Source organism: Copadichromis virginalis, linkage group LG8 (genome assembly GCF_057382275.1).
Source record: "Copadichromis virginalis isolate Kocher_CV1m ecotype Utaka linkage group LG8, C_Virginalis_male_GT1.1, whole genome shotgun sequence".
NCBI classification, from domain to species: Eukaryota; Metazoa; Chordata; class Actinopteri; order Cichliformes; family Cichlidae; genus Copadichromis; species Copadichromis virginalis.
Window position 1 is genome coordinate 26378795 of NC_140625.1, and position 144179 is coordinate 26522973.

The 144179-nt window shown below is 39.7% G+C and overlaps 4 protein-coding genes and 2 long non-coding RNA genes across 10 annotated transcripts; 5 read left to right on the forward strand and 1 right to left on the reverse strand.

Moving 5' to 3' along the window:
- The first annotated feature begins 1208 nt into the window (after nucleotides 1–1208).
- On the forward strand, nucleotides 1209–7719 carry tmem106a (transmembrane protein 106A). Its single transcript, XM_085466826.1, has 8 exons — nucleotides 1209–1403; nucleotides 2522–2685; nucleotides 3004–3067; nucleotides 3209–3362; nucleotides 4940–5080; nucleotides 5174–5217; nucleotides 5340–5393; nucleotides 7303–7719. Exons 2-8 carry the CDS (start codon nucleotides 2529–2531, stop codon nucleotides 7412–7414), a joined length of 726 nt encoding a protein of 241 aa, XP_085322952.1. The 5' UTR covers nucleotides 1209–1403; nucleotides 2522–2528; the 3' UTR covers nucleotides 7415–7719.
- A 2104-nt stretch (nucleotides 7720–9823) lies between these two features.
- arl4d (ADP-ribosylation factor-like 4D) lies at nucleotides 9824–12307 on the forward strand. The gene is made up of 2 exons (XM_085466827.1): nucleotides 9824–9959; nucleotides 10890–12307. Exon 2 carries the CDS (start codon nucleotides 11002–11004, stop codon nucleotides 11605–11607), a length of 606 nt encoding a protein of 201 aa, XP_085322953.1. The 5' UTR covers nucleotides 9824–9959; nucleotides 10890–11001; the 3' UTR covers nucleotides 11608–12307.
- Nucleotides 12308–26981: 14674 nt separating this feature from the next.
- Nucleotides 26982–52873, reverse strand: LOC146703565 (uncharacterized). 3 transcript variants are annotated; one of them, XR_014922034.1, is made up of 5 exons: nucleotides 52810–52873; nucleotides 51957–52083; nucleotides 51612–51766; nucleotides 27747–27876; nucleotides 26982–27115 (listed from the first exon to the last, which is right to left on the reverse strand). It is a non-coding gene; the product is annotated as an uncharacterized LOC146703565 (long non-coding RNA). The 3 variants fall into 3 exon arrangements; XR_014922033.1 differs by lacking the exons at nucleotides 26982–27115; nucleotides 27747–27876 and adding an exon at nucleotides 42042–42825; XR_014922032.1 differs by lacking the exons at nucleotides 26982–27115; nucleotides 27747–27876 and having other exon boundaries at nucleotides 50830–51766.
- dusp3a (dual specificity phosphatase 3a) lies at nucleotides 52859–80600 on the forward strand. The gene is made up of 3 exons (XM_085466836.1): nucleotides 52859–53223; nucleotides 67069–67301; nucleotides 72072–80600. Exons 1-3 carry the CDS (start codon nucleotides 53039–53041, stop codon nucleotides 72299–72301), a joined length of 648 nt encoding a protein of 215 aa, XP_085322962.1. The 5' UTR covers nucleotides 52859–53038; the 3' UTR covers nucleotides 72302–80600.
- Nucleotides 59212–63063, forward strand: LOC146703567 (uncharacterized). 2 transcript variants are annotated; one of them, XR_014922031.1, is made up of 5 exons: nucleotides 59212–59504; nucleotides 59925–59988; nucleotides 60347–60499; nucleotides 60864–60954; nucleotides 61559–63063. It is a non-coding gene; the product is annotated as an uncharacterized LOC146703567 (long non-coding RNA). The 2 variants fall into 2 exon arrangements; XR_014922030.1 differs by having other exon boundaries at nucleotides 59213–59988.
- A 25096-nt stretch (nucleotides 80601–105696) lies between the features above and the next one.
- Nucleotides 105697–110745, forward strand: sost (sclerostin). 2 transcript variants are annotated; one of them, XM_085466829.1, is made up of 3 exons: nucleotides 105700–105768; nucleotides 105878–106137; nucleotides 108714–110745. In XM_085466829.1, exons 2-3 carry the CDS (start codon nucleotides 105879–105881, stop codon nucleotides 109121–109123), a joined length of 669 nt encoding a protein of 222 aa, XP_085322955.1. In that variant the 5' UTR covers nucleotides 105700–105768; nucleotide 105878; the 3' UTR covers nucleotides 109124–110745. The 2 variants fall into 2 exon arrangements, with proteins under 2 accessions (XP_085322954.1, XP_085322955.1); XM_085466828.1 differs by having other exon boundaries at nucleotides 105697–106137.
- The last annotated feature ends 33434 nt before the right edge of the window (nucleotides 110746–144179 follow it).

Genomic DNA, 144179 nt, shown 5'->3' on the forward strand with positions numbered 1-144179 from the left:
TTATGAAACGGCAAATATGGTAGGAGAAGGGTAACGTCTCTGTCAAATATGGAGTTGTGTTTAAAGGTTGTGGCCACTTGTACAGGATTTGACTGTTTAAAACGTTTGCTAACAAAGCAGGGCATCTGGCAGAGTGGAATGAAATAAGGAACCTGATGTCAGAACACTGTGTTTATTGAAGAGAATATAGCATAAATAGGTTGTGTGTCTAGTGTGGGTGCTTAAAGGTGTAAATACACAACACAAACATACTGTTAAGCCCCAAATGATTCACCCGCCTGCCGTATTTAGGTTTAAAGTCATCTTGTGACATTTTGGAGTGTCCCGCCTTACTCTGATAGAGAATCTGCAGGGAGTTGGAGATTATGGTGTTGACAAAGACGCCTTCCAGCCAAATCCCAGAAGAAACCTGCAAAAAGCTGGTCAGCAGTTTTAAAATTGGTTTCAATGCTTGAACACCAATAAAACTTTTCCACTGATTATTGAGAAGAGTATAAATAATTTTCTAATTGCCATTTTTACTCCTTTTACATTGTTCTGTTGTATTTTGAGAGATACCTGCCTTGTTTCCTACCTGTTTCTTGTTTAAATTTAAATCTCTACTAGAATCTAGATCTTTCACAATAATTTGGGGCTCATTTTATTACATTTAGGCTATGTTTTTATTATGAATTCCTGCGGTCTGTCTAGCTACAGAAATGTGTTTTACTAGACGAAAATAGGGAGTTGTTTGTACTCAGAAAGGTGTATTTTTGTTTCCAGCAGACAACTTTTGGAGATGTACAACAATCAGGGCAAATGACATTTTTACAGGACGTCAGTTTGCTTGTTGAAGAAGTGTTATATTGAGTATTAAAGTTTATATGAATCGAGTTTACACGTGATTATCCTCTTATTGGGCAAAACGTCCTCGGTTTGAGATAATCCGAAACCACGTGAGAACAAGAAATGTAAATCATTTCCTGTTGTAACCCACAAACTGAACGGTAATGTGTTTCACAAAAGTAAAACGTCACTATTCCACGTCTAGTTGTTTGGAGCTGGATCCGGTCTCCGTGCCCAGTGCGCGCTCCCGACGCAGGGGAAACAAATTCGGTCGTGAGTAACGACCATGGCACGACACAACGTTAAAGATAGTTCACGTTAGCTGATATGCAAATTATTGTGTCAACACCCAGTTGAGTAGCTTATGGTATGATAGTAGGGCTGGATAATAGCACATGTGATCAGGAAATGAGTGACACATAAAAAGACAAGGAAGTGTTGCACTCAGTACATTGTGTGTATATGAAGCAGCTGCACCACGGTCTTAATGTAGCTTCTGAAAAAGCTGAATCATAAAGGAGCTAGCAGCGTTAATGTGCTCATCCTGAATGATATTTGGACTTATTGTGAGCTGTGAGGTGAGTTTGCAGAGGATGAGGTTTTTAACTTAATTTGTATTGCATATAAAATTGTGATTTTGTTAAATTAATAATACATTTAATAATTTTAGACTTCAGAATCATCCATTACGTTTAGGAGTAATACTTTCAGTCGTTTATTTCTTAATTAGTGTTTAAATACTTGTTTACACTCAAGCCTTGCACAGTAACGATCAGTCTTTCATATACAGCAGATACAATTTGTAATCTTCACTCACAGAAAACTGAATAAACCATTTTATTGTATTTCAAATAATTTTCTTCACTTATCTAGTTGATTATATCTAAAGTTTATAGAGTCACAGGATACTGAGTAATAGAACAAGCTATTTGCATTTTCATATAGAAATAAGTTTAAAATATGTAATTTAAAGGCAAAAATTGTAATTCATATTCAGCTTATGACTGAGTACAAACTGTTTCTAAAACACAGAGCACACTGTTGTTTTAGTGTGGCTTTATGGAGACTTCCTGCATACTTGTGCCTCCGCAGGACAGCACAAACCAAACACAACAAACCAGTTTAACATCTGTCATCTGAGTTCAAATGTCTTGACTTCTTCCTATCTATCTATCTATCTATCTATCTATCTATCTATCTATCTATCTATCTATCTATCTATCTATCTATCTATCTATCTATCTATCTATCTATCTATCTATCTATCTATCTATATATATGTTATGACTGTGTAGTGTCAGTCTTGACCACCATCTGTTTACTAGAGGCAACCAATCAGAGAAAGGTTAGTTGAAAGTTGGTTTTGTCATGTGAATTGAGGGTCTTCAGGAAGGCCTGGTATAATGATTTTGAACTTCAAAAGCTACTCTAGTACAAATAAGCATAAAAAGCATTGTTTAAAACGGAGACAGGAAACATAAAAGTAATTCAGGGAGGTTCTGATCACTCCCACACTGTAGATTCTGCTCACATCCTAACATGTATTGCAGTAATAAGCATCATTTATTGGTCATTTCAAGGTTTGTGAGGGAGGTGAGTAACAGCTGACTGGGCAACAGTCACTGCTGTTTACTGCGAGTTATAAACTGTGGTTTTTGCCCTTTTAACATGCTCTTTACTGGATGTTTTCTTTCAGGAGTGCTATGGTGGCACAGCAGCAAAATAAAGGAGATCCTGATGTAACAAAAAAGATGGAGAAGGTGAAAGGAATGAAGCACTTTCCTCCATATGGTAGCATGGATGAAAACACAACAGGGGACAACTGCCCCACATGCCGTGGCACTGGCCGAATCCCCAGAGGTTGGCCTTTTTTTGTGAAGAAAAATCTGCTTTTATCTGTCTTTATTGTCAATTTTCCACTGTTTTAACTGGAGTTTTAAGGCTTTGACATCATTGTCTGCTGAATGCTTCCCATGCATGATAAAAACTAGAGGAACCAGTCGTGAAAAACTGACACAGTGTTTACTTCTTCTTCTCCAAATTACTTTCATTTCACATTTAATAGCAAGTTGACTGAAGGAGTCTTAAAAACATGGCTATGTGCTGGTGTCAGCTAAGATACTTTCACATCATTTCTGTGGTAAGAACAAAACCTTTATTTCCATCTTGTACTGGCAGGACAAGAAGACCAGCTCGTTGCCGTCATACCGTGTAATGATGTAAGGCTGAAACCCAGACGCACGTAAGGAGTATAGCAGTACATGAATGTGTGTGTGTGAGGGGTGCTTTTACAGTTTTGAACAAGCGAGTTAGAAATATTTTTGTGTTTATGGTTTGCACTGTTGCTCTATTTAAAATGTAATTTTGCATATCCCTGTTTCAGGAAGCTGCATGTCTGCATCTCCATGGGCCTGTGTCTCCTTATTTGCTGTCTGATCCTCTTTTTCCTCTTCCCACGGAGTGTCACCCTCACCCCAGTGTCTGTACAATCAGTCACAGTATACTTCATCCCAGATGAAGTTAAAATGGACGTCACAGTAAGTAATTTGAAAATCACTCTGCTCATCAGTAGTTTTGGTGTTACAGTAACCAAAAAACACTGTATGCAGCCAAACATCTGGGCAGCACTTAATGTTTCTAGGTGGGCATTAGCATCCCAGTTGTGAGGCTAATCAGAGATAGTCCGATAATTCAAATGATGACTGGCTTGATCACTGTTTTTGAGATACCACAAAGTCAGTTTAGTTAAATTTTAAATATGGGCATGTGAAAAAACAATGTTTTCACAGGACACTGTGCAGTTTTGGCAGTTTGCAGCCCTGGAGCAGTGCTACAATCTACAATCATTCCAGAAGTTTATTTCCCAGCAAATTCATCACATTTGACTGTGCAATGCTAACAGGAATTGCCAAAAAAATCCAAGAGCTAAATCTCAGACTCTATAGACTGCAGTTAGCATGTTAAATATTAAAGTTCATGACAGTAAATTAGAAAAATATGAGTTGTTCCCAGGAGAAAACCTATTCTCTGTGACCAGAACATGGCAACATGTCTTGAGTTAAGATTTAAGACTCCTAGAACAATGTCCTTTTGCTAGATGCACAACTTGGGCCAAATTCAGTCGCACAACAAGACAATGATCCCAAACACACCAGCAGATCTACAGCAGAATAGATGAAAAAGAAAACATTTAGGTGTCGCAGTGGCCTAGTCAAAGTCCTCAACCTGACTGAAATGTTGTGGGAGGAGCTTAAGAGAGCTGAGCATAAACAAATGCCTTCAAACCTCAATGAACTGAATAGAAAATGTAAGTTGGGGTTTGTGAATATCTGCCCAGCTTAATTAAGTGTAACTAGTAAACTACAGTATATATATGCTTGTCTGCTTTGATGACAGACTTCCTCCTATTACTGTGGATTTGTCATGCAGTGTCTCTGCCCTCTTTTACCCACATCTCTGCAAATCTGTGGACAAAGGAAGGAGGTGACCTCTGAACCTTCTGCCATGATAAACATTAGGCAACTGGATTTTGAGAGTCAATAAATATCTGAAAATGACTCACCTTTGTAACATGTTTTAAAATAACATGAACGTCAAGTTCTAACTGATGACTCATGTATGTCCTGCAGACGTTGCTTCCCATTATAGCTGTTGCACCATCGGTTGCATTAGACTATGGCTACAGGAGCTATGCTAAACCCTGATTGGCTCTAAGCATGCTTTTTTTTAATCTCTGAAAATGGACATTAGAAAATGGGACTGACAGTTTTGAAGTTGGGATTAATATTTCTGAATTCTTGGTGACCGATTCTATATAAAAATATGTAGAATTAGTTGGAAACAAGCAGCATAACATAACTAGTGTGTGTTAACAAGTGGAGGTCCCTCATACATAGTTGTAAACGAGTTAAGCCATATTTTTACAACCACATTTTTTATTGCCTCTATCAAAACACTATCCACAAAGAAGCACTTGCGTTGCATTCACATGACAGATGGTACAGTAGGTCACTGCCCCACTTAGATGGTGGGGCACTTAAAATTCCCAGACACTTTTTAATAATGCACAGGTGTGTCGGTTGCACTTGACTTGTGGATTTTTTTCCTTTTGCAGAATCTCATCAACATCACCAACACTAACTACTATTCAGTTCAGATTGTCGACTTCAGCATTCAGGCTGTGGTTGGTCAAACAGTCATGGGAAAGAACAAGATCACTAATATGACCGCAATCGAGCCCAGATCACTGAAATCTGTAAGCTTCAGACTGGATAACAGGTCCTGTTGATATCCAGCATTTATCATGTGTTTAACATCTTATCTCTGTGTCCTCTGATATAATTTACAGAATGTAATTTCAGTTGGCCTGGATATTAAAGATGAAGGCATAGCGTAAGAAAGAAATCTTTGTTCTCAGCACATAACATCAAAAAACATCTCAAGATAAAAACTATTAGAGTCCATTGTTGTTGTTTAAATGTCTGACTTCAGCACAACTTGTTCATGTCTTTCAGCTCTTACTGCAAGTCAAGCAGCATCAAGATTCACACCTTATTTCTGGAGCTTCAGTAAGTGTCAACCTCTGTCAGCGGAAGAGGCAGAGACACTTTTGAGTTTTTTAAACCCACAATGTTAAAAGCTTCACTTTTCCGCTGTGCACAAAAACCACAACCACAAAATTATTTTTCTTCACAAAGCCAAAGTCGAATCTTTTAATCTGAAGGACATGAAAGGTCTTCCTGGAAGTCCAGTTTTTCCTTTGAAATTCAGTGAACTTGGAATTAAACCACAGGACAGTCACAGTGCTGCTATTGAGGAGCTGCTTTTTACCTTAAATGCGTTCGAGAGAAATGTGCTCATTCAGTGATTTCAGTGGCTCAGAACTTTGATGCTAACTGGACTAATTAAGAGACAGGTAGCACAGTGGTGTGGTGGCAAGAATGTCCTATGTTTGAATCTACCGGCTAACCAGGACCTTTCTGTGTGGGGAGATTTGTGGGTTTAGGTTAATTTATGATTTGAAACTGGCGGTGGGTGTGAATGGTTGTGCGCTTGTCTGTTAGCTGTGTGAGAAAATGGTGAATTGTCCAGATGTGTACCTTATGATATTCTGGGGTGGGCTCCAGCCCCCTCGCGTACTACCCTGAGTTTCATAAATAGATGGACAGAATAAAGTTCAAATAGATTGTACTGACTACATGTACATGTTGTTTTTAAGTTGCTTAAAAAAAGGAACCAAACAGCATTCGTCACAGTCATGGTCATGGTCAGCAACAATATTCATGTAGGCATTTAAATGGTGCTCGATTGTTACCAAGGGGCCCAAAGTATAACAAGAAACCATCCTCTACACCACTGTGTTGATATAAGTCAGGATGGATCCAGACAGAAATCCCTTTGGGGAGATTTGGCATAAAAAAGAAATCTGCCAACTTAAAACATATGGAGCTACCTGCTGTGAGAAGCCTTGTGAATAAGGGAGCATCTTAAAGCAGCTTTCTTCTATATTCTGATGCTCAGTGTGTACTTCAGCAGGTCATCTTAACCATGTTCACATGCTTAAATGCTGCTGTGATATTGGGTCAAAGAGCAGTTGAACATTTGTACTTAAAAAGTGGCTGATGAGTATATTTTCGAGCATTTTTCAGTCCTCACCACTTCATAAGAACGAGAGCTATCCACAGGAATCACATTTTTGCTCAGCATTTGAGCATCAGTAACGTGCGATATATCGCAGTTTCAACAGCAAAACTGCACCAACTTAATGTCTGTGATGTACAGAAACAGACAAAAAGCATTGGTAATCTGGGTGATTTATCTGTTTTCTGATAATTCACTGCAGAAACCTTTGAAAAGTGAATGCAAAGGATCATGTCACTGTACGGGATGGGTGGCTGTTCAAAACAAGCTGCAGAAAATGAAAACTCTTCCTTTTATCTTCATTTTGGATCCTTCTGTGCAAAAATAATTTCTTATATAGTCCTATTTTGACACTCTGGATTTTGGTATTTTAATGAAGGCATGCCAAAGTTTGTGCCCTAGAAAAATAATCAGCTGATTCTTAGGATGGTCAGGTGGGATTTAAAAAAAAAGAAAAAAAAGAAATAAAGAACATGTTAACTTAAAAAAAAAAAAAAAAAAAAAAAAAAAAAGGATGGTCAGGTGGGATTTTATTTCATCTTAGATTTGTTTGATTTGTTTGGAAAGACTCACGAGCTGGTTACTAGCTTTGTCTGTCAGCTGTTTATTGCTGGCTACGCAGAGCACAGCGGGTTTATTGCAGCTCTTTTGGCTGATGTGGCTGAAAACAAAGCCAATGAGAGAATCAGTTTGGATGTAACAGCTAAAAGACACTAAAATGCTCCTAGAGTTGAAGGGAACGCCCATCAATAAACCCAGAATTATAACGAAGTCAAAAAAAATTAGCACAGACGTGAAATATGAAAATGTAACAAAGATGTTTTTTTCTTTTTTCAGAATGACAATGAATATTTCGTATCTCTCGCACACGGAGCAGCTGTCCGTGGAGACCTTTGAGTATATTGACTGTGGCACCAATTCAACAATTCCACATCCTGTGAGAATATGACTTCAGTGTAATGAATCTGCAGTTTATACACGATAACTGCTCTCTGTTGTTTTAACACATAATAAGACTTTAAATTAATCACTACAGTGTTATAATGTAAAAATATTGACGCTTCAAACATGCATATGTGTAAAATGCACAATTTGTGAAATGTAAAAATGATTTTGAAGTCATACCAATTTTAAATTGTCTTTAAATTTGTGTGTGTGCACGCGACCACGTGTGTACTACTGTGTTGACCATAGATCTCCTTATTGTTGGTCATTTGCACTTTATTAAACTGTAAAGGTTAATGTTACATATTATATGTTTTCATTTTTCCCTCATTCATTGCTTCTTCATGATATTTTAAACACTAGGGTGTGAGCAGGTTGTCTTGAGGTCAGCTTTCCATTGTCACACTATAGTGCATATTTATATCGCTAACTTAAAAATTTTAATACAGAAAAATATGCAGGTATAATGTTTAATTTCTAAACTTAGAAGCATAAACCAAAGTTACAATCTCGTTTTAAGGTCTTGTGTGATAGTCCTTGGACAGTCATGTGACAGTCACATGGCTCTGTGCAGTCCTGTGAAACCTTTACTGCTTTGATAGGAACTGAGAGGGAAGCAGTAGCAGCTGGGTGCTGCTAATCAAATGCATTTGATTAACTGATCATCAGCAAGTGTGACCAGCTTTATAAAAGAAGACGTTTTGGCTGTTTTCTGGTCTGAAGCAATCAGGTGTGTGTTATCACAATGGCACTAAGGAAAGACAATTGTTGCTGCCTACAAACCTGGAGAGAATTATAAGGTCAGTCCATCATTCTATAGTAAGAAAGATTATTCATAAGTGGAAAACACTGTGGACAACTGACAATATTTCTAGGACTGGACATCCCAGGAAATTAATCCCAAGCTCAGACCGCGCAGCATTCAGAGAAACTGCAAAAGTGCCAAGAGCTACATCCCAGACTCAGCAGGGCTCAGTTAACATGTTAAAAGTATGATAGTAAAATTAGAGACATACTTATTAAGTATGACCGGTCTGGAAGGGTTTCTAGAAGAAATCGATTTAAAAAACAACACTGCAGCACAGCTTAGGTTTGCAAAGTTACATTTGAAGAAAACCACAAGACTTCAGGAACATTGTGCTTTTTACAGACGAGACCGAAGTGGAGATGTTTGGTTACAATTCAGAGTGCAGAGTTGAACCAAAACCAAACACAGCACATCGGCACAAAGATCTCATACCCACTGTCAGCACGGTGGTGGAGGGGTTATGTCTTGGGTTTGTTTTGGAGCCATTGGACCTGAGCACCATCAGTGAGTCCACCATGAACTTCTCTGTATACCAACATATTCTAGAGTCAAATGCGGGGTCATGTGTCCAAGCTACTGTATCACAGGGCGTACTTAGTTATTTACCCATCATTGTTATTTCATCTGCTGTTCTCCGAATCCTTTTGGTTTTAGTGAGTATGCTTTTTGTCATGTTTTTAACTAGAGTTAATTAAAAAGTATAAATTGTCTAAATATGTACAATAAAAATATATGTTTTTTTCACTTTCCAAACCCAGTGTCCGCCCTACCTACAGTAAGTCACCAATATTTTTCTCCTGCTCTGTCATTGACTCTACACAAGGTGGACCCAAAGTATCATTGCAGAGTGATACTCTATGGGCACACACTTCACGCAGTAGTATGACATGCAAATATTATGGCACTCTGGAGTCTCTGTAAGTTAATGGTCTAACCTGAACCACTGCAAGTGTGAAAATTCCAGTAAAACCAATAAATACTCAATTGTATTTTGTAACAGTACTGCTGTTACTGGGGTGGGGATCAGACCAATACATGTGAAGATATTTCTCGAGCTAGTTAACTAGCAAGTTGTTTGAAATCATTAATTTAACCAGGTTGTTCCACTGACCTCTTTTTGTCAAATGAGACCCATTAACAAGAGGCAGGTAGATTAAAAAACATATAATACATGTAAAATGCATGCCCACAAATTCTGAAAAGCATATGCAAGACTTTTTGCAGACACACAAATGACCATTTCAAATGTTTTGGTTATGTTTAATGTGAGATTTACAGCAAACTTTGTCATCTGTTATAACACCCAGGAATTGAATTTTATTCACTCTATGTTCACAACCTCTTAAGACTAAAGGAACGTGGTCAAACTCACTCGTGTATTTGAAATTACACTTGTTCTTCTTGTGTAGATGTTTTATGAATGCATTTTCACTTGCTCACACTTGAAGAAAGAGTAACACTGGGGGGTGTTTTACTGTAATAATTTTTATATGCACGTTATTATGCATCAGTGTTTGCTGGTCATGACACCCCGAATGCACGCAATTCACTGCTGCACCAGCAGGGGGCGCGGAGCAGCAACCCTCCAGGTGGCCGTGACGTCACCGGGCTTAAGGTGCCGTGCGCTCGAGTCTCTCCGGAGCTTCTCAGTGCTGCTGGAGGAGAACACGAAGATCGCTTGTTGTGAACTATGGCCGTGTTTATCGCTTATGGATGATGATTTCACCGAACATCTAAAAAGGTAGGAAGGTTTTTAAATATGCAGAGGAGAGGTCAGGCTCGGTTTTCAATGCTGGGATTCGTGCAGGCTCTGCAAACTGCATGCATGTTTTATTTTCCTATCCTATCCAATCAATCCAATATATCAGGATTCCTACAAGCTCAATAGGTAGACGATGTTGAAGTTCTTAAATTTATTTGCGGTATATCGATCAGGATAAACACGTCGTCACATGAGGTAGATAGTGAGATTTCATGCAGGAGAGGGAGAAAACTGGAGAAAAAGGTGGATTATTCCTCATACACACACACAGACACACATATATACACACAGTCATACAACGAGGTTATAAAAACATCTGTCAATAAACATGACAGGGCAATGCTTGTGCAAGCTGAGTACAGAAAGTCTTTGCACACTGTATTATTATTATTTTTTTTTTGGGGGGGGGGGGGAGGTCAAAGTAAAAAATAAAAACAAAAAAACAAGATAAAACCTGCCCTTGTAAACATGTAATGGTTTTATTTAGTCCAAACAGCAGCTGTTTGATGGGTATCAGGATGTCAACAACAACCGGATTAGTGCAGCTGAAGCAGTCCTTATAGGCAGTCAGCAGAGAGACCCCCTGAATACATGTTATCCATCGGCTGCATTCAAATCAATCTGGCCCAGGAAAAGCCCTTCAGGTTTAACAATCTTAAGAGGATTAACCCTTAGCAAATAAGAAACTACATTACCTCAGACACTAGTTAACTGATGTTTAGCTCTGTAATGTGGCACATTTATAGTTTGAAATCTAAAATTTCGAAGACACACACACTGCTATTGTAAAGTAAGCATCTCGGTAGTAGCGAAACATTTTAAGTGCAGCTTGGTTTGCAAACATTCCTTAAACACCCATTGTCTTTTAATTAAATGTTAACCCAGCCTGTGTGTGTGTGTTTTGATAAGGCCTCAAGCACCATCTGATCTTGGACAGGGACCAAATGCCAATCCACTGAGAACGGATTAAAACAGGAATCTTTCACCTCACCTAAGTAGGTGTGAATTGCTGGCTGGAGTCATGGGGAACCAGCTGACTGATATCGCTCCCAGCACGCCGTTCCTGCCAAGCTTCCAGTGCCTACACGTGGTCGTCATTGGCCTCGATTCGGCCGGAAAAACCTCTCTGCTCTACAGGCTCAAACTCAAGGAGTTTGTCAAAACAATCCCAACCAAGGGCTTCAACACAGAGAAGATCAAAGTGGCAGTTGGGGCATCTCGTGGAATAAACTTCCAGATTTGGGATGTGGGTGGGCAGGACAAGCTGCGTCCGCTCTGGAAGTCCTACACTCGCAGGACAGACGGGATGGTGTTTGTGGTGGACTCCACCGAGGTGGAGCGAATGGAGGAGGCCAAAGTGGAGCTCCATAAGATCACCCGCACGTCAGAGAATCAGGGAGTCCCGGTGCTAATTCTCGCCAACAAACAGGACCTGGACTCGGCCTTGTCTGTGAGCGAGGTGGAGAAGCTGCTCTCTGTTCATGAACTGAGCATGTACACGCTGTATCACGTGCAGAGCTGCAGCGCTGTGGACGGTCAGGGGCTCCAGCTGGGCTTGGAGAAACTCTATGAGATGATCCTGAAGAGGAAGAAGATGGTGAAGCACAACAGGAACAGGAAGAGATGAACTACCGGTTCACACTGTGGCCTTTATACACCAGAGATTTATACACTGCTCAGATGCTTCCAGGCTTAATGGTCCTCTTTAATGGGAAAGCAATTTGTGCCAACAAAACAACAATTACACACGGCCTGAGGGTCCGGAGAAATGGATTTGCTCATAATAACTGAAACGGTATTGACATTGTTTTTGTTCTGCAGCTGTCCTTAGACAGCTTATAGATTTAAGGAAACCTTGAAGCAGTTAGTCCTCACTAAGTGCTTTTCTACACTTGTTTTAAAGAAGATTTCTGAGAAGACACTTGCCTGCTCACTTTAGGACTCACAGAGGGCCACATTCCCATTTGATGAAGAAGATTTACTTAAAATGACGTTCTTATATTCCTCGAAAGGCTTGCACAGATTCTGTACCACTAAATTGCTGTTTTTCTTCCACAATGTACTGATCTTTTTTCAAAATATTTATTCAGTGTATATGTATTCATACTGGACAGAGGCTCCTTTTTCTTTTTTGTAAATGAACAGCGTCCAGCGCTCACTTAGCACCAATGATATTTAGTTTAATTCCTAACAGATCCTAAGTGCATTCCCTTCATAGACACATATATATACAAATTTAGCTACCACTGTATAATTATACTGTTTTTACAAATTGTAATTTTTTTGTAAACTGAAGACTTAATAAACCTAGCACTGTACAGAACATACATTGCTATCTTTGTATTTTGAAGGTAGTTGATAGGAATGAGTTAAACTTTTTGGATTACATGGCACGCATAATCTCTCAGCTCTAAATTCACCTCAATATTGAGATTTTCTGGCCACTTCTACAGTGATATTTGAACATCATCTGTAGCCGTGACTTTAATGTCCAAGTGGATTCAGTGATCAAATCAAAATATTGCAGGTAACCTCAAAAAACACTCGGTGAAAACACATTTTATTGTAACTGATAATTAGATAAACTAATATTATACATGGACAGCAATACAGACAGCAGATTTGGCATAGTTATCCATCATTAATCACTATTTGGCGTGACTGGACAGACAAGCATGCTTTGTTAACTATAATTAAACTGCAGCCATGACTGACTGTTGATGCATTTGTATGTATGAAAAATAAGTCCTGCTGATGTTTGCGCAACTTGGGAAACACTTGAGAAGTGTTTGGGAAAGAGGCTGGGAAGCCTTGATAAAGTTGTGGCCCCGGGGCCTGTGATATCTTAATATGCCTCTGCTACCTGCTGAGCACCAAACAGCACTAAGCACCTAAAGAAACATATTTCCCCCAGGACTTGGCAGACGGAGCTGAAAGACAGTGAATATTAAATTTCCTTTGTTGACACACACAAAAGAGAAAATACATCAACCAATGCATATTGATGCCAGAATAATTAATTTGCCAAAAATCTGCATTAGTCCCCCGAAATCTAGTATCAAACAAGCTTTAGTTAGTATTTCTTTACATCAAATATTTGCTACCTTAACAGATGATACCATTTCAGTGCTCTTACCAAAATAGGGGGGAGGATCTCCTCCTCTTCCCCTCCCCCACACAAGACCAAACAATCCGTTTAGTTGGATTTCCACCTACTGCTGACAGTTTAATTGCATCAATTAGTGGTGAGACGGCTCAGAGGTGAGCTGGTTGAGTTGTGCTGTTGATTTTGTGGTCATGTGGGGCTGGATCACCTGAGGCCATCTGTACAGCAGATGCTCTGTTGCACTCTTGCTGGAAGTCAACTGGACTGTAGCCATCTCGTCTTACTACTTATTTTAATGTTAGTCTCACATTTATGTGTTTAGTGACCCTGGGATGAAATAAAATAAATAATACCACTGATAAAAATGCATTTCAAAGAATGGCAAAAAATATCTGGCATCTTGAATCGAGTCAAAGGATACGTGAGCTTCTTGTCTCTTGCTGTCAAAAATATGAGAAACCTGTTTTCATAAATCCAGGAGATAAATAAGAAAAACACAGAGACCTTTTCTTTTATTTAAATTTCACTATACTGGCATTTTAAGAGTTTTTGCACTCTGTTTCTGATGTGTCATCTAACAGTTCATCGTTACTGTAGCAAATATCAGAAATGTTCCATTGTACTTAATACTAGCTCTGATCACACACTGTATATAAAAGATAGGTGTTACCATTATGATGTCACCCGCTGCTTTCTAGACTCCGTATGCTGAAACCTCAGCATCACCATTTTGGCCACTGTCACCGATCCCAAAGATTTATATGAGAGGGTGGAGTGCTAAGTTTCCAGCTAATGTGGATGATTTTTAATCACACAGTATTCCATATTATTTGTCAGATAATCTATTAAAAATGCCCCATAAGGCACCAACAGCAAAAATGCAGTGAAGACGTTCAGGTTAATATCTCAAAGTAGTGGAAGGAAGGCCTAACAGACCCTGATTGGCTCCATCTGCCTGTGTCAGGACACCTGCCAATTAAAGCAGTCGTGCTAATAACTCTAGTGTTCAGGTGGATGAGTTAGAAAAAAGCTATCAGTCATTATCCAAAAACATACCTTATACAAGCTGTTAACATACTTTATAATGTTCTATTGCAGGCCTCTTTAGCTAGTGAGTCTACAGGGTTTGACTCACATTTGCAGCTAGCCTTTGGTGGCCAGTAGTGGAAAAAAGTTTTTGGCACTTCAGAGTCGGCTTCATTTTCCCACTTGGTGTTAATCCTCTCTTAAGTTGCCATTCAGCTACGCGTGGGTGTGCTCCTGGCCTGTATTTGTCTTGCCTGACATGATGAGATAATGACTTGTTACCTATTCGCGTGCCGCCCGCTGAGTGTTCTTAAACGCTCAATGTCAAGCTGCACTTGCGTGCACTTAAGCACGTGCATGTCCATTATGACAAGAAACCCGCGCACCCACACGAGCACCCGTGCGCATCTTGACTTGTGTGACCTCACCGTCCCTATTATTCAAAACGGTGAGCTCATTAAAAGTTTCAAGGATGTGTTGCAGCATCATCCTGATACAGCAGCTGGTCGCTGAATAAATTTGCATCATAATGCGGTGTTTTCAACAGCTGAGACACATTCTGGGCATTTGGAGACATCAGTCAGCCAATGAAAAACAAACAGTATGTGGCTGAGCTTATCTCCTCAGATAAGCCATACAATGAGGCGATGGGAAACTGTTGTTGAAGCTAGGTTAAGAAGACAGGTGACAATCAGTAGGCAGCAGTATGGCTTCATGCCATAAAAGAGCAGATGGAGAAGTATAGAGAAGGTCGTACGGAGTTGCTGTTTTTGCGGATCTAGAGAAAGCATATGTGGACCTGTGGTACTGCACGAGAAAATCAGGATTGGCAGAGCAGTATGTGAGGGTCATGTAGGATTGCAAGACAGTGGTAAGGTGTGCAGTGGGAGTGACAGATGGATTCAAGGTCGGGGTAAGATTACATCAGGGATGGTCTCTGAGCCCCTTCTTGTTTGCTGTGGTGTTAGACAGGTTGACAGATTATGTCAGGCAGGAGTCTCCGTGGACTATGATGTTTTCAGATGACATCTGTAGTGAGAGTAGGGAGCAGGTGGAAGAGAGCCTGGAGAGGTGGAGGTATACATGGGAGAGAAGAGAAATGAAAGTGAGTAGAAACAAGACAGAATACATAATGTGTGTGAATGAAAGGGAGACGAGCGTAACAGTGATTTATGTGAGTAGAGCTGGTGAAGGGAGATGAGCTTAAATACCGGACAGTGCACAAAAGAAGTGAAGAAGGGAGCTCAGTCAGGGAGAAGTGGGCGGAGATAAGTGTCAGTGGTGATTTGTGACAGAAGGATAGCAGTGAAATAGAAGGTTTACAAGATCGCAATGAAACCTGCTGTGATGTGTGGTTTGGAGATGGTTTGGAAATGTAGTGAAGGAGGACATGCAGAGGACTGGTGTGACAGAGGACGCTAGGGGTAACGTGAGGTGAAGGATGACAGTCCACTGTGGCGATTGCTAAAGGGACCAGCTGAACAAAGAAGAGGAAAAACAGAAGACAACTATGACGCCAGTAAGGCACAATGCTGTCGTGCCCACAGTCTCCCGCACACCTAATGACTTCCATCCAGCGGTGGAAAAACCCAAGGGAGCTGCATGTGCATTGTCTTTGTTGCACAGTGGTTTTCTCTTGCATGTTTCTGTCACATGCTGTGCAGACTCCTTGTTACTCTCTGCCTTGCCTCCTCCTTTCTAGGGCATCCTGGTGGCTGACAAGAAACACACAAGAGAGGGAAGCCTGGGGATTATGTGTCAGGGCTTAATCTCACATAGGCAGGTGTATCCCTGGAACGGTGTGACATAAATCAGAGACAGGCACACCACTGGGCTTTGAAAACAATAAGCAAAGCTACAAATAAATTTTTTTTCCTGTTCTCCTTAAAATTCACAATGCAATGACTGCAAGGAGGCACAGTCTTAAAAATATAAGCCAGAATATATTGGGTCTATGAGTGAGGACTGGCACAGCAGCGCAGTGAACAGATAGATGACTATGCTGACATATTTGATGAATATCCTCAGTTATTACAACTGTGGATTGATGTAATGGTCTACAGAAGTTTGAATGAATTTCTGCTAAATTAAAATGAAATTATATCAAACAAAGCTGTTGCTGGGTCTCAGATTGTTTAGACAATGTTGTAAAACTTGTTAAAAACTACAGGCATATGGACATACAGGCTTTTTAAATCTTATTGAGGGGAAAGTCTCCAAAACTATACAGCAGATTTAGCTGAATTTGTCTTATGCTCATGTCCCACTAACTAGTAAAACTAAAATTAGAGGCTTGATAGTAATCATGTGGATTCAATCCATGGGAGCTGCTAAGAGCATCAGTGAACATGTCCTTTTTTAGTTATTTATATATGGTATTATTATCTTTACGTGCCCTTTGTTTTTCTTTCATCAGCTCTTTTGAAGAGTTCATTGTTTTGGGAGTTTTCCATCTTCAGTCTTTTTACATCCTTTGCTTCTCTGCCCTCATTAATCTCACTTGTGTCCAATCAGTCCTTTTAGTCTTCTCTTGTCAGTTATCAGTTCATTTTGACTTCAGTTTGACCTTGTGCTTTTTTAGATACTGGTTTTTCTAGCAATTTCTTTTTACATAAGCTCTTAACAGGTTTTAATAAAACTCAACTTCTCTTAGTTAACCTGTCTGTGGCATCTGCATTTGGCTCATCTTTCCTGTGTATCAAAAAGCTGAGGAACAGAGGGGTGCATTATTAAGGCCTGCTAACTCAGTCAGGGGGAGGTGTCTTTCAGTGCTGGCTCTCCCAGTGGCCCCCCTGGCAAGACTGTGTTGGTAATAATTTTAATAAATGTGAACAGAAGAGAGAGGAAAACATCCAGCTGAAACATTAACTAAGTCACTTTGTATGTCCCTCATGATTTCCTATTGTCCCCTGCTGTCCACTGTGTCCCTGTACCCACAGGTGCCCTCAAACACACATAGACAGAAACAGAAGCTTGGTGGCACACCCTGTGCCACCCCGATATTTTTATTGGCCCTCATATGGTTACCCACATGACAATATTGTGGAAGCACCAGTTTTCACAGTTTCCTTTATTTGCTTTAAGTAGATTATCTGCTGAAGACATCTTTTCATATATGCAACTTGTTAAGCTTTGCCTTACTAACAGCACGAACACCTGCTCTAAAGTTACAGCAGCACAAACTGCATGGCGTACTCACTGGCATTTGCATGCATTTAGTTGGTGATGCAGAAAAACTCTTTTGCACTCCTGGAATTACAGCCACTAAAACACAGAGCAGATAATCAGATGTATTTGAAAGCCTTTCTTTTTTTACCAGCAACATCTATCTTTACAGTAGGAAGGTAAAATTAATTTCACTTTGTTCTGAAAACAAACTAAAATGATTTCCTTGTCTCCTTTATCAGGCTAATAACAAGACGTTAACATACTGAGTAACATTTAACGTTTAAATGTATGCAGTTTAAAGTTTCAGAGCTCTAATGTGCAGCTGTCATGTTAGAAATAGAAAACAGCACTGAGATTACACTTAGTGGGAAATATATGAATTTGAATTGATATATTTATTTTCCTGCTCAGCGCACTTGTGATGATTGAATCACGAGATTAGCAATTTTCTGCAATATTACCCATTTGTGCAGCCACAGTGTTGCATTTTAATGTTATATTTTTGTTCTTTATCAGTCTTTATCAGTAGGCGGTGCTCAGTTTATCCATTTTGTACAGAAGAAGAATCAAATAATGTTTCAAATGTTACCTTTTCATGCACGCACCCTCAGAGTTTGAAGAAGAAAGCCTGAGTTAACAAAGTGATAGCTGTTGTCTCTTTTAGGTTTTGTCAAGCCAGCTAATGCGAAGAAAGTCTAGTTATTCGTTCGGCACGAGTTAGCGCAGTGATCGACAGAGCACAGAGAACACGACACCAAAAGCTCTGACTTCAAGCTGAGCATGCTAACCCATTCATTTTGTTTCATAGTACACCCTTTAGGTGGAGACTATTTGCTTTATGTCTTACGTCAATATACGTAGCATCTAAATATTAGTCTATTTGCGCAATTAAATATTGTAAATTAATCAGTGCGCTCCACTTTCCCTTTAACCTAAGTGAGAACCAAAGCATTGCACTGACTGCTGAACCAACCAACCCACAGCTTGCATGACTAAATACAGAAACATGAAAAGCAAATTTTCATGAGTAAACTGGCGGATGTACGTAAACAGCCAACAGCATCAGTCATAAAACTTGCAAAAAAAAATACAATCATCCCCATAAATAACAACAGACACGTAATGCTCTGCTACAGTCTCTTTATAGCCCCTTTGATGAAAAGCAGCAGGGTGCTGGGCACAAATCCAACGCTCTTAACATGTCCAACCAGGCCCTATAGACGTAATTTTCTCTCACCATGGCAACCCAAAGTCAGCAGTCACTAAAGGGTGACCCGAGAGGGCAGCGGTGGGGGTCAAATTGCTTTTTGTGGCTGGATGTCCAATCCAGCTGGGGTTATCGAGGGGGCAGGGAGATTAGAAAAAGAAGCTCGGATCAATAGAGGAATCCTGAGCTCATCGCCTCGTACTGTCTATTTCTCTGTTGCTTTCTTCTCTGGTCCTTTTTTCTAACTTTTCTCTCTCTGTATATATCTGAATTTACTCAGCATCAGTTTTAAATTTCTCAATAATCTCAGTGTTGTTTCCTCTTCACGCTCCTCTGCTCTGTATTTGCCTGTATTGATATCAATCACTATTGAAAATATCTCAAATTTCACTGCAACAGAGGCCTTTCCAGGAGATCGACCTTGATGACATTGCTGGGGCTGCAGGGGGAGGCTGGTGAAGGGGAGAGCTGGTTGTTTGTACGGGACACGGTGCAGAGTGAAGGTCTTTTGAGGGTTCAAATGAGACAGTGTTTGTGGGAGGGCTGGATTAGCTGCTTCAGCTTTTATTCCTGAAAGGTCGTAAAGCTGCCATTGGCCTCCTTTAGAGTCAAGGCTGTAGGCTGAATGGACGCGATGGGATTGCAAAGGAAAGTAAAGCCTGAAATCTTCTGCGCTTGGGGCTATAAATGAAGAAATAATTAACATCAAGGCTATATTTCTTGGTAGTGAATAAGACAATGTGACCACGGGAGGGGGTTCTGTGTTTGTGCCGCATCGCTTTTATCTCCGAGCTGAGCCTCTACGAAAACATGTGGTTCAAATCATCGCTTTTATTCCTCCATTGCTATCAGCTAAAAGGACAGAAATCAATTTATTGTGAATAAGCAGTATCACACCAGGGGTCAGGGAGCATTTATTCATGCTTATATGTGCTCTTGTTTCCCAGCAGGCTCAGAGCAAAGGATGATTTATTGCTCAAGGGAGCCGTGAGGAAATAATGGGCCTCGTATTCACTGCGAGTTAAACTTCATGGCCAAACTTTTCTATAACTTGTTCAGCTGCAGGACTGATATAAGAATGACTTCATGGATGATTTCATGCCTCCACACAGAGTCTCACAAGGTCAATTGCTTTTCAAGAACAGGCTCTCCAGGCTCATGAAGTGTTTCATTAAAAGAAGATGTGGCAAATCACACTGCTGTTGTGTTTTTGATTGTTTTTACACATACTTGATTACAGCTCAGTAATGCAGCTTTTAAGATATATTTTCTTTTATCTTAATGTGGCCGCAGTTAATCCCGTCTAGATTCCTCACTCTGCCACCCTGGGTCTACCCCTGATCCCACACTAGGATTATCCAAAGACCCATCTGGCACATGCCGGCTAGCGGGGTGTACATGAACAGTACCCAGCAGCCACCAAACACAAAGTTAGCTAATCCTGACTGTTCCTGCTTTTTAAGAGCAGACAGACCTCTGAGCTGTAACCCAGACTCTTGTGGAACAAACTTGCTGCGATGCTCAAAGCTGGCTGTTTGTGTCGCGCTGGCAGTGGGTGGATCTGGGAATGTGCTGACATGGGATTTCTGTGGCTTGATTTAGGGTGATGGAATGATCTAATATGAGAGAAGAGGGATATAAAATTGTCACTATTAAATATGTACTCAGGGATCCAAGTGGTGACTCAGTGCAGCTGACTGATGAGCAGTGAGAGCTGTGAAAAACTGCTGCAAAAATACAAGAAATTTGCCAGTAATGTACCAGTTTTTTGTGAATACAGTTGCTTGTGCCATGTGGATGCTTTTGGGGAAAAATAGTACAAAGAAGCTGGTGTACATTGGATCTAACAAGTAGTGACTGGGTGATCAAAGTGCAATTCCACCTTTTATAACTTTGTTCTATGAATAATCATACTAACTGGAATAGATCAAAACTATTCACATGAAAAAAGTGAGTTTTGATCCTCTATATGGTTACCACCTCCGATTCTCGATTTAAAAAAAATCTTTTACCCGAGTGTCCTGGATACAGAAAGGCAGAATTAACCTAACTGTCCCTTAATAGTAATAACAACAACAACAATAATAATAATTAGAATAATAATAAGAGCTATTATTGATCCCATAGTTTGGCTGTATCAGAAAAAAGGTATTAAAGGCTCAACACCAGACAGAAAATAAACACATTTAGACCTGCTGGTAAATATAGCACAGCTGATATTTCCATCAGAGCTAAAAGAAGTTAAACAGAGCACTCCGGTCAATGGAAACACGACTCCACATGAATCATTGTGTTGGATTATAGCTGCTTGATGTGCAAACAAACAGCATTTACTGCAGCTGATCTGTGCTGCTGCTGCCCTTTGTGGATTTAACCAACCTCAGTCTACAATATATAAGCAGATGTTACTATTTTCCAGCTTCTAGCCAGAATAAAACTATATATAAATATGTTTTTTTACGACAATGTTAGCTACTCAGTTTGGTAACCTCTAACATTTAAATATAGACAGTTTTACTACTTGGTGGGTTAAATCCTAAAATTAATAATTAATCTTTTGTCCACCGTTTTTTCTTTAAAGTTCTTTATAGATTTTTATTGCAATTTTATCATCAGCACCATTGATGTTTGGAGTAAGGGTCACTCAGGGATCATAGAAAACTACATACAATCACATTAAATTACATATTTTAGGCAGAAGAAGAGTTATATGACCACACACAGAGGCTGAAGCAGACTGCTTAGAAATCCGATAACTGCTGTTGTGATACCTTTGTGGTTGGGGGCTTTACATTTCATCAAAACAGCTGATTCAAAGAAAGCCTGGCTTTGTTAAACCTTCCACTTCCTGTTTTACTTTGGCTATTGCTTTCTTAGTGTGTTCCCTGTACTTCCTGTTGTTTTTCAGTTGATTCCTTGATTGTTTCTGCCTGTGTTGTATCTTCCCTCATTTGTGATTGCGTGTCCCACGCTAATTGTCTTCAACTGCGTCTCCTTGCTCAGTACTGTGAGTATATACAGTGGGGCAAAAAAGTATTTAGTCAGCCACCGATTGTGCAAGTTCCCCCACTTAAAATGATGACAGAGGTCAGTAATTTGCACCAGAGGTACACTTCAACTGTGAGAGACAGAATGTGAAAAAAAAATCCATGAATTCACATGGTAGGATTTGTAAAGAATTTATTCGTAAATCAGGGTGGAAAATAAGTATTTGGTCACCTCAAACAAGGAAAATCTCTGGCTCTCACAGACCTGTAACGTCTTCTGTAAGAAGCTTTTCTGTCCCCCACTCGTTACCTGTATGAATGGCACGTGTTTGAACTCATCATCTGTATAAAAGACACCTGTCCACAGCCTCAAACAGTCAGACTCCAAACTCTGCCATGGCCAAGACCAAAGAGCTTTCGAAGGACACCAGGAAAAGTATTGTAGACCTGCACCAGACTGGGAAGAGTGAATCTACAATAGGCAAGCAGCTTGGTGTGAAAAAATCAACTGTGGGAGCAATCATCAGAAAATGGAAGACATACAAGACCACTGATAATCTCCCTCGATCTGGGGCTCCACGCAAGATCTCATCCCGTGGGGTCAAAATGATCATGAGAACGGTGGGCAAAGATCCCAGAACCACACGGGGGGACCAGGTGAATGACCTGCAGAGAGCTGGGACCAAAGTAACAAAGGTCACCATCAGTAACACACTTCAACGGCAGGGAATCAAATCCCGCAGTGCCAGACGTGTTCCGCTGCTGAAGCCAGTGCATGTCCAGGCCCGTCTGAAGTTTGCCAGAGAGCACATGGATGATACAGCAGAGGATTGGGAGAATGTCATGTGGTCAGATGAAACCAAAGTAGAACTTTTTGGTATAAACTCAACTCGTCGTGTTTGGAGGAAGAAGAATACTGAGTTGCATCCCAAGAACACCATACCTACTGTGAAGCATGGGGGTGGAAACATCATGCTATGGGGCTGTTTTTCTGCCAAGGGGACAGGACGACTGATCCGTGTTAAGGACAGAATGAATGGGGCCATGTATCGTGAGATTTTGAGCCAAAACCTCCTTCCATCAGTGAGAACTTTGAAGATGAAACGAGGCTGGGTCTTCCAACATGACAATGATCCAAAACACACCGCCCGGGCAACAAAGGAGTGGCTCCGTAAGAAGCATTTGAAAGTCCTGGAGTGGCCTAGCCAGTCTCCAGACCTCAACCCCATAGAAAATCTGTGGCGGGAGTTGAAAGTCCGTGTTGCTCGGCGACAGCCCCAAAACATCACTGCTCTCCAGAAGATCTGCATGGAGGAATGGGCCAAAATACCAGCTGCTGTGTGTGCAAACCTGGTAAAGACCTATAGTAAACGTTTGACCTCTGTTATTGCCAACAAAGGTTATGTTACAAAGTATTGAGTTGTATTTTTGTTATTGACCAAATACTTATTTTCCACCCTGATTTACGAATAAATTCTTTACAAATCCTACCATGTGGATTCATGGATTTTTTTTTCACATTCTGTCTCTCACAGTTGAAGTGTACCTCTGGTGCAAATTACTGACCTCTGTCATCATTTTAAGTGGGGGAACTTGCACAATCGGTGGCTGACTAAATACTTTTTTGCCCCACTGTACAGGTCTTGTCAGAGAACCCAATACATGTAATGTTTGAATTTCTTAATGTTTAGCTCTTTCTGAGCATTTGTTACCTTTTAAAATCTCCTCACTTGTCCTTTGTTTCGCTGTCTCTGAAAACAAAGTTATGACATATTTATCAAACAGGTAAATATATGACTCGGTACCTTTAGCTAGCAGACAGACTTTCTGTTTTAAAAATAAAACATTATATTGCCACAGTGTTAACTCTTTTATATTTTTTATCTGAAAAACAACAACCAAGGGAAGAAATTTACCTCATCTAACTCATATTAAAGGGAGCTTGTACTTTGTAAAACCACAGCTGTGTCAGAAAGGATGACTCACTCCACTACAAACACAAACTGTATCTTTGAGGTCGTGCTATCTCTCCCCATGTGGGCTTTGTTGACTGTGTGTCCTCTCTGGGAGATCAAAATCAGAGCTCCATCAAGTGTGGGGACCCCGATGCCACGTTGGCTCTCCCGGTGATGCAGGAGCAGCTTGGGCTTTTGTTCAGAGCACGTGGGAGTGAAGCTACACGTGAACTGTGGGACTCATGGCAAAGCAAAAATGAACCTACTGGGTTGATAAAACCTTTTTTTCTTCCTCTCTCTCTCTGCTTGTGATGAAAAACCATGATTATAATCCAAGGACTGGTAGGTTATGTATGTCTGTTTCTAACCTCTCCGTGCTTCCTGTTCCTTTTTCAAGTAAAATATTTAATAATATTTAAAATTTTATAAATGCCTGCTCCCAAACAAAATCTATCTGCATTTCAGATATGGAGAAAATGTAATCTCCCATCAGGAGACTGCACTGCTCAGTCTAAACTCAGGGTCCACTTATGTACTTGTTCTGCAGGGTTCAGCTCCTCTGTGGGGTCCACTACTGCAGACTCCGCTTGCTTTATTTCGTTGTTTGCAATATTTAGTTTTGGGACTTTGATGCCCCAAATCTCTGACCACCTCGTAAACACGAGTTTGGCATTTGTGGTTTAAAATAAAAAGCCTTAATACTTAACCATCTGATTGATTGGTACAAAAACTGGCTGAGAAATTCATGTCCTTAATTGTAATAACTCTTAATTTTTCCTTTAATGCCAAAACATCATCAACAGGTCAAAATTCACTTTTTCTAGAACTTATTTTAGGATGAAATTTCTGCCTCCTTGTCTCCTCTATCATCCTGCTCTTGACCTGCAAATCCATGAAGGATGTTTCAAAACCTAAAATACACTTGGATGAGAGAGGAGGCTTGCTATAGTGGCTACACTTGAGGATACAGCAATTTCTGGCACATGTAAATGTTGTCTTTGCTGCCTGTACACAGCCATTAACTGGTGGGAATGAAAGGGCTGAATCTCTTTTGGTTTTTTTTTTTTTTAATGCAGCATGTGTGCTTTACTGTGGTGTTTTTACCTTCACCATATAAAAGAGGCGTGGCACACAGCTGGAATATACAAACTATGGTGGGAAGAGGACTCTTCATAAACTGTAAGTTTTATAGTTTGGTCAGGATTTCTGCCCTTCATGTTTGTTTCTCAAGCCTCTGTCCTTGCAGCATTTCTCTTCCTCGCATCTCTGGAGAAAAACACGAAGATGTACAGGGAGGAAATGAAAGCGAGACGGGAGGATAATCATCTTTCCTTTAGTCCTTGTTGTTATCACCTCCTCTCCTTGTCCTTATCCCCACCACCTACCTGTTTCATAATCAGTTTTTGCAATTAAAGGACTATCTTCAAACCAAATTAAGTGTAAATATATGTGTTTATATTGTGTAAACTTGTAAGAATCTACTAATGCTATCACACATTCTAGTTATGTGTAGAGTGGGCGAAAAAAGGCATTGTGATGAGAAGAACCCAGGAATCTTGACCAAAGTTGTGAGGGTGAATCCATGCACATCAGATCGGGTATTTGGGGCTTGAGGCGCCCATCATGGCCTTTTGTTCATCCCAACCATGCTGTGGTCTTCCACAAGCTATCACAGCTTTCCTTTTGTCACTTTTTTGTGTGTTATTCTTTCAAAGATTTCCCCATTTGAGGGTCTCAAGTTGGCCAGACTCTCAGGTCATTGCTTCATGGTTGGGTAAAGGCTATGCAGTCGAGGTCAGCAATAAAATCCCAGTCTTTCACTAGCCATAACTACATGGGATAAACCAGCTATCAGTGCTGATATGCCAACCAAAGATGTGGTCACTGAATCACAACGCATAAAACGGGAATGAAATTTGTTTCTAATGCACAAAAAGCAGCTGGCCATAAAATGATGGGGCACATTTGCTCATCTTTTGGTCAGACCTGCAATTTTTCCCCCTCAGCCGAGGGGCCCTAGTTTGTATTAGATATGTACTGGAAGAGTGGGAAAATAATGGCTTCAAAGACTCTAAAATACAAGATTGATTTAACTCTTTAGCTCATATATATTTATTGCTCATATTGAGGTTCTATTAATAGTACTGTTAAAAGACAAGAGAGAAAAAAATCAAGGTAATTGACTTTCTTACTAAAAGTCTGAAAATTGGTACAACTGGCACATTTAATACTGGAAAAAGCAACTGACTTAGCACCAAAGACTTGAGGTTGGTAGGAAAAATGGCTTCTATTTTGTTAATATCAATAATAAAGATAAAAAGGTAATAACCACATTATACAAAGACCCCTCTAAAGTTTTATGTTACAGAGTTTTTGGTTTAAATTTAAAGATTTTACAGACAAAGCCAGACCTGTTTCTATTTTAAGTTCAATAAAAAGGCAATTTATTCTGGCCCTCCTGACCTCCCAGAGTACTTCCCCAGGCTCCGGCTGGTGCACCTGTGTCTCATTATCACTCACCTGCTATATTTATGTGCACCTCACAGATTGTTGATCTAGTCATTGTAAACTTGCTCTGGAGGCTTTACCTGAGCAAGTTTACCTTTTGCCAAGCTTTGAATTTACACCCTACCTGCTGTGTCCACCTTTGTCCTACCTTGTCTGTGATTTTTTTTATCCACCTACTGAAACAAGCAACCCTGCATAACAAATATATAACCTGTGCCACTGAAATGAGAAACATGATGAGCTGTTTAGATAATAACTTGCCTGCTTTGGACTTGGGAAAAATTGAAGTAGAACTCTTACGGAAGAAAAGTGGTTTACTAAGTTCTTATAATGCTTCATTGAGAATCCTTGACTTGTAAAACTTCCAACCTGTTGATCTTCCCAGAATTCAGCTGCCTCTAGTCTTTAATGTTGCTGTACATCCAATATCCTGGGTGTTACAGCTGTTGTTTTAGTAAAATGTCCACTGACCCTCCTGTGTTCACAGGTACCACGCACTGATACTTAAATCATTTTAGAAAAGCCTAAAACTGGGAGGGTTGCCAGGACTCACAGTGGAAGGAGACCATCAGGTCATAAATAGCCTTAATTCCTGTCTAGACAGGAGAGCTAATGGATGTTAACACCCTGCATATGCAGACCATCATGTACTGCCAAATGATCAAATAATTATGTGTGAGAAATCCAAGCAGGAAAAGCATACTTCAACTTTACTTAACCTGAGCTTACATATTAGACTGACACATATAATTCCATCTTAGTCTGGATAGTGTGTCCACCAACTCTTTCTCTGACAGTAAATAAGCAAAGGACACGATGTGTTGTGCATCCTGGGAACTCATTAGCATCAGACAACGGGCACAATTCTACCTTTCCTTATCTCTTTGAGCCATGCATTGTTGATTAAAGGAGAGAAATAACCGAGAGGTTGCACACTTTCCTTCATTATCCCTTTCCCCCAGTTGTTGTTTTTTTCCCTCACATGGTGCAATGTGATTAAATACATAGTGGTGCAACCATTTTTTCTTACTTAATTGAGCAGCAGCTTTTTTTCTTTATTTTCCAGTGAGAGTATGGTGCACTCTTGAAACCATCATGCCATTTTCCCAAGGAGGGGAAGGGGACATAACCATTGTGCTTCCCTTTGTCTGTTGCCTGAGACACCCCCGCTTCCATCACTATAATAGAAAAGGAGAAGGAAATGGAAAGGCATTGTGTGAATGCTTTTTGGAATATGTCCCATGGCACACATCTAAATCACCCTAAATGGAGCATCCAATGATCTGTAACTGTGTGGAGGAGATTGACTTAAACAGCTTCCGCTGGCTCTCTTTCATTAGCAACTTATTAAACCTGAATGGAAACTTTGAGAGCGCAACAGTAAGGAGGGGGGGGAAGCCTTGGGCTCCAGCTGAATGTGGCTAAATACCCTGTCATTCTGTCAAGGGCACACTCCAATTTTAGGGAAATGCAGAGGATTTGGGACTACAGCATGCCACTTGCCTTTACTTGAATATAGCAGTTATGTTAAGGCAGTAGAAGCCACAATTTGCAACTCCATTCATTATTCACCAGCTGTGTTTTAAAGCACACATGCTGGGACTCCACAGCAGGAAATCTGCAGAAGAATACACTTGGTATCTTCATGTTTGTTAAGAATGAGAGAATAAATGTAGTTATTTCACCAAGAGAACAGAAAAAATTGATGGCTTGTAAAAATAAAAAATCTAGTATTCTCTTCCCAGAAGAAGACATAAAGGGCAAAAGCAATACTTTCTCATTGGTGTCAGCTGCAGTGTAAAAGCTTACTGCTCAGTGTGCGTCATGGGACAACAGCTCAGAAGGTGAAGCAGGACAACAGAGTATCACATTACCCGATGTGTTGCCCGGTGGTCTGTGCACAGGCCCAAGATGACACACAGTGCATATGTTACAGACTCTGCAATGCAGAAAGAGAGAGAGGAGGGAAGGATACAATAACAGGTGCACACGGACACAAATAACTTGCTTTCTGCAGTGTACAGTGACTATTATTAGCCAATCCCACACTAACAGCATTAAATGGACTTGAAAAATGCATGAGTAGCTCCGAGGTAGTTTTTTACGACCTGAAAGAGAGGCGTATTTGTTCAGCTGATGACAAGCACGTGTTCTGATGATACTAACACAGAAAGGTATGAATATTTAAGTTCATTTTATATATACTTAGAAAAAAGGTCAAAAAAGTCATCCTACACATTGTCTTTTTTTATATTTTATGGAAATACGCCTCCAAGGGCATCCAATACTGCTGTTCTGTCAGTCTGTGTCCTTTGCCAACTGTACTTTGACACAACATTACTGCACATCTACACAATCTATAGTAGAAGGATCATTTGTCAGGCAAGAAACCTGTTTGGAGCTTTGGGCTTTAAACTTTGCTTTGCTTGATTTGCTGATTTGTTTTTCTTTTCATTTTTACATGCGGATTAGGTTGATGCACTGAAAATTGCTTGGTTAGGTTTAGGAAAAGACCTTGCATGTAGGAAAAGTTATGCTTATATCCTGAATGCTGAATGTGTTAAATGTAAGGTCATGGGGTTCGTTGCATGTAATCATGTGGTTAACTCCTGGAAAAATAGAGCCTGCTACCTGACATGCTCAGAATCAGGTAAGTATTCAACATAAGCCCTCATATAATAGAATAGAATAGAATAGAATTCAACTTTATTGTCATTGCACATGCACAGGTACAGGGCAACGAAATGCAGTTTGCATCCATCCAGAAGTGCTTTAGTGATATAGATATATTACAATATATATTAGCAATAATATAGATATGTGAGTATATAACTAATACTTTTCAAAGAAGAGCCTGCTATAAAAAGTTAAGTAAAAATTAAGCCTTTTATATGACATACTTACTTTTTATCTGTGGCCATTCTCAACAGACAACCTTGAAAAATCATCTAAAATGCACTTTTTAAAGTTTTTTCCAGCAAATGATGAGGGATAAGATAAAATATCCTTGGCACCCATGCTTGTTTCAAACATTAGTCGAAATGAGCCACCCCCCTAACAGGACATGAAGGATGAGCACATGTGTCACAGCAGGCTAGTTCATCCCCATTCTGATGTTTAACCTTTCACAGTTACCACCTTCAAAGTCCACTGTGCCCTCCAGAGAGGGGATAAAAGTGATATGCCAGATGGAAGTGGCCACCCATACACTGTAAATAAAAGATGAACAGGTGCAGTTACATCACACACTAGTCAGTAAAGTCCAGTTGTGAAATCTTGATCCTAAGCGTTTTTGTCATTGCTGTCATTGTTTTGAAATCGGATGTGATGAATGAGGGGCAGATGTGACTGAGAAACCAGGGGACACTAAAGGCTGATATGGTAGCAAAGTAGGCCCATCTTAAAGCTTACCCTGATTTATTGTCCTTTTTCATTCTGATGGGAACCATAATTTAAAAAATGAATATCATGTTTTATTCATTAAGACTCAGACCAGTTCAAAGAAACCAAAGGGTTTGAAGGGTTGTTCTCTCATAGACTTCTATAGAGCCTGCTTTTGGCCAAAAAAGCTTCACTAATCTTTTTAAACACCCCAAAATATTGAGAACTCACTTAAAAGAGGGGTCCATGAGATAAAAACGACACATTTGTGTATTTGTATCTATTATAGGGACACGTTACTGTTATGTTACTGTTATTGGACAGTGATATACAACTTTCAGTTTATGAAATATACCATGAGAAAGCAAATATGCATTATTACAAACCCCAAAGCTTAAGGGACTGGTCTCAAAGTGCAATCATCTCTGATTGGATTAGTTTATCCCCATCTCCCGAAGCTGATGCTTAATTGCCTGTTCTTCAGCCTTAATATGACAGAAATTAGCATTATTAACGCTTAGTGATCGATCAACCTATTTGTGAACTTTGCATAGAGAAATTTGACTCTGTTATCTTTTTCCCCCCACAAGGAGATACTTTTGCAATAAAAATTATTGATCTACAAGATCTGCTTCAAATTCTATGTGCAGCAAATGAAATGTGAAATTTGCATTAACTATCAGAAGCAATTCAGCACTCATGGGCATAATATGCAATATGCTGTAAGAAACTGATAATTGTTGCAAGCACAAAACTCATTTATTAATAGTTTACAGTCTCTGAGTGAACTTCTGACTGAATTTAATAGATTTTGTACCAGCAGGAACACAACTGTGAATCCTGAGAGCCCTGCGGCTTATAACTTGCCTTCAGGCAGAAATCAGTGCTGCTCTGGAAACAAAACTGAGCCTTCCAGTGTGCACTAAAAACAAACATCAGTTTCATGTTTTCAACCCAGAAGTAGGTTGCTTCCTCTAATCTGCCCAGTAACAGTTTGGCCGCGTGCATATGCATGTTAGCGTGAGTGCGTGGGTCTGTTGGTTGTGTGCAAGCATGTATTAGTGTGCATGTTTTGCATGTGCAGCCAACAGTGAGTGGGCTGAAGGGAGTGGAGGAGGAGGATGAAGAGTGGGAAGAGGAGGCCAGTGGTAAAAGCCTCAACAAAAAGCTAAAGATAGCCCAGTGCTTGCAGGCACTCAGTGAAGCTTAGCTTACTCTGTCAAGGTTACTCTCACACACACACACACACACACACACACACACACACACACACACACACACACACACACACACACACACACACACACACACGCGCGCACGCGCGCGCGGACAGCAGCAAGGGCCCGTGAGTGCAGGAGAAGCCTTTTCTGAGTAAAACCACCTCACTGGTAACTGAGTATGTATGGGATCATTTACACTATCGTCCATAACACATTACAGCGATGGCCTCATCAAGGTCTATCTGATGTCCTAAATTAATATAGGACAGAGAAAAATCTTTAATATTTTGCAGTATGGAAATTACACAAGCTATGACAGATCAAAAACATCTATAACAGGACACAGATTATATGGAACAAATAGCATGAACTTCTTTTGTCAAAGTTCATTAAATTGTTCTCTTATCTTCCTAAAACACTGCAATTGTCACATTTCATGCAGCAAATGCCTGACGATTTAAACTGGACCAATTATACTCATTTCAAGCCTGATAACTACACTACAGTAGCTTTGCATGACTCATAGTTTCAGAATAATCCTTATTTATCTTACTGGGCCTTACTGCAGGACCTCAGCTCATAAGAAACAAGCTAAGCCAACTTTCTTTTTGGCTGCCCCTCGCAGACAGAAGCTGGAGCTCTGTGCCTGAGATGAGGATAAGATGTCAAAATACTACTGCTACACAAGGTCACCATTCAGTGCCCCCTCCTTCCCTCTTCTCTTTAATTAGTTTTTAATTGTCTACATACACTATCCAACCTTGTGTCATTGAACATGAAATCACCTTGACTGCATAATATTTTCCCCTCTATATCCTGCAAACAATGAACAACAGTGTCTGCAGCTGTCACCGCGCCTGTAATGATACCAAAACATTTCAAGTTCATGGTAAACCTGACACGAGATCCTCTGTAATTAATGTTTGCTTTGTCTGAGATTTTTCAGGATGTTCAGCAGCCTGGAAACCAGACAAATCTAAGAAGTCGTGTTTCATTTGTTCTAGTAGAATGCGTTTGGCCAGTATTCTATTTAGACACAACTTTACCAATCACAGTCAAGTGTGTGAATCCATCAGCTAGTCGAATGCAACATTTGGTTCTCCTGTATGCCTCAGCCCAGCTTTATAAAAGCAAGGTGAAGACTAATGTATGGTTTCTTAGTAAGATGTTGGCCATAATATGCAAGCAGAAAAGTTTCCAGTGCTCCTCAAAACTGGAAACTGGAAAGATCAAAGGCTATATTCTAAAAGATATTCCCTCATTTGGTGTGGTGACAAAGGTAGTAGAGAGCACTGTGTAACACTTTCTCCCTTGAGGTTGACCAATCAGTCAATATGTGGTAATTCTGAAGACCATAATGGTAAATGGCCTGTATTTGTATAGCACTTTTCTAGTCCCTAAGGACCCCAAAGCGCTTTACACAACCAGTCATCCACCCATTCACACACACATTCACACACTGGTGATGGCAAGCTACATTGTAGCCACAACCACCCTGGGGCGCACTGACAGAGGCGAGGCTGCCGGACACTGGCGCCACCAGGCCCTCTGACCACCACCAGTAGGCAACGGGTGAAGTGTCTTGCCCAAGGACACAACGACCAAGCCAGGGCTCGAACCAGCAACCTTCTGATTACAAGGCGAACTCCCAACTCTTAAGCCACGATCGCCACGATATATGATCCATACCCTTTCCATACTCATGGACATCTTAAAGGAAGTTCTGACACTATTTTGTATGTCTTATGGACTAAATGCACTCTCAGTTTCTACTGAAACAGATATTTTCCACCTGCCATCTAAATAAATTTTTTGAAATAACATTTTTGTACCACAGAGTTTGTAATCACTCATTTATTATGATTTTTTTTTTCTCTCATTCATCTTTAGTTTCTGTAGAGTAAATTCTGGTCATACACCCTTAGTAGTAAATGTGAGGATTAAGCAGCAAATTAACCACAAATTACATCATCAGTGCAGGCAACCCATTGGTCTACTTCCCTTCGGCCACACATTAATTTGTCTAGACGGTGCTATCCAGATCACTAATAGCGTGGGTCTAAAGATAAAACTGAACTAATGGACACTGTCCAAAAGGCTGCTAATCACAGCCACGGGGTCAGTCCAAGTGCTAGTTAAACCCTCTGTGGAGCTCTACTCAGCTGATTTCTCTGTGATCCTCACAATCATAACAAACCAGCTTTCATTCCAAATGGGATAAAACGCTCCTCTATGAGGTGTTTAATCTTATCTCACCTCCAGCACACTGTTGCCTCATGGCATCTAAACATCAGTCAGCACATGAATTGATCAGAATAAGACAGGTGTGTTAGATCTTTTTGTCTCTTTCATCTATTTCTAAAAATGCTTTGAGTCTGATCCAGTAAACATCTGCAAACATAGGAAAATGAAAGACAAATACTGTTTCCAGTGAGCCTGATGCTATACAAGGACCAGAAGCATCACATCACACCGGCTTAATCTACCGTATTTTTTGGGCTATAAGGCGCACTTAAAGTCCTTTAATTATCAGTGCGCCTTATAATCTAGCACGCCTTATGTATGAATTATGGTTCTTACCGGTTCTGACCTCGAACCAATTTTATGTGGTACACAGCCCTCAAAAATCTGTCAAAAAATATTTTAGTACGACTTGATGGATTGTCGGAGCATTACGGCTACCATAGTCATGAGCCTCGCGGAGTCTGCTTCAGGTCCCAAAACGAACACTGCGACATCACTGAGAGTTAAAATCTGTCTAAATTCTTTCATCTTTGATAAAATGATCAGCGTTGCTTCTTTACCAGGTGTAACAACTAAGTTTAACTTCCAGGCATCCATGAAAACAGAATTTATTTAATTTAACTGAGTTAGAAGTTAGCAGGAAGTTAGCTCGCTAGTTTCCACCTAAACATGATATACCATGTTCTGACGGAGAGATTTCTGAATAAAATAAAACGTACAGCTCTGCCATCGCTTCCAACATAAATGAAGACAGAAAACTAAACAGCAGTGACTTTTGTAGGGTTACTGAAGTTGGGCTAGCTGGTATATAATGATGTGCTACGTGATCGCTAGCAACACACCTATGTTAGCATAACATAAACACAGTGAAGCTGGAGGATGAATGCTAACTTTTTCCACTTGATAGAAGTTAACGCAGGGTTCCTGATGGAACCGCATGACAGGATGCTGTAAACGGACCAAACTTCAGTCAACAGAACAACTGAGATAATCCATCCACAATACGAGGTTAGTTATTAATATACTGCAGCAACATGGGAATAGAGCAGCTGCGAGAGAATTCAAAATAAATGAATCAATGGTATGGAAGTGGAGGAAGCAAGAAGAATGAGTTAAGTAAAGTTTGACTTATCAGACTGTTTTGTTTTGCTTAATGCGCCTTATAATCCGGTGCGCCTTAGGCTGACCAACTGTCCTCTTTTCCCCGGACATGTCCACTTTTCACATTCTGTCCGAGGTGTCCGTGGGGATTTTCGAGATTGAAAATGTCCAGGTTTTCCTACAGAAGTCATGTGTGACGTCATCCCCGAGCTGCGGCTTTGTGAGTTGTTGTTCTGCGCTCACAGACGGGACAGACAGCGCGCCTGGTGATGTATAAAAGATGCCAAAGTGCAACTGCAGCTTTTCAGACGAACTGCAACCCTCGTACCGTCCCGGTACTGGTAATTTTTCTTATACAGATTTCAGAGTGCTCTGAAAAGTGTGACAAACATGGGGAAAAAAAGGAAATCAGGAAGGGGGCAAACACTTTTTCACATGGAGGATTAAGTTAACTATGAGTCATCAAGTCCGGCGATAAAAATAAGAAGGTGAAAACAAGCATAATAGGTGTCTAATCTCTAATAATTACAGCGACTCAAATCCTGGTCTCACTCCTGACTTATCATGGTTGGGTAAGGCCATCTTAAGTGCTTTATTGTACTGATACACTGTGAAAGTGTGACATATAACCCCAAAAATGTTAGGTTTAGTCACCACCAAACACTAAGCAAGTGCAAAAAAACAGTGATTTATACCACCTTCACCTCTTCTTCCTCCATATAAGGACTTTATGTGTGTTTCAAACTGGAAAATTTGCATTTATCACATCAAGAATGAGACAAACAGTCTTTTCTTAACTGCACAGCAGAAAAGAGACGTTTTACAGCAATCACGATGCAGAAATTTTGGCATTTTTATCTGAGGAAATAACAAACTTTAAGTCAAACCCACAGTTTGTGGGTTGATGCTGCTGGGAGAGAGACCAACTGTCTTAGTTATAATTACACATCTAAAAAACATATGCTGTGAACTTGATCCCAGGATCTCTTTTGTGTAACACGATCTGAAAAGACGGCAAGCTTTGTTTGCTCCAAAATATAGTCTCTTATGTATTTTGGCTCAGAAATGGGTATAACCCATGACTCTAATCTGACACAGTGACAATCTTAAAAGACAAGTTTATTGTGTATAATCTGTCTTTGGCAGAGCTAGATTACCAGCTGTGCAAAATGGAAACCGCCAACGGGCCCCATAAGCCTCGAGTTGACTCTATTTTTGTCAACAGAATTTGATTAATCCTGAAATTGCTGGAAATTTGCTCCAGTGAAGAACAAAATGAATTACAATCTCTGGTGCGCTCTGGTCTCACAGAGGGCCTGAATTCGGTTAGTTTATTTGTTTTGGTTGGTTGTTGTTTCATTTTCTGTGTGTTTATCATGTAACTGACTAAACTTGAGAGACATGCATTATTCCCTAACTGTAACCGGCAATTAAAATGAACAATTATTAGCAGCCACAAACATCCATCATTATTCTCTGGAGTTCAAGACATCAAATCAGCCAGTTAGGAAACAGTATTAGGAGTGCCACACCTGCGTACTATAGGTCAGATAACTGGAATAAAAAACAAGATTCATTTTGTAATCGAGCCTCTAGAAGCCAAAAGGGAAGAAACTATTGACCTTCGCTTGCCCGGCCCACATCAAAGTGGGCTGTATGTGGCCCATGATGTAAAATGAGTTTGAATTCCCTGGGCTACAGGATTACCTACAATCATTACTAGTATCTCCGATGGAAAAACAGCATTAAATATTGCTGGCATTATACACTGTATACAAGCGAGGTGTCAAAACACCAAAATACCTGCTTAAATACAGTACATAAAGCTGTTCACCAAACTGTGACATAACTAATTTAGACATTGAAATATGACATTAAAAACAAGACAACAAGCAGCCCCCATCTGTTGTATGAAGAAAATAGAAATGATATAAAGAAGAAAAAAAACCTGAGTATTTTGCAAATCAAATCCAGACGAACAAGTGAGTGTTCTTTATACCAGCTGCCACAAAAGCCACCAGGCCTTGTATTCATGGATTTACATGTTCCCAGAGGGCTACTATTATACATAAAAGGAATTCACTGGCTTAGATATAACATGACCCTGAGTGCTTATATAATATGAGAGGACAACCCTCTAATCTAATGTTATGTAAAAAAAAAAAGAAAGAAAGAAAAAAAAAGAGGAGTGTGCACAAGGTCAGCAAATGAGTGACAAAACATCTCATGAGGACAGGTTATTTACTGGTAAAGTCTTGATAATGCATACCGAGATTTACAGCACTTCACCCATAGACACATGCTAAAAACTGTATCTTAGACAAATTCTATAAACTATCATATCATTACCTATTGGGTTCCAGTCTCTAGTTCTTAAGACCATCAGTAAATCAGTGACTTGGAGAAAATGTGTGAATGCAAAGTTAATGGCTAACAAGCTATTGGCTAACAAGCTAACAAGGAACTAGCAAGCAAATTAGTTGAGGTGAAGCTTTCCAGAGAGCTAGTGTCTACATCCTACATCTGTTGTAAGATCATTTGGCAACCTCCAGAGCATTTCATGTCTCCAAAAGTAAGTAAATCCCTATAGAATCACACGCAAAACTGGGTTATAAAGAAATGTGTTTACATTCTGGTACAAAAAAAGTGTTTTGACCTCTGTAGATAGTTTTTTCCTTTGTAATCCTGAAGAGTGAATTTTATAACTTGAAATTAATCCATCTGGACGCTGGAGTTTAGGGCACAGTTGCTGAAACAGCTAACCAGTGACCAACAATGCTGTGGCAGGCTATACACAAAAATAATTAAACTCACTTCTTAATTATTTGTTCCCCTTTCTTCAATCACCTTAATACACTATCAGTACAAAAGCTCAATGGAAGAAAGAAGTGTTAAGCAAACAAAAACAGCATCAAATCCTACTACAACATCAAGTTTCACCCGTGAGCTCACCCTACCTTCATGCCCATCACCACCGGATAAGAATGTGAGTGCAACTACTTTTAATCATGGAGAACAACACAAACAAAATGATTCACTCCACAACCAAGAAGCAGTGCAATGTGTGCTTACAAACCAAGCTCTTTGAGATACATGGACCTCACATAAATGGCTTCTACAGTTGCTTTGACTGACAGGAGTCCCAACAATAGACAGTAGAACAAGTACATGCAGCTGCAGTGAGCTCACCTGTTTCTGAAGTGCTGGTCTTGCAGGGCCTCAGTCCCGCTAGTCAATGAACTGAATTTGTCCACTGTGTTTGCACTGTTAATGCATTTTTGAGCATCTTTATAGAATTATCTGACTTAAATTATGACTTGCTGTGTAACACACTGTCTGAGAAATCTCGACCTCAGTTTTCATGTTAAATTCTAATATTTTATTTGTTTACTTACTACTAATTAGCATATACACGTGTCTGCGCTTTGAAACTCTTTATAGATGCATTTTTTTAAACAAGCTTACTAAACAAGCTTGCTAGTGTTACTTGTTAGCCTTTCCCTCTGGTATAAAAGTGGTCACTTAAGGCCAAGGCCATACCGCTAACAATCAAACTGAGGGGAACTGAATACATAACTTTAAGTATGTGTTAAAATCTCTCTCTATATATATCTTAATTTATTTTTTCTTGACTTAATGGTATGATAACTAAAACTACTGACTAGCTGAGAAGTTTATGTGGACAAACTTTTACTACTGACAAATGAGAACTACGTAGGACTGTATAGCCATAAACTGTAACATTGTGACTAACAATAACGATATGACGATAATTAAATGCAAAAAACTAAAATATTCCCTTTATACTGAGTCTTCATTTTGCAGCTGCTTGAGACAAAAGCCTTGTGCCCTTTGGATTTTTTTAAATCCTGGCTCTGATTACTTAAGACAACACTAGTGTCCATGGTTATCATCACATTATCACTCTGCGGTTGAAATGACATTAGGCCTAATCAGGATTTAACAAACAGGGCGCTCTAAGTGAAATGCAAATATGCAGGCTGTAAATCTAATTTCAGACAACGGGAGAGATCCTCTCCTCAAACATGCTGCTCAGTTCACAAGACTAAGGTTTGTTTGCTGTGGAAAGTGAGAACAAGTATTTGTTGTAGAAGAAGAATGTTATCTGTTTCCCCAGACGTCGTTGGGTTAAACTCTAAGCACAACCGTCTGATCGCTGTAAGCTTGCACAACCTGGTGTTCCTTATTTTACTGAATTATGAAAAAAATGAAAAGTAGGTTATGCTGGAAAGAATCCAGATATCGTTAAACAAGAAGGCCAGCCTGTTCAAAAGGGTAGCATGAAGGACTTTACTAAATAATGCATGCTCACTCCTCTATTTTAAATGTTAATAATTTACATTGAAGGAGAATAAGAGGAATCATGTGTTTCCATCACATCATTTTAAAATACTGATAAACTGTAGAAGGGTCAAGAATGAGAACTGAGAGAGAGATGCTAACTTTAAATATAAAGCTTTAATCTAAAGCGACCTAGCGCCATATAAGGATGGACTACTGAGCAGAGAGGAGAGGACAGGTAGGTAAATATCCCAGCGACTCTTTTAATATCCAGTGGTCTCGTTAAAAATAACTACCCAGTAAACAGTGACCTACTCCAAATTATATGGAGAATTAAATGGCTACAGGTCAGATTTAGCCACATAATTGGTGTCAGGTCAGTGTGACTCAGTCTAGACTGAAATATCTCCACAAACGGTGCAGATTACTATCCGAGTGGTCCATTCAGAAATATTACAAAATTTCCTACACAGACTTGCACAAAACTTCCAAAACTTGCATACATCATAGCCCCTAGAGAATGAGCCTCCTGATCTTTAGGTTACTTTTCCCCTAGTGCTACAACAAATCTAGCGCAGGTGTTCATGCTCACCCAGGAATGTTTAAAATAATACACATAAATCTAAAATGGTGTAAATAAATAAAGGTTGTTGTTGTTTCCATCAGTATCAGTAATGTGTGTTCAATGGTAATTGTGCTGACCCTAGATAGTGACCTTCATAATATTACCTTCCAAATGTCAGTATGTCAGTATTTGGTGTCTTTGGACTTGCAAAACACGCCTGAAATTATAACCTCACAAGCTTGTTAGCAAATTAGTTTCAGTAAAATTAGGATATTTTCATAGTTTCAGTGCTGCGGTCTCTGCCCAGGTACCGCTGGCTTTTACTCCTATTTTCTTTTTATCTCTTGCTATGAGAGTAGAGTGTATCCAGAAAGAATTCACAGTGTTTCACATTTTGTCACGTTGCAGCCTTATTCCAAAACGGATTCAATTCATTTTTCACCTCAAAATTCTACACAATAGCCCACAATGACAAAGTGAAAAAGAAGTTTGTTTGAAACAGCCTTTGCTCTGTGCTTTGCTGAACCACCTTTGGCTGCAATTACAGTCTTTACAAGTGTTTTGAGTGTGATGCTACAAGCTTGGTATGCCTTGGGCAGTTTTTCTCATTTTTCTTTGCGAAACCTCCAAAGAGCCATCAGGTTGGATGCGGAGTGTTGGTGCACATCCATTTTCACATCTCTCCTGAAATGTTTAATCAGGTTCAAGTCTAGGTTTTGACTGAGCCACTCAAGGACATTCACAGAGTGATCCCAAAGCCACTTCCTTATTATGTTGGCTGTGCATAAGGTTGTTTTCCTGTTGGAAGATGAACCGTAGCCCCAGTCCGAGGTCCAGAGTGCTCTGGAGCAGGTTGTCATCAAGAATGTCACTGTAGATTGCTGCATCTTTTCCCTGACCCTGACTAGTCTCCCGGTTCCTCCTGACAAAAAACATCCCCACAGCATGATGTTCCCACCACCATGCTTCAGCAGGGATGCCATTGGTCAGGCGATGAGTGATGCCTGGTTTCCAGTTGCTCCTGCCTAGCGTGCTTCAGCTCATCTTTCCTCTGTGTATCCGAGGACCGGCTCAGTCACCCACACTTACAGCTCCAGTCGTGATATTCCTCTGCGTGCCAGACAGTTTCCCAAGTGCTGGGAATCTTAATCTTGCCTAACTCACCATCTCAACTCACCACCCAGATGAACTCACCTGGTTGCCCAAATGTTATCAGTTAGAGTTACTTCACAGTGGAGGGCTGTTTCTCATATGCACCCATCAGTTAATATATTAAACTGCTAGTGTAGGCCAGAGGCCTCCTGCAAATGTATTTTGATAATCAGTAAATAAAATATATTGTCATTTACAAAAACGTACATATAAATCACTATCACAGATATTGTTATTAACGTTACAATTAAAAGTTTATGCCCTCCCTTCTATTTGGGTCCAGATTCTGGGGGCAGCACTCAGCACACATCTCCCAGCTTGCTGTCTGGTTATTTTGTTTTACAATCCCATATAGAAAAGATATATATAAATCTTATAAAGTTTGTATCTGTCTTGTGTGAAACTTGTATGAAAAGCATATAAGAGTGAAAACAGATATAAGATCCCTTGAAAAATTATATAATGAAACTTGTATGTTTTGGATAATTACTAAAACAATGTATGAAAGTAATGAGAAAGTGGCCACTTTCATGAGTAAATCATATAAGCCTTATATGATTTACTCATGAAAGTGGCCACTTTCATGAGTAATCACATATAAGTTTTTACTATTTCTTTTCCATATGGGATTTTTGAAGGTTTCCATGCAAAAATGGCACCATGTCATCACTATTGAAGGTGGCTAATAGGTCATTGCTTGACAATATAAATTGATTAGCATCTAAATTAACAGTTTGTACAATATATACTGATTTAGCAAAAATTTAAGTAACATTTAGACCAACAATATTTTTCTCAGCGATCTCCAGGCGTTCATTTAAATTAGGGCGTGAGGAGAAACACGCTCTCACAAAAGGTGACCGAGCAAACCCCTGAATTTACAAGTCACACCAGGAACGAGCAGACTAGCTGACTGAAAATGACCTCCCCTGAAAGGAAAAACACCCGAGGTCAGGACCTCTTCTCTCATCTGTGAGATTAATGTGGGCACAGACTGACCACCCAGAAGACCCACAGGCACATTTACACAAGTTTATTTTTTTATTTTTTAAAAAAAGGACAAATACATGTACAAATAAACACATGTATCAAACTCTGGAAGGCAGCCAGGAAACCATCAAAGTAATTTTGCAAATTATACCCTCCACATCATGTTTGTGGTGTTGTTGTTGCTTTCGCTGATAGTTGAAATTCTTCTGTGATCTTTGCTCTTATCCCAAGGCATCAGCATTCAGCACTCCAATTTAATCAAGGTGGCCAGTCAGGCAGATGGTTATTTCAATCACATCTCCGCCTATAGAAGCTACTATTGTTGTATATTCTCAGACATAAGACAAATAACCTTCTACTGTCTGGCTACAAAAGCTTCTGGCCAAAGCAGTGGTCAGTGTGAATAAAAGGAGCTCAAATTGATTGAGATGCACTGATTCTGGAGTGAAAGGAGCTGCTGGCTAAAAAGCACCACATGCGGATATGCATTACAATGGAGGGAGCATGTAGAGGCAACTCTAAATGATAGAGTACAGCACATGCAGAGGCCATCTGGATAATTCAGCAAAAGAGCGGTGATGGGTAGAAATCTTTCATACAGAAAGGATGTCAGGAATGAAGAAAAATCCTTGCTTTATACTTCAGAGTTTTGCTTTCTGCTCGGTTCAGAAAAGCATTTACGTGTGATATTATGTAGTCTTTGAAATGCATAAAGTCTTCAAAAAGTCAAAAGGAAACCCATTATTGCACATTCCACCAATACTAGTTTAACCCTCAAGCGAACAAGCTATTTTAGCAACTGAAACTGACCGAATGGGGTCATTTATGGCCACAAGGGAATACTTTTCAATGGTCCTATTTATGTTTATTATACCTGCTTTCTTTTTGTATGACAGATATGTTAGAATTTGTCACACACGTTTTTGGTTCCACTTTAACCTTATTAATATTTCTTTCAGTTTCAGTCTCACTGTGTTTTTGGTTTCTGTCTGGATTTTAATGGATTTTTGAATTAGCCACCTTTTTTTCCACCTTTTTCTTCCCCTTTATTTTGTCTTTGTAACATGTAACCCATCCATTGTCTTCCGCTTATCCTTTTCAGGGTTGGTGGGGGGTCTGGATCTTACCCCAGCTATCTTAGGGCGAGAGGCAGGGTACACCCTGGACAAGTCACCAGACAGAATTAACCTATTCCCACTAACTGCATGTCTTTGGACAGTGGGAGAAAGCCGGAGTTGCCGGAGAGAACCCATGCAAAACTGATCTGGAAATTTTTAGTGCATAAACTTAACCAAGCAACATATTTGTAATTAGTAATTATTTTTAAAAATGCCTACAAAAATGTGCTAAACTCTATGTCCAGTATGACTCAAACTTTTCTTGTGTTAACAGGAAACTTATTCGCCGCACTATCAACCCTTCCAACTTCCTCATATGGACTTTTTTAACCTTTTTAAATGTATAAAATATTGTTATTTTTGTGCACAAAAATAATTAGTAAATTTGTGTCCAGAAACACAAATCAGTAAATAAAAGGTGTTGACATGAACAGATGTGAGACCAGGCTACTTTGTTTCAGTATTGGCTGCTTGTTCATTTTCTTGTTTCACCTTCAGTGTTTTCTCTTTTCTAGTCTTGGGTTTTGGGTCCTGATTGTCTTCACCTGCACTGATGACGCGCACCCTTGCCACGTTCCCCAACACGTTTTCAATCCTTATTGTTTTTGTGTATTGTCTTGTCTTCTCCTTTCTTTGTCATGTTGTTGCCTCATGTGCAGCTCAGTTTTATGCTCATTGATTCTCTCAAGAGTGAGACTGACATTCTGGTGACCCGGTGCAGACAACAGCCTGGAGCTCAGTGCTGTCAGAACAGTGGAGGAGATTGTAGGCTTCAGCATGAAACCAGTCCCGCCAGATTCTTTCTTCCTGCAGGCCTGCCAAGTGGAAACATCAGATTCCTCATCAAGATCGCACAATAGAGGATAGTACTTTTGCAGTAGCTGATGAAATTCAGCTTGCTGCAGTGGTTGTGCACTCTGCTATATCTTTAATTTTTCCATCACTATCTAGTACACTGCTGCCACATCTATGGACAAAGGCAGACTGCAGAGTGTCATTCATTTTGCTCAGACGTTGACTAACTTGCAGTTTGCTGTCACTCAGAAACCTCTAAACCTCGAGGACACTGAGAAAGGGAAGGAAGACTGTTGCTGACCCCTCCCCTTCCACCTCAGATATAAACCTTTTGTGTCACTCCCCTCTGGCAGGAGGCTGTGGTTCATCAACACCAGTACTTCGTGGCACAAGAACAGTTCTTTCCCCCATGCAGTTGGATGACTTTAAAAAGACTAATAAAGGTTTTTTTGTTTTTTTAATTTCAGTTTATAATTCAGTTTCTAAGTTTTCAGTTTTTATTTCAACTTTATGAGCCAGTAAAAGCTCATTTTTCATTTCTTTTTTCTGCTGACTGCATTTGGGTACTGTTGTTTTTCTTATTATGCCTTACAGTCATTTTTTATAGAACAAGAATAAAACAAAAAAAAAAATCAAGTTGTATGAAAAAACAAATGCATAATGTTTTTCCAGCATTATAAAGTTATTTATACAAAACTTAGGTTATGTTTGAGTAAACTGTGAAATAAGGTATGCTGGTATCGCTTAAACGCCAAAATATAGATGAATGTGTAACTCCGTAATACTTTGACCATCAACAAATTACAATGAAGTCTTCACAGCCAGTCTCCTTTTCTCATTTGTTACTTCGAAGCTGTGCAGGATGGTCGTGGAGGTTAACATTGTTCCTCACAGTGAGGAAACAATGAGGAAACAAGTCTCTCCAGGTGCTCTGGAGTCCAAAAACGTACATACATTAGGTTAATTGGTGAGTCTAAATTAGCAGTTCTGCCTTTTACCCTATGAAAGCTGGGATCGGCTCCAGTCCCCCAATCACTCTAAGATATGTAAGAGTGAAAGGAGTGGAAGAAAAAGGAAAGAATGGATATTTCCAAGCATAAAAATGTCTTGATGGGCTCACAAATAACTTCTCTTGATCACATGATGGTTCCACCTACACGTGTTTTAAGGAAAACCTGCCACTTTTACCATGAGGATTGACATGTTTGTAATATATCTACGATCCTATAATTGTTTTTTAGAGCATATACTATGAGAAAAATTCCACTCGGATGTTGAAAAGAGCACCCAAATTGAATCTGCTCTGCTTGCAGGTGAAAGAGCAGAACATCTTCCAAGCCAGAGCTGCTTGAGCCCTTAGGGAAAATTTGGCAATTATTGGGCAAAAATAATGCCGAAAAAAGAATCACTCCATCTACTTTAAGTAGAACCTACCAGAGTTGTCCTTAAAATCAGAAAATTTGGAAATAAAAGGGTCTAAAATATCACATAACCTGCCAACTGCAAACATCAAATCAACTAATACATTAAGCAGATTTTCAAAAATAAAAATATGAATGATGCAGCAGATCAGCTAATATCAGATACTGTGAGACACTTTCAAATCAGATTTGAGTGTGCCCTGTAACTGCACTGCTTGTCACTGATAGCTGATCTGCAGAAGGACTCAGGTGGTGGTCATCCAATTAAACTGCTCATGCAGCATCATGATGTAAAATAAGGACAGAAACTGTCAATAAAAAGGCTAATAAATCAATGTTTAGCCTTAACATGTCTCAACCAGATGGGGCTCCTGGTGGCCTCTGTTGTAGAAACCCCGTATAATTGATCTATTCTACATCTTTGTGTTACATTATCTCTCCAGTGTCTGCTGCTTTCTACTTTAAAATGGGGACTAAAGTAAAGATGTGTCTGGATGTAAAACCTCACAATATATAATAAGAAAAGTGTTAAAATGTAATTCAATAGTACAGTAACAGAAGAGCACACCAGGCACCACTCCACTATTCAGTAAATGACATAAATAGGGTAGAATGTATATAAAAGATGGATAACGCCATCATGACATCAGCCAGTGGTTCGCAAAGTCTTGTTTTTAGTTTTATGGAACCAAGATGTAATACCATAGGCGTCTTAGGCGTTGTAACTTTTCATTGGCAATGTCCACCTACTCTAAAGTGTCATGTACTTTATCATTTCTCTGTTGTTTTCAATTAGACTCTAAAAAAGTCACTGAACGCCTAAAACGTTTATGTTCAGGAAAGTGTTTATCTAGGGCAAAATTAATTTTTCCCATGGTTCAGGAGACATTTTCCTATAGACTTCTATACAATCACATTTCTTTTTGCCTCGACATTAGTCTCTCCCTGTTGACCTTTGGAAAAGAAGAAGGCACTCGGCGTATTCTTCACATGTCAAACCTAGAGGACAAACCCATCATTTATATACACTCGCTTGCCCCTTTAGGTGCACCTACTCAACTGCTTGTTAACAAAAATAGCTCTTCAGTCTATTTAATCTATTTCATGTAGACATGGTAAAAACGACCAGCTGAAGTTCAAACTGAGCATCAGGATGGTTGTTGGTAACAGAGGAAAATGGCCAGACTGCTTCGAGATAGGCAGACAACAGAAACTCAAAAGCCTCTTTGCCACTTGTACCTACTTGGATTGACTTGACTTAACTCGACTCAGCTCTACTCACTTTTGGTTGTTTTCCATTACAATTAAGTGCCACCTAATCCACATGGGATCGCCATTTGTAGGTGACACAACAAAGGAGGATGCTGAGGCTTTTTGTCTAACTCACAGCCACAGTGTTGATTTTTGCGCGGCCATTTCCTTTGTTACTGGGTTTCAAAAACTGTGTTTTTGATTTTTATGAAGGAGTTGCTCTAGTGACTTGGAGTAACGCCATTGACTGGCCAATCAGTTTCATGCAGTCTGCTGACCTCACAAATTCTGGATGGATTTCACTTGGAACCATGGAAAACCACGGAAAACCACGGAAAGCCCTAAATCTGAGGCAAGCCAAGCCGAGTATGTGGAAAAGGGCTAAAATAAGATGAGATAAGATAAGATAAGATAACCTTTATTAGTCCCACACGTGGGAAATTTGTTTTGTAACAGCAGGAAGTGGACAGTGCAAAGGTTATATAGCAAAAAGAAATAAGCACTTGTTACAAATAAGGTATGCAGAAGAGCATCTCTGAAAGCACAACACTTTAAACTTTGGAGAAAATTGGTTACAGTAATAGAAGATCACATCAGACGGCACTCCTGATAGTGAATAGTTCTGGCGCAACACTGGATGGCAGGATCAGAATTTGGTGTAAAAAAGAACATGAAAGCATGATGTTTAAAGCATGGTCACGTCTGCTTTGCAACAATATTCTTACAAATCTAATGTGGTTGATCTGTTCCCTGTGACGATCCACATCCTACTTTCACAGAGTAGAGAAATGCAACATGCCAGTTATGACTGGGACAGAGGTTAATACAATTTTATTTATGCCAACAATGTTTGAATTCAGTTCTTCTTACAGGTCTAATTACTTATTGAATCCCTATTGACTCCCAATCAATTATCTGTGCTGACTTAAGTAGGCATACAGGGATTTAAAAGCATCAATGCAGCTGTTATCTGTGTTTAAACTCAGTCTGGAAATTGAGCAGAAAATGTTTCAGTGTCATAAAAATAAACCAACACTTGTAATGAAAAATTACCACGCTGAAGGATTATGATCAAACAATTTACAATTTTGCTCATATGCTCATTAATGGTTAAAAAAAACAATCTTCTTCTTGAACAGGAGTATGTAAAGCTTCTGTGTCACACAGATCTGATATACATTGATACACTTTAGATGACCATATTAGGGGTCCTCTATATGACATCATACAGGGGCCAAGATTAGGAAATAAACTGTCTGAAGCAGAGTGTTCAGGGCAGTCTGAAGTCAAACTATTTAGCTCACTGGGATTACCATCATGTTCTCATCGTGGGGAGTTATAAAATTCCATTTTGTCAGATGCTACCTGGATTTTCCTGTTGCACACACGGTGTCCTTTGGTGTCAGCCCCTTGATTCTATGGCAGTATTGGCCACTAAGACATAACAGTTCCAATTTAGAAACCTAAGAAGTCAATTTTAGCAGGTTGAAGGCTGACAGCTTGTCAAACAGGCTTGCTTTTTCCCCCTTTAAATGAGTTGAGTTCTTTGATTTTTCACTCTATTTTCACTTTTGTGTTCACTTGCTAGTTAAGTTTAGGCATCAAATCCTACTCAGTTTGGGTTAGTAAAAAGTTGGGGTTTGGGGCAAAAGATGAACTTCACGACAGCAATCCCGAACACTGAAAAATTAAGGATTGGGAGTAATGAAACAATCTCTGTAATGCTAATACTCTGTTCTGCAAAAGGACAACTTGTGCATAAATGAACGACACCAGAAACACTGACAGAAAGATTTGAGTGATGTCTTGCGAATGTCCGGAGAATAGTCTGGGATTACTTATATGATGACCTCTTTGTATCAAACTTTGACCATTGCACCATTGTAAAGGTGGTTATATGTGACAGAAAATAAGGAAAAGCTCAATAGGCAGACTTTACTGTTATAAGCACACACAGGTGTATGCACAACAGGGAGCTTCAGTTTTTGCTCAATGAGATCTGTTGTTGCCATGGCATTCTACTGCATCTGCTTATATTGCCATGGAAACGCAAAAGTGATGACTGGCATTGGGGCTGTAAGTGAAATGGGTCAAGAGCACCTGCGACGAGTCAAACAGTGAAACAAAATCCGTCAGCGGGCTTTACGGGGCGACCACAGCAAACCCGGCTTAGCCTGAGCTCTGGAGTCACAGCTGGGAAAAACTCTTAACCTACTAACAAATAAAATGTGTGTCACATTACCGTGTTGCTCCACTAAAGCACTCACTTTAATGTTCAGATGTAATTCTGCTAGGTGACTTAGCGGTGACAGGAAACTGCATTGTAAACAAGTCAGACATATTCTCTGAAATAATTGGGGTGATGTGCATTTTGTTAAATCAAAGAAAACATAGATGAATAATTGACTGAGAAGCTTGTAATCAGCTGTGCTCAGCAAACATTTCCTCTCGAGTAATTTTAACTAAGTGAGATCAATCTTTTGTGGGCCACTGGCTGAACACGACTGAGTGCACCTGAATTGTTATGACTCATTAACCCACTTTAAAAAAATGAGTCATTCACCGTCGCCACCAAGAGGTTACGAAGAAGAACAGCTCGGACTGCCAAGGCTGTGGATTTAAGCCCTCCAACTCTGCTGCAAACCTACTGAAACACAACAGATCATTTTCCATGGATAATTTACTTTTCACTGGTCTACACTGTGTGTAATTATTGTTTGGATAAACAGCCCCCTTTCTGTGCCTCTGAAAACCCCAGGTTCTTGTATTTAAGAGTGCTGCATTAATAGCAAAGTAGCTCCATCTTGTGGTTCTGTGTGACCATTTGAATCAACGCTGTGCTTCAGTACAGTGCAATAAAAATTATATCTTGGTCTATCAAACCAAATAGATTTGCTTATGTTTTTTCTTATTAACTTAAAATTCAGATCCTAAAATCACATACAGTTGAGCTGTTTCAGGTTTTGCTTCAATTAGAAGGGACACATACATTAATAGGAGCTAAATATAGTCACAGATAGCCCCCCAGGGCTGCACAAACAGGCTGTTAAAAGCTCATGCTGACATCTAGGGGTGTGCTGAGCTAATACTTCTGTTAAGATGTGTCAGACATATTCATTTGGAGGATGGTTCAAAATAGCTGAAGATGTTATTACACCAAGACAGTAACTTTTCTGATCATATTATAATGATGGACACAACCTGTGCCAATAAAAAACTTAAAATACGATAAAATCAAACACAAAACAACAGAAAAAAAATCTCCATCAGATTAGAAGTACATGAATGAGTTTAAATAAAACAGAATATATAGTAGATGTTTCTCTGTTAAACAGGTGTTTCATTCTACACGATTATTGCAGTTATGAAAGACTTCTTGTGTCTGTTCTTGTGGCAATGGAGCTGAATCATCCTGTTAGAATTAGTCCTAATTGTTATTATCCCACATATAACAACACAGAGCAGCCACGCCTTCAAATGCACTGAAGAAATGGTTTTTAAAGGTAAAAAGTACTAATGTTTACCATCTCTGCAGAGTTAATGCTGATGTAGAAGGGAGCCAGGTCTGCACTTATCAAACATTAAACAGAACGCAAGGATTATTTCTGAAGTTGAAGGTGATTTCTTTAGTTTTGAGTGTGTTCAGTGGGCTGTTTTCTCAACTCTAAGCTGACAATTTCGGGTCCAAACACTGTAGTATCCTGACCACATTTGATTATGGTATTGTTGGGGTGGGCAGCACTATACAGGAAGTGTTTTGAGGAAGACAGAAATCAGTTCAGTAGTGAGAATAAGCAAAATTATATTCACAAACAACAAAAAAATAAATAAATAAGTAGAGCATAAGAAACACTATTTCCACACTTTTCCAGTTTTGTGAGAGTTTGGACCACTTGAGTGTTCATAATTAGTAAGACTTTGACTTTTTGACATGGTTTCTTTCTTTCATTTTCATTTCAAAGGTGTGTTTGAGGGTTAATTCTTGCTTTTGGGGTTAAAGTTAGCAAACTAGGTTTGTGTTAGAGTTATGGTAAGGGCCTGTTGTAGAGTATAGGAGAGCCTGGTTTCATGGCAACACATGAAATGGTCTTTTTTTTTTTTTTTTTGCCTGTCCCGTTTGGCTCTTTTGCCATCAGAATTGTTGTCTAAAGGCAAAGAAAGGTGCCCAACGGATTTACTTTACCAAATTGACCATCCCAGCCTTGCCGTAATGGTCCATTTGATTCACCTTTTATTGTTCATTTTATTTTCACTTACTGAATACGGGACAGACTTGACTGGGGGAAAGAAGGGGAGAAAGAAAGAGGGAAAGAGAAACAGCTGAGAAGAGGGACGGGGGAGAAGGGCAAAAGACAAAAACCAACAGAATGAGCAGAAAAAAAACAAGGAGAAAAAATGCATATATCAATCACCTGGGTCACCTGCTGAGAAAGAAAAAAGAAAACAAGCAGAAGAGAACAAGAGTAATAGAATAAACAACATCACAATGATATATGGGAATATGACAGTAAATACTAAATATTAAACATTATTGTGCAGCACATAAGATCAACAGAACACAGTGTGCTTTGAGGTAGGAGCCAAAAAGGGTGTAGTTTGTGGGTGTGATCACCCGTGTGTACACCTGTGAGCATGGACGCGCTTGTTTTTTTAAAAGGTTCCTTCATGTAATGATCTGCTAGAGGGTGTGGGGGGGCCACAGCCCCGTCCTCCAGGGCATGAAGCAGGTATGGAGGAGATCAAAACTCCAGACATCCAGAGGCCCCCAGAACACAAGAGACCAAGGAAGACCAACAGAGGGGCAGCCGCGCCACTGTCCCAGAAAGAGCTGAGGAGAGTCCCAGATGAGGGCTCACTCAGCAGCCGTGGAGCAGAAGCCAGGGGGAGTTGCAATGACGCGCCCGTGAGCTCCGCCGGCAGCCAGCCGTGCCTGAGTGACCGAGCCCCAGGCCGAGAGGCCGGGGGCACCCCACCTCCGAAGTGGCCCGAGCGAGCCCCAGGCTCCAGGCCCCGATATGCGGCCGCCAAGGAGTGAGCCGGTGTGTACCTGGACGCCCATCCCCGGACACAAAGAACCACCAACGAACCGATGTCTGAGGGAGTCCGCCACTGGCAGGGGAAGTGGTGGTAGGGGGAGATAGGCCTCCAAACCTTGGAGGGCCTAAGATGTCCCCAGAGAGGTGGCGTCTGACACCCAACCTGACATATAGACACAGAAATACAGACACACACATATACAAACATCCATTCCCACCCTCATGCTCTCATATGCACTTACTCCACACTCAACCAACGTGGAGACAGACATAAAGAGACTCTACAAACCGGGTCTAGGTACCCTTGCCCCTGGAGGGGGGAACTGCACCCAGACCCAGGTGGTGTTACCCTTTTCCCTGCGGTGGGGGGAGGCAGACCGCCCCGACTCCGCAGCAGCAGGGAGGCCCCACCCTCCAGACCGCAGTCGGACGGCCAACTCCTCCTCCTAGCCCCCCCGCTCCAGCAGGTCGCAGAGAATGGGGGTGAGAGAAGACTCCAAACCTCCCTCCACCCGCTCATTGTAGTGTTGATGCATGTGTGTTCTAAGGTGCATTTAAAACCCAGGAGGGCATGGAGCTACCTGCCAGAGAGCAGCAGGTAAGCGCATGGTCCCTCCTGCTAGCCCTCAATGTCTACGTGTATTTAAAATTGAGAGGTGGGCAACGACTTAAAATTGAGAGGTGGGCAACGACTGAGAGGTGGGCAACGACCGAGAGGTGGGCAACGACTAGAAATGGTCATTAAAAACAAAAATAATAACTAAAAATAATTACACAGTCACCGGGAAAGTGGACCTTTAAAAAGTCACAACCATTGTGTTTAACCCAATTCAGAATCTTTTTCTAATCCCAACCCTACCCAAGAAGATCCATGAAATGAGCCTCACTGCCCTCTGCCTCTTCTATGTGGATACTGACTACCTGTTTTAGGACGTTAATAGAAAAATATTTGGACCCTAAATTATATTCACATTTAGACTGTGTCCAGAAATCAATCATAAACTCATGTTAAGTATGGACAAGCGGTACTTGTAGTGCTTTGAAACTTGTTCAAAAAGGTTCTAAACTGATCTAGTTTTAGCATCTCACAAACCGTACTTGAAGGCAGCATCGTCTGCGCGTGCAACTACCATCATTCTCATATCCAGCTCCCGTCTGACCGCTGGCGGGGTGTGTCTCCTGGAGATAGCGGTGGCGAAATGAACCAGCGTCAAGTGAGCATCAAACAGACAATATTGTACCGGAACTTGAACCTGTATTGATGAAAATAAAAGTACTGGCTTGCCTTTAACTGTAATTAAACTTTTAAATAAATGAATTTGAACTGAAAGACATCGACAAATCTGCAGAGTGTGAGATCACAATTTAAACTAAACTTGTAAAAACTTAGATTTTTGTGCTACATGTGCATTAGAGTTCAGTACTTATTTAATAAGAACTCACATTTAATTGTTCTTTTCACTCGAAGGGTGTGTTTGAGGCCATTGCTCTATGCAGGACAGTCAGTTGTTACTGCCGAGACAGTGGAGATACGGCTTGAATCACTGTCCCTGCCAACTGCAACCTCTTCCTTTGGAGTACAACAAGGGTTATTAAGAGATCCTCATATCTTATTCTTTGCAGAAGTACGTTTCAGGATTTAATACTGTTGCACAAAAAATAAAATGAAACTGAAACCCTACTGCAGATTCTTTCAGAAAAATAGAATCTTCCAAAACTCCCACTAATATTCAAAATGTCCTTTTTTCTACATAGTTCTGTCTCAGTAATCAGGGTTCCTTGTTTCTGAAAGGTAAAGGCCATAATGGGCTGCAACTATCTGTTGATCTCCCCACCCAAGAAAAATTACATTTTAAATGAAGAAAAAATAAAGTAAAAACAATAAACATAAAAATAACATTTAATACAATGAAATGAGACCCAAAACTGAAAAAATAAGGGGGGGTATATTGTCACCCCCCCAACTACATTTATAAGAAATATTAAGTCGCCTGAAAAAGAACAATAAAAACTAAAAGACCACAAAAGAAAGTGTAAAACTGAAGAAAGAAAAGCAAAAAAAACCAAAAACACAAGCAACGATCAAACTGAAATAAATCTATAAATAAGAAAAAATGAAGAAAAAAAAGATATTCAGTATGGGGTTATAATCTAAAATATATGCAATTGAAAAAATAACACAAGAAAATTAAACAATAACTTTCTAAATCTGGTATTTGATGTTGAAAAAATGCACTGAAAAAGTAAAGAACAAATCAGTTTTTAGGTTTTTCATTCAAAGACATGTATCTTTTACTTTGAAAGTGTGACCGGAAGTCCGTCTCAAAGCTGCTTCGCACTTGTCGCCGACGAAGTGTGAAGCTGTAGAGCTCGCGCCTCTTCAGACTCAGACACCTTGGAGACAAGAAGACAGCGCGAGCACGACTCACACGCGGACGTATAAAATGCTGTTGAACAACGAAACCAGTCTGACGAGTCGGGCTCTGGCTAAATTCTAACATTACTCTGCGAGCAGAAGAAGAGCCATGAAGAAACACCTGAGTCCTACGAAACAGCATCAACAGCCGCAGCCGCCACCACCGGCTGAAGTTCCAGCCTGCGAGGTGACCGTCCAGCAACTCAACGAGCTCCTGTCCGACGGCAACGGCTTTTACAGCCTACCGACACAGCACTTCAACGAGGTCTTTCCCAGGATATACATCGGTAACGCGTGAGTCATTCACCATTGAATCTAACACGTGATGCCGTTGTGACACTGAGAGACACTCCCTACACATACTCCGACCAGACGCGACCATGACAACGGTGTCGCATGTCGGTTAGCACGCGCGCACGAGCGGTGGTCCTCCGCTGTCATCATCATGGAGGAAGCGACAGGCGGTTGTTGACAACAGATAACCCCGAAATACTAGCCTGATTTCAGGGAGAAGTCATTAGCCAGACAGTTGATTAACAGATAACACTGCAATATCACGACTATCTGTCAATATATAATATTATTGTTATTATTGTTATTATTATTACAAATCTACGTGTGATCCTCTTTACCTTTAAAGCAGAGGAAACCAACGAATTCAGAACACGAAGGACGAAACTAAAGAGGTGTTTTTACTCAATGAACCCCTCTCTGTCATTAGTATCATTGCCATGTCTTCATCAAGCCGCTCCCCTTTCAGTCCCGCTGGGCTGCAGGAACACAGCAACCGTCACCACTCTTCCCCCACCCCCCATCTTTCATTTATTATATGAAAAGAAGAAAAACATTTTCTCTCAGAGCAAATTGTGGAAAAAAAGAGATGTGAATTCTTAGTCTAAATTGTGAAGATGCTCTTTAGACAGGAATAAACAGGAATCTAGTCAATTCATGTCATATATAAGTTAATTCAGCAGTGTCAAACACATTTTATCTCTTCCTATTAAAAAGGATTTCTTGCTCCCCACCATAACCAAGTGTTTGCTCATATGTCATTGTGTGATCTTTTGGAAACTCCTGCATATCTCTTTAGGCTGGCGCTATGTTAATAAAATTATATTGCATTAATTCCTTTGTTTACTTATAATGTTAACAAGTACACTCACCTAAGGCAAATGGAAACTGCAAATGACTGCAGCTAAGATACTAAAAGGAGGTCATGTGTCACATTCCTTGCAGAAAATGAATTCATATTTAATATTTTTCCTGCCAGGTAACTAATTAATCAGGTAATCTCCCATCTCTGTAAAGAAATGTGACGTATATATGTGTCTTTCTCACAAAACACAACACAAAATTATTTGCAAATACAAATCTGTGCATTAAATAGTTGATTGTAAACATCTATTGGAAAACGTCTAAGACTGAACACAGGCACAAACCAGACCAGTGCTTTCTTTGTGCATAATCAAATCATGGAACAAAGGTAATAGAATTAACTTAATAGCAGCAGTATGTTTTTTTTTTAAAATTTATTTCTTCCTGTAAGAGATGCTGTGCACACACACACACACAGACCCACACATGCAGCGTATATGGAGTATAATGTATATTTGTTTATTAAACAGGTCTGCAGCTGAACCATAAATCCATGGTTGTTTGTTGACTTGGTGCTATTGGCTTTGTAATGAACATGCTGACTGTTTAGGAATTTACTACCCAGTGTTCCAGTAAAGCCAGTTCAGATTGTGTATGAGATGTACTGTAAAATCTTCCCACTGAACCTAGAGATAAACAGAGACGGTCCTCGTCTCACTACTGGTATTGCTATTTTGGGCTTTTTCTTTGCCTGTAATAGCTCTTTTACAATACACGCATCGCAGCTCTGAACTTTTCCAGACCTTATTCGACACAGCTGTATGTGGGGCTGTTGAATTTACATTAATGTGTTTTAATCTGCCAGTTCTTTACTACAAATGTAAGTTATAGTCTGGTGAATTTAAAATGAATGCGTAGAAATCATCTATTTTATATCTTACATGCTCTATCCTAAGAGCTCCCTTGCCTAAACCATAGTATTTCCAGTAGTGATAAAGTGGACTGTCTCCTACTGTGTGCTGCATGTGAGAAAAAGCAATATCAGATAATATCCTGAACTGATTCTTGCCAGTTGCATATGCATAGTTTATGAATATTTTATGCACAAATCTGTGATTCCCCAATGTTTTCTTACCTGATTTGGTTGTTTGCATGCTGTGAGGCAGTTATTAATACTATAACATCTCCTGTGGCAAAATTTTAATTTATTTACCAATAAAGCATTGTTACCTAGCAAGAAGTTCCTGAGTTCAATTACACCACTAGGCCTGGGTCTTTCTCTGTGGAGTTTGCATGTTCTCCCCATGTTTGCTTGGGTTCTCTCCGGATACTCTGGCTTCCTCCCACAGTCCAAAGACATGTAGTTAGTGAGATTGGGTTAATTGGTAACTCTAAATTGCCCATAGGTGTGAATGTGAGTGCGAATGGTTGTCTCGCTATGTGTTAGCCCTGCAACATAGTGGTGACCTGTTCAGGGTGTACCCCGCCTCTTGCCCTAAGACAGCTGGGATAGGCTCCAGCCCCCTGTGACCCTGACAAGGATAAGCGGAAGAGGATGAATGGATGGATGGATGAATTAATTGGTTAGCACCATCAACAAGGAGGTCCTGGGTTTGAATCCACCTGAACAGAAAGCTGGAACCTTTCTGTGTAAGGTTTGCATGCTCTCCCTCTGCATGTGTGGATTTTCTCCAGTACCTCTGTAATTTGAAATTGGCTGTAGGCGTGAATTAGGGTTGGGCGATATGTAAAAAATTTTCCAACCGGCAATCGTCAGTCCAGTAATCGACAATGGGCAATATATTCGCGCATGCGCAGACTTGATGGGCGGAGCAATGTAATCATGGGGGGACTGATTTGCGCGTTTACAACACAGAAGAAGTCCAAACATGGACGAACTAATTTCCCAAAAAATTAGGGCTGTCAGCATTAAGGCGTTAATGCAGCATTAACGCGGCTATCACGATTAACGCAATCAATTTTTTTAACGTGCTCAACCCATCTGGAGCGCAGAACAAACAAACTTTGGACAAAATGCCCGAAATACGTTGACAGAGACATTTCAGAGATTCTGACTCATTCTGCGCTCCAGATGTTAATTGTTAATTGCATTAGTCGTGATGACGGCGGGTTAACGCTGACCGCACTAAAAAAAATTATGAAGTCGCCAATTTGGGATTTCTTTGGCTTTAAACCAGATGAAAGAAGTAAACCTAAGGATCTAACCAAAGTGGAGTGCCGCTTGTGCAGACGTACACTGTGAGCAAAGGACTCTAAACACGACTAACTTGCATGGACATGTACATGTCCGCCATCCGCCTGAGTATGCTAGGCTATCACCAGCTTCTGCAGGTCCATCAACAAGCATTTGGGTGCACTCTGAGGAGGGTGCATTTGCTTGAAGATAAAAGAGGGTGCTGTTAAAACAGCGCTACTATTTTTTTTCTGTTTGACTGCTTCTATTAGCGCCATCATTATTAGCAAAGTTACTCTTAAACACCTTACTGTTGTTACTCTTATTCCTCGACTGGTTGGTGAGTGGTTGCTGGCAGTCTCTAGGTGAAACTGGTCACAATAATGGTCCTTTGGTCATTACCAGATTGCCACAGTTTTGTGTAGTTTGCATGGAAAAGTGGGCTAATTTGCAAAAAACCTCTTTATGTGTTTAAAGTGTAATTTTGTTGCTATTAAAGAAACAAATTTAGTTTCTTTTGCATATATTTTGCTGTGTGGTAATGTATACCAGCTTTTACAGAGCAGCTCTTAATGCCACCTTTATGGATTTGTGGTAGAGAGAACAGATTCAGGGATGCCTCAAAGAAACTTGTGGGTTCAATCACTGCCAGTAGAGTGGTGGAGGAGCCGAGCCGGACAGAATACAAGCACATTACTGTAGCTCAGTGCTACAACACAATCAATCTGGATGTGCCAATCTGTCCGGCCAAGTCTCCAAACAAAGTGCTGGCAGACCTGCGCTCTGCTGAAGCTGATCAGAGAAAACTGTCAGCATGAAAGAGCGACTCTAAAGTGCTCTCAGCTTTATGACTTCTTTTGTCGAAGAGATTTTGATGTCTGATGAACAAACTAGGTTTGAGTTTTCGGTGGGGGGTAATTACTGAGCTATTTTATTTTAAAGCATATCTTAGAGCTTAGAAAAGCTTGATAGGACAGTGTAACATAATGTGATATTACACATATCTCAGGCAGGGAGAGCCGGTATTGATTGTTGATTAAAGGCTATGCCTTGTCCACAGTTTCCACCTCTGGGACCCAGTAATCCTCCCTGCTCATCTCATTAGTTGTACCTCGTTATAAATCAAATTATGTAGCTGGCCGGTAGAAATCCATTGGATGAAAACCAGTGCATCTATTAACACAAGACTAGCATGTGGTGCATCTCGCATACGCGTTTTTTACGGCGCTCGACTTAAATTAGAAAGAGATCTGTCCTTGAAAATGTTCATTAAACTTTCTTATCATAGGTACCCTCAGGAATTGGACCCATTAACCATTTTTAGGCTTTGATATACAGTTGCCTGTCAGATTTTAATTTTTTTAGGTCAAGACACAGTTTCATTTACATAATAACTGTTCATTTAAGATATACAGTAGTCACTCATGCTGACATTTGTTGGGAAAATGTACAGCATTGCTTTCCCTTCTTTATTTTCATTTAATAGAAAAATCAGGGATACTTATACAGCTGCCAAAAAACATCCCATTTTCGTACTCTGTAAGGATTTAACATTTTCAACAGACCATTAAATTGTAAGTTCATATTTTTTTTGTACATACATACATTCGCTCATTGTGCATCACTTTAAAGCTCACAGCTAGTCGCTTGGTTTCCTACTTAACCCTCTAACTTATTTATTACCTGTTCATTTGTCAATTAACAGTATTCCTCACTCTCATTGGTAGTTGCATTCAATTCTCAGATTCCGCCCACTTCACAATCACAAGAAATTATTTTGCCTGTAGTTACCTGCCAATTGCCCATTAATACAAGTTTTCTTAGTCTTTGAACTCAACTGGAGTGACAGTTCTTTCCTACGTTGGTGTTTTGACCACACATCTGCATTTGTTGAGTCTTTCTGCTGATTTATTCAGTTCTTTCACTTAAAATAATGTATACAGCAGACACTCAGTAAAAGTTTAAAGTCACTAATTCAATAAACAAGATGTTGACTAGAGCAGCACTTGTGTTTATTGAACTAGTCAATGTTTGCATCCATAAATGGATTATGAGTCTACTTTGCCAGCTTGCAATGTTTTCAGTTCAGTTGTAGTCAGCACTCTTAAACCACGGTGTGGAGCTTAGGGACTTAAGGTGTGGTTGTTTGCTTTGAGAAACGCTCTGGCTCTTTGTGAAGCTGGTCTTTAATAATGGATGTGTTGGGACTGCAGATCCCAGGGTAAGGAGGCCGGGACAGGCCCGGCAAATAGGAAGGAAGCCATCGGCTGTGAACCCAGTTGAACCTACTGTGCCTCTGCATTGTGTTGTGTAGAAGTACAGTATAGGCCTTTACACACTACTACCCTTTACACACAAAGAGATACGCATGCCTACGCTTTACTTGCTTCACTTTTTTTTGCATTGAAGTGCTCATAGTGTGCATGCATATTGAATCATTTATGAGCACTAGCTTAGTCTAAATATACACAGACTTTTTGTGAATGAAATGAAGATATTATTAATGTGTAGCCTGGATTTCTGAATCTCTGCCCTGTAGCTACGATGCTAGCAGACAGGCTGCTTCATCCCTCCTCCTTTGGTTGCAAAGTAACATTGTAGCAGAATTTCTTGTTAGGTATTGGGTTTTGCAGCCTCCACCACTAGGGAGCTGCCCAGGGTCACCTCACCTTGCCTCCAGGCTCACGTTGACGTTAAGCCTGTATAGTAAAGCTTTGTCAGAGTGAACGATTTACAGATTCGTGAAAATGGTTTTAAAATAAAAAACAATACATATATAAACTTATATCATGAATAGTATTTGTAAGGCAGGCTACGAGGTCATTATTGATCTTAATTAAATGATCTTGATAAAACTGTCACTCTTGTCCTATTTTGGGGTGACCGTGGCTCAGGGGGGTTGGGAAGCAGATCTGTAACCGGAAGGTCGCCGGCTCGATCCCCGGGCTCTCTGTCCTGGTCGTTGTGTCCTTGGGCAAGACACTTTACCCTATCGCCTATGAAAAAAAGGGACTGGCCATCTCTTGGATTTATGTAAGCATCTTGCATGTATTTAACACAATTGCCTCATGTTTTAAAGTTAAATGTAACTATATAGTGTAAAAACTACATGATATGCAGAAAGGGTGTATTAAATTGTTCATATCATGTTCAGGTGAAGTAAGTCAATAAGATAGCAACGTTAAATCTCGTGAAACCACGCGTGATTTCATCTCGCGGGCTTTGGATCGTGGTTTAAAAAAGGCATCCATCTCAGTCAAGTCGAGCAGCCAACTCTACGTTTTTGGTATGTCTTGATTTTTTGAATTAATATTTACCATATTTCAGCCAAATGTAGTTAAACGTCTAGAGTGTCGCCATGTAACATGCTAAAAAAGAGCCGTTAGCTTATTTGCTGTTTTATCTGTTGTCAAAGAATTGGCGCTTTTTCATTTGAATTTGTCTTTGGCACAAGAGCCGTAATATCACATTAAACCTAATTACGAGGCACTCATAACATAATTTGGTTTTCTGTGTGAATAGATTTGCCAACTGACTCTTCAGTTACATTGTGTATTTACTGCACCATGGTGTTAGTGAGATTTTGGACATTGAACAGCTTTAGCTAATATCATCAGCGGCATTATGCTAGCTTACATCCCTACCCCTCCTGGCCTCACCTGCTGTCCTTTTGTTTTTGTTTTTGTTTTTTTTGCTGCACATTGAGAGACGACCTCTATTCTGCATTTCACCAGGAGTCAGCTGATGGATTGTGGGTTCAAGGTGTTATGGTAAGAAAGTATATTCTATTTTCGTTTCTGTAACTTAATTATAATGGGTTTTTTATAATTATTAGGTGCATGCATACTCACCCTATTAATACAACTGAGAAATCCAAAATCTGCCATAGGTTTAACTTATACCTGTATGTATTGCCAGAAAGGTGATTACTGGACTCGCATTAATGCACACTTGAACTGAAATGAGGTTGTAACTTGTGGGTTGTTGGGTTGCAAATCAGAAACAAACATCTTTGGATTTTTTTTAATCCCATAAGATCTGGAAACACAGTTTTTATTCAACAAAACATTACTGATTAACCAAGCACAGTGCCTGCTGTTATTTCAAAATAATTTTATGTCATTTCAGATAAAATGCAGCATTCCAGTGCATCCCAACCATGCCTTTACAGTCAAGGTTTCTGACGGAGCTGAGTTTCTCTCTGACAGTCTGCTGAAAGTGTTTGCAAAGTGATCGGGGGAACAGGGCACAAAGCTAAAGGATGTAGCTGCCATTATGACAGTAAGAACTTTAAAATTCTTTAACTACAAAGTGTATATGTATTGCATTAGGTCAGTAAAATTTTTATGCTACATCCATTGAAACAGTCAACTATTACCTGTGAGTAATGATTCCACTAAAAGGATGCCATAATTTTCGTCATGCATTTACTGGCCCACTGAGAAAAATTTATCTTTTTTTAAAAATAAATGTTCTGGAAACTATATATCCATAAAGTTGATGTCAAACAGGAACTTTTGATATTGCTTTGTAGATGCTGGTGTTGCATGTTGACTGGTTTAAAAAGTCAAGAGTTTTTGTCTGGGATCATTTTCTTCTGTGCTACTGAAAAGTTCACAAATCTCTGTTTTCTTTGTTATAATAGTCAAGGATGACATTAATGCTCGGAGTCCCTCATCAAAGTGCTCCGCATCTGTGTGAAAGACAATTGCAACATCTTGGTGCAGGAGTTCATGGTGAGTGTTTTATGAGTAGATTGTGGATTTGCAACCTTTAAAAATGCATTTAGTTATCCACTTGATCCTCATTGGACTGGTTAGGACCAGTAGTCCTCTTTAATAATTTGAAGTTCACATGAGGCCTGGTAGTGAACTCGGCCGCCGGCCCTTGAGGCCCCACCCCCACCCCTGTATTAGGGGTCACATCAGTGTGAAAAAACTTTAAATTTGTCATTCTAATGACCAAAGGAAAATCCCACCAGTATTTACATTAGCTTTTGTTTGAAAAAAAAAAAAAAAAAGACCAACTGACCAACAGCTAACCAAATTGTGGGGCTGAAAGTCTAAATTCTAACATCTTCTGAGTGACATAGCCTGGATTTCTGATGGGCCGGTGTCTTTCTAACAAAAACTAATGTAAAGCATTTGAAATTATTATGTTTTTCACCCTCTCTTAGAAACTCTGTTAGACCATGAATGGCAGCATGGCAGGCCACTCTTTGGCTATAGCTATTTACTATGTTGCTTGCATTGGTTTAAATTACTCTAACATTAGAACTGGTAGATTCAAAAGAGATGAGTTTAAAAAGGAATCTTAAAGAAATGTTTTGTGTTTAACCAGGACTTGACTGAGGCCACTGCACAGATTGAGAAAACCACAATGAACATCTGTCTCCAGAGATGCGCCAGGCAATGACTTTTCTGATGTTGTTCTTCAAGATCTGGATAACGTGACCTTTGCAGTAGCCATGCTGTTTGGACCTTTTTTATTCCTTCAACATGAGTTACCCATCACAACTCTGCTACACTTTTGAGGTGATTCAATGGGTGGTAATGGAGTTGGATGCAACTCAGCTCTCAAGAAAAGCTCACAACTAAGACAAAACTGCTCCTGCAACGAAGCTCACTGTTATGCATGTGAGGTGACCAGCTCTAGGTGAGAGGACATTTAAATCTCACACTTGTTCTGCTGCATTTTTGAAGCTCAATTCCAGGAACGGATCGCAGGGTTCATTTTTATATACTCTGCAACTGCCATGAGGACGAGCTGTTTTTTGTTGTTGTTTGTTTTTCCTTTTGCTCTGTACAAGTTCTGTTTGTCTGTTTGGCAGCATTTTTAAATTTCTCTTTGTATTTTTTCTTTCTTTTACTAGTGAAGAGATGTAGCGTGAACAGTTATACAGTCTAAATATCCCATATGGGTCGTGTGAAATGGTATTTTCAGTTTCATTCAGTTGAAGTAAAAAACGTTGAATATTTCTAAGTGTGCTGTTTTGAACCAAGATGTCACAGTATGATCAGTGCTGTAATTTTTGACAGTCACTGTATCAATGTTATTTTTGCGTCTCTTGAATAAAGTTTTTGACCTGCAAGTGCTAATTTCTTTAGTTATTGGGGTAAAATGGGTAGTGTTAATAGGAAGGTGTTTGCCAATTCAGTAACCTAATTTAATGTTAATGGAAACTAACATTACCTCAAATTGTTTAGTTATAATTGTTGTTTAACTGAATCTTGATGTCAGAGGCCTTAAATAGAATGTTTTGTATTGTTCTTTCCCAACATTTTTCAAAAGAAACAGTCTAATTTCTTTGCTGCGATTGATTCCAGAGAACACGGAAGAACTGACATTATTTAACTGTTGATTTATATAGATTCAGTAGAGGAGTAATGTCAGTTTAATTCTTTACCTACTGCAGTGAAATTAGACATGTTGTTTTGAAAGGTTACTGGTGGATGCCAGCAACCATCTTGGAAGAGAACAATACAATCTGTTATAAGGCCTCCATTTGAAAATTGTGTATTTGATACTAGAATATAATAGCAAAATGTAATTTGAAGATAACATGTAGTATTTAAGTGACCAAGTAGTATTGGGTAAAAGTTATTGAATCGTGTTGGGATAACGTGAGAAAATTGTGAAGGATTAAAATATTCCAAGAGCTCAAATTACTTCATCAAAACATGTTTAAGTCACATTTTATCAACACAAATTGCACAGGTTTATTGAACATGAATAAATTGTGTTAATTTAACTCAATTGTTTAAGTTGCTGCCAAAGCAAAACATCTGTGTGCAACAAATGTCCACCATTGAATTAAGTAAATCCAACAACATATTTTTTTCAGTGTACTGGTGTTGGCCAGAGGGGCCGATGGCGCGATATGGCAGCCTCGCTTCTGTCAGTCTGCCCCAGGGCAGCTGTGGCTACAACTGTAGCTTGCCTCCACCAGTGTGTGAATGTGAGAGTGAATGAATAGTGGCATTGTAAAGCGCTTTGGGTTCCTTGAAAAGCGCTATATAAATCCAATCCATTATTATTTGCTATGGATCCCTCACTTTTCTATGTGTTATACATAAAGTACACCCCTTTCCTTTACAGTGTCAATTTCACCTCTTTCTAGAAGCACCTAAAAACATGCTTGCTGTTTAGTTCAGCTCCAGATGAGATAACTAAATGAGAGAATTCAATTAACAAGCTATGTCTAAAATCATAATGAGAAAACTTTATTGTCCATTGCAGTGTAGTAGAAATATGTCTTAAGCATAAGTGTATGCAAATAAAACTGCAGATATATGAACAAAAAACTTTATAAACAACACATACCAAGGCAGAATTATTACTCACAAAGTTTAATCTGTGGAGAATTGACTGGTGCCTTTATTTCTGGATTTCTCAGAGTCTCTCACCCATTTTCACTCCATTGTCACTGTGCAGATTTCCTAAGGCACGCGAGCTTCCACCTGGGGCTTTCTTCGCCCCCCATCTGTAACTCCAGACATTTAGTGATGGCAGCAGGCTGGCAGGCTGTGTTTATAGCCATAAAAACACCACAATGTCAAGAACCACCTCTTTTTTTCCTTTTATTTGTTTTTAATTTTATTTGCATTTAAAAATAAGGTCAGGGTAAATGAAATTCAAGAACTGCATCAGGCTTATTAAGTTAATGATTATTCATGTCAAATTATCACCATAATATCAAACAAAGTAATCTTTAGCAGACTTATGACCAATGAAAAATTATGTCTGGCCTCCAAAACAGCTCACACTAATTTCAAAGTATATTTGATATTATTTGTGGTAGTCTTCATGTTCCTCCAGGTAATTTCCTGTTTTACTTTGAAGTTTAGTTGTTTAGATGTGCCTTATTTTGGTTTTAATTCATGCATTTGTTCTTTTCCCTCTTTTGTGATTGTCATTACTTTCACCTGTTTGATTGCATCCACCTGTGTCCTGTTCCCACCTGTCTCTTAACATCATTCACCCTTGTGTACTTTTATAAACCTGGCTTTCCCTTTAACTTTGCCACATTTTCTTCCGGCTTCCTGTACCTATTTTTTGGACTTCTTTTTAGCTGTTGGACTTTCTGTATTTTTAGATTCTTGTATTAACTACTTTTTTCTCTTTTTGTTTTTTTTCGCTACCCCGTGCCATGCACTTGAGTCCAAAATCAAAACTTCCTTAACACAAAAATTTCTCTAAGAATCAGTGACATTGCATAAATACTTATACTGTAGCTGCAGTGTTTGTCCAGATGCTTACCAAAGCTTTGGTGTTATCAGTTCTCCTCATGTCCCATGCCTAGCTGTGATCTTGTTAGATCAGCTGCTCTCAATGCCAGCTAACATACGCTCATGGCTCAGCTGATAGGTTTCATTGCATCCCATTGACAAATCTAACATAAGATGTGCTATTTGCACTGCTTTGCTATGCCCATAGGTGCTGGTTCTTCTGCAAGCTACTTTGAAACCCACCTCCAACCACTCATCACTAAATCACCAAATACAAATGACTGCAGATAGAAATAGCAGTCATCTTATAAATATAGTAATCTTTAATGAAATATATTTTGCTTGCATCATAACTTTGCCATATCATTGTACAACAGCTTTTATATACTTCCAGTTTTCTTCTCCATTTCTATTTCTTTCTTCTATTTTTTGTGTTTTCGATTATGTGCAATTTCTTTTGTTTTAAAAAATTATGTGCAATTAGTGGCACTAAATGTACCATAAACTTGGAATACAACTTATAACCTAAATACGCAAGGAGGTTTTTTGTTCAGAATCAATGGGCAGTGCCTTTGGCCAGGTTGGATGTGGATGCAGGCATTGGGCCAGGCAGGCTGGAGCAGCCAGAAGCTTGTACTGCTTTGTTATGGTTTGTTAGCTGTGTGGGACTGTTTGCTTTGTATGGGTCTAATGTGCAATAACGCAGCTCTAAAAGGGGATGTGTATTAGAGCAGGAGGTAAGCAGAAACAGATTCATTGTTTCCTGGAAGTAGGGTGAATGATGATGGAGGTGAAAATACTGGAGCAGAGCTGTCTGAGAATAGAGAGATTGTTCTTTTTGTCTGTTGTCCTACAAAAAATAAAATAAAAAAGACAAATACATCAGAGTCTGCAGACTGAAAAATGGACACCTTTATAGGTCCTCAGCAGTTTCAAATGGTGCCCATTAGAGCTGGATTGGACTGGTTGGTGAAGAGGGTAGTACACACTGCTGTATGAAAACCAACCATTACTGAGAAAAAAGACTTTTTGGGGGGGACTATAATCGAACTCACAATGGCTGATGCTTTAGACACTCAAATAGCCAAATTTTCTTATTTTTCTTATTTTCAGCACAGTACAACAAGCTGTGCTTATGTGTTACAGACATAGGAGTAATGCTTACTGACAATGAACCTCTACTTAGATATTCAAGAGAAATAAATAAAATAAATGATCTAAATGATTCCAATATTCATTCAATTAAAACATTTCAGATATATTAATCGTATTAGAGCGCTTCATGCGCCCCACAGGATGTAGGCAGTATTTTAACAGACACCCAAGGATGTTTAGCAGTTTGTTTTTTTTTATCCATCACCTTGACTTCACTTTGTTTTAAACTGCTCAGTAGCTAGCCCAAGCCTAACACTGGTTTACATTACACTGACCAGGTCACTGTTGTGGTGATTACCTGAGAGTCTCATTCTGTAGTGTGGACTGCAGCCGGTAACAGGAGTCCTTGTTGTGATTCTGTAGGAAATCCTGAAATAAATGCGGTTATTTTTCAAAAACAATTATTCCAAACCTTCAAAATGTAGTGCAAGTCTGGCCACACAGTTTACGTTAGCTAGATGAATATATAGGGTAACTGAAACTGTGTTACTTTAGTGTTTAATGAGCACATGTGCTACCGTTAACATGAATGATGGCATGTTAGTGAATTGTATTACATTATTAAATTAAATTTTTTAATTTTATTTTAAATTTATCACTGCATATTTGTTTTTCTTTTCTCACTTCTACCATCTGTAACCTTTGAAGCACTTTAACCCTATAATGCCCGTTGTATCATATTTGATATGAGTTTCTGAGACCTCTAGCTCATCAACATGATCAATACTTGACATAATTTCAAAATGTTATAGACAAAACTAAAATTAACACTGTTGTTAACAAAAAGTTGCAAAAAATGCCCAATGTATTCTATGCGATACAGAAAATATATAATAAATATACAATAAAAATATATCATACACAACATGATATAGCAAAATAAATTGTGGATTTTGTTATAAGGGTTAATAAACATCTCAGTTCCAAAAAAATCTGAATTTTCTGGCTAGTTTTTTGAAGGGTTGGGTCTTTCAGGGTTAAACTGGAAAAAAAGTTGCTGAGCGATTATAGGTTTGATTGATATTTGTAATTAGACCTCGAGTCATGAGAACTCTACTTTGGAAATAAGTTGAGACAAAAGGCACTTTAATGTGACTTTTGTTTGAAAAATCAGTACGAGGGAGCTGCTTTTGTCTCCCAGCAGATACTCAGTATTTGGCTGTTCATCAACAGATGCAGCGAAACACTGTGTGCTGCATGTGGTGTTATTGCGACCTGTTTGTCAAAATACCACTTTAAAAAAAAATTGTGCTGACACACTGCTTTGCTGTATCTGTCAGGTGCTGTTAGTACTGTTATTTGTCTCAGATGTCTTGTTCTGTGTCTGCACATTCATCATTTTATTTCAATTTCAGAGGCTCTGTGAGTTTAGTCCAGTGCCTCTAAATTGAAATTAAATTGTAGACTGGTAAGCATATTTGATCAGTTTTTTCATCTCTGATCATTAACCTCTTCTCGCCTTTGCAGGTTTGTCGCTCAGAATACAATGCGTCTGCAGAAACTTGGTGTGACACACGTCTTAAATGTAGCAGAGGGCACCTCCTTCATGCATGTCAACACCAGTGCGGATTTCTACGCTGGCACGGGCATCACCTATCATGGCATCCAGGCCAATGACACAGAGCAGTTCGACCTCAGTGCCTTCTTTGAGGAAGGGGCTGATTTTATCGACAAGGCCCTAGCGCACAATAATGGCAAAGGTGGGGTTATTTTGTCGTTTATGTTTTATCTATTGGACTAAGGAGGTAAATGTTAACTCTTGAAATACATGTATTCATTTTTAGTAGAATATTAAAATAATGGCCACCAAACTTTTGTGTGCAAGTGATCTACCACTTAGCAACAAGTGTACAAAGTGGTAGGACATCCTAACACTTTGCACATATAACGTTGTTGACATTTTTTGCTTGATTTGTAAATGGGGGGGAAAAAAAAGAAGGACAGACTGTGGGATGTTTTTCTTACTTACGCTTATGTGCATTAAACTGTGGACTACAAGCTGTCCAGAGACCAAAGAACTTCCCGTTACAGTCTTGTGTAGCAAAGAAAAGCACCAAATTCTGTTAAATAGCTGTTTGCCAAATTTGTAGTCGGTTTCTTGAGAAAGCACAAAAATAATACATCATTTCTACATTCTTCAGACTATTTTTATTTAGTGAGGTCCTAAAAAGCTGTTCAGGAGCCATAACTAGAGATAACACCCACTCGATGTTTGAAAAAGCCCATTGTTTTCCCTCTATTGACTATATATGGTGCTAGGAAGTCTGTATGCTTATATATGCACAGGTAGAGAATATATTGATTGACTATATTACATTACATCAGTATTAGTATGTGTTAGTACCCCACAACTTGGGTAAAACTAGCACCTAAATATATCCAGCACTTCAAAGAAATGTATCCCTTATGCTGGATATTTATATTTATTTAACAAATGGGAGCACTATGCCTTTCTTACTTCAATAGCTCACACTTAAAAGTAATTTGCTCCAAAAGTTGAGACATGAAAACAAGTTCCTCTTGTTGTTTGTCTAACAAGATCCAGTCTTAGTTCCAGTCTTAGTACTCCTCATTGTTGTGGATCTTAAAGCAACAACAGGAGATAATCACAGTGGCCCTGAACACCTCTCGCTAAATCTGACACACTCATGAGTCCTGCTCCATATTCCATTACCCGATCACATCCCTGCACATCAGCATCGTCACAATGTTTGATGTGTAGCACACCTGTAAGATGTTAAACGGGTGCTGTAATACTTTGGGACTGTGTAAAAGAACAGAACAAGTACTGCAGTAAAAAGTTGTAAGAAAGGGGAAGATACAGAAATCACTAGGGAACTGAGTCTTGACTTTCATACAACTTCTAGGTCAGGCATACTATACACCATTTCAGGTGTGCAAACTTTGAATTTTGAATAGTACGAATCAAAAAGCAGCTGTTTCAAATCTGAAACCTAGCATCTTAATTCCCCGAATGTTTTTTGTCACTACAGTGCTGTGGTAAATCAAGAATGAAGAGCTCCTGTGGAGAAGAGCGCATAAGAGATTTAGCATGCCTCATCTCTGCTTGGTGGTTTTGCCGCAGTTTGACATTTGTGCATTGTGCCACATTAAGTGTGACATTTTGTGACCCTCAGCTGTAAGCTTGGAAAAGGTCCAAGGTCCAGGATTTTAATGAGGAACTGCACTAATGCATTGCTCCTGTGAGTTTTCCATAATGAAGACACAAGGTTACAGTGTGCAGATCTGTGTATTTTCCTCCAATCAACAGAAAACCAACACATTAAAACTGCAATGATAAAAAGTAATTTAACGGCATCAACTGTGGTGATATGGAGAAATGGTTGGATTCATGATCTAGAATTAAAGTATGATAGATAATAATTTATGCTGGAATGTATATTTCAGACAAAATTTATATTTTTTAAATAAATTATTAATTTATTATTTATAGTTATTTAGCTTGACAAATTGAGGGCATGCAGGGGGTGGAGGGTGCTGCTCCGTCTGCGTAAGCAGCCATTGAGACTGTATCGGACATGCCTCCTTGCTTTGATTGGTTGTTTTTAATTTGGGTGTGGTAGTTTCTTGCAGATCACGTTTGAAGCACTGAGAGGAGCCTTAAGAGCCTGATGCTTTTTTTTTTCAGTGGCTCATGCAATGCAATGAAAATGTGTTGCTGCACCGAGCAAGTGGCAGGACATAGTTTAGGAGCTTTTTTTGAACGCCATAGTTCAACAAATTTGGAGTGTGTTGCCAATAAAAAGGAGGCATCCTGCTGGAAAAACTTTTAAAAATTCTGCCTAATCGTTCTGTCCTCTGCAGCTCCATCAAACAGTACGCTGAACCTTTAAGGTCAAAATGATGGAATGAATACATGCCCATACTTTTGCACCATGCATGAATCAAGTGCCTGGATCCAGAAGGTTAGCTCAATCTGAATTCGTTTATATTTTCCTAAGAGCATCGGGATGAGTTTTTCTCATTTTAGTTAGATTTTTGAAGATATGCAAAATGTGGAAGTTTCTTCCCACGTCAAAATTCCTAGCTCCTGATATGATTTCAGATAAACTCCAGGAGTTGATCATTTCTTATTTGGGCCCTGAGAAATTGGTAGGCACATTTTTCCATAGAGCTGAGCATTGTCACTACAAACATAAAATTACTCTCATAAGTGGTGGAGGCATGTGTGGATTAATATACTGTGCATGTCCTCGTGGGGAACATGCACAGTTCCCCATGAGGAGCATTAACGTAAATATTTTTTTAATGTTGTAGTGAAGGGAACATGATTAGAAAACTGTTTAAATATTTTGTAATTAAATCGTATGTTGTTTCTGTAGATCCAGTGCCAACTGTCAATATGGTGGATGAATAGTATACAAATAGACAAAGAATGGGAGAAAGGGTCAGTCAGGGGGTGTAAAGTGTACATAGCTGTGCCAGTGCTGCAGTTCGGACTGGATGCTAATGCTGCTAGCTTGGTCTACAGGAGGACCGCAGCATTGAGAGAACGATGCTGACTGCACCCACTGACAACTCCTGTTGAGGAAAAGAGTGCCCAACAGTGGATAGAATTTAATGTTTTTCCAACAAATGCAGATAAGACTATTAAGTCTAATAAAACAATAAAATACAAGACACAGTAAAGACTGAGGGATATTGGAGCTGGACAGTGATGGAGCAAGTGAGTTGAGAGCCAAAGAGCGTGTGTGTCTAACAAGAGGATACAGTGGAATTAGAATTGATCTGTGGCAGACATGGTGATTTGGTATTGAAGAGGTCACGTCATTGGCATGGAAGTGTTCCCGGAGTGTGAGAGAGGAGCCAGTCAAAGAAAAAGGAGAGAAGAGGGAGAGAAAGATGTTGGGGATAAAACTATAGTAGAGACAGAGAGAGGTGTTGGGTTTCAAATAAAGTGCAGAATCTGCAGATCTGACCTGAGCCGAGCACATCAGCTGCTCTGTGAAGGTTGCCAAGTTAAATCCCCTGTGGCGTTTTAGCCAGTCTGTAATGGAAGTGTAAGTTAGACAAAGGTACACCTTAAAAATGAACACAAACACACAAACTGGCATGAACATAAAAATACAGAACAGTAAACACATATGTATTTTGCACACACAAAGACGACATTGATTCTTTGCTGTGGTCGGGATGTGGGTTCACCTCAGCTGGTGGAAGATGATTGACTTTGCTGAGTCTGCAGCAAAGGTCATGTCTTATATATGCAGCTTCTAGAAGAGAAGCTGCTTTGCTGGACAATCTTGGTCACAGCATATGTTTTCCAACTACTCTAACAATCTCTTATTTTCTATTTATTTGTTTCTGCTTCATTTCCTCATTTTCTTCCACCTCCTACTTTTTGTCCTGCAGTCTCAAAATTACCACGAGGGAAAACTCCTGTTTGTGCTCTGGTGCTTTAAGGACACTGTATACTTGATACGAACCTGAAAAATCATGTTTTATTTCTGTGTTGAATGTTCACTTATCTTAATTTAATGCCCCACATGTGAGAAATAAAAAGAAATAGACACAATATATTTGATTTGATTAATGATTTGCATTAAAGGGGACTTTTTGTGTTAATTTCAAACTCCAAATGTGTATTCTTGGACTCGACTAGAGTAGCTTTGCATGATTCATGGTTTATTTTAATCCTTACTTATCTTGTGGTGGCCCTTTGTACTGACGTTTACTTCATTCTCTACCTGAATAACTATTTTGCCTCCTTTCTGAAAAGCCAGCTTTTTTTTTTTGATTGGCTGTTCTTCACAAACTATATGTTTAAACAGTTAATGGGAGGGGCTTAATTTGTCACAGTCTGTGCCTACGGTGGCCATATAAGGGATAGCCACTCTAATATATTTGGATTAATTAATAACTCAAGCGCACAGCTTTCTCTTAAATCTCAAACTCACTTGCTGTTTAGTTTAGCTCAAGCAAAGATGGCTAAAAGAGTTTTCAGTCAAAAAGATCTATCTAGAGGAAGTTCAAAGAAATCCCAATCAAGACAATATACACAGATCAGTAAGTCCATGACTTCACGAATAATTGTCATAATTGTGATCATAGTTTTTGTGGCAGTCAAGCAGCCTTCTGTAACAGCTGGTCATTGTTCATGAATAAAGATAGCCAGGGCAATCCGACAAGTTTCATTTATATGCTTCTTCCAGTGTCATACCGGGAACAGATATTTTTGACGCTCTTACAGAGTGACAATTACAGGATGTACTAGTTTATGCTTTTTCCTGTGCAGTGGATAACAGATAGCAGAGGAGCCACAATGAGGCCTGAGAAAACTCTTCTATGAAAACTATTTCTCTGTGGTGTGTGTGTGTGTGTGTGTGTGTGTGTGTGTGTGTGTGTGTGTGTGTGTGTGTGTGTGTGTGTGTGTGTGTGTGTGTGTGTGTGTGTGAAACCAGCCTCGCACCATAAACAGCTTTCATCTTATTGTTCTCTGTGTCCTCCAGGGAAGGTGTATGTACACTGCAGAGAAGGCTACAGCCGCTCCCCCACCATGGTTGTTGCTTACCTCATGCTGCGCCACAGAATGGATGCACGGCTGGCGGTGGCCACTGTGCGGCACAAGAGAGAGATCGGTCCTAACGACGGCTTCCTTCGCCAACTGTGCCAACTCAACGAGAAGCTGGCAAAGGAGGGCAAGCTGAACGGGGACCTGGGCAAATTAAAGGCCAAGTGAAAGCTGGAGAGGTGCTGCCCGTCTCCTCCGGCCCTGCCTTTGACTGGCTGCAGCTGCTCTGGTAGACTGACCCCACCCTGACCAAACCAGCACTCATCTAACACATCAGGGGTATTCTGAAGCATACATGCATTTATCTGTGGAATTATTCCTCGTGTTCACACACACTTGCACATGTACATGCTGTTCTGTTTGAATCTTTAGTCCATGTCTCTCACTGCTGTTCTACAAAGAGTGTGATCTCAAAAAAAAACCCATCCCCCTTTTTATAACTCCACACAGATTTTGCTGCTCATACCCTAAAGCTCTGAATTCCTCTCATTTCTGAGCTACTTAAAGCATTCCTTCAATTCCCACAACTTAGAAATTTGATATCTTTGCCCTGATTTTAAAATTTTACTTACAAACTTGTAGGAAATAGAAGATTATAGCACAATCATTCCATAGTTTACCACTGCCGGGAATGTCAGTGATGTCTCCGCCAGTAGGAGTACTCTAAATAATTCCAAATAAACTCCTAAATATTGAAAGTTGATGGCCACAAATGATGCAACACAGAGTGGATGAAGGAAAATCCCACATTCCATTAAATCTTAAAAAAAAAAAAACAATGACACCCAGTCGATTCCTAAAAATCCTTAATTCTTCCCTTTGGGAGAAAGATTTAATGCACAAACACAGATGACTCACACTCTAATGCACCCTAATACACAATGTAGCATTTCAGTTAACAGACTCAGGCCTCTTGTTTGACAGCGGTAGCATGAAATTTATCTGCAGCGCAAACGGTTGTCGACAGAGCCGCCGCTGCTGAGAACAGGAAAAGGTCGAGCCAATTAAAAATAATGAGCTGCGTGAGGCGTTCACGTAGCAGCCATATTTAGCCTCTGATATGATGAGTGTTCACTGCAGCTGGATAGTAGCTCAGTACAGTAGATGCAGAAATCTGAGGAGAACGCTGGATCAAATATCTGCTTAAAAACACGAAATGCTTTGCCTTCAATTTGAAATGAGCTTATTGTCATTCCCAGTAATGGGCACATGTGAGTGGTTTTAAAGTATGTTTGTAGCCAGAGGACGGCTTTTCTTTTCTTTTTTTTAATAACATTTTTATTAAAAATAAGTTTAGGTTTGATAATCTTCAAATTTGTGAGACTGCAACAGCATGTTAGGGTCACTAAAGGTTAACAAAAAATAAAATTGAGGCTAATGTGACAAATTTACAAGAAAAAAACTTGTATCTGCCTTTGTTTCTCATGAATTTGTATGTTTTTGTAAAATAATAAATTGTCCTTTTTTCCTGAATTTATGAATATGATTATAATCTTGAAGATTTTGGACTTTTTCTCAGATTGTAAACATCCTTACCAAGCCCCTTACACACTCGCAGTAGCCCTAATACACTGTTGCTAAATGTTCTTAAAATACCATAATCGGTATGTTGTTTGTCAGTAACTCTTGCTTTGTCTTTCAGCACATTGCTTGCCTTTAAAAAATAGTTTACAAAGTGCTTTGACACAATACATATTAAAGTCACATAGAAAGAAACGGGCGATAAGCAAAACGATGACCAGAAGGGAATCCAGTTATGGAATCACACTAAAGCCAAAGTATAAAAATGTGTTTTAAGAAGTGATTCACTGCAGGTTGCATAATTTTCATGTATTGTTACATGTTAAGTCATCATCATGATCTCAATATGGAGAAAATAACTAACTGGGATTATGATTTTTTCCGAAACCCAGCAGCACGACCTCTTGTTCTTAGAGGAAAATCGTAACTTGCTTATCTTTATCAACAAGGCTAAAATACTCCCAAACAATTTACTAGTTATAGTTGCACTTGCCTCCTTTAAACTTACTGAGCTGAAACGATAATTTCCCCTGTAGAGACTGCCCTCCGGTGGTGTTTCTCTGCATTACACATCAAGGCATGACCTCATTTCTGCACCTGTATCAGGAGCTTCTATTTTTTTGATAATATTTTTCTGGATAATATAAAGGTAACACACAAGGCTGTTGCATGTGAATGTAGGTTCTTCAGTTAAAGATGGCAAAATAGTTACTGTTGCACTTTGGGTTTGAGAAAGTGGGTTATGAATATTCTGCTCAGAGGTGTTTAAGATGTTGTTGTTTACTCTGCCACCTTCAAACTAGGGGCCTGTTGTTTTAACTGTCAAATGCATCAGCCAGATGGGATGCCACCCGCTTTCAACAGAAAGATCCAGCCATCACGCCACCAGAGAGTTGCACACTGCCAATTCCCTGACACAACCATTCACTCAGAATCCCAAAACCACTGTTTCATCCACACAGAGGTCCCCACACAACATGTCACTTATCTCACCCCTAAATGTGTGTGTCATACGCTAACTAATACACACACAGGGTCAAATTAGATCACAACGCCTTTTTTTGTTGTTTTTTGTTTTGTTTTGTGTGCACTAAAGCATTGCAATATATGTCAATACCCCATCCGATATATAGAATGTAATCACATTTATATGACTAACAAGGCAGTAGCTGTTACATATAGGCAACTTTAGTTCAGCAGTACATTTTGTATTTAATACTGGGCATAATACTGTAAACTAGACCTAGTGCCAGGAAGGATGGCGATGGAGTGAATTCTTGCACCACATGAGTCCTCAAGTTAGAGAAGTCGCACGAGCGAGATCAGACACGCATAGACTCGTGAACTAAATGTCATGTTGGCAGGATTGTTGTCATGCAAGAGAGGAAGAGGAAAACTAGGTTCTCACCTCATTAATGGCACTATTTATTCCTCCTTTGATATATCTGTATACATTTAAATATATACATGTATACTGTATATACATATTTAAGTGTTGACATATATGAATGTATGAGCAATGTGTCTATAACGTGTAGGTAATGTCAGTATCGTCTTTATATAACATGTTCTACTTGTATGTAGCGCTTTCATTCTTTCTGTTAATTACATGCACATTAATATTTGGATATGATGTGCATGTAAATTGTTCTGTGTAATTGTGGTAGTTCATATCGCAATTGTGCAAAACGTGCTTATGATGGCAGGGTTTTTTTTTTTTTCCTGGTGTAGCCAGGATACTGGGGCATGTAATCATTGTATCTAAGTAGCGTTTTGTACAGCGTAACGTCTTCATATCAGTGCAAATGGATTCATTAAATACAGCAAGATGCAGGTGGCATCATTAGACGCAAGTGACCATCCAAAGATGGACTCATCCCATCACCCATTTCATTTGGCATTATTTCCATCTCTCGCTTTTGATGCTTTAGGATCGATATATGGGTTTGTTTGGATGAGAGTGTTAGTGAGAGGAATATTTTTAGGTGAAAGGAAATAACAGGATCACGTCTGGTGTCCCTCAAACCACTCGTGCTTATGGAATGAAAAAAGAAAGAAAATGGAAAAAATATGACCAAAAATATTGCATAAAAGATCCATGTCCAGAAACTAAAGGGAGGTTTTGAAAAGTGACAAAAGGCATTTAATATAAAACTAAAGATCCACCTTGAGTGGCTGGACTTGGATATTTTATGGTCCTAGTTTTTCAGACGTTCAGACCTTGCAGATCTGTAGTCTTGTTGCTCTCTCCTCTTACGTAAAGCGAGCACAAAGCAGTCAAGCAAAGTGCGCCATTTAATAAGTCAGCTTTTACATTTATATTTTTCTTTATAATTTTAGGTACATTAAGCAGATCAAGATTAAAGTCTCACATTAAATGTTCATATTTCAAAGCAAGCAGTGGAAGTCTACCCAAATTAATCACTTACTTGTTTGAAAATGAAATTTTCAAGAAAGTATTTGACTGCTCCAGCACATTTTTTATGTCTTAAAGTAAAATATCTTCTGCTGTTGGACTGTTAATGATAATTTGGCTCTGGGAAATTACAAAGTTCGGTTTTCACTGTTTTTTCAGAGGCTTTATTGACCAAATAACCTATTGATCAATCAGGAGAACAATTCTCAGATTGATTAATAATGAGGAAAAAGCACCTTCCTGCTCCATGTAGTGCAAGTAAAGAGTACATGAGTCTACAAATATACAGCCAGCAGAGACATTTTAAAGGCCATGTGTTTGTGCTGATTCCAAAACATACACTGAAATGTCCAGTGCTGCTCTGGCCTCTGACTCATTATTGGCCAGGAGGAAAAGTCAGAGAAGGTAATGTTCTCACAGGGAGTTAAAACCGAGGACAAACCCTGCAGAGCGAGAACATAAGTGCGCTTGTGATTGCGGTTCATGCGCAGGTTGTTCCAGTTGACTCTGAGCCCTCTCATTTGGCCATTTTTATACATGTGAAAATGTTTTAAGCAAAGCATTTGATTTCACATCTTGCAAACGCTGCTTCCTCTTGTGGCAAGATAAATCGGGTGCAGTAGTTCAAATTCCCGACCTTTAAGTATAATTTAGTAAATGCGTCATACCACTCATTCCCATCACCTCATCATGAACCCCACACCACCATTATTGTCAATGAAAAGGTAGTACAGATATACGGCTATATTATGTGTTTAAATTGTCAGTTCCAAGCGACATACGCGACAAAAACAATTTATATTATAGATGATTGGCTTTGCCATCATTCAGATGGCCTGGGGTTTCACTCATGCAACTGTTTGGATCTGCTCTATAATACTGCCCTCCTTCTGAATACACAAAAAGCAACAACAAGACACGGTTTGGTACCTCTTTAAATTTGGGAATTGGTATAAATGTCCTCAGCTCATTCCAGGATGAGGGTACGTACTTTAAAGCATCAACTGCCTACACCGACCTGCTTATCGGGTAACTCATGGAGGGTTTTCAAAGCACTCTGTGGTTGCCCAAACTGATTTTCTGATGCAACTGAAATGACTTTTTGGATGCAATGATGTGAACAGAGAGTTTTTATCATGGCAACACTGCTGGCTTAAACACTGTTCTGTAAAAGAAAAAAACACTGCCACCTGCTTGTTCAACAAATCTACTGGTTTGCACACCAATTTTAATTATTTAAAGTGGACCTATTATGCATATGTATTTTTAAATTTTTTTAGTACTATAACAATGATGCATGCTCATTTTACAACTTACAGTTAGAGAGCTAAAATGGCTCAGTGCAAACAGAAGACAAATGGAGGGGCTGCATCGAGGCTCAGTATGAAATAAATATGGACTGTTTTGAATGAGAATTATGCAAAGCTAATCTACTAAATTTAGACTGTATTTATATAGCTACAGTTCACAGCAACAATTCTTTTGAGGTACTTTATATATTAAGATGAATATTGGCTGCAATATTAGTGAGAGAGCCTCAACATTGAGCAGCAGCAATGGTGAGGAGAAAGAACTCCCTTTTAATAGGAAGAAACTGGCTCGTGGGGGGGAAGAGAGAAAACAGAACAAAACACAAAAGACAAAATCAAAATTAAAGTCATGCAGTTGTGGCGTGGAGACACACAGGACATCGTTAAGGGTCACCTTATTCAATGCCAATTATCTTTCTCCAAAAGGAAACTTTGAAGAGAGGTCCTCTGTCTCCTGAATCCAATGTGCAGGTTCCTTAGCTGAATGGCTCCCATTCAACTTTTAGAAACTTTAGGGACCACAAATAACTGGGGATTTATGCTTCATCGTATCTACAAATATTCTGAAACCCTATGACCTAACCTACACCCTAACCCTAAAAATGAGGCTACAAGTCCCATAAACATGGCCCACAACTACCACGATTGGCCTGTCCAGTACTGTTACCACTCAGCCGTAAAACGCCGATGGGATATTGTCATCACCCTGCCAGGCAGGCGGTGTGGACACCCAAGTTTGTGAATGTAATAAGTTGAGAAAAAGGCAACCTAGGAGTTTCAAATTGATACCATAGATGTATCTGTTAAAAGTGTCAGACAAATTTAAATCTCAGTGATCTCAACCCCAAGATCAAGGTCAGAGGTCAAGTTTTCTGAAAATCTTCTAAATCCGATAACTCAAAAAGGACGTCCAAGTATTTTGAAACTGATGCCACAGGTGCATCTGTATTTTAAAATTTGTCATTAAGAGAATAATAACCATTGCCTCAATATAAGGAATAATAATCATAGTATCAATATAAGGGCAAATATCAGCAAATTCCTGAAGGGGTACTGCCAAACCTGTTGGAATGGACATGAGGGAATGTACAGAGAAGTGGAAAAACTTGAGGGATAAATATGTTTGCCTTTGAAGAGAAAAAATACTGACCACAACAAAGAGTAGTGATGCCAGGAGGGAAAAATGCCGGATATTTTATTTGTTCCTATTGTGGCAGGCACTGCATTTAAAACACTGGGACACAACCACAAGGTAATTAACACACAACCATAAATGCTGCCAGCAATGTCGGCCGCTGGAGTAGTTCATGTCATGGCCTCTAAAAAGACTCACTGCAGAAGTCTAAATCAGATAATACTCAGATAATAATTCAGATATAAGATACCGTAGGATCTGATTGCGAATCCCAACCCTGATACTGAATGATTTTAAGGAGAAGGGAGCCAGTGAAGAGAAGCCAATATGGATCTGGAAATGAGCATAATAGGTCCACTTTAACACATCGTAAGTATTTATAATCCAGTCTCATGTTGTTTGTCTAGGTCTCTTTTCATTTTTATTTATTTTGCCCCTTATGTGAAACCCTGAATTGCCAATCTGAAGCACCCGTTTGTTTAAACAGTACCAGCATCTTTTTGTGGGTAATAGAGTATGTGTTATGTATTATCGAAAATGTTGAAATGCCATTGATATTGATATATATGGTTCTATATTCTGAGTATGTAACAAAAGGCATTAAGACCGTTGTGAATTGCTGCATTTTACTGTAACTGGGGTGTTACAGTGTAAAGATAGGACATTGTTTGATATTTGGGAGTTATTAAAAAAAAAAGTTTGACTTATTTTCTCCTCAAAGTAACATTTAGTTTTTTAATCTAGATTAAAGTTTATTCTTAGTTTCATTAAAGAAGGCTGTTTGTTTGTTTTCATTTCAGAGGGTTTTTTCTATGGTAGGAAATGTGTGACCCACTTCTCCAGTGTAACCAGTGAGTTTATTATCCGTGTTGTTTTTGGATGAGTCACTCACATGTATAATGGTAGTCAGACTAGGGCCAGACTGTAATTGCAGCTCATTCATAGCGCCCGTTTTAAAACCAGAGAGGAGAGGAGGATGGAGGGTTGTTAAATTACTCGACTGGAGCCAGGTAGTTGTGTTTATTATTGCAGAAAAGTACCTTAAATTGACTTACAAATAATTTCCTGCGATTTTCACTCAAACTCGCTGTCCCATGTGGCGTGTCTCTGTAAGGCAAGAAGCTGCCATGTTTAAGACCTCTGTGACTGACAGCCGATATCTTACATCATGGAAACTCATCTGGCTTCTTGATGTAGTAAACTCCTTCCCTTCTCTTACCCTTCAGGGCGTTCAAACAAACACCGGAAATGACTTGCAAATACCATCTGGCGCAGGTAAGGCGCTGACATGCAGAGCTGTCATCATTTCTCTTCCACTTTGCACTCCCATCCTGATGAACAGCTTAAAGCAAGAGTTTTAGCACAAATGAGCCCACTGCCCGACTCCTCCTGGAGTCCATTACACAGTCTCGTCACATATTTCTGTTGTACAGATATGTACAGATGTTGCAAAGGATGTTGTTGGGATGATGTTGTATTGGCTGTTAATGGGTATATGCACATATATACTGATCGGTGGCAAATTAAAGGAAAAGTGAGGGGATCCAGTGGCTTTGTTGTGCTGTTGGAGGCATTTTGCAGGCATAGTTTGTCCCCTTAATGATATCGTCTCTTCCAGGATGACAGTAGCCCCATAAACGGGGCACAAAGAGTGGTTTGGAAATTATGTGAGGAAACTGTGGCTCATCATCATCCAAATGCCAGTGCCAAGGAGCATTGAAGCGACTCTTGCAGCTCATAGTCTTGCCACACCTTTAAAAGCCACTTTATGTTCTTATTTTTTCCTGTAATCTGTCACCTTTCTGTACATATATATTTGTCACCACCACTGTCATCTCAGCATAAGCATCACAACAGTAACGGCACTCGGCACCCAAAGCCTTACGGAAACGATCGATTCTTTACGATATGTTTTTGAGTTTTTTGTGTATCTCACTTCACACAGTAGGAAGGGACAGCTCCCTTATTATAGAGCGAGACATCGTTGAAGTGCACTTGATTTTAAATTGCAATGTTATTTTTCTTACCTTTGAGAAGTCCCTTCTTTCTTATGTTTAAGAAATAAATGGCTGAGGTATTAACGGCTTTGAGTGGTTTATTATTTTGTCAAACATAACACGATTATTTTAAAGTGACTTTGTTCTCTCCCGCGAGAGAAAAATCATCTGGGATCAAGAGACTGTTGCATCAAAACCAGACAGTGCTAATAATTTATATATAAAATATGAAATAAGCTAACATTGGTAAACAGTGGCCTAAAAAAAACAACCCCACCAAAAAATAACAGTACTTGGATCATAGCTTCTAGGCCTGAAAGGTGAGGCCACAGAAGTGCCTTAAATCTGCATTTATCTTAACTGCCAGCTAGGGGGCGACTCCTGTGATTGTATACAAGTCTATAGGAAAACATTCCAGTTTCCTGATGACTTTATGGGCTTGGTCACTAGCTTCAGATCTTGTTGTATTGTAATAAGAGCATTATTAAACTAAAGATTAAGGGATGGCCATTGGCTAACAACAGAGCCCTTATTGCTCTGTGTGTTGTACACAAGCAGTTTATTAATAGGCTTAACTGACAAAAGCACAAATTAGGTAATTTGTCCATCCATCCATCCATCTTCTTCCGCTTTATCTGGGGCTGGGTCGCGGGGGCAGCAGCCTAAGCAGAGAAGCCCAGACCTCCCTCTCCCCAGCCACCTCTTCTAGCTTGTCCGGAGGAACACCAAGGCGTTCCCAGGCCAGCCGAGAGATAAAATCTCTCCAGCGTGTCCTGAGTCTGCCCCAGGGCCTCCTCCTGGTGGCACATGCCCAGAACACAGGAGGCGCCCAGGGGCATCCTTGTCAGATGCCCGAACCACCTCAACTGGCTCCTTTCGATGTGGTGGAGCAGCGGCTCTATTCTGAGCCCCTCCCGGATTGCTGAACTTCTCACCCAACCTCTAAGGGACAGGCCTTTAGACAGGGACCTTTTCCTAGGAAGCTCATTTCTGCTGCTTGTATCTGCGCTCTCGTTCTTTCGGTCACTACCCACAGCTCGTAGCCATAGGTGAGGGTAGGGTCTCCCATGGCAAAGGCCGCCCCGAGGCCCGGCGGACTGATCCCCAGCTACCAAGACTAGATAATTTGCACATACTTCAAAATCAGCACAGGGGAAGGGTACAACATATTTATATGTTGAGTCAGTTTTGAGCTGATGAAATATTTATCAATAAATATTAAATATTTTTATTTCAGTTTTTATTTTACTTTAAGCACAAATCTTTTCTTTTTGGGACTACTTTGTTTTTTTTTTCAGTTATTCTTCTTCATTTATTCCAAAAGCTATGAATAAATCCTTTTAGTCACAGCAGGTAAAATGTTAAACACAAAGTATAACAAAATAGACTAAACTTAGCTTGATGAAGAGCTGCAAAAACTTTAAAGCCACTTCTTAAACAACCCTTTGCCAATTGGAACTAAACCACCAGGAAGTGGCATTTTGAGAGTGGTTGTGAAGATGTGATTAGATGTTTATTTCTGTTCTTTAGGCTTCCTCAAGTTCTTTGAGAGGGTTTGACCTTAGCCAGACTTCTGCAATAAAGAATATTTTCTTGAAGAATTGGCTGGTTAAATAAAGGTTACGTTGACTCACTGGACCACCTTGTGGTACACATGGTAGAGCTTTAATCTGCATTAATGAATGACACAGCAAACTGTGTTCACAGGCCATGATTTCTGGGAGTGTTCCTGAGCCTATGCAGTGATTTCCACAGCAGCATGTTTGTAATGCACCATGTTTGAGTCTCTGAAGATCACGGCCATCCAATATTGATTTTCGGCTTTGTCCTTTGCATACCGATTGCTCCAGATTCATAGAATCTTTTGATGATATATTTACTGTAGAAGTCTTTGTATTTTAACATTAAGGAACATTATTCTGAAATGATTCCACAATTTGCAGATTTATTTATACAGATAATATTTTACGTAAATCAAATGTCCTGGTGTAAATTTTTGATATGTTTTATGTTGTTTTTGAATAAAATATGAGTGTACGAGATGTGCAAATCATTACATTCTGTTTTTATTTGTTTTACACAACATCCTGACTAGTTGGGTTTCTATTTAAGTGGTTACACTTTTAAAATATGAGACTGATGATTTTGTGCACTTTTCTTACCGTCAGTCTGTAGCTGTCGACTGCAAGCCAGCTCATTCCTACTGAAGTGGAAACCTTAAAAAAATTAAGTGCGTCTCATTTGCCGGCAAATTTGTGTCTTTCAACAAGGCAATTCACAGTGTTTTAGTTAAGACGTAAGGCCATAAGAGAAGTAAAGGAACAACAGCCAACAGACCTTTTTCTCAGCAGCCACTTTGACATGAAATAGTGAACACAGATGTTACCAATCACATAAATTAAGGCTTTGCACCTAAATGGAACAGAAGCTTCAGTAATGTCCTTAGTCAGGTATTTGTTCACCTACTATTCTATCAGAAAAAAAGTCTGATTAAAGCTTAACGACTTTTCCTCTAAATATTAAAGATTTAAAGGTAATGGATTAAACTTAAATATAAAATATAGACTACTGGAAACAAAATTGTGTTTTACAGTGATCCCACTCTAACATTTACATTTCCTTCGGGTTAGTTTGTGAGGTTGATGGAAACATCGTCCCTGAATCACCACCGAACTGCAGTCGAGGGATTTGTGTGCCTAGCTGATCCCAGCAGCTGTGGTCCTAGTGGTCAGTTTGACCCTATTGGAGTCTTTTATTGGGCAAATGGGCCAGACTAAGTGTCATTTAAATGTATAATGGCAACACAGGGTTTCAAAAACAATGGGGCCTCTACCTTAATTCCTTTAACTTTAACTTATTAGTAGTTTTTTAACTTTACTTTTGAATTTTTTTCAACAAAAATACAGCCAATAAATCACATGATCATCAGGGCCAATAGAGAAAAACATAAGAGAGGAAAATCATAGACCAAAGTTCAGCAGTTCTTTTACCGTCCGTAATTATCCTTTATATGCAAAAGGAATTTGAGTCACATCTGTGAGGGCAATAGTGGAGGAAAGTAACGATCATTGAGATCCAGGTATTTGCTGTATTGGTTCTTTTTAAAAACTCGAAGGGGAAAAGAAAAACAACTGACAGAAATGATTTCGTGAATTCAGAAAACTAAAATAAAAATAAACAAATTGATATTTAATATGTAAATTGTATCACTGAAACAAAAAATCCATTCTGGAAAGTAACTGAAACTAAACGTCAATGGCTGGAAATAAATGAAAAAATAAATAAATAAAAACCAACTATATATATGTGAAAAAAAAAACCATAATGACTTTGGCTCAGCCACTGATCACCTTTTATGGGACAAATGTTGAGTGTGTGTTGTGGCATTTTGGGCCATATTTGACTGACACATCACTTCCCAGTGCTGTAACTGTAACAGATCACAGGTCACAGGTATCCTGGATTCTACCCAAATGAGTCAGCTATCCGGGAAGGAAACAGTATGCATGCATCAGACTGTGTTCATAAATCAAATCTTAGCTTTGCTGATGAATTATTTGCCGGTAGCAGGTTTGTGTGAGTGAAGTATATATTTCAAACACAAATAAAATCAGAAAAAAAGCACAAAAATGTACAAAAAAGTGATTACGTGAATGGGTGAATGAGGCAAGTTGTGTATATACGAACCAGTCCATTTACCATTAAAATAAAAAAATCAAAACATGCAGAAATAAATATCTGGGTCTATGGGTGTGCCTTGCATTTGTATCTCTGTAGCTGCTGCACAGGTTCACCACTGGGTGGAGGCAAACCTTTGTTCAAACTTCCTGATTTGACCCAGCAACGAGGACTAATGACAAAAATAGAGTAACAGATACAGAGGGAGAGAAGGAAAGAAAGTCCAGGGGGAAATTACATCAAGAATGGGAATACGATGACAGAGAGAGAATGAGCAAGCCTTCCAGGTCTGAGTCTCCAAGTGTTGATGCAAATGCTATTTTATGTTTCACAAGACTGCACAGACACACCTGGGATGGACCAGTAACACAGCATGACATCCATCAGGGTTACTGAGAAACCAATTCTCTGCCTTCTGCGCTGCTCTTCTCTTTCCACGGTCCCTTACACTGCAATTACAGCGGGCCAGCTGTGTGGTCCCTTTGGGGCCTCCAGTAACCCAGGGACCTCCTCCCTGCTCCGGCTGAATTCAAACTATCCCTGCAAGCTGAGGGTTTCAAATAGAAACCACAATTCCAGTGCTGCCGAAGCACAGAAAAGGTTAATTTTTTTGTAATTGTACTAAATGGATCCCAGACCTATTAGCCTACATCCAGTGTTTCTGATTTAGAAATATGCCAGGTACAGCACACACCGGGGAGAGCTGAGGGTCAGGAAGTAGCTCAAGCAAGAAAAGGAGGGATTATGTGTTGCAGCAGGTTATAGGTCCCTCTCTGCTGCTTACTTGAAGGAATCCAGGATGCTTGTTTCCGAAATCTCATCAATAACGGCGCTGGGCTCTGTGTGATGAAGTGCCATTTATTCCAGCTATGTGCAGCGGCAGTCTGCGCAGAATGGAAATGTTTATAGCTGACGCCGGAATCAAAGCAGACACGAGTTCCTGTGCGCTTGGTGACACTTTAGTGACTTGCAGGAAGAGCGTGTTTACATTTGCGATGGATTTGATTTCTGCTTTTCAAATAAAGCAAATTAAAGGGCCGTGCTTTAGGTGGGAACCCGGAGATGAAAGCGCGCGCTGATTCATTGTCTTCATACCTGATCTCATATGATCTCAGAGACACTCATCATGTTTGAACAATCTGGGTGGGGAGCTGATGTTTGATATTTGTTTATGGGGGAAATGATTCATTGGATTCACTGGTGAGAAACAGGATATCCAATCAACTCCAGATATTTCTGGCCTTAATGAACCCAAATTTTTCCTCATAATCTCACTAAATAAAGTTATCACTCGCCTTTGAAATTTTTTACTGCTTGTTGACTCATTTATCCTGTTTCCCTGGGGCTTTATGAACTCCGCTGATTCGAGTTTCAAACTTCTAAAGTCACTTACATTTTTCTTTTCTTTTATGTAGGATTCATCGAACTACTTACGGCCCTGAAATACACTTTTCTTCACATGGACCCTTCAACTTTAATCTTTGTCCCCGGTTTTAATGACTATCAAATAGAAAGCATATGATGCTCACTTTAAATCCTAATAACCTGCATTCACATTCAGAGTATGAAGCTGGCGAAAAAGGGAGAAATGCACATCTGTGGCGCAGCACTAATTATAAGAAAATACTGAGGGAGAAAGAGAGATTGGGTTTTGGAACCGAGCAGTCCTCAGATCCTCTTCCAAGTGCCTGTGCCCATGTTGGTGTTGCTTGTTTCATCTACGTCTCTCAACTCCTTTTCTTTTTAGTGCTCTCGTTGTGCTATACGTTGATCCTGCGGGTCCAGCTTTTGTAGATCAAACCCTTAGACTGATGTGACGATAAAACTGCCAAAGAAGATAAAAAGAGCAAACAAAAGACACTGCAGAAGTACTTTCGAGACAGTTTTTTTTAAAAACAATAACAGAAACATGTTTAGAGAAGATGGATGTAGCTTCCAGGTCGGAAAATTTAAGCCAGCGCCAGAGTGACTGTATATAAAAGAAGGAGATAGATAAGAGGCTATCAGTTGGTTAGTGAAGTACTGTTACCCATCCATCCATCCATCCATCCATCCATCCATCCATCGTCTTCTGCTTATACAGTTCAGAGTAGCGTGGCTACCTCAGCCTGCACAGGGATTGAGGCAGGGTCTACCCTAGGCAGGGCACCAGTCTGTCACACGGCTAATGAAAGTCCTGTTACGCTAGGTGTTTTTGCTGTCGCCATCCTGTGATGAATGAAGGGTGGAACAAACTTTGGCTAATCCTCCTTTCTGACTCTAACTACCATAACTAACCTGAAACTAGTAAGTGAGCCCACTCATTCTTTAAGAAAGTGTTTACTAAGGTACCAGAGAAAGGAAGCAGAACTATGCAATAATAAGTGTTCTTGCATCTAGAGGAGTCACCTTCCACTGGCAATTAAACAGAATGTAGGTTTAAGGAAATTCCACATTGGCTCCAGTTTTCACACCAGAACCTCCAGTATATCAATCTGTTATGCAGTCTGTACATAAACCTGCATTTTTTTTGTTGAATACCTAGCAAGGTGCAACACTTCTGGTTACAAAGGAAGTCCAATTGCACAGAAGTCTAGGAGAAAATTACACTGCCTTTGCTAACTTGATCTGTTACCTCCAGCAAAACATTTTGTTGAGGGCCATGATATAAATTATAATCCTATAAGTAAATAAAAAAGAGATAATAGAATTGGGTATGTTTTAAGAAATTGATGTCTCTCAGTCAGTTTGGGAATTTTTGGCATAAAGTAGGAAGATCTGAAGGCAATGGATCGAGAAAATGAATAGGTTGATGGATTCTTGACAGAGTTCGTACTGTGTGATTGACATGACAAGACCTGACATGGCACAAGTTCCTGTGAGCATTTGTGACTAATACTCGTGACAACATATCCTGCCAGTCACTTCAAAAAATGTAAATAAAGCTATGCTTATTGGGAGTTTCTGGCAATTACCAGAGCTAACACAGCAACAGACAACACCTTAAGCGATATCTACACAGGAAGCGATTCTCAGCAATGAGGAGAACTTAGAAAGCCAAAGGCATTTGACAACTTCAAGTAACCGCAGATCAAACATCCGCTGGCGGCATGAAGGAGGTAAGTGCCAAGTTAAACTTTTCTCAGCCTCGAGGCAAGTGACTTAAGCGATAATTGCGATAAGACAGCAATACACAAGTCTTTTCACTCGGCAGCTATCTTGAAGCATGTGAACTGCTTAAAAAAAAATTGCACTAAAAGAACATTTAAGTTATACTTATAAGCACCATCTTTGCTGTCATGAGGTCAGAGATGCAAACCACTGTGTGTATGAACACAATACTCATTTGCGGTGAACGGTAAGGAGATATATTTCTTAACAATGATGGAAAACACTTAATAAGAACCACTTGCTTTGGGAGAACCGTTATCCTTGTCCATAAACACAAACATCTTTATGAAGAGCTGTTGGTTGTAGATTGACATTTAATAGTCGTGGAAAGTAGCTGGGTGACATTGTTGAAACACAGGCCTCCTTCTCAGCTTGAAAACAGATTTCGCAGCCACACTAACTGCAAAGGAGAGCTGCACATCATCAACCGGTTGTGTAACCAGGAGTGAAAGATTTCACTGCACAATGGAAAAATGAGGTATTCCCCTGAACCTTAAATCTGTTTGTTATAAGCACATAAATACAATACACCGGCTTAGGCACTGCGTCTGTATCCTTGTGACTGCGCCTGTCCGGTTACAGGAATTGTATCTGAGTGATACATTTTCCTTAATCGGCTCCAGATGGACTGCACCACTCAATTAGTATCACCTGCTCGATGTTAACAGGCTCATATTCTTCATGCAGTCTCTTTAAACCCCATATTGTAGAGGTACACACTGACTTTTTCCTCTTCCAGGCATGGTTTTGGATTTTAGTACCCTCATTCAAGTCCTTTGTGTTTGTTTGTGTGCACGCAGCTTTTTAGGTTTCAGAGGAAGTCAAGTGATATCCTGTTCATGAGAAAGCACGAAAACATCTTTAAGACCTGAAAAAATATTTGCGCGCCAATGCACCTTACATCACATTGAGTATTTGCTGGCTGTGACAGGACTCTCGTGTGGAAAGCATCTGCCCTGTTTATGCAGAAATTTGCCTCAGAAGCGCGGCCAATAAATACTCTTTCAGCTGTACCATGACTGTGATCATATCTCCAGTGCATGCAGCTGTTTCAGTCACAAATAACCCGTGTGCGGTCATACTTTGGAAGCTGCACAGTGGGTGGGCTTGGAGCTGACAGCAAGCTGCAGCACCTTTACATGATGAGCTGAAGCCCAGCCTCATTTAAAATCTCTGCTTATAATTAGCTTTATTGGATTAAAAACAAGAGCTGCAGATTAAATTCACATGCTTGTTATCTAGTTTTATTAATCTTGTAAAAAAACCCAAACAAACTAAAGTTATGAATGGTTCTCTGAGCCCTATATCCGTCTCTGTGCTGGCGGAGGCTTGGCTGCTGAGCCTGCTTGTACTTTCATGCTTAATTAGCACACCTCGCAAAGGACTCTGGGAGATTTTGACAGTGGGGAAGAATGTGCAGCCCCAGAACCAGATTTTTCATTCAACATCTACGTATATCACAGCAGGCTTATACCGATATTTATATGAACTCAGTGAGATCTTTTTTTCCTTCTTGTCAGTCATTACTTGGCACTTAATACTGAAGCTTGCACATCATATATTATCACAAGGGAGCATTACAGCATGTGAATAATGACTTGAGCGCCACATAAATTGAAGTTTAAAGGTTCAGTCTGTCTGGATTTCTAGCACACGCAATTTATAGAGCTATTTTTGGCATATCCAATTATTAGCTTTGGTACTTAAAGTGACATAAATACACCAGGATTTCCAATTTTATGCATGAAGTATGAAACAATGACGTGATTACTCTATCACAGCTTAAATACTGAAAGCAAAGAAAACCAATGAACTTTATGATAGGTGTAGCCCATGTAATATTACCAGTTAGCCTGTGTACTAACGTTTTGATCGCATAACATTTCTGGAGCTACAAAATTTCCATATTTGTATTAAGATAACTGAATGCTAAGCTACCAGCATTTTTAGGAAGTTGCATCCATAGACTTTAACGGTGGATTGCACAGATGCAGGTATCTCCTAATTAGTGCTAACATATACATGGCAGAATTTTACATGGCTGAAACATGCTCCAAAATGCACAGACACCGGCCACAACTCTTAGTAAGTTTAAATAACTCTCCTAGTCTCCATCACAAGCCACAACTACAGGGATAAAAAATGAAGGCAATGCGAAAATACCAAAAACTGCTGTTTTGCCCACTTGAGGTTGGCTCCAACAGTGAGTAGATTCCCATTAGATGCCATGATGAAATATACTGGGGTGACCATATTTTGATTTCCAAAAAAGAGGACACTTGGCCCAGTCATAAAGAACTTTAATACTGTTTGCTTAAAGAGAATTTAGACATATTTAAACGATGCCTTCTATGTGCGGTTAATGAATGGTGAAATAAAAAAATGTTATATAGGCTTTTATGAGTCAACAAGTGCAAAAAAATAACTTAAAAACCTCTGGAATTAAATAATGGTACAGAAATAAGGGCTCATCTGTATAAAAAAATTACCAGTACCAGGACGGTTCGAGGGAAATTTCTTTTGCAGTTTGTGTGAAAAGCTGCACTTGTGCTTTGGCATCTTTTTTTTTTTTTTTTTTTCCCGATATTTTTATTAAAGTTTTTGCATCGACTTTTACAAAAGACAAATTGAACAATATGCCGTTTTCTTTTTAAAGAACATAAAGCAATATAAGACATACACTCCCACCTCATAATTATAGCAGTACCAGTGGGTGTACAAACAGAAAAAGGAAAAAATCCAATCTAATAATACTAGTAACAAACCCTAGGGTACAAGACAACAGTTCCGGAGTGTACAAGGGAGATGTGGAGAGTATCCAAAACCCCCACCTCCACACAGACACATAAAAACCAAAACACACAAAAAAAAAAACAAAAAAAAAACAAAAACCCACACATGATAAATGGTCAACTTAGTTATAGGGATAAATCAATTCTGTTAGAGAAAAGAAATATGTATAAAGTAGTTAAATAAATACCATCATAGAACGCAGGCACAATAGAATCCATATACTTAAACTTAGGCCTCTTACTTGAACATAAGATAAGAAAAAATAAAATATGATAGAGTCTGAGCTGGCTAATTGGGAGCATTGCGAGACCGCAAAGTCTGAACATGATCAAAAAAGGGTTGCCAGGTCTTAAAAAATTTGGCCGTAGACCCGCGCAGGGTGAATTTAATCTTTTCGAGTTTGCTAAAATGCAGAACGTCTCTGATCCAGATTTCCCAGGATGGGGCAGAAGGGGACTTCCAACATAGCAATATTCTGCGTCTTGCCAATAAGGTGAGAAATGCGACCAGATCCGCTTGAGGCGTCGGCAAGGCAACTGAATCAGGAAGAACCCCAAACAAAGCAGTTAAGGGCACAGGTTGGAGGGTTAGCTGGATGATCTTAGATAAAATCAAGAAAATATTAATCCAGTATTGTTTGAGGGATGAACATGACCAAAACATATGCATTAAAGAGGCAGGTGTTTGATGACAACGGTCGCAGTCAGGGCTAAGATTGGGGTATATTTGAGCTAGTCTGGCCTTAGTCCAATGTACACGGTGCAGAATCTTACATTGAATCAGCCCATGTTTGGCACAGAATGAGGAGCCATGGACCCGGTAAAGAATTTTATCCCAAGAGTCATCCTGAATCACACACCCCAGATCCTGCTCCCATGCCAATTTAATAGCCGAGATTGAAGAGTTGCCAAAGGAACATATTCTCCCATACAAACAGGAGATCAGGCCCTGTAATGAGGGCGGAGGCAATAGAAGGTTATCAAAGTCATGATAAGAAGGTCTAGATGGGAACTGAGAGGATTTCTCCTTAACAAAACTCCGGATTTGTAAATAGCGAAAAAAGTGACTTTTTGGAAGGCCAAATTTCAATGAGAGCTGTTCAAAGGAGGCAAATGTATTCTGAATGTACAGATCAGAAAAAGACCTGATACCCAAAGAGGCCCACAAATAAAAAGCACCATCAGCTAACGAAGGCTGAAAAGAGGGATTTTTCAAGATGGGTGATTGAAGGGGAAAAAAGGTCAACTTAAAATAACGACGAAATTGATACCATATTTTCAAGGTAACTTTGACAATAGAGTTATTATAAGAGCCTGTACTCGAAGGCTGCTTTTGGGCATAAATCAGGGCTGGTAAAGAGGCTGAGACACAGGAAGAAGTCTCCAAACTGAGCCAGGCCGGGGCATTATTCGTGTCTTCCCCCTGTAGCCAATACCTGAGAATACGAATATTACATGCCCAATAATAGAACATAAAGTTTGGTAAAGCCATCCCCCCCATCTTTTTCGGTCTTTGAAGTGCTTTGGCATCTTTTAAACGTCATCAGGCACATTGCTGCGCGCTGTCTGTCCCGTCTGTGAGCGCAGAACAACCAGTCCATTTATAAAGTGGTGTCCATTTATAAATGGACACCACTTCCTAACCAGGTAACTTAGCACTCAACGCTCCACAGAACATGGACAAAAATGCTGGCTTTGAGGATTCAACTATTGGGTTAAACTTGTGTAAATGTATTGCCTACAGTGAGGGTTTTCCCTATGACAGGTTAAAAATGACTCCCAGCATGTAATGCTGTACATACATATACACAAACCATTTCTGGTTAGGACTTATGGTAGCTTTTATATGTTAAGACAGTGCACTGTAATCATTGCAGAGACAACAGTCCTTTATCTCTATGACAATAGCTGCTGTGTTAATTACAGTCCGTGCTTCTCTGACTACTCCACAGGTTATAGTTAGAGATTTTATAGCACTGCTCTTTTATACTATACAGTTTAGATTGAAGGGAAGGTGCAATATGGGAAGCAGACATGAATCAGCAGAATGGTTCTGACTCATAGTGCCTTTGAAAAAGACACCAGTAATACAGGCTGGTGAACATGCACATTTAATTTAACACAGCAAAGTTGATGTTGTCAATCAAGGATGAGTAACCACCTTGTAAACAAAGGGTTGTATTTTCTGTGGATATAACAGATCCTTCAAAACAAATGTATTTATATAGTTTTTGTGTTCTTCAGCCATGTGAAACACAATCGGATGCAGGTTTCCTAAGAAACTACACGTTTAGATCCAAAAAAGCAAGAAAGGGAAGGGTTTGGCAATTTAGGGAATAGAGAAAAACAATGACAACAGTAATGGTTGTCCTACACTGACATAAAAACTTGATCTTATGTCAGTGTAACTCATGCACTCACCCTCAGTACATGTACACATAATATGAATAGCACAAAGGAAAACACAAAATCCAATTTTTCCCTTGAAACTACCTGACCTTGTACAATTTTCAAATTTGGTACTTTCTTATGTAGGTAGTGTTAGAAAGTGTCTCTTCCTTTATAAGGACAGGTATAGGTAATTAATGTCTCTCTCTGTTTTTCTTTCTTTGAAGTTTCAGTGTTTGGCAGAACTACTTTGACCAGAATTATGTTTTGGCTGATATTTTTAGCATACATTTTATTAGGTTCTGACAAAAAACAACAACAAAAAAACTGAGAGGAAATATTCCCAGCAGCCCAAACCACTCAGCCCAAAAAATGCAACATCACAAAACAAAATAGTCCAGCAATGAAAAGAATTACTGTAAATCTGTAGTTCAATTAAAAAGAATAATATTTGAAAAATGTAAAAAAAGAAAAAAAAAGAAAAAAAGAAAAATAAATAGATTTATTTAAATAAAATAAATCTACGAATAAGTAGATTTATTTATTCATATCCATTCACCACAGCCACAGTTATTTGGGCGACCCTGTCTGTGAAGTCAGTCACACATATTAGAGTAACAAAACAAAGAGAGTTTAAAACGCTAGCAAGTCAGCAAGTTAGGGTTAGCATGGTATGTTTAGTATCAAGAAATATATCCACATTAGAAGCCAAAATAATGTTGGCCAAAAGACGCCTAAATGCCAATTTGACAAGTGTCAAATCAGCTCAACATCATTCATGTAGGTAACATTAGTTCTTTTCTGGATCACAATGCAGCTGACTTTTGCTCTTCTGGTCAGTGTTAGCTAACACTAACATGGCTGTTAACTGCAAAATGTCTTATGTAGCAAAACATGTTCTTGACTAGATAAGGTTTGCTAAATTATAAGATATCTTGCATGCACACACTATCCTCTATTCCCCATCTACGATCAAAATCACATTAAATCTTGCTAAATGACTTCACCAGGTAGTGTAAAACTAACTCAGTGTATTACTATATTATTTGTTTATGTGTTCATTTCAGCCATCAGTATGTGATGTAATGGCACAAAAGAAAGCTGTATAACTAGCTTTGTTTTTCTACGTTAACAGGTGGGTTATTGAGCTGTGTTTTTACTAGCCAATATGCATCTGACATTAGAAGCTTTGTTAATTTCAAGTCAATGTCAATCTCTCTCACTCTCAGCTGGTCCACAACATTCATGAAATACATACATACAGCAGTGCATCGTAATAGTGCAGGACAGTCTTGTGTATGTCTCATCACTGTTGTTTCCAATGCCAGCCTGCAGGTGGTGTGCAGTGAGGAGTTGCACAGTAATTACTGTCATCCATTTGAAGGCTGTGGCTGCCTTTAATAACAATGGTTTCCTGAAGTTATGCAGAGCTCCTTAAATTCTGGAGTAATAAAGTTGCCTCCTGGTCAAAATCTGGCCCCAAAATAACCTCAGCTGGTTGACAGCTAAAGCTCATGACACTGACAACAACTGTGTTCATGTGTGACACAAAAAGAGACTCACACAGGGAGATAGTGGTCTACCATGTGTAGTGAATAATTTGTTGGGTAATTTCTCTTGCTGCTAAGAATAGTACCTGTGGTTGGCCGGCAGGCAGCGTGCCGGTGGCAAGCGGTGCGCTGAGAGGCTCACAGTGGTTAGCAACCAGTTTTGTGTGGTCTCCGAGGTCCAGCCAGACTAGTTCCCACAGTTCCTACGTCTTGGCTTCAAGGCTGCACTTTCTATTTTGATGATTCTCTGAAAAGGCAAACAATGGAAATGGCTGGAGTCTGATTTATAACAGCCAGGGTTAAATGTCCCGTGTTCCTGCGTGGAAACCACATAAAAGATCAGTGAGGAAGAAGAATTCCACTTTGGACTTAAAGGCTTATCTTAGAGCTCGCCTGGAGCAGTCAGTCACCTCGTGGTGACCTCCTGCTCTACTGAAGTAACCAATCATGGCTGCAAGTGGACAACAGATTCCTCTCGCTCTCTCTCATCTTATAAAAAAAAAGGCAAATTTCTTGTTTAATATCTTTCTATGATATATTTTTTTCATTGTAGGACATTGTAGCAATATGGCTTGGAAAAAACTAAAGGTAGAGCAGATAAATCAATTGTCCGGGTTGTCGGAAAGCGCTGAGAGGAGTGGCTCTGATGTACAGTGATGTACACAAAGTGATGCTGAGCAGAGCCACCCTCACTAACAAAACACTTTCAAAGGAGTCCAAGGTCAGTTTACAGCAATTTATCATTTTGAGCCGTGAATAAGTCTTTGTTGTCATGAATGATTTTTTAATTATTTACACGTGTTTAAACGATGAGAGCAATGAAAATGCAAAGTGCAAGCACAGAGTTGTTTTTGAGCACTTTACCCCAGCGACATTGTCATTTCAGTATCCTCGGCTTAATTTAAAATTAAGGGAGTTCTGATAGTAAGATTGGTTCAGTTTGGAATGACTGATATTTCTGCGCTGACTACTCATAAAATGTGGTCTGATCTTTATCTAAGTCGCATTTACTGAGTAATATAATCTGACTAAGCTAATAAAACATAAACAGCTGTACTTCTCTTCTCATCTTCATTGAACACAGTAATCGCTCACAGCCCAGGCGGGAAAAGGAAATGAACCTTTGCGTTAGAAAGTTCTCCAAAACTAATTTGTTTCAATTAGGAGATGAGAACGGAAGTCTGAAGGTGTCCCTCCCCATAAATCTCTTACAAGTCAAGTTACTGATGAAATCAGCTTTTCTCAAGAAAGCCTCATTGGGGTGAACAATGAGTGAATCACACTACTTTTAAAGAACCTTACAAGAAATGTTATAGAGAAGCACAACATTGGCAAAGACTACACAAGCATTACTATAAACTCAGGTTTTCACTGTTTCCCTACTTTAACTCTTTACAAATGGATGACAGTAGTAACTTTGTTACAACTCTTGTTGCAACAAGAGGACAATATGCACTACTCAAAGAGGTGGGGAAGCCTACCAAGGGTAAATCTACTTAAAATCTGTCAGTATGTGTCTACTATAGGAAAAACACTAGTAAAAGCGATGTTAATGGAAGGACACCACTGCTCTCTAAAAACAGATCTGGGACAAAAATTTGGTAAAAAGTTGGAATCAAGATTCTTTTAGGCAAAGATGTCAGCTGCTGTATTTCGAAGGGTTGAAACAAAGGACTGCACACTAGTTTCAAAACCTTATCCCAACTTTATGAAGCTCATGTGTAAGTTCAATAACTATGGTGTTGCCAGTTATGCTTCACATCACTTCCGCTTTCCCACACTGTCAGCTGTTTGTGACATCACTGGTCTATTCCAATCATCTTTCTCTTGGCCTTGTTCAGGCCAATCAGCATTCACGCCGCATACTATAAACCTGCGCATCTATCGTTCTCCTTTGCAGACGTCTTCGTGCTACCCACCTCCTCCCCATAACTCATTGTGGCTCCATTCAAGCCTCCATCTTTGTCTCCACCAACAGCGACTCTGAGGGGTCCTGCTCTAATCCCTGTGACCGCTGGGGTTCCGTTACACCGAGACGGGCCATCGGAGTCTAACCGCCACATACCTTTATCTAATGTCTGTACGTCAATAAATCATGTTAATTTCTTTTTAATGATCTCTCCTTATTGAACTACTGTTACCAGTACAAAACTGGTGACAGTAGCTGACGTTGTAAAGTAATGTTTAATATAGTGTAATATATCATGTGAAAAAAATTCTCAAGTTCTCAAGGACATATTGAAAAATGATCTGGTCCTTATCAAATGTTAAAATTAGATAAATATAACCTAAGATGAAAAACAGCATATAATGTATAACACTTTGTAATCATTTATTTAACAAAAGCTAAGCAAAAATACAGCAGATACAGTTATGTGAAAAACAAAATCCACCCCTACTGCTTCCAGGGTGAGTATCAAGCAAACACTACTAATCAAATGCACTTGACTAACTTATCAGCAAGGGTGAAAAAATATCAGTAATGATCTTAGAGAAGCAGTTGTTGCTGATCATTAATCTGGGAAGGACTATAAGGCTATTCCCAAACAATCTAAAGTCCATATTTCAGCACTGAGAAAGATAATTCACAAGTAGAAAATATTCAACACATCCGTCACCCTAAGGTCAGACATGCAAAGCGCAGAGAAACTGCAAAAAGCTCAAGAGCTACATGTCAAACTCTACAGGCCTAAATTTGCAATTTGAAAGTTAGAGTTCATAATAAGAAAATTGGAAAAAGACTGTTGTAAAGGGTTGCCAGGAGAAAGCCTCTTTAAAAACAAGATTGTAGGTTTAAAAAGTTACATGTGAACAAACCACAAGACTTCTGGAACAACATCCTGTAGACATATGAGACCAAAGCATAATGTTCAACACCATGTTTGAAAAAAAACAAATGAATAAATCTTCTTTTTTTGGAACCGGTACTGGTTTTATTTTGTTGTATTTGTCCGCGACACCTTAAAGACCGTGAAAATATTGTCGGACATAAACTGGTCCGTGGCGCAGAACAGGTTGCGGACCGCTGCCTTAACCACATCAACAAATCCAGGAAAGAATGGCTGAAAATGAAAAAAATAAAGTGTTGCGGTGGTCCAATCAGAGTTGAGACCTCAGCTCAGCCGAAATGCTGGGACCTTAAGAGAGCTGTGGGAGAATGAATGCCTGAAAGCCTCAGTGAACTGAAGCAATGTCGTTAAGAACTGTGGGTAAAAAAAAATTTCCAGTAAGAAAAAACTCTTTCCAATACACCTGCCATCTTCAGTTATAGCTCCATTGACAGACTTCTTTCCTCTGTCCTTCACAGGCAGGAGGACAGAGGAGATAGAGAAGGACATGTTACGGAAAATGAAGCGGACACCAACATAGTTCGGAGTTGGTTTGAGCACTTTGCAGTCAAAAAGAGAACAATAGCTTCAAAAATCTGGAAAATATTAGGGCAGCAGAAGCTGAAGCTTAAGGTTGGCTGATTCAACGTGAAGATCCACAGCACAAGAGAACATAGATAACTGAACAAGAGAGGGCCAAGTTAGAAAGTCCTGGCATTAAAACAATTGGGATGCTCTGGCTGGAGCTGGAGGGAGCATTTCAATCAAGACATCCCAGAAACATTGATGAGCTGAAACAGTTTTGTAGCGATGACTAACCCAAAATTCCTCAATCTTTTTGCGCAAGTCTCACAAGCAGCTAAAGGAAACTTCACTTCTTGTGACTTCACATATGTTTTCCTGTCTACACTTTGAGGAATCACTGACTGTGTTCAATAAAGACATGAAAAGTACAGCTAATACATGAAAAGTACAACCTTGTATGTTATTAATTTAGTCAGATTGTATCTGTATTTGTGATTTAGATGAGAATCAGGCCAAATTTTATGAGTAATCAGTGCAGAAATCCAACTAACTCCGAAGGGTTAAGAGGCTTTGTCTCGTAGCTCTACATTATTCATAAAATCTGCATCATTATTAGTTGCGAAAGCTGCTCTCATAAACCGCAACTGATTTTAAAGTGGAAACGAATCACGCGGTGACATTAAACGTAGATCGGTAATGGTTCACGTAGTCTATTTAAAAACAGAGCTAAATGTATCCAGATGTGCAGCTTCTTGAAATGTAAATATGATCGATATCTGAAATGCAAAAACACTTGGACACACTGATAAATATCTGCATATGTATGATCGCAGATGTTCCAGAGAGGTCTGCTCTGTAACTTTATCTGCGCTCAGATTTGTTATGTCACAAATGATACATTCGTGCACTCTTGATTTTGTAAGCAGGAATCGGTCCAATTTGTTCTTAGATATACAGAGTATGACAGCGTTTCAAGTGGGATAACGTTCAGGAATGTTTTAAACCACGGAGAAACATCAGTGTATTTATCACTGATCCACATCTAAAGAGAACAAACCAGCGCATTTGTTTAATAGCAGACAGCATAAATATATGTGTTTGTTAGCACGTTACATTGTCAGCAGATTGTGATACATTTCTTATCTTGTTTTGAGATTCTTGTGTTTTATGAAAGCAATTATATTGTATTTGATGTGGTAAGCTTAAACTGTGAGTCTTGAGAAACTTGAGAAATGTTTGAATAAATTCCACCAACCAGTAGTACATTGTTTATCTCAGTGTTGTACTTTCACAAAGCCAGCCATCAGAAGATAGATACACTGTCCATCAAGATAGGCTGTTGTGTTTCGACGATGCTCAGTCGGTCCTAAGGGGCTCAAAGTGTGCCAAGAACATATCCACTACATCACCTCCAGACTGAAAAGTTGATACAAGGCAGGATGGAGCCATGCTTTCATGTTGTTTACGCCGGATTCTGACCCTATAATGGAGACTCACCACCAATCTTCCATTGTCCTATTTTCTTCTTCTTCTATTTTGGTGAGCCTTTGTGCGGAGCGGCTCTTACAGTCACTCCTGTCAGAAGCAGCAGACCACAGACAAGCTGAAATGGAACCAGCTTCTTGTTTGGATTCAGGAGACAGGCACTCTCTTTACTTTGAAGTTTAGGCTTAAAACGTTTCTTTTTGACAAAACTTATAGTTTGGACTAAATCAGGCGACCCTGAACCATCCCTTAGTTATGCTGCAATAGGCTTGCGCTGCTGCGAGGTTTCCCATGATGCATTGAGCATTTCTTCTTCACTTACGTCTCACTCTCTTTGTGTTTATACACTGTAAGAAAAAGTCCTAATATAAAAGTATTTTACTGTGTATTTTACAGTTTTGTTCTGTTCTTCTAGAATATCATTAAATTTACATCAATAGAATGTGATTTCACATTTCAAATGTAAATTAATGTAAAATCACTGTAATGTAATAAAACATAATTTCCTTGTTTTTTAAATGTATTTGTCTGTACATATGCATATTTAGATTGTTAAAATACATTCACAAATGTATCATGATTGCACAAATATTTGTCCGTTATGTGAAGGATTGAACTGTTAAATTCAAATGTAGTGCTATGGAAAAATATATAACATGATTCCTATAAACTTTGTTTACATCAAATAATTATTACTATTATTGCTATTTAGGGCGATCGTGGCTCAAGAGTTGGCAGTTCGCCTTGTAATCAGAAGGTTGACGGTTTGAGCCCCAGCTCGGACAGTCTCGGTCGTTGTGTCCTTGGTCAAGACACTTCACCTACAGCCTACTGGTGATGGCCAGAGGGGCCGATGGTGCGATATGGCAGCCTCGCCTCTGTCAGTCTGTCCCAGGGCATGCAATCCATTATTATTTAAACCAACTGTTAACTGTATATTTCTGTACATTTAAGTATTATTATTCATATTGCCAAATTCATTGACCTTGTTTATAGGTAATTTCATTGTTTGATCACATTAAAATGTTCCTAATTTAATGTTTAAAAGCACTTGGAAAAGGCAAAATCCCATGTAAAATTAGGGCAACAAACTGTATTGTCATTACTGAAAATAACCGTATTTTTATGGGAAAGTTATTTTCTGTTATTTCATGGTATTATTTTGGCGCCCCAGCTGCCAGAATATTACTGTTTTTCTGGGATTTTTTTTTAACAGTGTATTTCACTACTGCATTTAATCATTAGCCATTGTTAAACTCTAGTCTTTTGTCATTTCTCTCCTTGCTCTCTTCTCTTTGTGCACTTTGTGGTTTATTTCTAATACTGTAAGATCTCTAGCCTATATAAAACACTTTGAGGCATCTGTTGTGAATCGGTGATTTATAAGTAAAAGTGAATTAAACTGAAAATTTAAAGTCAAATAAGTCACCTCACTTCCCCATTCTCATGCGCAATTTGAGCTCCAGCAATTCATCTTGATGATGTGAAGTTGCTGCTATTTGATTGACTAATGAGCTGTTTGCTAAGACAAAAATTTAAAGAGATAACAAAGTGGCTAGTGAGTTTATATAAAAGATGTGTTTCAGTCGGCATCAAAACAACGCTGAATATCAATCCTTACTTAGTCTCAAGGTATGAAAACCTCTTTTCTTTTCCAAATGAGTGGCTGCAGCTCATTCGGATAATATGATGCAGTCGTAGTCACAAAGTGAGCATGGTGAATTTGACTTTTTAATAAATTGCTGGGACAAAGTTGATAGTTTACCAGCATTTTCATCAGGAAAAAAGAAACACTGTTTTTCTTGATTTCTGGGACTGTGTGCACGTAATTTCATTCCACCTCATGTAAACATGTGTAAAGCTCTTTGAATCCTTGAAACCTCTACACGCCCACAAAGACCCGAGTGTAATATCTTTGAGGTTGTAGATGAGGGAAGCCAAGCAGCCAAATTTTGACCTACTTTGCATAATTGTTGTGGACACATGATGAATAATTCCCTCAGTCAAACCCTCAGTGAGGGTGGCAAACAGGTGACACAGCCCTTCTTTGCTATCACTGGCCCGTAATTGTGTTGCGGAAATGACAAATTTCCTTCTAAACTTGGTGAGAAAGCAGTTAAGAAGCATGCACAGTGAATCACATTACCAAACACTGGGCACAAGGAGCTGCAACAGTTTGTTTATGAACTAAAAACACAGTTTTTCTTCATTTCCATAAAAATTACACTCCACCACGCTCTGAATTGCTGGAGGCGTTCTTGCAATCTGGTGAGCATCTGATTGTTATTTGGGCCTCATTGTACTGTTATCATGATAAAAACACTGTGCTGGGGCCCAAGGGCTCTATAAAGAAACCCAGAGAGGTCTAAATTGAGACTGTGACTGGCATCCGTCGCAATGTCGGCGAGAAGTCTGTAATCAGAGTTGGCTTAGTGTAGACAGTGGGACCATCAATCCCCCACTAGGAAAAAAAAAATCTGGCACAGCCTCAGAGCTGGAGGGTTACACACAATAGGAAGACAAGGCTGTCTGCTCGGTCTACTTTAGAACCCCTTGGATTATAAAATGAGAATCATGCTTGATGTCAAAATTCATAAATGTTACAAAAGAAGCAGCGTCGGTGCTGGGGCAAAACATGATACTCCAATACAGAGTTCTTACCTGTAATTATATTATATTACCAATGGATACCATTGCAAAAGATCACCCTCTGGTTCAAATTTTTTTATTTTTGGCACAGGTCTGCCAAACTCCCCTGTTAGCATCTTTCACAATACTCTTGTTCATCAGATTTCACGTTGTTCTTGCTGCCAATCTGCAGTTTTTGGGAAAAAGCGAACACTTTGAATTTGATGCAAACTTCAGTGCAATAAAGTTTTATACTCTATCCGTTGTAGCCAGTAGAAGACTCCTATATTACACATTGCACCTTGGCGGCATGGCGGCGCAGTGCTTAGCCTCGTCCAAGCAAGTGTTCACGTTCTCCCTGCACCTGCGTAGATTCTCTTCAGGTGCTCCAACTTCCTCCCACAGTCCAAAGACATGCACATTAGGCTGGAATGTGAATGGTTGTTTGCCCCTCTGTACAACAGACTAGAGCATTTACCTGACCTGTCGCCCTATGACAGCTGGGATACGCTCAAGTTCCACCTTGAACCGGAATTAAATAAGCTGGAGAAAAAATGGATGCATGGATAAAAACACTGTTTAGCCCAAGTGTGGCAAACTCATTTTTATTAATTCGACCAATTCTTACAAGTTTGCACTTAAGAAGTAAAACCATGTTTTAAATAAATTACATTTTAAAAATGAACAACAATTTTTTCCCGCTTTTAAAGTGTGAATTTTAGTTTCTAATAGCACCAAACAGCTGCTAAATATAGTGCTGCATTTTAACAGCAAAGATGAAAATGTAAGTGAAAATTGGAAATGGCCAGAAATACCACTGCAGTGTTGCTCTTTATGTGTTAAATGTGTCACTATCACTTTTTATCAATATTTATGGTTATGCCATAAATATTTCCTCTACTTACACATTTTGGCAAAATTACAGAAAATGTAGGCATCTCAACAGCTTTTGATTTTTGTACATTTTAATTTATTTCAACAATCATAAAAATGATCCCAGCACTTTTTATTCTGAATTTATCTTTGGGTCACTTGATATTTTGGGGGCATTTAGATGCCAAAATATAAAATATATATTATTTAAATGCACTGAAAATACATTCAGTCTAAAAGGGTTTTATAGAATAAACTCCTACATGTTATGAATATCATAAATTATAACAGAAACCATGCAAACACATGAGATAGCCAGTGCATAACTGTGTTTTTACTGGCAAATATGCATCTATATGAAATGCACTATATGCACTCAAAAAAGTTGAGGTTAGTTGGTGCAAATAGGTGGTAAATTTATCATATTGTCTGATAAAAAAAGATAAAAATGTAAGATTATGGCTGTTGAACAAGTTTCTTTTCCTTCTTAAACTATGTATTGACATCAGCTTTTGTGCAGTTTCCCATCATCACATCAAACAGTCATGTGAATAATACTTTACAGAACATTTGAACAGCCGACTTTTAGAACAACACTGTCTGGACATGATGAATTGCTTCAGGAGTCTTTGTGTTGATAGCCCTTTGTTAGCTAGGACCACACAAACCACACATCCACAACGATCATAATCTAAACACGACATACCTAAAACAGGCATAACAACACTTCTACATTAATGAGTTGAATGACTTGAGTCGTTCTGTTAAGCTCAGATGAGCAGGCGGTCAACAATTACAGTATTTATCCGCACACACGCACAAAAAATGCTAAATTACTGCAAAAACTGTTTTGTGTTTTCACAGCAATGTGTCCTGATGTTTGAAGCTGTACTGCGGTTGCACAGAAGGTATCAAAATTTCTCTTTATGTACTTTTTTGAAAGTAAAAAGTGTTTTTCAGCTCTGACGTGATTATTGCTTAAGGAGCAGCTTCACTATTGTGAACAACAGAGTTACAGATCCAGGTGCTTTTTAAGTCTTTTTAACTACAATTAATATTCAGGGCTCGCAAACCCCATTTGAAGACTGTTTTCTCTTGTTGTTTGAAAGTTCCATGTTCTTATCTTCATTTCTGCTCAGTGTTTTTGCTGTGTTGTGTTTTTTTTACTTCACTTTTAATGCAGATTTGGTTTTAGCCCCAAGAAAAAAAACTTGTTCTCTCTAAACCAACATTTGACATTTTTTTTAATTCCATCAAATCAAGTAGCAGCTGTAAAACAACACTAGTACATACCTACAGTCGATGCAGGGACGTTAACACAAGAAAGGACTGTTATGCTCCTAAAGGCTGGACTGAAAATGCAAATTTGAAAGATAATTGGATTTGACACTCAAGAAGAGTGGCCCCTATACGAGGCTTTTAGAAATGATGAAAAGCTCTGTTGTTACTTGCTCTTCAGAAGAAAATGTTTTTGACTGGATGATGTTATTCAAAACTCCTTAACAATAAATGTCATTTAATCTTATCCCCATTATGTTCACCACTTTAAATTGTGATGGATGGGCCAGTTGGCCAAAGCTTCAAACCCTCATTTGAGGCTTGTGTAAAACTAGAAAGACAATGAGGGGGGTGTGTATGATTATGGAAGCACATCGGTGCCTCAATGAGCGGTTAGAGTGATGCAATACTGACCGAGAGAACCACTTTAGAGTTTAAGAGATAAAAACCAAAGATCTGCATGCCTGTACCCATCAGTAGAGTCATGCAAAACTTGTTTAGTCTCCCTCAAGAGGGCAGTGTTTGAATGGAAGAGCCTCCATCTGTCAGCACTCATCAAATCACTGGGATATGAGGGGTGCCAAGAACTCACAGTCTATAACATTTCATTTAAAACAGATATGTGGATATGGAATATTGGATTGTCATGGCAAACATTTAAATTGTGCTCAGAACACATGTTGATGTGCTCATACGTTTTTAGATTTTCACATCTCGTTATATTAAGTGTCTCTGCTGAGAAGTGTAATGATGGGTAATTAATTTGAAGGATCAAATGATTAATTTGTGTAGCCTTGAGTCAAAGACAGGGTAAAAACGTGTCTCGGGAGGAGTGCGTGTGGCGCATGTTTGCAGCAGCAGTGGAACAAGTTGCACCCTGCGATGCAGTCCAAAATAAACCCCCTTGAAAAAAAAAAGATGCTTTTTGAGACACGTAATGCTGCGGAAGTTGTTAAAGAAGGGGGAGGAGAAGATGCACCGGTGCACTTAAATCCAGTAACAACAACAGCGGCACAGAGCGATGTGCAGATGAGCTGCCTCACTCAACACTCTCCGACATAAGTAAGCTCCTCTCCAGTATCTCTCTCTCTCTTTTTATTTCTCTGTCCTTTCAACCCTTTCCTTTGGCGTTCATCCCCCTTATTTTACCTCTTTTTACTCCCATTTCCTCCACTCTCCTTTGACCTTTCCCTCTCTTCTCCTTTTTCAGTTTCATCTCACCAGCCCAGAATTATTCGACTTATAATCCCCAACACCAGTGGATAAGGACATGGATAAGTGGTAGAGCATAACTTCAGAATTTTATTCAAGCATTTAACTGACCAATGCAGACATTGGTCTGGTTACTTATTATTTTGTATGTAAAGGTGATTAAAATGACATGTACATTAATGAATCAATTTTTATGATTGAATAGCATAATGAGTACTGTGAAGCATTTAAAGATCAAAAAAAGAAGAAAATGTTACTTTTATTGCGTGTAGATGGAAATATCACCACACTGTTGCTCTAAATGGCCAAAACACATTGACCCAAAACACATTAGCTGTAAGATTATGGCTTTTACTTCAATAAAGGGTCTAAATATTTGACAAAATGATTTTCAGGCACTTGTGCAGACACTTTTCATATAAAACACATGTACTGTGTGAAGGCATAAGGCTGCACACAAGCCTGGAAATCTTCGCTAATATCCTCTACACTCTTTTTATTTCTGATCAAATATTCTGAATAACTATTTTAAAAATAAGTAAATAAATAATGGAAGCACTCCTGCTCATATCTGTATTTTCCTTCACTGCGGTCTCTTCTTCCTTGATCTTCTCAGTTTTCTATTACGTTTCTTCTTGTCTCTCCTCTCTCTGTTACTCCTCTCCTGCTCTCTCCTCTCTCTGCGCATTCATCCAAACCTCTCCCCTCCTCCTTTCTCAATGAATCTCTCGGCCAGGTTCAATCCCTCCCACTTTGTGTAAGCGCCTAATTGTCAGCCCTGACGAAAACTTGCGCAGGGCTTAAATACCGCATTCGCCTCTTGCGTTGAGAGTGCAAGTGATCAGCCTGTTCAGAAGGACATCTCTTGTGTATGTGTGTGTATATGTGTGTGTGTTTTTTAAATTTTAACTAATATTTTTTATTTTTTTTTATTTTTTTTAAATCTCCTTGTGTGATTTATTCCTGCTGACCGACAAGCATGCAGGTGTCTGTGGCCCTCCTCGTCTCCAGTTCGGCTTTCCTGCTGCTCCAGGGATGCTGCACCGCTGTGAAGGGATGGAAGGTCTTAAAAAATGATGGCACGGAGATTTTACCAGAACGTAGAGAAAATACGCGGACGCCGCTGGAGGCAATACTACAGCCGTCCAACAGCAACAATAACAACAACAACAACAACAGCAACGCTATGAATAACAGGGCAAAAAACGGCGGACGGGCGGCAAACGCAGTTTCCTACAGTAAGTATGATAAAGATGACAGAACAAATGTTAAATATTTAATTTTACAAGAATTAAACGGTAAAGATCAGTAAGTAAATCGACGCAATGCTTAAAGTTTAAATGCTGAAGTGATTTAATTTGATCTCTTAATTGGAGGCTCCTGTGCGTAAAATTAACCATCCGTCAGAGCTTTATAAAAACTCATTAAAAGGCTTAAATTTAGAAAACTTTCGGGTTTATCGCCTAAAACCTATTCCCAGCTTGTATGAGAACAAGCAGGAAGGAGCATAAATGCTTATTTATTTGATTTTAGGTCCCCATTTCCAATTAGTGCACGTTTATAAAGAATAAACGTGGACCCAACTGCGCTGTACACCCAACCTTTACTTAATACACAAAAATGTGATATAAATTAGGAAAGTTTACTTCTCGTTATATTTTCCACATTTAAGAATTTTAAACTTTAATTCAACTTTTTCTCTGGCTTAAAACAACAATTTAAAATCTTGTGTCAAAAATATTCAGTGTATGTGGAAAATGTAGGCTCTCCAAATTAATGTGGCTTTTTAGAAATTGCCCTAAAACACCCTGCCTCTACATCGTGCTTCATTATCACATCAATTCCCTGATTAAGAAGAGTGTAAAAGATCTGGTTTAATCCAGAGGTGAGGGTGATGAGAGCGGCGCAGACGCACATTCCTGTGGTTTCTTCCCCTACACACAGCATTCAGTGAGACATCGGGGCTTTTTCACATTGTCTTCCAGGTTGTTTCCTTCTCTCTTTATACTATTAGTCAAGCTCTACTTCCACCATAACTATTTGATTGCAACAACATGTCTCCCAAACAGAAAAAAGCCCACAGTTTGCTCTTCGGGGAGATGTCTTTGGGGGGGTTAGAAATTGCTTTTTAAATGCAACACTGCCTTTGACAATGATTCCCACCTGTGGCCGGTAACGGTTGTGTGTTCTGATTAAGTGCCGCATGCAGGATAATCTCATGCTTGGTCTCATGGATTCGAGATGGGTGGTGCAACATTTTTGTTCAATTATGGCCCCTTGATTTGGAGATCAGAGGAGGTGATTGATTAGATTAGAAGAGCAACAGCTGACAAGAAGTGATTATTAAGTCGAGGAGAGTTAATGTGACTGATTTTGTTGTCTTAAAGGGTAAAAAAAAAAAGGAAAAAAAATCACACGCCAAGCAACAGCTCCAGAAGATCTCATTTAACAGGAATTTATTCGTTATTAGCAAGGATGGAAAATGCATCTCTTGCTTTTACAGTGAATGTGCAGTTTATGGAGGCAGAACTCTCCTGGATTATTTTCTTCAGCCATATCTTAATTCTCAAATTATCCCTTCCCCTGTGGGGTCACAAAAGAGGCTGTGACCACTGCCTGGCCTCCCTCCAGTCTTCCCCAGAGGCTTGTCTCCCACAGCTGAGGGAAAAGAACAGCTCACGCAACTCTACAGTAGTCTAGTGTGTAATCATGAAAATTTCAGGCTAATTAGTAATTTTAAAACCAGGGTGGAGAATTGAAAATGTTATGCTGGATTAAAACACATCCTGGTGCTTCATAAATAAGACAACCTGTCTGTTTTGGCATATGGTGGTAACTGGTGCAAACCGCCACCCGGTGTACGCTGTAGGCGTTGTATACTTCTGCGGTCGCCTTCACCAGCAGCCGCAGAATAACGCTAGATCATGTTCTCGTGAGGAGGGAAAAAAAGGAAGTCACCTCATATAAATCCTTTGTTCAGCCCTTTTTGCAAAGAAAGCCACAGAGGAAAACAGATCCTTCTCCGAGTGTATCATTTCTTAACCAACAGTTCTTTTGCCTCCTCGTTTTCCCTTTTTTTTGAACATGCAGCTTGTAAGAAAAAAGAAAAAGAAACACAGGACAATAACTCATGCGTACGGCTGTTAAAAAGCTGCAGCTGAAATATAGGATTACAGCCTGAGTGTGGTGTCTCGAATCAGCCTGGCAGATGTCCAGTTTATTCAGAAGTGTACAGTTGTAGCGCTGCCTTAAAATAACCAGACAGCTATTTACTCTTCCATCACCACATACATTTCCTGAGGGCCAACGGTGAATGCCAGCTTTTTCCTTCCAGACCAAACCTCCGTTCGGTTTGATTGAGCTTTTTAATGGCCCTCTGGTCTGGATTTGCTATCAGCTGATTGCTGCCAGCTGGATTTCTTCGTCAGGCCCAGTTGTCAGCTAATGATCAGACCATAAATCAAATTCAGAAACTCTGATCTCATTGGCTTAAGCCTCCAGTTAAAAGTAAAAAATTACTGTATTAGGCTGAATTTAGAAAAGTGGATTTTTCAGCTGCTCTTTTGTGTCTCGTAACATGTCGGAGCTGAAATGTAACGCTGCCTCCGGTTCAGACTTTATTGGCCTTACGTTGTTTGTTTTTCACATAAATAACGCCACACGTGAAGTCAGAAACAGACCGAGGCAAATGATCACACACTGAAATAAGACACAGCTGCAGTCGCCCTGCAGAAAGTCCGCAGCACTGTGCGTGTTTGTTCTGGACTCGATCCATGAGTGTTAACTGTTATCTCCTCTCTGTTATCGCACCCAGGTGCCTCGGAGGTGAGCTGCAGGGAGCTGCGTTCGACCCGTTACATCACCGACGGCTCTTGCCGCAGTGCCAAGCCTATCCGAGAGCTGGTGTGCTCGGGTCAGTGCCTGCCGGCGCACCTCATGCCGAACTCCATCCTCCGTGGCAAGTGGTGGAGAAGCAGCGCCTCAGACTACCGCTGCATCCCGGCGCACTCCCGGACACGCAGGGTCCAGCTGCAGTGTCCCAACAGCAACACTCGGACGTACAAAATCCGCGTGGTCACCTCCTGCAAGTGCAAGCGTTTTAGGCCGCATCACAACCAGTCGGTGGCCAAGGAGGTCCCTAAGACGCAACGCAGCAAGAAGCACAGTCGTTTGCCTCAAGATCGGAGCAAGAACAACACGCCTTTGACGGGGAACTCATATTGATCCTCCCCCTTGGCATCCCGGGACAGAGGACAGATATACTCATACTCACGCACACGTTACACAACACATCAACCAACATATCTCCTTCAAATAGCGAGGAGATACAATTTCAAAGACTGCAAATCCATAAGCTAAAATGCTGGACTGATTTAAGTCGTCAGTCCATATATTGTTCAGCCACCTGTCTGCATATTTGTGAACTTGGCTTTTTTGCATGACAAAATGAGTCAGTGCCAGGGCTTGCCATGAAGATGAATGGTGTTTGATAACCCCAACAGCTCAGACTTCCACTCCAACAGCTTTTCTTTATGAAAAATAAGAACTCCTCCCCGAGGTTTCAGACCCATCTGTACAAACATCCAGCAGATGCAGACCTACGCTCGGTGCAGCTCTGTTAAAAGCTGAAAAAAGGTGTATCTTTGCTCCAGAGTGGTTGTAATCCATCTCCTTTCAGCTGTGTGTGGAGAGGAGAAGGCGGCAGTTCTGGGGTCTCTGATGGAGGCATGTTGACAGGTTTTGAGAGGCCCTGGTCTATACTGCGGTCCAGGCGGTTCTTTGACAGCCCGCTAAAGGCCTCACTCATCAGGACAGACCTACAGCACTCTCCACGCTGCTGAAGCCCTGACCAGCCCTGTCAGTTACGGTAGTGCTTTCCCCACAAGTACACGCAAAGAAACAGAGAAGTAGAGGAGAAAGCAGCACTAACACCACACGGGCACCGGGCCTTCCTGTGGCTCCTCTTAATCACTAAATGAGCCCATTCCTGTGCTGGGATTTGAGTCATAAAAAAAGCCTCTTCCTGTCGTCATAGCCGGTTCCTGTTTGCTGGAATCACACACAAAAAAGTGCACATGGTGTGTAGGAGGCATCAGAAAATGTGCGTGGTTGTGTTGTTACCTAGGGGCAAAGCGCTCTCCAGCACACCCACACTGGAATTCTTTTGCAACGGGCCAAACAGAGCAGTGAGCGAGCCAAAATCCATCTGCCGTATTAGCCTGCTGGTTGCAAGACACCTCCACTCCTCTCCGCTCTCAATCTGTAAATAGCTCAGTCAGGAAAGATAGGAATAAAAATAACACAATAAAAACAATAATTGGGTTTTTATGATTAAATCCAGCAAGGAAGAGGAACCCAGTGTGTCACTGCCGACAGAGCGAGCTCCTTCCTCCTGAACTCATGAAGAATAGTCAGTGTTTCCACATATTGTCAGCTCTGCTCAAACTGCTTTCTGATTTGGTTGTCCAGTCTATGCTGATTATGTTTGCTTCTTTTTCCAACTGTGTGTTTGAAAGAGCAACTGGAAGGGGCTTGTTATGTTAGCCGAGAGCTGCGATGCATAGCGCGATTGTACATATCATACCTGTGTGGTCTTCTGCCCTCACATGACAAGGTGTTACAGAGAAGCAGGAAAGGCCGTTTTTCTACAGACACAACGAAGGACTGTTATAAAAAAAAAAAAAAGAATGAACTACATATTTATTTTTTATTTCCACATTTAAATTATTTATGCAACCTTTTGTAGTAAATGATAGCCATTATTGTCATATAGTATAATAAAGACTTTGGAAGTGAAAAACTGTACAGTACATGAATAAAGTAAAGCCAGATATATTTGAAAGAAACGGCTTTTTTGGTATCATTTGTCTTCCAAGGTGTTAACTGGCAACGTGTCAGCTTGCTCTCATTCATAAGTAGTATATAATAAATGACTTGCAGGCTATAACAAAGACTTTGCAAGCAGATATGAATGCATTTGTCAACTCCCTTTGCAAAAGTGAAGGCTGGTACTTGAGCACAGCAGGTTTCTTGGATATCTTTGAGCATGTATTCAAAGGCACTCAAATCATTAATCTTAAGCATTTTAATACCAGTTAAGCAATCTCTATAAAAAGTCTTTAACTGTCATATCCAATAAGTACACTAAACCCACCTTTTAACACTCTGTTAACAAGTTCTACAATAAGCTATTATGCGATTTTAGCCTGTATTAAACAGGATAGTAAAGACTGTAAACTGACACATAGAATTAGGCCTGGGATAGCCTTGAGCCCTGCAGTGGCCTTCCCAAGTCTTGGAAAAAAAAAACCCCAAACACTCACATAAAGTTAATTTTCCCCCCAAAGAAGCCTTTTTTTTTTTTCAATTTCCAGAATATAGATTTAGGTAACTTGGGTACTTAGCAAGAAACAAACAGTAACACTGAACATTTTAGAATCTTTTGATTGGATTTCTGATATTTCTGTATAAAATCACAAAACAATTGGTAACATCTATTCCTTTATTATCTTGAAAATAATGTATCAAACATGTCTCACATTAATATGCTTGCTGAACAGCTGCAAACTGGGAACCTCACAAATAGTCTGCATATTTAAAGGATAATAACCAGTTTTCCTTAGTAGTCAGAGGCTTTTTTTTCTGTCTTCTCATTATTATCATTTTTTGTTACAGATTAACATGGAAAGCAAAATCTTCATAAGACTATAGCTGACAGTTATTCAGCACATACTACTCCCCTTGGACTAAACACCAGAAACCTCCCGGTGTCAAAAATGTTAAGACCAGCCTAAATATCCTACACAATCATACAGACTCTGTTTACAGAGGTTAGCATTATTGGGCACTAAGTAATTTATACTGGCAGTGACTCAAATCAAGGGCGTGGAATCATAGTCTTCAAATATTCCCAGACAAAAACTGCCCACGTGTTACTGTGCAGCTGTGACAAGAGAGCCTACATAAGCAAATTTTCAGTAGCATCATACATCAACTTGCTGCGATTGCTAACGAGGATATGTTTGTTTTAATGTCCTCAACCGAACCACAAAAACCAAACCGCTGGTGTCCCGAACCTTTAATAGCTGCTGTTTTTCTTCAGATTTAGTTGTCCTGAGTTGGTCTCAAATTCTTTTCAGAGCAGCAGTTAAAAAAAACCCTGTTGAATCTAACATCTGACATTGAGGTGTAAGCTGCAAAGACCGCTGCACAAATGAAAAATACAGCTTTAATGACAGGAGAATGTATAAATCAAGAAAAATACTGTAAATTTACAAAAACATAACACTTCTTCCTCTTCTATGTGCTACAATATGATATAAATAAATGCTGAATATTGAAGGTTAAAGTGTTCTCTCTGAGCGTACATGCTTTGCTGTGTGTGGAAAGAAATTCAGGCGCTTAAGAAGTTGAGGTTTGCTTGTCTGCACAACTTTACAAAAGAAGACATTCTCGACATCTCAGTCACAACACCAACGCTTCTCTGTGTGTGCGGGTGGCTATAGCCGTCATTCAACATTATTCCTCTCCACCTCTCTTCCCTCGAGGCTCTGAGCTCGATGTGCTGCGAGCTTTTAATGGACGCTTGTCGTAGCCCATCCAAACTTGCCAGCAATACTACCCAAGCTCACCGAATCTTTGCACTTATGCAATGCAAGCATTGAAAATCTAGCCAGCCTAAATGAAGTATATATTTTTAATTGGCAGCACAAGAGCTCCCTTAAATGGCCAAATAAACTTAAGTGCAAACACAAAACAGAAAATCACTGTGGTAACTGTGACTGAGAACTTGTCCTCAGTTGTGCCAAGGCAGAACAGTAGATATTAAATTTCACTACATCATCTATAATGTGCTGTCATTATGTCATTTCCAAGCGCTCTTTTCCAGGAGAGATATGCCATGCCAGGCAACTAGCATGGAAAAGTTTCCTAAGAAATTCAATAACACATCCTTAAGAATTGTATATAAACAGTATATAAATATATCGATGGTGACAAAGCATCTGCCCCGCGTTACCGCTTGCACACACAGCGACCTGCAAGTAACCCATACAGACCTGGGAAATACAGAGGTGCATGAGAAGCCAAACATGATTTATGTTCAGCAAGCGATGCAAGTGTACGACGCTTCGGTCAGGCCCCGGCGCAAGTGTCATCGGTGAAGTTTTGAATACCAGGTGCAGAAGTCCCTGAGGGTCCCTCCTCTGTTACGAGTGTAAGAACTGGATTCAGTTCGGTACACACAACAGCAAGAGTTCACAAACAGTTCCTAGTTGAGTCATGGCCTCTATAAGGAATATTTATAGAACTGACACACAGGCCACAGCAAATGATTACCGACTTCCTTTGTCCAAATGTGGGTGAATAAATGATATGATTGCACTATGGCAGGGATGTCAAACATAGGGCCCAGGAGCCAGACCGGGCCCGAGACATGGGTCCAATCTCGTCCTGTGGATGGCTTTGCAAAGTGTGCAAAATTTAGAAAAGTTGTTATGAATTTTTGCACCGCTATTCCTGGTGTGAGAATGCGAGGAGAGGAAGGTAAAAGTACAAAGGAGAATAAAAAGTATTTTTAGAAACAACTTGTGGAGAATAAAGAAAATCCCTTAAAGTGATTCATTCAAAATGCCATTTTTACTAAAACGTGCCAAATCACAGATTCAGTGTTAGTACTTCAATTATCGATGTCGCTACATTACACAGTAATAAAATCTTTTTACAGTCACTCAAAAACAGCAAGTTCTCTGAAGCAGAAGTTATTTCACGTATTGTTTACTTGTTAAACTGCTGTCATATTTGTTCATAACACAGTTAGCAGCACTTTCCAAATCTGTCTTAGGCTACGTCCACACGTACACGGGTATTTTTGAAAACTGAGATTTTCCGTTATCATTTTAAAAAATAATCCCGTCCACACATAAACGCAAAAATGAAGGAAAACACTGCTAGAAACGAGTCGTATGTGTGGAGGGACAGTAACTGTGTGTATATGTAAGCATTTAAACACTGCAGAGAGTACAATTAACAGTAACAGTGTTTTGTCTAAGTCCCCATTGTAGAAATTAATTTCACCGAAACAATAACATGGCGCACAGTGTGACGTCAAAAAAAGGCGCACACCTTTGACGCTGCGTTTTCTCCGTTTTTCTCGTCCACACGTAAATGCAAAAACGGAGTTTTCGAAAATATCCACCCTGGCAGGCGTTTTTAAAAATCTCAGTTTTCAGTGACCGAAAACGCCGTTTACGTGTGAACGAAAGGTGCAAACGCATAGATACCCGGGTACGTGTGGACGTACATTACATTCACATCTTGTTCCAGGACACAGTTGTCAAGCACAAGGTCCACCAAAGGGGCCGAAAACTGTACAGAAGTTATATAATTCAAATTTTTCAATGAGGATGTAGCACATGAGTGAAGATGTAAGGAAAGTTGAGAGCATTTGTACATCTCAACAGGTTGTTTGAATCGTAATGAGGAATATATTCATTAGGCACACCTGTTCAGCAGCTCACTAATGCAAATACCTAATCAGCCAGTTACGTCCATTTATAGCCACAATGTGCCCATCTTCTGATGACTGCTTTTAACAGGATAATGCATCATGTCACAAAGCTCAAATCAAACTGGTTTCTTGAACATGACATTGAGTAATTGTACTCAAACGGCCTCCACAGTCACCAGATCTCCAATACAACAACTTTGGGTTGCTATAGGTGACAAATCTGTAACAAATCTGGTTAGTATGGACCAAAATCTCTAAGAAATCTTTATAGCACCTTGTTGAATGTGTGCCATGAATAAACATTTTTATATATCTCATCACAGCGGCACATATAAATATGAGGCAGGGGGTCATAAATAACAACAGTCACTTGATGGTGAAGGTACTATTTGTCAGGGATTTTAAAATCAGACTATGTGGCCTGTGTTGCACAATAAGGTTACTACCTCTGCATCATAGGAATAAAAATGATGCTGGATCTTCAGTTTTCTATGTGTTAAACTCATCTTTCAACTCACACATACTCACAGCTTTCCAGATATCCTGCTCTCGCTGCAGTGCGATCATCGACCCGTCTCCATCTCGCCACGTCTTCAGTGCAAGTTTACATGCAGCAAATGTTGAGACGCTGCTTCCAAATGCATATTTAGGTGGTTTTGAAGTCACACGATGCTATGGTAAAATATCTAATTTCAGCTCTGTGCCGCACAGGCTTCTTGTTTATCGCATCGTCAGAACATTGTCTAAAAAGCAGCCACTTGAATGGCTTAGGCACTGTCAACACAGACTTAGTTGATGTTCTGCCAAGTGCACAAGAGACAGTCAAATAAAATAGACTGTATATCATCTGCAAATAAAGAGATGCTTGACTGGTGCTTGTTTTTGCCAGTGGAATCCATCTTACAAAAGCAAGCAAATCTCTCTTGCAGTTGACTGAAAACAGCACCAGTGGAAAATGACTTTAGTTGACATCCATAGCATGTGAAGAACTTTCTCCAGGATGCCAAACCCATATAAATATAAATTAGTTTAAAGTGTTGGGTTTCTGGTCAGCTGCCTGTGCAATGCAATGTTTCAGGCTGCCCAAAATGTTTATGGAGATGGAGAATATTTACCAAAGTAATAGAGCACATCTTGCTCAGACCTTCATTAAGAATTACATAAACTAAAACTGTTTCGATCCCAGTAGTTTCACCTCCCAGGCTTCCCACTCAAACTTTTCCAGGAGAGGATATTATTGCTCTGGTCAAACACATATGGACGATGACGGATATACTCAGAGACGGATGTTTGCGCTACACCAACCACTCCCTTATCAGGTCATGAACACTAATAGCTTTAAAACAAATGGAAACCAGAAGAGATGTCTGGCTGCCTAAAGGAGTGAGGAACGTGGAAAGCACAAGTTCAACTAATTTTGTGTTCTTCCAGCAATACAAGCTTTGGAAGGTGGATAGCATTTCCTGCAAGCTCATAGTATAATTCTCTGCAGGGAAGGGGGAAGCTGGCGTCAGGATAGAGGCGAGACTTTCTGTGTTAGCTTCAGCATCCAGACTGCACCTCGGTAAGTGAATCAGAGCGTTGTTAGTGTTGCTTAATGCTCCAGATGCATCCCAGAGAAACTATGACGAAGCATGAGTAGAAAGTCTTAGAAGCAGGTGACACTTTTCCAGGGATGGACAGGAGCACCGCACGGGTCAGGAGCTTCCACTGAGCCATGAACGGCTCTCTTTCTGTCTCTCGGCTGAGGCCAGGCATGTAGAGAAGCGAGCCGACCATATGTGCTCAGGACAACAGGAGGTGCAGAGGATAGGAAACAGGGCTGTCAACAAACAATTCTAAACAACCACAGCGAGCCCCAAGATCCCGGAGGCAGAATGCATTTCCATGCTTAATCATCACCTTATGGACTTTGTATCTTGAACAAACGTGCACTGAAATACTAACTCATAGTCATGTTTTAGAAAAATGTGTTGTTTTGCTTGTGGTTATTTATAGTACAACAACAAAACTCTAGTAGAACTGAACTGAATCTTTATTTGCTTTAGTAGCACTTGAGTAGCGTCCAAGGCAACTTTTTATGCACTTTATTCCAAATATCATGTGTCTGCTGCTGCAGACTGTATAGTACATGTATGTTATTATGTGTGTGACGGAGAGGGCACGAAAGGTCAGCCCTACACGTGTATTATCAAGAGTTTACATAACCTGTCATTCTGTAATTAGCTTGAGGTCAATGATTCTGACAACTCGGGGAAAGCTGACATAAGCAAGGTCAGTTCCTCCACACACACAAGCAATTATAATGCCTGTAGACATTTGACAGGCTGTAAACTGCGACATTGAATGTGTAGAACATTGTAACGGCATAACAGCAAATTTTTGTATAAATAAATGGTTGTGCAGAGATCCCTTTGGCATGGGATAAGAGATGTAAGTTCAGTCCTTCTGTTTATTTAAATGTTGCTAAATATTGTAAAATGGTAAATTTTAAGCATTTTTACATAATAGAAATAAATATTACAATAAATTTCTTTTGCAGACACATTAAATTACTTTTTGCTACTAGAGGCAAAAGCAACCGACTCTTTTAGCTTATCAAGTTACACTTCTTATTATTATTTAACTGTTTTTTATGGCTAAATGTTTTCCATAGACACATTCTTCAGACAGAGAAGTACAGTATCTTTTTTCTTTCTTTTTTTTTTAACCTTTTTTGGAGGTCAGTCTCCAGTCTGCTTTAGTCAATGGTTTAATCTGGTGCCTCTCAATAACTTACACAAATCCAGGGAAGCAGAGGAAGTACCTTGGTGCAATATCAATATGCTGTCCTAAGACTTTCCACTTTTACTTTTTAAGCAGCAGTACTCCCACAACGAAAAAAAAAAGTATCTAGGTAATCAAGGGAACAAATTGTATGTAAAAAAAGGAAAATAGTTTCCACAGGCAGTCTATGCAGTTCTGTGAAAAACTATGTACACCCACAATTCAGTAGCATGTACAGTCACCTTAAGCAGCAATATACTGAAGTTTCTTACATCTTAGTGGAGGAATTCTGGCCAACTCTCCTTTACAAGTTGCGTCAGTTTATTAAAGTTTGTGGGCTTGAGGTCTGCAAACCTTATTCATTCATGCACAGCTCTCTTAAGGTCCCACCACAGCATTTCACTCATGTTGGGGTCTGCACTTTGACCTTGATTCTTTTCTTTTTCAGCCGTTTCATTATCAGCTGGTATGAGCAGTTTGTTGTGCATTATGGCGAAACATCTCCACTTTGGTATTGTCTGTCCAAAGGACAATATTCCAGACATCTTGTGGTTTATTTATATGTAACTTTGCAAACCTAAGCCATGCTGCCAGGCTTTCCCTTGGCAACGTCTACAAAAAAACCTTACTTCAGTCTTTTTCTAATTTCCGATTGCTCTTATGTGAACTTTAATAATTAGCATGCTAACTGAGGCCTGTAGTTTTTGAGATGTAGCTCTTGGGTATGTTTTGGAGTTTGTGCAAAAAGTCCTCCATAGTCCTGTAAAATTCTTTTTCACACGACTCTCTGTCGTCAGCCCCTATCACAACTTATAGCTGGCAATGCCAGAGGAAAAATGTTTACCCAATAAAATTCCCATTTTTGGACTAAAGCTCCATAGGCCCCCTTTTCTTCTGGATTATCTTCAGCACCCCCATGTTGAACTAGAAGTTCAGGAAGTAGGAGTTTTTCTTAGTTTTCTGCGTTTAGACATACAAATAAAGTACAGATTACCAGCTCAAGTGTAATGCATTGTTTTCAAATGAACTCTGACACAAGAAAACCACAAACAGTTTGTTCAAGACATTTTAGCAGTTGCAACAAATTCACATTTCACAAGTTTAATATATTTGGTTAACAAGATATGAGCTAACTTTATTCCCATACCCCTTTCAGCTGGTCATTTTCCAAAGATTATCACCCAGGTCTGGACAAAGCCATCCCCGGGTGGGGCATAAAATGTGTATTTTGAAAATGTCAGCTTTATTTTCAGGCATTCATGAGGTCCTATTGGCAACCACATCACCATGTGGTGTCTGAGTGAACCATATCCATTTATTGGGTAATGACAAATGCTGTCTTTTTTTTCTTAATCACATCAACCCTTGTGCGAGCACACGCTCACATAAAGCTGGTGGTCACCCAAAGCACGTCAGCCAAAGTGTGTTTTCAATAAGTCGAGCTAATTTAGCAGACATTTGTGCAAAAACTAAAATCAGCAGAGGCATTAAAGCTTTTCTCCTTTAAGAGCGCACAGAAACAATTAAATGTGCTGTGGATGATTTTAAAACAGGAGCAAAGTATTTGTGGGGGTGGTAGACATGGCATGTCGGGGATTATGGAGCCCATGAGAAACAGATTTATGACAGGCAGTAGTCAGTCTCTAACCAAAACCTCCCGTTGTATTTTGAATCCGTACAGATGAGTGAATCAAACCAATTTTGTTGATGTCATCATTGCTAACCGCAGTGATGCTGATTGTACTAATGTGGTAGTGCCAAGCAGACCGTGACTAGTGATCCTTCCCTCCCGGTACCCTCCCTGTTTTTTATACTCATAAATTTTTAATCTAATTCTGATCATGACAAACCTCTCTGGACAGAAGCTGGCTGATGGCATCTTTATGCTGTTTGAATTATAATGGCACAGACAGTAATTTATCGACTCTCCCTTGCGGAGGGTATCGTATGTAATGCAGCCTATCTTGAAAAGCTGCAGACACCGTGCTCAGTTCACTGGCATTGCAAAATAGAGTCTGCAGGATTGAGAAGTAAACAGTGGCATATTCTCCTTCCCAGATCAACAAACTGGAGTTTTCTTTCCCTCAAGGCTTTATGGCTACTTCCACAGACATGCTGGTGCCTTTATGCTTGTTTGTATGTTTGTGTCATAGTTCCTCATCTGAGGAGGTTATTTTGGGGCAGTAGCATAACACTGCAGCGTAGCATCTTTCTCCCTAAACTTGATAGCATTTCTCCGATACATAAACAGCCAGTATATTCCTTTTTTTTGCCCCAGATGGAAGCTGTTTTATATTTGAGGCCTGTTGCTGATTAATCAGGCGTCAGTTATTTTCTACTTTATTCTGACCCCTTTGGACGGGCTCAATGCAATCAGCTCCAAGTGCAGTGGAAATTGTTTCCTATCCGTATAGCCATGGGTGCAAGACCCAGGAGAGCCTAAGACCGATATCTCCACAATCTACCCAGCTTAGGAGAGTTTAAGATCAGGATCAATTCAGAGCTCCAGCCCTTATCAGATGTCAAAGAGCCTCTGGAACTCCAGGCCGGATTCAGTGTCCCAAACTTGACCCAGGTTGCAAAGAAGGTTTCTGAACGTACGCTCCCATTATGTGGTGAATAATGATGCCCATTAGCCTATTCTGGGAGGATCTGTCAACCCACATGCTGCTATAAAGTAATGTTCCCTGAGAAAAAGTCATCTCTGTGCTTGACAACAACATAATTGATAGCTGGGCACGACTATCACATTTTGCATTTGCTTTTCTCATGGAAAAGGCAAATGTGTGGTGTGAGAGCAGAGCAGGCTGATACCGGGGCGTGGGCAGGATTATTACTGTTATGACAGCTAAGGCTAATTGTTTATAGAACTGTTCTATGAGAAAGTGTCTCTTCTTATGACTCACGGTCTACCATCTGTGTATCTGCTGAGAACTTTTCCACTTTAAGCATTAAAATGTTTGCATCATCTCCAAATTCTCACTGAGATCAGTAGAAGCGTGGGACAGAACTCACAAATAAAATGCTGCTTGTTTTTTCCCCCTGTTGAAGATGATATACTGTCACTGTTCTTGAGAACATCTATAATGATGTGGTGCTATTGTTTCAACAAAACAGCGAGGGCCCGTTTCCCTGTTTATTTTTCTCTCTCTTTCGATTTGTTCAGCCAAACTCACATGCCTAAATTTAACAGTTGCTCAAAAAGGCCTGGTTGGTTTCATGCTGTTATCACAGTGTGTTGCGATCGCTCCCTTAGTCAGCATATCTGAGACAGCAGGAAGAAGCACTGGGCTGACACTGTGTTTTCTGCCTCCACTGAAAAGAGACATAATTTAACCAGCAGATGCCTCCGGGATCTTTTGTGGACACGCGACCTGGAAGAACATAGATAATTAAACGCATAACAAAACCCTCTCCTACTACCGTGTATAGCGGGTCAGTCATTAAATGCAAAAAATCTCTGCACCATATCGTTGACTTTGGAGGGAAACTCGGAAGTCGCTGCACTATTTTACCTCTAGATATTGAGCAATTTCTGCTCTAATAAATTTAGAGAGATGGACATTGAATGTTAAATGGTATATGACTAGGAGACTGCAAAGCCAAATACCTTCTTAAAAAACCTCTACGTTAATGGAGATGAGAGTTTTATGGCTCGATCGATCATATTTTGCAGCACTTGGCTAGGAGAAGTGCACGTTCAGAAATATCCCCGATAAATAAAACCTGATTGCTAGAGCGTCAACAGTTAATCACTCAGTGCAGACACTGTGTTTTCCCTCCAATCGAGGCAATATAAATGATGTATTCTTTGTCTGGTTTAAAATCACTCTCAGTCTGGATGGCGATGAAACACTTATGGAAGTGTTGAACTGAAACTAAAAGGAAAAATACAAAAACAAGTGCACTACAATTTACAATTCCAATCATACTTGTCTGATTAATTTGAAGTGTTTTGTAAACTTATAGGCCACTAATGCTGAAAACAAGAAGAATTCCAGAAGCAGGGAAGCACTTGTGCGCAATATTGTTTAGCCCTTTAAAGTTGTTTCCAGACCCCCGCCATCAGCCTCCAGATCTGAAACAGCTGAAGTCACAGGCGCCACCCAGGACTATCACAACACTCGTCTTGGCCAGAGGTATGTGGACAATCCCAAGATTGAGAAACACATACTATAGAAATCACCATTTATTACAATAGTAAACATTCTTCTTTTCTTCTTCCTTTCCTCCTCCCACAGTGAATCATCTTTCTTTAGGGTAAACAGGACCACGCCATACATTTCAGCCACCAGACCTGACTTGAAGTGGTACTACTGGTTAATCTGCTACTCATATTCAACTGTTGGTGAGTCATTTTATTAGTGCTGGCCTTAAAAATAACGGTGAACTAGGTAGACAAAAATGGGGGAACCCACTATACCTGTAGCTGTGATTTATAGTGGACTGAACATACAGTGGACTCCACTAGAGTAGCTTTGCATGATTTGAAGTTGAAAATAATCCATGCTTATCCCATACTGGGACTTGATGCAGTTTCTCATCCACTGTCTGAAACAAGGTGTGTTAATTCTCTTTCCTCTCCCGCTAGGCAAACTTTCTTCTGATTGGCTGCCTCTTGTGCTCCTATCCAAAGCTGTGTGACCATATAAAGGACACGTACCTATCATACAGCGCCATGGGTAGAAGCAACTGTCTGAAATCAAGCATTTTTTAACAGTTTGGGATACCTTGAAGTGGAGCCATTGGCTAGCTTGTTAGCTTGAGCAAGTTACTCTTTATCAGGGGCGTAATTTCCAGGGGGGTTATGACCCCCCCAATAATCAGACCCAACCAATATAACTCCCCCCCCAATGCAATTATCTGTTGATTTTCTTTACTCATTTCAGTTATTAGCAGCAAAATAGTTGCATGTTTAAACATCTGGGAATTTACCCAGATTTATTTATTTAGACAGAGATCTTGACCCCCCCCAATGTTCAGCACAATGTTATGCCGATGCTCTTTATTAAACAGTATTACCGTAAGTTCTATTATAAGAAAACACTTCCTGAAAAAAGTTTGGACAAATACTGCAGCTGATCTAACATAACCATATTCATGATAGCAGTTAGCATGCCAGCTATCCATTCTTAAGTGTGACATCAAACTCAAACACTGTGGCATCGCTGAGAGTTAAAAAACAGCCAAGATTGTTTTTTTCTTTAATAAAGTGTGGCTGCTCTCCCAGGTGTTATAATAAAGTTCAACATCGTGGTATCTATATAAAAAAAAGAGGTTTTACAAGGTTTAACAGATTTAGAAGTTAGTAGGAAGTTAACTTGCTAGTTTCTATCTAAAGAGGATATACCATATTCTGACTGAGAGATTTCTAAAAAACTAAAATGCACATATCTGCAGTTGAAGACGCAAAACTACACTGATCGATCAGCCTCAATCAGTCCGACTTGCCCCTGTCATTCAGCTCTAGATCCCAGCAGGACTGTGTTCTCAGCCCCCAACTTTACGCCCTGCACACCTAAGACTCTACACCAACTCACCCAACCAATGTCACTGTCACATATGCCAGTCACACCACCGTGGTTGGGCTCAATTTGTCCCACTGGTGCAGAAAATAACCAGAATACAAACATCCTTAAAACAAAAGAACTCATAATGGATGGATGGAATATGTCTTCACCTTCAGGTTTCTGGGCACTCACATCTTTGCTGATCTCACCTGGACCCACAACACCAATGCCTTGGTAAAGAAGTTCTCTGCACTTCCTCCATGTCCTGATAAGAATAACCTGGACTACCACTCCTCAGTGGAGATGCTCTCCTACTGCCTGGATGTTTGGTACACAGGGACCACTACTGAGAACAGGAAGGTAATTAACACTCCCAAAAAAGCCATTGGTCGCCCTCTGCCACCCCTGGAGGCCATCGCAAGATCCTCCTGCCTCAGGAAAACCAGGGCCAACACAGGTGACCCCTTGCACCCTGCACACCACCTGTTTGATCCGCTGCCCTCTGGCTGGCGCCTCAGGTCAATCGGGTCCAACACCTCCAGACTCACTAACAGCTTCTGTCCACTCATCCCCCAATCTGAGCCATGGTCAGAGTAACCCCCATCACTCAGGCCACTCTTACACATCCAGATTCGATTCTATTTATTCCTGCTGTCTACTATTCATATTTTATTCCAACACAGTTTGTGTGGAGCACTAGTAAAGGGCTATTCTATTCTATTCTATTCAGGAAAAAGCATTGCAACACATTAAAACAACAATTTCATGAACACAGTAGGAGCTAGGATCCAGAATCAGGGTTAATACACTATCAGTTAACAAATGAATGCTCACTCACTAACTGAAAAAAAGTACAGTTGGCAGCTGTTTAGATCTAGCATTTCAGCTTTCACGTATGAGTGTAATCTTCACACTTAAGTCTCCCATCAACCAAATGCCCAATGTATATTCAGCAACCCAATCAGGGATTAGCAACCCGTGGAGGGCAAAGAACATGATTGGAAGAGCAGAGGAGCTCAGGCTAGTTCTGGTGGTCTGCCTCACTTCCACTTCTGGTATGTCCATATTACAAACTGTGAAAACTTCCCATGTCCAGAAGAACTGTTACAAGCTTGTAGCTCATTTCAATGTCAGATGTCTTTTCTCTTTTTCTTTTTTTTTTTACCTTTTTCCCTTCTCCCCCTGCATATAATGGCATTCACTGCAATGGGGAGAGCACTTGCTGCTCCCATAAATAAAGGAGAGGTAGGCTCCGGCCTGTTTCATCCATCACTGAGCTGGAGCTGTGTTTGTGGAGCAGGAGGGAGTGAGAGGGCCGGATTCATCCATGTTCCCAGCAGCCATCCCCCTGTGGGAACTTCACACAGCCATTAAACACCTCATGGCAGCCCGTTAGCCATCGGGCCAGCTGAACCGAAGAGAGCCGCAGTCCCACAAGCTCTCCTGCTGTCCCCGAGGACATGTCAACAGGTTTTTCATTTAAAGTTTTAGTGCACATCTCGGGCGCATAAGTCTGCTGATATAGGAGAAATAGAGGCACATGCATCCTCAGTCTTACAGGGAGTCACACAGGTGTTAATGTAGGATGTGAAATACAACGAGAGCTCAGTAGAAAGTGCTATATGAGTTTGTTCATGAACAGAATAATCATTCGCATGCTGCAAAGTTTCTACATGTCAATAAGTGTTTGTTTTTAATAGACAAATATTACAGCTGAGAATTATAATAACAGTCAAGCTATTTAGGAGAATTACAGCTGAAATAACAAAGTGTTCAAATGATGTGAAATCAGCTCTGACGTCTTTTTAAATCTGATTCTGTTGTTCATTAAATGAAAAATGACAGCTTTGAACGCTTAATGATCTACATGGAATTGGTTTAAAACAATTCAGACCAAATATTTATATAATCAGTTTGAATTTCTTCTTGATAAAGCCTTACATAATCCCACATTTCTCGCCAGCCTCTTTGAACATTTTTCGACATTTTTCATGACGTAATCATACGATTCCTGTCAGTCCATGACGCCGGTGATCATTTTAATAAACACAGATGACCCTCGGGATGTGAGCGAGCCGGCGAAACCTGCAGTTTGATGCTAAGGGGATGCGATGGAGTCTAACGTGCCCTTAAATCACCGCTGGGAGTGAAACAAAGTGTTTTTATGGGGGACTGAAATGCAGGTGTTGAATTTGACAGACTCGGCTGTAGATTCCCAAGCTTTTTAAATGCATGCATCTGGACCAATAAAGCTCTGTGTTTATAAAGACAGCAGGGAAGGACACAGATTAGTGTGCGTTTGGCTATCATCCCTTATCACTTTATTAAAAAATCTAAATGAAAAAGATAATCATAAGCAGAGAAAACAAACATCAATTCCCTTCCTGCTGCAAAAACCAAAGAAGCAGTAAAATTCCCCAGCTCCAGTATTTTCCCCCACCCTACAGTGGGAGTGGTGCAGGCTGCTTGATCTCACCTCAGTCTGATTAATTAAAGGAGAATGCAATGGACTCTCGGTGTCTCCAGGGGTTTCACGTAGCCATCCCAAAGAGTCACGTTGGATCACAGAGGGAGTCAACAGCATTGTGTTGTTGAGTAAAACTGAAGAGGTGGCACTCCTTAAAACCACACTCCACATGCCTGGAATTCCTTCTGACCGCACAACTGGGCAGAAGCAGATGCTTGATTGATGAATGGGATTTATTAAGTGTGTTTTCTTCATCAAACAACTGTAGCGTCTTTGAACTCCGTGGGATTTAATATCACGGCAAGTTCACTCTTCAGCATTGGGTTATGAGGCTGTAAAAAGTTTTGCACCCAAAGGGAGTTTGTGTATCTAAAATTTTCTAGTCATCTATAAACACACGTCATTGCTTATCAGTTTTCACAAGTTTCACTTTGCAGAGGGTTTGCGAGAATTTCACAGAGTGGTAAAAGAGCAGAAAATAAAGTCATTAATAATCTAATTTTTCCTTCAACCCACCAAGTCTGTGGCAATAAATGCATATCAAGAAAGTAATAAACATCAAATTTGCCACTACAGTTAGGAGGCCTGTTGGTATTTTCCTCATTTTCTGCATTATACAACTTGCTAGTACCACCTCCATCAGCACTGCTTTAATTCTTTATGGAATAGATTCAACAAGGTACAGGAGACATTGCTCAGAGATTGTGGTTCATGTTGACATGACATCATCACACAGTTTCACAGATTTGTTAGCAGCACATCCACAGTGTGAATCTGATGCCATTTGAGTGCAGTGAACTCATTTTCATGTTAAAAAACAACAACAAACAAACAAAGAAACAGTTTTAAATCATTTCCTACTAGAAACGGTAGTGATCAGAAGATGGATGGACATGGTCAGCAACAATAGTCATGTAAGCTGTGGTGTTGCTATGGTGTTAAATGATGCTTAGCTGGTACTAATGGGCCCAGAATGTGCCAAGAAAACATCCAGTTGCTGTAAGGCAGGATGGCTCAATGCTTTCATGTTGTTTGCTGCAAATTGTGACCCTAGCATCAAAATATGGGAGCAGAAACAGAGACTCATCAGACCAGGCGACATCACACTTGGTGATCCTGTGTGAACGGTAGTCTCATTTTCCTGTTCTTAGCTGGGAGGAATAACACCCATCTGGTCTTCTCCTGCTTTTGCCCGTCTACTTCATGGTTCAATGTGTTGTGATTTCAGGGATGTTTTTCTGAAACCTACCTTGGCAACAAGTGTTTGAGTTGCTGTTGATTTCTTAACAGCACAAAGCAGTCTGGCCATGCTCCTCAGAGCTGTGGCATCAAAAAGCCTTTTGGCCCAGAGAATTGCTACTTACTTTTTTCCTTTTTCAGACAAATCTCTATAAAGCCAAGTAAGTGTGAGAACAACCCAGTAGATCTGCAGTTTTTGATATAGTACTGACTAGAGATGTGTACCGGTATCCGGTACCTCGAATCTGATGAAACACCTGGCGACGTATAGCGTTTTTTTAAAAGCCGAGAAATGCGCCGTATTTGATAGCTTGCTGCGAGACCTCACACCGGTACACCTACTGCGGGTGTGGTGCCTGTTATCGGACCCGGAGTTAGCAACATCCCCCAACCCGAAGAGGAGAGTCCTGGCCCCTAGCCCTGCCAGTGGAGCAGAAATGATGATGGATGATGATGGCAGCAGCAGCCGTTCTTCTCTGACGAGCAGCTTAATGTTGTTCGTGTGTAATTTACGTTGAGTAGGCTAACCACGTTATTAAATTAATGCACGTAAGGTGCACTAGCAAACACCGTCGTAGTTACATGCGGCTGTCTTCTTGTTTGATGGCAGATACTCCCTTCACCCTGGCCAGAAAGGCTAAAATGACCAAAGAAAAAGTGGAAAACAGCTGAACATGAGAGGTTTTTGGACAAAGTTTGTGTTCTCCATTCTTTAAGCACCGGTTCGAGCACCGTTTAAGCACCGGCACTGTTTCAAAAGTCCGGTTTGGCATCGGTATCGGATAAAACCTAAACGATACCCATCCCTAGTACTGACAACTATGCCTCAAAATCCCTTAAATCACATTTCTTCCCATTCTGATGGTTGGTTTGAACCTCAGCAGGTTGTCTTGACCATGTCTACGTGACTAGATACAGTGAGTTTTTGCACTGTGATTTGCTAATTAGATTACATTAATGAGTAGCTGAATGTGATAAAATGGCAAGTTAGTGCAAACTAAATATCTAAATGATTTTAAACATGGTCTCAAAGAATCAGATCAACAGTGTAAGTAGTCCCTGTGAACACAAACTCGGCCAGGTTTCGGACAGTTTTACCTTGACTCCGTATAAAGTCAGTGAGAGGAGATATCCCTAATATGGTCAGCTAAGGTATCTAGTTCCATTCAACAAGCCATTCAAACCTTTTGATTCAACCAATGAGAAGAACATTGAACTAATTATTTTAGACAGAAAAATATTTATAGTGGGCTGCACCGAGGCCCAGAATAGAGTAAGACAAATAGGTAATGAGATTTATACCTGTGGAATCCTCTGCTATTAGAAATATTAAGTCTTTAATAAAAGGACAGGTGCAGGTCTGAATATTAATAGTACATTAATGTTTGCTCAGGTGTAAAGGTTTCTGAAAAGGTTAGAGGTCAAAATTTCCAGTTGATAAGGGTCTTCATGCGGCCTTAAGAGGAAAAAGCACAACACATAATGTTTGAGGTGCTTAAATCCAAACCAAAGTCATTGTTACAACCTAGAAACTCAATCTTACTAATGATTTGTAAATGTTCTATACAGCCCTAGTGATTTCTATTAGCTGTTAATAGGTATTGGTCTCAATGGGTAAATCTCCTCGCCTTTCCCCCTTCTTAGCTTGTCTTTTAGAGTAATTTAACTGAGGCCGAAAGGCATAAAAAGCCCCACTTTGGCTGCTCTGTGAGGGAGTGTGCCTGTCTGTGTGATAGACAACGTGATTCTAAAGCATCGCTCTGGGCTCCATCATGCAGCGTGACAGCAAGGACACGGCCCTGGACCCGTGACAGCACCCATAAGTCTCTATCGGGGCCCCAGGCGGGCTGTCTCATGACTCTGTGCAGGTGCCTCCTGTTCCTGCCAGAGTCGCCAGCAAGTCAGCCCCTAAATGGCTCTCCTCCTCCTTCGTCTCGTCTCACATCCTCTTTAAGCTGAGCTCCATCACGTCACTCACTAAGATGTTCCACAGCCATGGAGGGGCTTAGCGCGTGACGCCATGTTTAGTCATTAGAAAGCAGGAGATCCTGTGAGACGGCCTATGCAGTATCAAATGTCACATCTGACAGCAACTAGAGAGAGGAGCAGCATGTGAGCCAATCAAGGGGTAATAGATCAAAGAGAAGAGCATATTTGGTCAATCTTATAGAAGAAAACACTGCCTGAATGGAAATAGTCTGCGGTAAAACAAGATTTTAAAACAGATAGCCAAGTGTAGTGGCACTATTACTTATCCCTATAAACAGATGTCTACATATAAATATACAGACTTTGAAGACAGGGGACAAGATTCCTGGCACTGGATGCTTTCTGGCTTCCTTATATGAACTGCATGTAGCTATTGTTCTGTAGTCAGGTTTGAATGCAGCTAAACTGTCTATCCAAACTGGCGCTTTGGGACAGAGAACATTTCTCCTTTTCATGCTTTGAGAGGTGAGGGGTAAATCCAAAATATTTTTTAAAAACTGCATTTATATATTAAGATACTGGGGTGGAAATAACATGACACTGTGCAATGATTTTCCTTTGGCCCTGCTTAACATTTGCTCCAAATAAGAAATTTTCATTTTGAACATTAAAAACCACCTGAGTTTAATCAGATGTGACCAGTGTTGGTCCAGTTACTTAAAAACAGTAATTAGTTACTAATTTCTGATTACTTCTACAAGAAAGTAATCCTGTTACTTTACTGATTACTTATTTTCAAAAGTAATTAGTTACTTTACTACTTAGTTACTTTAAAAAAAACATGATATACAACCTGAATACGTAATGAACCAATAGAATTTTCAGCCCAATTCTAGTTTTTCTGCATAATCCATCATATATAATTGAATCATGTGAAAAAGTCTATTTTTTAAAAATTGTTTTATTAGTTTTAATCTTCTAATTTTATGCACATTGCATTAAGCAAAAATTTAATCCTATGCAACTGTCTTTGACTTGAAGAAATTGTTGAACATTTAAACCTATTTTCTGCATATTCAAGCATATAAAATAAAATAATGTTTTGTGTTTACACTCACTCTTTCAAATAGATGCAAGTAAAACGCAGCAAAAAACAAATAAAATCAAAGATTCAGCAACACTGAGTCCTGCCACTCTTGAATCTATTGTCACCTGTTTAGCAGGAGTTGGGCGGGCGGAGGTTTGCCTGATGCTGCAGCGGTCATGTCAGTGAGAGGATCCGGTTGTTTCTCTGTGAATTTCACATTCCCATGACGGCGTGCTAGGTGCCTGCTCAGATTTGAAGTTTAAGTTTTCGCTATAGAAAGAAGTTTTCTTCCCACTCAGAATGTACAGCAGATGCTAAAGTTTTTGTCACTTTTTACGGAACCAAACTCAAACTAATGTCAGTACTTCCAAGCTTTAAACCTGCATGGTCGTACTCCCTCCCGCACGCCATATTATCCATTGTTGATCTGCACACATCTGTTACTACGAACGTCACACGCTCGTACGTCATTGTCACGAGACACTCTCACAAACAAAATCACGGTTTAGTATCGTAGTAACGCAATGTGCTTATGGGAAAGTAACTGTAATCTAATTACTTTTTTTGCACCGGTATTTCATTACTTTACTCATTACATGAAAAGAGTAATTGGATTACAAAGTTACTGCCCATCTCTGGATGTGACTGATAAAACTATAAAATAAAACTATAAAATATTTACATTACATATGCACAAAGTTACACAACATTGCATGTTCATTAACAGCTCAGTCCAGATCACTCTCTCTGTTCATCATCTCATGAGCACTAAAAATATGGCATGCAAATTCAAGAATATTATGAGAAGTACACTTATGAATTTCATTTCTATATTACCTATTCCTATATTAAGAATGATAATGAGTAGATATGCTCATCTAAACACAGTAGAAGCCATCCTTAATCTCAACAATGTGTTTAGCGCATACGTTTTGGGGTTTGGCTGCTTTGAGGGAGGGGAGGGACATTCAGCATCTTTAAATGTGTGGGGTGCCACGTCTCCTCCTTAACCAAAATGCAATTGCAAAATCTTGAGAGATTCTCTGAAAACTATTGAAAAAGTAAATTTGAAAAAGAAAATACAATTAAATTTTAACTGCTTTTGTAAACAATGATCAGCTCATGGAACAGGAAGAATTAGCACAGATATCAATCATCTAAATATCCAAACACTGGTCAGACTGGTTTTCGTGGTTACTTTGAAAGATTTCCCCAAATTTTGTAACCCAGTTAAAAGTACTAGTTTTCAAAACTTGGAGAAATCTTTTTAAGAGAAAGGGAAGAAGCTTGACTCGTGTAGCAAAGGTGGACATGCAGATGGATAGCGTGATGCTAGAGACAGGGTGAGATGGAGGCAGAAAAATAAAAAGAAGAAGAAAGAAAAATTCTTTTAACATCTTCTTTTGATTTTATTTGTGCATTTATTTGTGACCTGTAACCTGCCACTGGTTGTATTTTATTTTTCCCATGACTTGAGCAGTATTTGATCACCTGGCATGGACAGGCGCGCTGCTGGGACCGAAATCTGTCTTTACTGCCTCCACAGCTGCGATTCGTCATAAACGGGAGGGATGCGATTAAAAGTAAATAACTCGACAAACAATTAGCCAGTTTAATGGCTTTCGAAACTCCAGACGTACTCTTGCACACACTCACACTCGGTTCTTATAAAGGCACTGGCATGGTATGCGCCTGCACGGGCCAATTGGACTCTGGCTGTAAAACTGGGTTTGTGAGGAAACAGACCATGCACTCGAGAGATGAAAAGGCAAATGTCCCACTGAGTCTGTAAAGGCCTACTCGGAACTTTAACAGACAATCACAGCTTTTCCAGCAAATGCAAACAAAAAGATGGTGTACGTGTACGTGACAAATAAAATTTGAATTTGAATTTGAGAAGTTTTTTTAGACTGACAGAGGTCACAACTGCAAAGTTTTACATAAATAAATATATAAAACACAAATTCTCATGCTGCTGGTGTCATAGTTTCATCATGAAAGCTGCAGTAATTGTCATTCATTTTGACAAAATCACTAAAAATTATATTTATTGCCACAGCTGCTGGGGTGGATGTGGATGGATGTTTTTTGGTAAATGTAGGCCGTGTGTGTGTGTGTGTGCAGTCTGTATTTTGAATTAGAAGCGCATTCGTACAGCCAGACTAAATGTATTATAGCTACTGAGGAGCTTACTCATTATAAAACTGTATATTTTAAACAGAGAATAGCTTCAGCCTGCATATTTTCCACTCATTTTATTTTGATGGCTTCTTGCAGTTCACTTTATATTATTTTGGCTTAAAGGATGAAATAAATATCAGCTACTCATTTTTTAAATTATGCTATAAATGGACCAGTTCTTCTCACTTCTCCCGGTTTCTGAACATTGTCAGCTATTATCATTATTATACAAGCAGTTTTATAATATTAAGTTATGAAAACTGATTTGTACTGTTTTAGTGGTCATTCTGTTTTGTTTTATCCCCCTGGCATCTAATTTGAAGACATGAGGACAATCAGATAAGCGAACAAACCGGGTTTAATAATTCTTGTACCTCTACTTTTTTTTTTTCTTTTACCTAGACTGCAAAAATATATGTAGGCCTTAATAAATTGTGTATACTTTATTTATTAATACCTTTAATGTGTATTCTTATATTTCTCTGTTTTATTCATGATTCATTTCTTGTTGCATACCATGGGTCAGAATAACGATATTTCAATCCTGTGTATATTATGTGCATATTGCAGAACTGACAATAAAAAGGACTTTGAGACATGCAGGGTCAGTAGGGGAGAATAAGGGAGGGGCTTTCTGCAGTCACTGACATGCTGTTTGATATATGGATGCACAGTTTATATACTTGATGTTGCCTTCTTTCAGGTGCATGTCAGCAGAAATCAGGTTATGATTTGTTGTTTATTTAGATTTAGTTTTATTTGTGTTTCACTTACCTGTGCAGGTGGTATTCTTTTATTATTTTTATTACTTTGGTTTGGCTGAACTGCCTCATGTTAGATTTTTTTTAAACTTGCTAATAAATGCCAGAGTTTTCTACCAAAAAAACCTGCTTCTTGACAAGATTTCTGTCAAAGCAACGTCTTCTGCTCTTGATACAGGGCTGCAGCACGACAGATGGGTATCTGGTTTTACTGTAAAAGAAAACTCCTACGTTGCTCCCGAGCTTGTTCTGCATTAGAAATGTGCCTCTGCTGGGAGGATGTTTTTGCTTTCAAACCAGCTGCAATCCAAATATTTTCTGAGAGATTTCATTGCCCAAAGGCGCTTTTCTTCAAAATCACAAAAACCCAAAGGACAGCATTAGCATAATTTAACAAACCTTAGCTGTAATTACCCATTTTTTTGCATTACGTACCGCTGTGGTGACACAACACTGTAGATAAAGTTGAAATAATACATGAGATTCCTTTGCCAGAACTATACTGCAAACATTTGACTTCACGTTACAAGTCAGTGAGAGAGGGGGAAGGCGAAAGGCTGTAGGATTCCACTGATGTTTGTGCCATTAAAAACATGCATCCTCTTGTGAATAACAACAGAGCCGCATCCAAACGGGGCTGTTGTGTCGAAACCTTAGATCACCAAAGGGAGAAAGGAAAAACTGTTTTTGCAAGTTAATGTCCCTTTTTTGTATTTACTTCTTCAGAAATACAGTGCCATCTGACTCCTCTTGTATCCGTGCACGTACCCATTAAAGGGTGAACTCGTGATGGGTCAGATAGATGCATAATGTGTGTACTTTTTATGGCGGTCATTGAAATGTGCTGCAATATCCATTAGGAATAATGGCTCTGTGGACAAATAGAGCTGGGTGTCTCTGAGGTGCTGATTGAGTCGGCAGATGGAGAATAAATTATGATGAAAAGGCATCAGCAAGGTTGACCTCCCTCCGTTTATGCTTAATCTGCAGCCAAGGAGAGATTTTATTTTCCTTGCAAGATCAGGGGAAAAAATGGCCGGGGAATCATTCTGCTAAACCCTCAGTTGGCAGGCTGCGTCTCGGAGTGGTTCAGCATCTGTTGCTTTATTTTCCAGTGGAAGTCTCCGCTCTGTTTTTTCTTTCTTTTCTTTTTTTTTGTTGAAATTGATTAATCTTTCATAACAGGAGGACTAAAAGTCTTAACTTTGAAAATCTCCCACATTTTGAGTCCGGTTTATAAAGTGATTTGGCATCAGGAGCCAAATGGGGAACAAACAGCCCTGAGGTGGTATCAGCGTAATAGAGGTCAGAGCGTATTAAATGAAATGAGTTTATTTAAATAAACATGCATAATGACTTTTTCTGGTCTGCTCTCAAATGGTTCTCTGCTTGCCATGTTTTGGTAGTAAAGTTTAGTTTGGTATCATAGCAATTAAACAAAGGAGTCGTAAAGCAGAAAATGATAAAAGTAATAAAATAACAAGTGAAAAGACAAATGTATTAAAAGAGTAATATATCACAGCTGGCCTCAAAAGCCATCTAAAATAACTTTGAAGGTTTGGGTGTTTGTTATATTAATAAAAAGCCAAAAACATAACATCTTAAAGGTCATGCGAACGCCACCGGTTACTGATTACGATTAGAGATGACATAACTCTTTTCACTTTCCCGACCTGACTCGGGTAAGGGAAAACAACAGCACAGACCATTTCCCATCCCGAACAGTTGCGTTTACCGAAGCCTGACTCTAACCCCTCTCCCCGTGTCTCCGTCACACACCTGCGCAGCCGAGGACCTCAGGGACGGTCCCCGTTCAAGCCTTGCACGGGGCCTCGGGCCTCCCTGTCGCGCCTGATGTATGTCAGCGTGTCCCAGGGTCCTCTCCCTGTAGGTGTGGGTCTCCCTCCAGAGGCCCGATTAAAACCCGGCCTGCTCTCTCAGCTGTGTTTGCTGCTTGTCAAACAGTCTGGTTTATGGGCTTCATTAGCGGAGGAGGTGGGTTACATATGGGGAGTGTGTTTTACCGCCACTGGCTGTCTGTAAAGGCCAGAGATCACGACTTGTCTGACACTCAGTAAATCAGCTAAGGTTTTGCAAATTTTGGTCCAGTGGAACGCAAGTGGAGGGAGAAAGAGGAATACGAACCGTTTCGCCAACAGTTTTAAGACATGAGAATCTCCAAAGCACTGCTGTGACTACACAGAATACTGTAAGACTTTATGGGAGTTGTCGATGGGGTATTTTTTGCGTGGAGGAGTTAATAATTCGTTCAATGTGACTTTCTTCTGTGTAGCTTTGTTGCCGAGTCCTGTTGAGTGTCTGCAGCTTAGCTTAAGCTCAGTGTTGACATAACTCCATTACAAAACATTTAGATCAGTGTGACATGACAATCTGCCATTTGATGCAATTAGTGTTTTTCTAGGGGCTCTTATTAAATACTGTCATAAGTGATCCAACACAGAAAATAACCACCACAACAATCAGTAGAAACAGAGTAATCCATCTTTAGTTTGATGCTTTAACAACTTTTTTTCTAATATTGAACATTAAAAAGTCACTTCTAAACATTTTTCTTAAGATGGTTAATAGAAGAAAAGAAGAAAAGAACAAATCGGCTCCTGCAGAGTCATCTGTCGTTAATTTATTTTAACAAAAGCAATTCAATGGCTCGAAAATTCCCTTTGCACCATGCAAGAACAATGCATTAGTTCCTGGATCCAGATTATTTGGTGATATTACCTAGAAAACATTCAGAAATTGTCTCCCAGGTTTTCGTATTTCGATTTGATTTGATTTCTGAAAGTTGAGACATGTCCGCCTTTGCCCTTTATTCTTTTAAAAAAGATCCCTATAGATCTGGATGTAAAGCTAATCACATCTAGGTTGAGACAAATTCCACCTCTGGTAAACTTTTCATGCAAATCCATCCATAACTTTTTGATTAATCCTAAGAAATAAGCAAACCTTCTTGGCGGAGGTTATAAAGTTACATTAAAATTGACCTTCTCCACAGCAGACATTATTTCCTTACCTTGTTACAGAAAGGAAACCACAGGAATTGATGATGGCTCTGTTCCATTAAGTGTCCCAGGAAGCCTTGACAGTGAACCAACATGTACAAAAGCAGAACCTCCTCTAAGAGAAATACAGCCATCATTAATCACATCAAAGTGTCTGCTTTAAAAAAAGGGGGGGGTCTATTACACAACCTACATCTGAAGGTCCACAGCAAATTTTTCTTAATACTTAAAATGGATTCAGTTCAATACTACATTTTTTCTAAACCTCCCATCCAGACATATGTTAAAAGAAAACGCTTGTAAAATTATTTGTGCATTGCTACACTATTTAAAAGCATATTGCGCATTTAGATTTCATCAACCTTGTAGTATAGTCCGTGCACTCCTCCTCCCTGGATGAAAAATTTCAGCATCTGTTGTTCATTTCATGTTTTACTACTAGTCACAAGATGTTTCCTTCTCTGAAAAGTGCATTCTCATAGTGTGCTCTGGAGGCTTTGGGTTTCCACTTTACATTTGTTTGTGTCGCATATTGGACTGTGATTGTCTTCCTTACTAACCGTAGAGTCACAAATACACAAATAGAGTCACACAAGTACTGAGATTTCAGGTAAGCATAGACGATGTTCCTTCCTTAAGAAAATAATGGTTAAACCAACTTCTGCTTTCAGTGATGCTAAAACATCCAAGGTTAGGAAGAATGTGCAAGAGATATTTCCATTAAGAATTTAAAAGAGCTTCTGAAACCTGTGGAAAACATTATATTGTCTCTCTCTCTGTCTGTGTAACCACAGGCTAAGTGGTTAAAATATTAAATGAAAAGTGGTAATGATTTCACAGGGTCTTTAGAGACTAACGAGCTAAAAATGAGCTTGCTGACATTCTCACTGACTCGCTGACATTTAAATGCAAAGGTCAGTTAAGAAACTTTAGCGCTGACATTTACTGGGTCATAGCTGCAAAAATATCAACAGTCACAGCTAAACTGTAATAAAACATTGATTTTATAAACTTGGAAACTAAGTATAAACGTTTTTAAAATTACCATCAACTATAAACGGGTTTGAAGTGAGAATTTGAAATAAAGATGCAAAGAGTTGACGGAAAAGATGGAACAATTTATTTAAATCTGCTAAATATAATCTAAAATGACAGAAAGGTTCAACAGTTTATATTTCTGTAATAGTTAATCCACCCGTGTCCACAGGCTCTTTAATCAATATTAGATTTTAAATGCTAAAATATAATTATTCTTCTTGTCTGATTTTTCACATTTGCCGTTTTACAAAAAAAGCAAAATAACAAATTTGTAAAGCACGTTATTATTTTTGACTAAGATGCCAAATTATAGCTGTTTACTCTCATTCCTGAACAGAAAAAGTAAATTTAGTGTTTTTATTTCTGACTTCTCAAGTCAGAAATTCACTTATCTTGTTTTTATCTTGTTAAATGTTCAGATGCTGAGTGACTTGTACTTCTTTGTTCTGAACACAACTGTGTTTTACCTCCATCCTTCTCTCAGAGAGTTGTGATAACTAACCAGGATTTTGTCATTTAAAACCTTCTAATTCAGCAGGTCATACAACATATAAATATAGCAGTTATGACTAATTTTAACTAACATTAATGGTGATTTTGCCAGCTTTAAAACTGGGATTCTAGAAATGAAGAAAAATGCTTTGGAAATGATTTAAAGTAAACCTTCGTCTCAGTGATAGGCGCTTGTTTTACCATTTCATACCTGTATAGTCATCTGACGACAAAAACAGGAAAATATGTACTAAAGAACAGCTTTATTGGGAGTTTTGCCAAATTAAAATGAGATCAATGTGAGCACAGAAAGCATAACATGCATAGCCGTTACCCTGCTGATGTGGGGACACTGCTATTAGAAATAAAATTACTTCCCTGGGACTTCAGTTCTTTGAATATCAGTAGTACATGCCTGGACTGGTATAGCCTGACTGATTCAGATTAAAAGCTATTTTTAAAACCACCTGGGCTGTAACTGAATCGTTTCCTGCAGACCGATTGGAGCGCAGATAGTATACAAGTCGTACCTAGTCAAAATAAAAATAATGCAGCTTTAGCTAGCTTATCCAGCGCCTGTATACTGTAAAATACAATGACTGTAAATGAGATAACAGTGTCATATTGAAGTTTCAACTGCTTGTTCAATCATTGTGCTTGAATTGACATTTTTAGTCTCCGTTGTTATCACTTTGGCACTCATGATTTTCCTGAATCGCTAGGTAAAATGGCTTGGGATAGAACCAAACTTTCTTCTACACAGGAAAAACTGCGTTTAGAGTAAAATGGATGATAAAGCTAGGTATGCATTAGGGAGAAGTATTTCAGACCATGATGGCAGAACCGTGTTGGGACGCTACATCAGTTTCAATGAATTAGAAATAAGAAGTGGATTTATGGTTTGGTTGGTAAGCTATCGAGTCAAAATTACTGGACACTTACCAGAGTACTTATTATATCAAAACCTTCTGCCACAAATCTAATGTTTGGAATTATTAGAACTTACTGGTTAGAAATCTGTATTTCCACCAACAAGTAAGGCCACTTAATGCCAGTGAGTGAATGCATATGGGAGCAAATTTGTTCCATCGCGTGGAGATTTAGTTTGTTGTAACCTTATATCTTCTAAGCATTTCTTGTGGAGACTGAGTGAGGAATCATAACAGGAGTCTGCATCGGTATACTTAATGCAAACCGACTGTTGGCTTTAACTGGCATTTTTAATTCTCACCCAATCAGGATGTTGTGACTATTAATGCGCTGGGAAATAGTGATGCACACTTTTAAGGCCAGTGCCAGACATGGCAGGCGCACTGCTCTGTGGTAGTGAAAGCTGTTATGTTACCCAAGACGTATTTTAGTTTAATGATGCAGGGAAAACGAGGGCTTTCCCTTGAGCTTGCTTTCTGACTATCCCCATTTTTCAAGCAATTTCACCTGTCCGCAGTTGGTCTAGGATCGCAGAATGATGTTGTGTTGAAGCATGACACTGATGTCTTTTAGGGTTTAAAGACTTTGTTGTGGAAAACTGGAAAACAAAGGGCTTCAGTCTCCAGTAAAGCACTGAAATACCTGCATGTGGGTGTGCTGTCACTGTGGGACCTTTAGTACTTTGGCACTGAGCTGACAGGCTAGCAAATCTGGCAACTTTTATACTCCTCTGGCAGTTTTCATCATCCACTTTCCTGGTGGTCTTCATCCCAAGTCACTGCATTCAGTTGTCTAAGTTCTCATAGAACAGCCTGGCAGGCAGGCAAACCTGGCCAAAGAGCTTTTCATGCAGGGAAAGACAAATGTGTGTGGCACATTTCACGCTGGTACATGAGCGTGTGCATGGCGGCGGTGGTGGTGGTGTCTATTGTGGGAGCAGGCAGCTCTGTGGTGAATTTAAACAGCTCACTGAGGACGAGGCCCTGGCAACCCAATGTACATCTAAGGCAACGCTTCATATAAAAACGGCAACATGCGTTTAATCTCCTACACGAAAAATAGAGCAGCCCCCCCCCCACAGACACACACACACAAAGCAGCACTGAGTTCTCTAACAACACCGATGGGGGTGGAATAATTCATGGCAACACAGGCAAAGTGTCCTCATGCAGCAGCTCTATAAAAATAATCCCATAACATCATCACACTCACCCTATTGCTCACTGCGCTCATACAAGGCACCTGGGAGAGGTCGGCTGGCCTTTAAGCCTCATGACTCAGACTTCATTCAATGGACCTCCGTGTTTCTTTGAGAAGAAAACTTTGGAAGAAAGTGGGAGGTTTTTTTGTGAAGAATGCAAATCCTAGGTTATTTTGACAATCGAAATACTGCAGTATGTTGGAGCTTCTTCCCGTGTATATGAAAATGCTCTGCAATGCCAAAACTGAAGGGCTGCTGTTCAGGAATTATGTCTGGCATGTTTATCATCTGTATAGTTTAGTGTATTGGCGAGCTCCAACTACAAATGGACCCGGTGATACCGGTGATAAATTGATATAGCATGTTCCAAATTGTAAAGAAGAGTCTGGGTATCTTAAAGGTATGTGTATGAGGCAATGTTGTAAAACACAATTTACAGTGTCGATGTACAAAACACCAAAGTAGCAAAACTGCAGTTCATCCACTTACCACTAGAGGCTGGCTCTAAAAGAGTCAATCCCCATAGGCTGCCATGTTAAAAAGCCAATTTTATTTTACAGCCTGGTATGAAACAGTTTTAGCCTCTATGGATCTGTTCTTGCTTAGTTATAAATGCATTATAGGTAAATTTTATAATAAATAAATGTATCTGGATACTGGACATAGAAGTGGCTCATTTATAGTGTTAAGGTTTAAAGTTACGGTGCACGCAGCTGTAGTCCATAGTTGGGCCTAGTTCAAATTTCTAATCCGTTTTGGTCATAAGGAACACACCTGTCTGTCTCTGAATTGTTCCCATGATCTTTAACTTTATGTAACATTTAAATCCAAACTAACAGGAAGAATCAAATTGGTTTTTGGTGTAAACAATGGGATTTTTTTTTTTTTAATTTTGTTTATTTGCATTAATTTCAGCTCAGTGCAAGAAGTTCTCCTGGCATTTACTATAATTTCTTTTCACTCTTCTTTTGATTTTTATTGTGCTAAACAATTAGAATCTTTAGCAACAGTAATTAATCATTATTGATCTCATCCTGGCCTGACAATGTCATTTGACAGCCCTGTTAGGATCAAATCAAAAATCAAAATTTATTTATATAGCACATTTTTAAGACCGAAGTACACCAAAGTGCTTTCCATTAAAACCATGATACAGATAAAAATCACAATATAAAATATAAATTACAGATATAGAATATAAAATAATTACATAATCTAAATGCAAAGCCAGATGTAAATTACCCTAATTAGCCTTGAATGGCAGGTTAAACAAGTACGTTTTTAGACGTGATTTAAAAGATTGAATAGAATCTGATGCGCGAATATGAAGAGGAAGACTATTCCATAACCTGGGTGTGGCAACGGCAAAGGCACCTCCTCTGGTCTTCAGCCGAGACCTAGGTTGCACTAAGAGCAGTTGGCCCGATGATCTTAGTGCTCTCTTAGGGCTATACAGACAGAGGAGATCAGCTAGGTAATTAGGTGCCATATTATTTAGGATTTTATAAGTAAACAATAAAATTTTAAAATCAATTCGATATTTAATAGGAAGCCAATGTAAGTTGGCTAGAACAGGGGTGATAGAATCATAGTGCCAGTTAAGAGACGTGCTGAGGCATTTTGGACCAACTGCAATCGCTGGAGGAGGGAAGATTGGAGGCCCAAGTAGAGAGAATTACATTAGTCTAGTCTTGAAGTGATGAACGCATGAATGAGTTTCTCCAGATCTTTGCGTGGTATATAAGGTTTAGCCTTAGAAATTAGGCGTAGTTGGTGGAAGCTGGTTTTTACCACAGTAGAAACCTGTTTATCTAGTTTGAAGCAACTGTCCATGAAAACTCCAAGATTCCTAGCAGCATCAGTAAGGTGATTAGCAACAGGCCCGAGTGTACCAGTCAGTTTTCCCAGAGGCATATTCCTATCAAAAACAATAATTTCTGTCTTCTTTTCATTTAAAGTAAGAGTTACGTGATAACCAGTCTTTGACATCCCTCAGACAATCAAACAGAGGATGTAGTGAAGATGAAACATCCCCAGTCAAGTGGAGGTAGATTTGAATATCATCAGCATAGCAGTGAAAAGAGACATTATGTTTTTCAAAAATGGAGCCCAAAGGCAACATGTACAGAGAAAACAACACAGGACCCAGTACTGAGCCCTGGGGCACACCACAGCGGAAAAGGGCAGATGAAGAGGAATATTTTCCCATCATGACAGAGAACGACCTCTCAGAGAAATATGATTCAAACCATGAGAGAACATTTCCTTTAAGGCCTGCTACTTGTTCTAACCTTGTATTATGGACTGGAAGGACTGACTTTGGACTAACTCTATTATATTCAGACCAGACTGTGCACGCTAAGATGCAAACAGTACTTTCTAGTGTTGATCGAGCAGATGACGAAGTCAACTGATATTTCAGTTGGCCCCCGCACAGCTTTAATCTGTCGCTTCCTTTTCTCCATTTTGACCATCGACTGCTTTTTCACTCAGTTTCATTCCAATTTATATACATGACCATTTTCAGAGGAGTGTTTGTTTGTCTGTTAAGCCACTTACCACTGACCTATGAATCACTTAAGCATACAAAACACACTCAATGGATGTGTCTACACATAACAATCAACTTGGCAAAGAACTAATTTACAATGTAATTTTATCTTTTGGCACCTGTCGTTACTTACAGCCTGTAGCTAGACATGAATTCTTCCCAGTTCTTGAATTTATGAAAAATGCCAAAGATAACACACTCTAACAGGCATAAATTAGTACTATTGCACCAACAAGATGACTCCCAAAGAGCTGTTAGCTTAAGACTTGGCATATCTCGTGTGTCCCAAAAAATTGAGGAAACAGGCCAAATGGAGACAAAAGAAGTGGCAGACCTAAAGAACCATCTACAAAATTTCTGAAAGTCACATCCTTGGATTGGCCTCCCCAAAATCCAGACCTCAACGTTTTTCAAGCAGTGTGGGATCATTTTAACAGAGAACAGAACAAAGGGCAGCCAACATCCAAAGAACGGCTTTGAATATCTTTCAAGAAGCAACTATTCCTCAAAACCACTTGAAGAAATTCCTAGAAGATTTGCCTGAAAAGAGTTCAGGCTGTGTTGAAGACTGATGGTATTCATACCAACTATTGACTTTCATGACTTTCTGCATTTCCATGTGTGTTTGCATGTTTCAATAAATTACTGCACCCATTTCCCTTTAACAGTGGTACAGGTTATCTAAGCTAAAATGAGTACAAATAAAAGTAGCCATACCAAATATTGCCTTTGCACAGTTATGTAGCACAGCAGGTGTTTATGATGGGTGTTCTGCATCTGTACTGAACCTATTCTGCATTTGGGCTTAAAAGGAAATAGACAGTTGCCACAAAGCACTGTCAAATGTACTTATTTGACCTTTACTATTAGGACACAGAAGACACGTTCTTGTGTTAGCTGGCATGTATCATTGATACTGTTAGTTCTCCTAGCAAAAATGAGTTCCTACCAGCATTTCTGACTTATAAGATGGGAAACAAAACAACAGAACTGAATAGACCAGCCTATTGTCACAGCTGTCTGATCAAACTAGTAGGAATACATTAAGTTTACTAGTATTGGTAAATGGTAAATTTCTGTGAAGAATAAAAAAAGCTGCCTGGCTTGCATTTCAGTTTTTCAGTGATTAATCGACAGACTGGACCATGAATATTTGAGGAAAACTGATAAAGCGGTGAACTGTTTTTAGCTGTTCTATTAGCAGGACTAGAATTCACAAATAAGAAAAAAACAATCTTGGAATGAGACCGTGGAAAAAGAGGGAGAGAGAGGAGATAAATACTGCGTGTCTGCAGAGAGGAGATGGACTGTGTGTTTCCTGATGTGTTTTAGCTCATCTTCCAACGGGGCAGCTGACTTACTTTGTTCATCTTGGCAGAAGCCCCGTTAAAAGTTGTCCACCCCTTCCTTTAATGTACTTCCAAAGTCAATTTTAACAGTTTCATTAGAACAACGCATTGCCCTCTGGGGAGAGAGAGAGAGATAGGGAGAGCACTGACAGATATGAAAAAAGCAGAAACTCATTAAAAACAATGAAAAAGCAGCCAGAAGGTGAGGACTGAATTGCTGTGATATTTCACCTAACTTGACGGCAGAGTTGTTTTAATGTAGTACGTACTTTTAACCTGGTTCTGAGTTGTTTTTTTAGTCGCAGGTCTCTGCTTTGGAATAGTGAACATGGAGGTGAAACAATGACAAACTGACGTGCCGTGGCTGTTTGCCAGGATTTTGTCCCCTCTGGAGCAAAGTGATCTCCCCCACAGAGAATATTAGCAGTGACCCCCATGTTCATAACGTGACCCATGGACAACCTCGCCTTTCTATCTGCTCAGTTTGTTTCCAGCGCTGCGCACTGTAGTCAATTTATTCAAGGTTTCCCAATGTGGTTACAACAACACGAATCCCAGGAAGACATTTACATGTTACAGGCCAACTGCAGTGGAATCACAGCCTTGAAGAACGTGTTTAATCCTGTTTGTTGTTTCTGCGCTCTGTGGAAATATTTGTGCTATGCTCATGAGTCAGCTAATGCAAACTAAAAGAAAAGGTGTTTGCTTGACTTTTGCCTGTGATCCCCATCATTTCTTCCTGGCCTAGGATGGCCTTATTGGGGGTGACTACGCATGCAAACAATGCAAACACTGTCTTCGAGTACGTTTTTTGGCAAAAATCTGAATGCGAGTGCATCTGAAGCTTGAGTAAATGAAACAGTTTTACTAAATATTACAATGCTTATGCTTTAGCTGCACTAATAAGCTCTTTATGCAGGAAAACCCCTTCCAGTTCTACACATTTCATATTAAAAACAGCAATTACGACACAAAAGATTCGATCTCCAGACATATGTACTGTATGCTGCACTTGGACTTCATACCATATTGATAAAAATACTTCAAAAGCTTTTGTGTTTTTACAAACAGGCTGCACTGTGGTGTGAAAAGAACGGCTTTACGAGCACATAAAAGTGGATACTGTTACAGCACCCTGGCTTGTGGTCAAAATCTCCTAAATGGTTAAAACAACAGTTGGGGTTTGAGGGCTTTTTTAAACTACCCCTTTCTCTTGCCTGAACTCGGGTGAAAGGAAACCGTGGCACACTA

Coding starts and splice junctions, on each gene's coding strand:
- tmem106a (XM_085466826.1), top strand. CDS start 2,529: ATGGTGGCACAGCAGCAAAATAAAGGAGATCCTGATGTAACAAAAAAG. Junction 3,363..4,939: donor AAGTTAAAATGGACGTCACA/GTAAGTAATTTG, acceptor TTCCTTTTGCAG/AATCTCATCAACATCACCAA. Junction 5,218..5,339: donor ATTAAAGATGAAGGCATAGC/GTAAGAAAGAAA, acceptor CATGTCTTTCAG/CTCTTACTGCAAGTCAAGCA.
- sost (XM_085466828.1), top strand. CDS start 105,879: ATGCAGGTGTCTGTGGCCCTCCTCGTCTCCAGTTCGGCTTTCCTGCTG. Junction 106,138..108,713: donor GGCAAACGCAGTTTCCTACA/GTAAGTATGATA, acceptor TATCGCACCCAG/GTGCCTCGGAGGTGAGCTGC.
- dusp3a (XM_085466836.1), top strand. CDS start 53,039: ATGAAGAAACACCTGAGTCCTACGAAACAGCATCAACAGCCGCAGCCG. Junction 53,224..67,068: donor AGGATATACATCGGTAACGC/GTGAGTCATTCA, acceptor TCGCCTTTGCAG/GTTTGTCGCTCAGAATACAA. Junction 67,302..72,071: donor AGCGCACAATAATGGCAAAG/GTGGGGTTATTT, acceptor TGTGTCCTCCAG/GGAAGGTGTATGTACACTGC.
- arl4d (XM_085466827.1), top strand. CDS start 11,002: ATGGGGAACCAGCTGACTGATATCGCTCCCAGCACGCCGTTCCTGCCA.